We start from the raw sequence: 144179 nt of genomic DNA, 5'->3' as shown, positions 1-144179 counted from the left end.
CTACATGTTGATCTATTTGGACCAGTCAATGTACCATCCATTGCAAGGAAGAAATATGCTCTTGTCATTGTTGATGAGTATACTAGATACACTTGGGTATATTTTCTTCACTCTAAAGATGAAACAGCCTTGCATCTGATGGATCATGTGACACAACTGGATCATGGATCTGAAGACAAAGTGAAGATTATTAGAAGTGATAATGGAACTGAGTTTAGAAATTCAACAATGGAAGAGTTCTGCAAAGAAAGAGGTGTAGTGCAACAGTTCTCTGCACCTGGTACACCACAGCAAAATGGTGTAGTTGAAAGGAAAAACAGAACTCTTATAGAAGCTGCCAGAACTATGCTTGATGAGGCTAAATTGCCTACTTATTTCTGGGCAGAAGCTGTTCAAACAGCTTGTTTCACTCAAAATGCAACCTTGATTAATAAGCATGGCAAGACCCCATATGAGATGGTGAAGAAAAAGAAGCCAAATCTGAAGTATTTTCATATATTTGGGTGCAAATGCTTTGTCTTGAAGACTCATCCAGAACAGCTTACCAAGTTTGATTTAAAAGCTGATGAAGGCATCTTTGTAGGTTATCCTCTGATAACAAAGGCCTTCAGAGTCTACAATCTAAGAACCAAGGTGATCATGGAATCCATACATGTGTCATTTGATGACAAGAAAATCATGGGTTTAACAGATATGGATGATCATGAAAAACTGCATTTTGAAAATGAAGAAATATTCTCTGATTCGATAAACTCTGATGAACAGTCAAACTCTGACTGTGAACAAGATACAGCAAACTCTGATGAAAATTTACAAGTTGATGATGATGAAGCACTTGCTGAGGGGGAGCATCAGAATGTTTCAGACTCTACCCAAGATTCCTCAGAGAATGCTGACTCAAACTCATCAGAGAATACTGATTCAAACTCTGATAGCACAAATGCAGGGGGAGCTACAGAGAATAATCAACAGAATCAAGAGAGCATGGATCAAGGGGGAGGATCCAATGATGAAAATGGTCAACTTCCACATGCAAGGAAGTGGACAAAGTCTCACACACCTGATTTAATAATTGGAAATCCAGAAGCAGGTGTGCAAACAAGGACAGCTACAGCAAATGAATGTTTACATCATTGCTTTCTGTCACAAACAGAACCCAAAAAGGTGGAGGAAGCTCTTCAAGATCCTGATTGGATTCAAGCAATGCAAGAAGAGTTAAATGAATTTGAGAGAAATAAAGTCTGGACCCTAGTACCAAGACCTAAAGACAGATCAATAGTTGGTGCAAAATGGGTGTTTAGAAACAAAACTGACAGCGAGGGTGTCATTACAAGGAATAAAGCAAGGCTTGTGGCAAAAGGGTATTCACAACAGGAAGGTATTGATTATGATGAGACATTTGCTCCAGTTGCAAGACTGGAGGCAATTAGAATCTTTCTGGCCTATGCTGCACACAAGAAATTCAAAGTATTTCAGATGGATGTCAAAAGTGCTTTTCTAAATGGGAAACTGGATGAAGAGGTATATGTTGAACAACCTCCAGGTTTTGTGGATCCAAAACATCCAGACTATGTCTACAGGTTGGACAAAGCACTTTATGGACTAAAGCAGGCTCCAAGGGCATGGTATGAAACTCTAGCTCAATTTCTTCTTGAAAGTGGATTCACTAGAGGTACCATAGATAAAACTCTGTTTTATTTGAATCATGGCAATGATCTGCTTTTAGTTCAAATCTATGTTGATGACATTATTTTTGGCTCCACTAATGCTAAACTCTGTCAAAGATTTGCCAAGCTCATGCAGTCTAGGTACCAAATGAGCATGATGGGGGAACTCAGTTATTTTCTGGGTTTACAAGTTGAACAGACTGAAGATGGGATTTTTATAAATCAAGCCAAGTATACCAGAAATCTTTTAAAGAAATTTGGTATGCAAGACAGTTCTGCTGCAACTACTCCTATGGCAACAGCAACAAAACTAGACAAAGATACTGGTGCATCAGTAGATATCACAAACTACAGAGGAATGATTGGATCATTGCTTTATCTGACTGCAAGTAGACCAGACATTATGTATGCCACATGTCTATGTGCAAGATTTCAGGCAGATCCAAGAGAACCTCATCTGATTGCAGTAAAAAGGATATTCAGATATCTCAAGGGAACCACATCATTGGGACTATGGTACCCTAGAGAATCAGATTTTAGTCTTACTGGATACTCTGATGCAGATTTTGCAGGTTGCAAAATTGACAGGAAAAGCACAAGTGGGAGTTGTCAATTTCTGGGTGGAAGACTAGTTTCTTGGTACAGTAAGAAGCAGAAGTCCATCTCAACATCAACAGCAGAATCAGAGTATATTGCTGCAGGCAGCTGTTGTGCTCAAATTCTTTGGATGAAGAATCAGCTGTTGGACTATGGGTTATCCTTCTCTAAAATTCCTATTTATTGTGATAACCAAAGTGCTATTGCTATGACAGGAAATCCAGTTCAACATTCTCTGACAAAGCACATCAGTATAAGATATCATTTTATAAGGGAGCATGTGGAGGAAGGAACCATTGAACTTCACTTTGTTCCTACTGAACAGCAGCTAGCAGACATCTTCACCAAGCCATTAAGTGAAGCAACTTTTACTAGGCTGGTGAATGAGCTAGGAATGATATCAGGAACTGAGTAAACATATTGGTTAGATCTTTAAAATTTAAATTGTCAAATTTACCATATGTATTACTCACACATCTGCCATGATATACTCTGATTGATAAACTCTGATGATATACTCTGATTGTTTTACTCTGATAACATTCTCTGATAACATTCTCTGAATCTTGATAAATGATCTCATTTTTATCTTCCCTGAGACAAATCACCTATGAAGATATCATGAAGCATGTTCTGAATGAGTAATCATGAATCTCAGCTAAGTTCCTCAATCCTGATCTCAATGTTGTGCTACATTAGTTCACTATGCATGTTGATATCATTGAGACTCTACTACTTCACATATCTTAATTATAAGTGAGACTGATTAATTTAAATTTTCTCTCATATACTAGACAGTGATTATAAACTCTGATGTTTTTGTTACCTGAGACAAAACCCCCCTGAAAAATAAGCATGGTACTCCTTTGAGATCTTAGATGTTAATATGACAGTGACTGGGAAGAACCAAACATTTGCTGGTATTAAGTAATTGCTAAGATTTTATAATCTATGGTGACCAGTCACAATCTCTGATTACTGGAGAAATACTAATGCAATAGTATATTTAAAGGTCGTGCCTCACTTACACTGAGAAGCGTCCTTGAAGAAAAAAAAAAAAAAAAAAAAAAAAAAAAAAAAAAAGAAAAAGGGGGTTATATTATTTTATCTGAATCATCAGAGTATGTCTTAGTCTAAATTTTGAGAGTTTGCATAAATTATTTTTGTCTACCTTATAATTACGAAATTGTGAAATTTTATATTCTCTGATTTAACATGACCACACACACATTTCACAGGCACATTATTGAGCTATGGATTTTAGAACAAACTCTGATTTATTGATGAATATTCTGAAAATTATGTCTTTATTCTGAGGTTTGTAGAAATTTATTTTCTTTGACTTAAATCTCAGAGTTTAAAATTCGAGAGATTTGATCTTGATTTTTATTTCAAATATTCAGAGAATGTGAAGAGAATATGTTTCAAACGGATGTATTATTAGTGGGTTTACATGCACAACATTTTAATAGGAGAACGTGTAATCAGCATTTATTACTGCGCATGTTTTACTGCACTCATGATGATTACGCTCGTTTCTCTATCCCACTAACATTCATCTACCAGTTACATTTTGACAGGTGTCTAATTGAATAAAAAGCCCATGCGTACTCAGTTCAACAAAATCTGAAGAGTTTTTCAGATCAGATTTTATTATTCAATTTTACACTTACTCTCTACTTTCACTTTCTAACCAACACTCTTACACTCTGTTCTCTGCAAATTCAAATCTTCATCTACACACTTCCTCAAACATCTTCTTCTCATAATCTCTGATCTAATGGCCACTACAGCTTTTATCTTGGCAGGTGTTGAATTTGTTCCAAATAACTATGCAGCCATTCTTGACACTGCTGAAGCTCCAAGGGATTATCATCCCTTTCAGCGATTCTTGGCACAGAGTGTCATCGGTACAGCTCTCACCGCTCCTGCAAGACTTTCAGGAAGCCAAATCATCAGCTTTTGGAGGTCGGGTACATATGACAATGGTGGTGCAGATGGATCACCATCAATTGTGTTTTCCTATGACGGGGAGGAGTATGCAGTTACTCCAGCAACTGTTCGTCAGGCACTCAACTTGCCGGAACATCCTGCATACATTACGAATGGAGATGCAAATCTCAGAACGATGATGCTTGATTTGGGGTACTACGAATCTCTGGATAAACTGGGTCAGTTGAAGCGTCCATGGCTCAATAAGGAATGGAGCTTTTTCTTTGATTGCATTACCAGAGCTTTCCAGAAGAAATCTACCAACTGGGATGCTATTCCTATGGACATGCTACAGATCGGGTACTCTCTGATCTATTCTACTGCATTTGATTTTGGTAGATTAGTTCTTAGAAATATTGGTGAAAGAATGCTTGAGAATAGGAAAGTCATATATTTCTCAAGATTTTGTCAATTGTTGTTTAATGCCACTGTTGGAGAAGTGGATTTTGATGCTGCAGATGAGATCAAGCCTTTTAAACTTCATAAAAGGGCTTTTAAGGATCTCATATCTAAAGATGAGAAGAGACCAGTTCTCAGGCCTCTGCAAATCCCAGCTCCATTCAGAGCAAGACTGAATCTTCCTCAGGACCCACAACCACAACCACAACCACAACCACAACCACAACCACAACCCCAACCACAACCACAACCTCAACCACAACATCCAACCTCTCCCACAGTCACTAGAAAATCCAGATCATCAACTACAAAACCATCCAAATCAACAAAGTCTGATGACCAACCCTCTACAACAAAAACAAGAACCTCTGTTGATACACAAGTTCTACAGACAAAGTCTGATAAACCAACAAACTCTGAAGCCCCAAACTCTGATGTTCTAGTAAACTCTGAAGCTGCTTCTTCTCCAAAGCAGAAGAAAAGAAGAAGACTTGTTGCAGCATATGACTTTGATGATCTTGAACCTGCACAAGATGTAAACTCTGAACCTACACCTACAACAACCAATGAACCTGCTCAGCCTAGTCCTCAACAAAAACCAGCTAGATTCAAAAGAAGGGCACACAAGCCAAAGAGGGCCAAGATTCCAGAATCTGAAATTACTGATTTCACTATCCAAGAAGAGCAAACACCATCAAGTCCAATTCCTGTTGATCCTTCTCAAGCTCTGATGGTGGAACCTCTTCAAGCTGTTTCTATCACTGATGCCACACCATTATCTCCTACAACATCTCCTAAAGCATCTCCTACAGCATCTGCAGTAGATGAAGAGATCAGGTGTGATGAACCAGTTACTGCTGCAGCTGGAGCAACTCAGTCTGATTGTCAAACTCCACTATCTGATCATGGTCAAATTCCTCAATCTCCAATGAAAATTCCTAAGGATGCCATTGTTCATGATACAGCTCCAGAGAACTACAAGTCTGATGCAGTTGAGGAAAGTGACAAAGTAGCTGTGGAAGCCTTACAATCTCTGGCTCAGACTGGTGAAGAGCCCATCAAGTCACAGTCTGAAGATAAAGGAAAATCTGCTCAGGATAATGTGGAGAAAGTTGCAGATCCTGTTCCTGCAGATGAAAAAGCAAACTCTGATACTGAGGATGATACCAGTTCAGATACTGACAAGGATGACAATGCTGAAATCCCTTTGACACAACAGAAATGGGAGTCTACTAGCCAGTTCAATGCAAGGCTACAAACTCTGAATACAGCCTCTGAGCCACTCCCAAGGGATCTTCAGGTTGATCCACCAAATGAAGTCTGGGATAAACTCTGGTTGAGTCACCAGCACTCCTTGGAAACACCTAAAGCTGAAGAGTTCTTAGCTATGGCAGAGAAGAAGATTACAAACTCTGATGTTATGTCAAGCCTCAAGGGCACAATTCTATATCTGAAGACATTTCATCCTGCTCATGACCAGACATCTAAATCTATAGATAGTCTAAGAACTGAGGTGGCAAAGGTCAAGGAGACAAATGACCTGGAAAAGAAAAGGACCTTCAATCCTATGAAAGAAAGTGTACAGAAGCTGGTTACTACAAATGAATCTCTTAACCAAAGGATGACCTTGATTGAATCCAATCAAGAAAAGATGTCCAAACAGCTTGAAGCTATCCAAACTTCACTTTCTCTGATCACATCCATTCTGATTCCTGATGAGGATGATGTCAAAAAGGGGGAGAGAGTAGCTCAAGTCAAATGCAAGTCTACTACTCAATCTCTGAAAAGGAAGAAAAAGGATGATGATGATGATGCTGATGATTTTACAAAGCACAAGAGATTTCAAGCAGGGACTGGTGGAAGAGTTTCAAACTCTGACAGTCAGAAATCATCTAAGCAAAGCACAAAGTCTGGTCCAACTCACAACATCACATCTGGATCTAATCAAAGACCAGTGACTGGATCAGACAAACCCATGACTGATGAAGAGCTTGCTAGATTGGTTTTTGAACAAGAAAATCCAGAAGCAAATTTGGATTTGGAGTTGATTGCTGCAGAAGAAGAAGAACTAAAGAAAGAACATGCTGAAGCAATAAAGTCAGGAAAAATCCAAAAGCCTGCAAAATCAACTGCCAGACCAAAAGAAAAAGGGATACTGATCAAAGAAGCTACTGTTGCTGATCAGAGTTTACCAATCAAGAAGGTATACTCTGAAGATGAATACACCTCCAAGGGTAAAAGCAAAGTAGATGAACATCTGGAGAGAGGCTGGGAAAAGAAGAAATCTACAACCTCTGACAAGGATCAAGTTGTGAAGGAAAAGAAAACAGAAGCTGCAATCTCTGACAGAGCTCATGTTGCAGAACCTCAAAAAGAAAGATTGACCTCTGACACAGCTCAAGTCAATAAAGAAGCAAAGAAAGACACAGTCTCTGACAAAGCTCAAGCTGTGTTCAAACCAACAACTACACCACTGGCTGGATTTGCAAAACCTACTCTGATGACTGAAATAAGTTTTGAAAAAGGCTCAATTAAACCATTTTCTCATCAAAAGGCAGGAAGAGATAAAGGAGGGCTGGGATCCAAATATGAAAAATTTGATCAGAGTATAGGATCAAGACCAGATGACCCCTCATCTCTCTGTGCTCCCAAGACTGGAGTATTGCAAGACAAAATGGATAAACTTGATTCAGTCCAGTTGGTAAAGAATGACAGAGGAGATAATATCCTTATCTACTTCATGTCTGATGGAACAGTGTTTAGAGTGCTTGAAGCAGATCTATATGCTAAACACTGGGAAGAATTGAGATATGTATCATACATATTTCAAGTAAAGAACAAGTCAGGACAACACATCTCCAACCTGCTGAAAGATCAAATCAGAAGAAAGATGGGGATTACAGGAAATAAAAATGCTGGACCTTTCATTCCTAAATATCTCAATCATAAAGGACAGCTGGTGGAGATGAAGAAAAATTCAGCAAAGATTGAAACGATAGGTGGAATCAGAACTCTTGCATTTAATGAAGAGTCTGATAAAGCTTACAATATAAGGCTGGATAGAGACTTGAAGAAGAACAAGATCTATGATCTCAGAGCTGCAATTTATCAAACTGGAGTTTCAGATCCAGAGTTGAGAGAGATCAAGAGACAAATGATTACAGTGCTTGATGATGCTGAAAAAGAACTCCTCAGAGAGTATCTAAAGACAGCAAATGGTGTCTATGCAGCTAAGGAATAAAGTATCTGTAAGTTTTAAAAGTTTTCTGTTATATAGTTAAACTCTGTTGCATTTGACTTAAATGTTTTGACATCATCAATTATCTGTTAACTTGCACATAATTTATTCATGCACAAGTTGGGGGAGATTGTTAGATATAATTGATGATTACTGATGTTCTTAAGGTTTGTTTTAGAACAGGAATCATCAGAGTTTAATATGGAAGCTGATCAGAGTCTAGTAAAGTCTGACAGAGTTTGATAAAGTCTGACAGAGTTTGATAAAGTCTGATCAGAGTTTACATAGTCAAGACTCGACAGAGTTTACACGTGGAAAGAGCTCAGAAGCGGATATACTTCAAGGAAGGATAAAAGCGGAGGAGTGATTTGCTGACTATGGAAACTAAACAGAAAACAGTAGCAATCTTTGATTGATAGAATACATAGCTGATTTATAGGATATCAAATCAAGAGATTGATTTTGTAACTGTGTATATATAGACACAGATTAGGGTTACTCTAGACGAGTTGAGTTATCGAGTATATTGTTAAGAACCCTAGCAGCTCTTAGTGATACAATATAAATCACTGAGAGAGTTTTTGTAACCATTCAAGCTTTGTGAATATAAGAGTTTACTGCTTTCAATCTCTTATATTGTCTTACTGTGTTACAGATTGTGATAGCTATATCAGATTATATAGTGAATTTATAGGACCTAACAATTTACCTAGTGAAAATATATAGTCTTGCCTAACACCAGAACAAACTAATGTTATACTAATACACATAATCAAAGATTCTTAGTACACGTTACTCTAGTTCTGTGTTGCAGATATGCAGTGGCCAATTACGTTACTCTAGTTCTGTGTTGCAGATATGCAGTGCCCAACTACGTTACTCTACTCTTCGGTTTTAGTCTGACACTTGAATTCTCAGAACACTTGACACTAACAAAATTGGACACTAACAAAACTGAGCACATTAGATCCTTGATGCAAAATATGGACATTTCATGTATATGATTGATTCATAATGTAAAAATATGGACTAACAAAACTGATTAATTCATAATGTAAAAAAGAAAACTTACAAACTACTAACCTCATAAATCTTCTATGATGCATTGCACGAAACTTCACTGATAGCCAATGCAGAATCCTTGAATCATGTAGATGATTTTACAATCTGAATTCAGTTGGTACTTGAATTACCGATTATGATAGTATACATGTCATAACTCCGCACTTGGAATCTGAAAAAAAAAATCAAAAATATATCAAGAGCCTAAACATCTAAATTAAAATGGATAATTAATCTAAAGTTGATTGTTATTATAAAGATATAAAGATACAAAGAAAAGTAAAGATATTTTGACAAATAAATAAATTAATATAATATTGTACAAATATTTTAGAGGCTCGCTATTTATTATAGATAACAATTTCTGACTTTCATAAATTCTAATTCAAAATATATATGTCTTGTGAGAATATTATAGTCTTTCTGTAATTGCTTAGTCTTCAACCAAGCCCTCCTGTTCTGGAACCAAAAAACAATTTGGCTGGACTGTAATCCTAAAGATCTAGCCAGCTGCATTCTCCTCTCAAGTTCAATGTTAGCACCTGTGAATCAAGAAAAATAAGATTGGCTCTATCAAAAGAATCATCTTCAACAGATATAGATGACCACAGTTTGGTTACACAGATCAAAATCTTCTGGTCCGTCTTTGTACTGTTAAGGCTTGCCAGGTTTTGGTACGACACGGCTTGATCCACCATTGCCATGTTGTAGAGTGAAGATGACGAATGAATAAGGGACTCTGCACCTACATTTTTTATAAACAAATTAAAAAAATGTTGTATTATGACACTGATACCACCCCAAAAGGGCAGAGTAAATGATTAAAAGTGTAGTTACCTTATAGAATGTAAATGATTGTGCTGGTTAAGCAAATAGTGGAAAGGTTGTAATACCCTTTCTCGGGCAGATTCAGTTTTAAACTTTCAAGTTCAGTCGTGCCCAGAATGAAGAGAATATAATTGTGTATTTGGTCAAGTCTCAAGTCTAAGGGGTTTAACACCAATGCATGGAAGTAATAGGAAACTGTCTGCAACAGGGAAAAGCCTCGTGGAGTACATAAATAAAAAGAGAAAGACCAATAATAAAAGATAATAAGAATGAAGATATCATAATTGGTTGAAAATTAATTTCATTAGAGATAAGATAGTGGAACAAACTAAGTTCACTTGAAATACTTATTTTATGATGATTTAGTTGTTTGTATCTTGTGCTTTCTTTTACAGATTACTGTGATATGAGTATATTTTTTTTAACAACTACAAATAGTAATATGTAATCCATGTCGATTGTATTTCAAATTCTACAGTCTACTCATATTCAATAGCAGCATAGTTTTTATAATATATTTTTTTTATAAACATAAGCTTTCGAGCTAACCAAACCTTTGTTGAGATACAGGTTCACACATTATATAAGACAACTGGCGGTATAATCAATTAATGATGTAATCACCATCAAATATATACTGTCTGCAGCAGCAGGAGGGCCTAATTTATATTCTGTGCCTAATAAACAATGTGTATAAACTATAAGCCTGCAAACTTAGACAATTATAACAGCATGATCAAAAAGTTTGGAAAATTACCTGGAGTTACTTGAATTTTGTTTAATACCCGGGCCACGGCCGCGTCGCTTTTGAGTATAACTATTATTGGCAGATATATTGGAATTAGATTGTTGGGACGTGTTCGCGGCGGGTCAAGTCCTGTTAATAAGAAAAAATGCAAAAAAATAAATATACAGGGGATAAAGGACATGTCTTACGAACAAATATACATTTCATGTCTTAAAAGATACGAAACTATGACAAATTAACATTTAGGTATGCTATATGGTAGTGACTATATGGCTGCAACCTTCAAATCACACAACAACATGATTTCATTGTTCAACAAAATACCTGATGCAAATCCGCTTGTTTGATCAGGGGTAGTCTGAAGACTCTTTATGATATTGTGCATTACCGGACCACGGTCGTGCCGCTTTTGAGTAGAACTCCTACTGGCAGATCTATTAGATAGAGTTTGTTGGGAAATGTTGGCTTCTTGGTCAATCCTCAACAATCATATAAATAGCGCAGGAGTGCAATGATCATTTGATAGCCAGAAAGCTTGTAAAGAAAACAGGATACCAGATCAGATACTTCAACTAATATATTAGAAAATTACATTAAAATTCCATGTTATAACAGTTCCAACAGAAGTTTTTACCTGCACAATAGCTGGCGAAGTCAAACCAAACATTTCTACACCGTCAAGACTTTTCGAATAGGGTTTATATAGAGGCGGCTCTAGTGCCCAGAGAGCATTTCAGGTTATGGTGCAGGATTCGCAGCCTGGTGGACCTGCTTTGCTTCAACTTGCCATAGAGGGGCCTCCGCACCAGCGAGATTTGTTCATCAGTCTTCTGTTTCTGTAGGAAGAGGAGACTGATCTGAAGAAATGGTTGCTGGCTTTGGCCCTCATTTGTGTACCAGACATTTGAACTAATAAGCTGATTTTCTAAGTCTTGAGATCCAGAGTTTTGAGTAACATGATTCATTTTCTTTCCCAAGTCTATTCCACTAAAAGAAACACAAATAACAACAGAAAGTTAAGGAAATAATTAAACAAAGACCCTCAGACGCGTAAAGAACTTATTCATTATGCAGCTCTTGTGCACAATATCGAAAAGTTAAGGAAATAATTAAACAAAGCACCTCAGACGCGTAAAGAACTTATTCATAATGGAACTCGTTCATTAAGAAAGAATTAGTAAAATATTTTTCTAAATGCCTTAAACCACTGCCACACCATCGGGAAAATATAAAAATTAAAAATCTTCATCTATCATGATCTTTAAACTGATTTCCCGGTTTTAGCATCGTTTGCTCACCATTTTCTTTTCAATTTTAAGAAATATGTAAGAAAAATCATGATACCTGCAACTGTGTACATTTTGTACATTTGAAAGTAAAATCGAACATACATTGATTGGATGCATTCTGATCAACAGTTGATAGCGGAATACGACTCGTGGCTGCAATAAAACAAAGTGATGAATGATGGAATGGGTGTATGTCATCAATGACAAATCAGCAACAAATTATAATGAGTGAGTGTCAATACCATTTTTTCATGAGCTGATACTATCAAAGGCCGACGAAGTACTAATCTTCTTGGATTTCTTAATGTTTTCGGTGCATCATTGAAGAAATAAACATAACGCATTACCAGATACTTGGCAACGGCTACCTGCTATATCATGCTAATGGTGAATTAAAAAAACAAACACGTGGTGTTCCTACTTTAAGCATAACACAGCAGCAAGTACAATGTTGGATTGATGAATTTCAGGCCATGGTTAAGCTGATACCAGCAAATGAACTATCTGCTTGATTTTCATGATTTCTCTTGCTTAACGGCTATTCTAGCTACTACTATAATAAAATCAAAGATGATGATCATGATCCTGCTTACCTTGGGGTCATTAAGCAATGTCATGGTTTTACAGAAAACTATATTTGTCAATAATGGAGGCAATGGGTTAGAAGCCGTATCAGCTGAGAATGTCTATTTATGAACCTTGTGCAAAGCATCCAAGACGTCACAAAAATTCATAGATCTGCACTTAACATTAGCAAACTTTTTTAGAAAATATGAAGATGTCCAAATATTGTCTACAATCTGGTGCATGCTCAAGATTAGTATCTATCACTTTTACAAATTTGATTTTAAAGGATGATTAAACCAATTCGAAGACTCGGCTCCCAGAATTATCAAAGATGTGTATATATGCTATATTCAAGAGCATTAGGATAAAAACAATTTTAACAAATTTCTCAGACATAAGATGTTATCCACTAAACTGCAAGAATTTAAGAATATAAGATCCTGTATTTACCTAGTGAAAATATATAGTCTTGCCTAACACCAGAACAAACTAATGTTATACTAATACACATAATCAAAGATTCTTAGTACACGTTACTCTAGTTCTGTGTTGCAGATATGCAGTGGCCAACTACGTTACTCTAGTTCTGTGTTGCAGATATGCAGTGCCCAACTACGTTACTCTACTCTTCGGTTTTAGTCTGACACTTGAATTCTCAGAACACTTGACACTAACAAAATTGGACACTAACAAAACTGAGCACATTAGATCCTTGATGCAAAATATGGACATTTCATGTATATGATTGATTCATAATGTAAAAATATGGACTAACAAAACTGATTAATTCATAATGTAAAAAAGAAAACTTACAAACTACTAACCTCATAAATCTTCTATGATGCATTGCACGAAACTTCACTGATAGCCAATGCAGAATCCTTGAATCATGTAGATGATTTTACAATCTGAATTCAGTTGGTACTTGAATTACCGATTATGATAGTATACATGTCATAACTCCGCACTTGGAATCTGAAAAAAAAAATCAAAAATATATCAAGAGCCTAAACATCTAAATTAAAATGGATAATTAATCTAAAGTTGATTGTTATTATAAAGATATAAAGATACAAAGAAAAGTAAAGATATTTTGACAAATAAATAAATTAATATAATATTGTACAAATATTTTAGAGGCTCGCTATTTATTATAGATAACAATTTCTGACTTTCATAAATTCTAATTCAAAATATATATGTCTTGTGAGAATATTATAGTCTTTCTGTAATTGCTTAGTCTTCAACCAAGCCCTCCTGTTCTGGAACCAAAAAACAATTTGGCTGGACTGTAATCCTAAAGATCTAGCCAGCTGCATTCTCCTCTCAAGTTCAATGTTAGCACCTGTGAATCAAGAAAAATAAGATTGGCTCTATCAAAAGAATCATCTTCAACAGATATAGATGACCACAGTTTGGTTACACAGATCAAAATCTTCTGGTCCGTCTTTGTACTGTTAAGGCTTGCCAGGTTTTGGTACGACACGGCTTGATCCACCATTGCCATGTTGTAGAGTGAAGATGACGAATGAATAAGGGACTCTGCACCTACATTTTTTATAAACAAATTAAAAAAATGTTGTATTATGACACTGATACCACCCCAAAAGGGCAGAGTAAATGATTAAAAGTGTAGTTACCTTATAGAATGTAAATGATTGTGCTGGTTAAGCAAATAGTGGAAAGGTTGTAATACCCTTTCTCGGGCAGATTCAGTTTTAAACTTTCAAGTTCAGTCGTGCCCAGAATGAAGAGAATATAATTGTGTATTTGGTCAAGTCTCAAGTCTAAGGGGTTTAACACCAATGCATGGAAGTAATAGGAAACTGTCTGCAACAGGGAAAAGCCTCGTGGAGTACATAAATAAAAAGAGAAAGACCAATAATAAAAGATAATAAGAATGAAGATATCATAATTGGTTGAAAATTAATTTCATTAGAGATAAGATAGTGGAACAAACTAAGTTCACTTGAAATACTTATTTTATGATGATTTAGTTGTTTGTATCTTGTGCTTTCTTTTACAGATTACTGTGATATGAGTATATTTTTTTTAACAACTACAAATAGTAATATGTAATCCATGTCGATTGTATTTCAAATTCTACAGTCTACTCATATTCAATAGCAGCATAGTTTTTATAATATATTTTTTTTATAAACATAAGCTTTCGAGCTAACCAAACCTTTGTTGAGATACAGGTTCACACATTATATAAGACAACTGGCGGTATAATCAATTAATGATGTAATCACCATCAAATATATACTGTCTGCAGCAGCAGGAGGGCCTAATTTATATTCTGTGCCTAATAAACAATGTGTATAAACTATAAGCCTGCAAACTTAGACAATTATAACAGCATGATCAAAAAGTTTGGAAAATTACCTGGAGTTACTTGAATTTTGTTTAATACCCGGGCCACGGCCGCGTCGCTTTTGAGTATAACTATTATTGGCAGATATATTGGAATTAGATTGTTGGGACGTGTTCGCGGCGGGTCAAGTCCTGTTAATAAGAAAAAATGCAAAAAAATAAATATACAGGGGATAAAGGACATGTCTTACGAACAAATATACATTTCATGTCTTAAAAGATACGAAACTATGACAAATTAACATTTAGGTATGCTATATGGTAGTGACTATATGGCTGCAACCTTCAAATCACACAACAACATGATTTCATTGTTCAACAAAATACCTGATGCAAATCCGCTTGTTTGATCAGGGGTAGTCTGAAGACTCTTTATGATATTGTGCATTACCGGACCACGGTCGTGCCGCTTTTGAGTAGAACTCCTACTGGCAGATCTATTAGATAGAGTTTGTTGGGAAATGTTGGCTTCTTGGTCAATCCTCAACAATCATATAAATAGCGCAGGAGTGCAATGATCATTTGATAGCCAGAAAGCTTGTAAAGAAAACAGGATACCAGATCAGATACTTCAACTAATATATTAGAAAATTACATTAAAATTCCATGTTATAACAGTTCCAACAGAAGTTTTTACCTGCACAATAGCTGGCGAAGTCAAACCAAACATTTCTACACCGTCAAGACTTTTCGAATAGGGTTTATATAGAGGCGGCTCTAGTGCCCAGAGAGCATTTCAGGTTATGGTGCAGGATTCGCAGCCTGGTGGACCTGCTTTGCTTCAACTTGCCATAGAGGGGCCTCCGCACCAGCGAGATTTGTTCATCAGTCTTCTGTTTCTGTAGGAAGAGGAGACTGATCTGAAGAAATGGTTGCTGGCTTTGGCCCTCATTTGTGTACCAGACATTTGAACTAATAAGCTGATTTTCTAAGTCTTGAGATCCAGAGTTTTGAGTAACATGATTCATTTTCTTTCCCAAGTCTATTCCACTAAAAGAAACACAAATAACAACAGAAAGTTAAGGAAATAATTAAACAAAGACCCTCAGACGCGTAAAGAACTTATTCATTATGCAGCTCTTGTGCACAATATCGAAAAGTTAAGGAAATAATTAAACAAAGCACCTCAGACGCGTAAAGAACTTATTCATAATGGAACTCGTTCATTAAGAAAGAATTAGTAAAATATTTTTCTAAATGCCTTAAACCACTGCCACACCATCGGGAAAATATAAAAATTAAAAATCTTCATCTATCATGATCTTTAAACTGATTTCCCGGTTTTAGCATCGTTTGCTCACCATTTTCTTTTCAATTTTAAGAAATATGTAAGAAAAATCATGATACCTGCAACTGTGTACATTTTGTACATTTGAAAGTAAAATCGAACATACATTGATTGGATGCATTCTGATCAACAGTTGATAGCGGAATACGACTCGTGGCTGCAATAAAACAAAGTGATGAATGATGGAATGGGTGTATGTCATCAATGACAAATCAGCAACAAATTATAATGAGTGAGTGTCAATACCATTTTTTCATGAGCTGATACTATCAAAGGCCGACGAAGTACTAATCTTCTTGGATTTCTTAATGTTTTCGGTGCATCATTGAAGAAATAAACATAACGCATTACCAGATACTTGGCAACGGCTACCTGCTATATCATGCTAATGGTGAATTAAAAAAACAAACACGTGGTGTTCCTACTTTAAGCATAACACAGCAGCAAGTACAATGTTGGATTGATGAATTTCAGGCCATGGTTAAGCTGATACCAGCAAATGAACTATCTGCTTGATTTTCATGATTTCTCTTGCTTAACGGCTATTCTAGCTACTACTATAATAAAATCAAAGATGATGATCATGATCCTGCTTACCTTGGGGTCATTAAGCAATGTCATGGTTTTACAGAAAACTATATTTGTCAATAATGGAGGCAATGGGTTAGAAGCCGTATCAGCTGAGAATGTCTATTTATGAACCTTGTGCAAAGCATCCAAGACGTCACAAAAATTCATAGATCTGCACTTAACATTAGCAAACTTTTTTAGAAAATATGAAGATGTCCAAATATTGTCTACAATCTGGTGCATGCTCAAGATTAGTATCTATCACTTTTACAAATTTGATTTTAAAGGATGATTAAACCAATTCGAAGACTCGGCTCCCAGAATTATCAAAGATGTGTATATATGCTATATTCAAGAGCATTAGGATAAAAACAATTTTAACAAATTTCTCAGACATAAGATGTTATCCACTAAACTGCAAGAATTTAAGAATATAAGATCCTGTATTTACCTAGTGAAAATATATAGTCTTGCCTAACACCAGAACAAACTAATGTTATACTAATACACATAATCAAAGATTCTTAGTACACGTTACTCTAGTTCTGTGTTGCAGATATGCAGTGGCCAACTACGTTACTCTAGTTCTGTGTTGCAGATATGCAGTGCCCAACTACGTTACTCTACTCTTCGGTTTTAGTCTGACACTTGAATTCTCAGAACACTTGACACTAACAAAATTGGACACTAACAAAACTAAGCACATTAGATCCTTGATGCAAAATATGGACATTTCATGTATATGATTGATTCATAATGTAAAAATATGGACTAACAAAACTGATTAATTCATAATGTAAAAAAGAAAACTTACAAACTACTAACCTCATAAATCTTCTATGATGCATTGCACGAAACTTCACTGATAGCCAATGCAGAATCCTTGAATCATGTAGATGATTTTACAATCTGAATTCAGTTGGTACTTGAATTACCGATTATGATAGTATACATGTCATAACTCCGCACTTGGAATCTGAAAAAAAAAAATCAAAAATATATCAAGAGCCTAAACATCTAAATTAAAATGGATAATTAATCTAAAGCTGATTGTTATTATAAAGATATAAAGATACAAAGAAAAGTAAAAATATTTTGACAAATAAATAAATTAATATAATATTGTACAAATATTTTAGAGGCTCGCTATTTATTATAGATAACAATTTCTGACTTTCATAAATTCTAATTCAAAATATATATGTCTTGTGAGAATATTATAGTCTTTCTGTAATTGCTTAGTCTTCAACCAAGCCCTCCTGTTCTGGAACCAAAAAACAATTTGGCTGGACTGTAATCCTAAAGATCTAGCCAGCTGCATTCTCCTCTCAGGTTCAATGTTAGCACCTGTGAATCAAGAAAAATAAGATTAGCTCTATCAAAAGAATCATCTTCAACAGATATAGATGACCACAGTTTGGTTACACAGATCAAAATCTTCTGGTCCGTCTTTGTACTGTTAAGGCTTGCCAGGTTTTGGTACGACACGGCCTGATCCACCATTGCCATGTTGTAGAGTGAAGATGACGAATGAATAAGGGACTCTGCACCTACATTTTTTATAAACAAATTAAAAAAATGTTGTATTATGACACTGATACCACCCCAAAAGGGCAGAGTAAATGATTAAAAGTGTAGTTACCTTATAGAATGTAAATGATTGTGCTGGTTAAGCAAATAGTGGAAAGGTTGTAATACCCTTTCTCGGGCAGATTCAGTTTTAAACTTTCAAGTTCAGTCGTGCCCAGAATGAAGAGAATATAATTGTGTATTTGGTCAAGTCTCAAGTCTAAGGGGTTTAACACCAATGCATGGAAGTAATAGGAAACTGTCTGCAACAGGGAAAAGCCTCGTGGAGTACATAAATAAAAAGAGAAAGACCAATAATAAAAGATAATAAGAATGAAGATATCATAATTGGTTGAAAATTAATTTCATTAGAGATAAGATAGTGGAACAAACTAAGTTCACTTGAAATACTTATTTTATGATGATTTAGTTGTTTGTATCTTGTGCTTTCTTTTACAGATTACTGTGATATGAGTATATTTTTTTTAACAACTACAAATAGTAATATGTAATCCATGTCGATTGTATTTCAAATTCTACAGTCTACTCATATTCAATAGCAGCATAGTTTTTATAATATATTTTTTTTATAAACATAAGCTTTCGAGCTAACCAAAACTTTGTTGAGATACAGGTTCACACATTATATAAGACAACTGGCGGTATAATCAATTAATGATGTAATCACCATCAAATATATACTGTCTGCAGCAGCAGGAGGGCCTTTATATTCTGTGCCTAATAAACAATGTGTATAAACTATAAGCCTGCAAACTTAGACAATTATAACAGCATGATCAAAAAGTTTGGAAAATTACCTGGAGTTACTTGAATTTTGTTTAATACCCGGGCCACGGCCGCGTCGCTTTTGAGTATAACTATTATTGGCAGATATATTGGAATTAGATTGTTGGGACGTGTTCGCGGCGGGTCAAGTCCTGTTAATAAGAAAAAATGCAAAAAAATAAATATACAGGGGATAAAGGACATGTCTTACGAACAAATATACATTTCATGTCTTAAAAGATACGAAACTATGACAAATTAACATTTAGGTATGCTATATGGTAGTGACTATATGGCTGCAACCTTCAAATCACACAACAACATGATTTCATTGTTCAACAAAATACCTGATGCAAATCCGCTTGTTTGATCAGGGGTAGTCTGAAGACTCTTTATGATATTGTGCATTACCGGACCACGGTCGTGCCGCTTTTGAGTAGAACTCCTACTGGCAGATCTATTAGATAGAGTTTGTTGGGAAATGTTGGCTTCTTGGTCAATCCTCAACAATCATATAAATAGCGCAGGAGTGCAATGATCATTTGATAGCCAGAAAGCTTGTAAAGAAAACAGGATACCAGATCAGATACTTCAACTAATATATTAGAAAATTACATTAAAATTCCATGTTATAACAGTTCATGGTAATGTTGTGAGTCGCTGTTAAGCTGGTATGTGTAATGTTCTGATTTTATGTTATATGTATTCGGATTAATCATGTGCTTGAACTTGGATGGTAAATGATCTTGAGGTTATAGGAAAATGGTATTTGGTGAAAAATCTTGGTTTTTGTTATCGGAATGATAAGCTTTTTATAGAAATGTCACCATTTCTATATCTATGAAATTTTGGAGATCTATGTGCCTTAAATGAAATCGTGTGTTTTTAATCCAGAGTATTAAGCTAGAGAAGTTTTCAGCATCAATTTCATTTTATGGCTAATTTGTGCATATACATAAAAGTAAGAGTAATTAGCACTTTGCACCCATTAACTTTGGTTGTTTTTGCGATTTGGTCTCCAACTTTAAATTATAGCAAAGTGCATCCCATAACTTATGAATTTCAATCAGATTGCACCCGTTTGACTAATTTCCGTCAAAAACTAACGATCAATGTTAAAGACATAAAGTTTGAATTTCGTAATTAGCACTTTGCACCCATCAGCTTTTGTCGTTTTTCGATTCGGTCTCATATTTTTATGTATCGCCAGAATGCATCCCCAACATAAAAAATTTAATTATTTTACAACCTTTTAATGAATCATGTCAAATATTACTCCCTCTGTCCCCCCTCCTTTCTTTACGTTACCCTTTGTCATGCCTTTAAACGCTCATTTAAAGTATGGTTCCATAATATCTTTTTTAAAAAAATTCTCTGAATAAAAATTTGAAGTTTTAATTTTTATTCAGAAAAAAATATTACAAAGAAGTTATGAAACTATATTTTATAAGAGTTTCAAAATGCGTGCAAACAGTGAACGTAAAAAATCAACATTTAACGTTAAATGGCACGGGTAAAATTTGTAAACACTTGTTCACTTTAATAAAGATTTCCTTTTTGCATTCTCTTATCTTGTTTTTTAATTTCAAAGTTGTGTGAGAGTTTATACTTAAAAGATTCCAAAATCATTATGTTTTAATTTTATTATTTAAATCGCAAAGTAGTGATTTAAAAAAATTATAAAAAAAGCTAGCGTTTAATAATATATTTGGCAGCCCTATTCTTTAATTCACCAGTTTAGTTTTGGATTATTAAACACCAAACCCATTCCCTTTGTTTCTTGTTAACAAAAGTAGTGATACAACCTCCTGTTTTCGTTTCAAAATCCCTAACCTTCACATATCTTTTTTTTTTCTTTCGATTGTTATGTATTTGTCTGTTAAAATTAAAGATAATTATTGTTTAATTACTGATATATCCAATATATCTAACGTCATCTGTTAAAATTAGATAATAATTCGATTTTATCCATGCCATTTAATGTTAAATGTTAATATTTGACGGGAATTCGTTAAAAGGTTTTAAAATGATTAAATTTTTTATGTTGGAGGTTGCATTCTGCCGACATATAAAAATATGAGACCGAAACGAAAAAATGACAAAACTTGATGAGTGCAAAGTGCTGATTACAAAGTTAAAACTTTCTGCCGTTAAGGTTTGTCGTTAGTTTTTGACGGAAGTTAGTCAGAGGGGTGCAATCTGATTGAAATTCATAAGCTATGGGATGCACTTTGCTACAATTCAAAGTTCGAGACCAAATCGTAAAAACGACCAAAGTTAAAGGGTGCAAAGTGCTAATTACTCTAAAAGTAACCACAGTGGGACAGTCTTTAAGAGCAATGTGGATAGTGACACATTTTCTCCATATGTGGCCTTTTTCTCTTAAGGGCAACTCCAACCCAACACCAAAACGCCATTTTGGTGTCAAATTTGGTGTCAAATTCACTCCAACCCAACACCAAATTGGTGTAAAGTTGACACCATATTAATTGGTTGACACCAAATTTGGTGTCAAGTATTGATTTGGTGCAACTTTTACACCAAATTTGGAGTTTTCCAAAATACCTACTATACCCTCACATATGTTAATGAAAACAAAATTATTCCATCTATGTCCCACTAAAGTTGTTTTATGTTATATTATTTATTCTTTAATCATAATTGTTTTAAATTTTCTTTCTTTACTATTTTACTCAAGTTTTTTATTTATTTCCAAATATCAATAAATTTATATTCTTATATAGAAGATATGTTTTTTAAATAGATTTGATTAAAAATAAAATACACAATGATTAAAATTACCTCACATATGTATACCCTCACATATGTATTATCATGCACAACTTGATAGTTGAGGATGAACGAGACTTGAATTTGCATGTACATGATTAAGTGGAAACATCTTAATCATGTACATGCAAATTCAATAATACATGATTAAGATGGAGATGGAGATGACGAATTTCAAGATTTACTTAGTAGATACCGATAAATTAAAGATAAGGAAGCTCATTTTGAACTTCGCAACGCCTTGATCGAGCACATATGGGAAGAGCATGGGAATTTATATAATTAAGTTGTCCTCTTGAATTTATTAATGAATTTATAATTATTTTAGGTCCTTGTTTATTGAACATGTTAAAATTTAAGTACAAATTCAATAATGATATAAATAACTTAAAAAGAGAGAATATTCCATTTAATGTGTAAAAGATTCTTTTTGGTGTAGGATATGGTGTTGATAGGTTGGAGTGAAATTTTGATTTGGTGTATTTTTCACACCAAATTGGCGTATTTTTCACACCAAAATGGTGTTATGGGTTGAAGATGGTCTAAGAGGGTCAAGTATTATTACAACTGACATTTTCAAGCTAATTGAATTCTTTTGCCTATATGTATATTGACATTTATTAGTTATCTTACATGTTATGCATTTCATCTTTCTACATTCTCTAAGACTACATATGCCCCCATATACACACATTATACTCTACCTTTATGTTTTTGCACCCAGATATTGCTTCCCTGCGGGTCGACATATTAGCAGCATGGTCTTCGGTTTCTCCAGTTTTTCAGAGTTAAAAGTGTTCGACAAAGAGTACTAAATAACATAATATTTGGGACATTCATGACATGTCCACATGTTTCTGGAATTACTGCATGTGTTGAATCATTTCATTTCAATTAGTCTCTCGCTAAAGTGTTTGCTACAATGACTATTGGTAACCAAGGTTATTATTCCTCTATAAATTCAAAATTTTCGATATAAATATTCATATTATTATATAAGTTTTAAATAAATCATTTATAATGATTATTATATAGGGGAAGCCGAACACGAAAATAACACTATCAATAGAAGCTTGCTGATAACTATGATCTAGAATGATTCAGAGCAGAACCCAAGTAAGTTGTGCAATTCTTGCAACACCTTTACAATTTGGCAGTTGATCAATTCAGTCCTAGGAGAAGAGACCACACTGTTTATAAGAATATATGAGAAACAGTGGCTTCCAAGGGCAGTATTTTGCCTCCTTGATAATAATCCTCATTTGGAACTTTAATCATGATTAGATAATTAGGAGAGAACAATAAAGAGAATGTTCATGTTCTTCGGTGTACAAAAATTAATCGAGAGATTGATTCCAGGTTGTCTCTGAGTAAGTTCATGTTCTTTAGTGTCATAGTCCTTCCCTTTTTATCAACAGGTTCTTTTTTTCAGTGTTTGATGATGAAGAAAAACAGATCATCAATACATGTGAAGGTTACATGAATATAGGACCGCCAACCGGTCTTTGTAAATAATGTGGAGCTCTTATGTTTGATTTTAAAAATGCGTTGGATGCCAAGGAGCAGCATGGAAAGATTGAGTCCAAATATGGCTGTCACTTAATGCGGTTGTAAAAGAGAAGACCACGACATGTTTGCTCTAGATACTTTTTTCCATGTACTAGATCACAAGTTTTGACAAAGGTTGCTGGCATTGAATTTTGGCAGAAACATAGCCGCGTGAGTTGATAGTATCATTGTTGGAAACATTTATCAGGTTTCTGGACATGTCACTAGGGTTAAAAATGGGGCGGGTTCGGGGCGGGGACTTCATTTCCCAGCCCCGCCCCACATAATTTTTTCATGCCCCATCCCCGCCCCATTCCCCGCGGGGATTTATTTTTAATCCCCATCCCCGCCCCACCGGGGACTTAATATAATTTCGCCCCACCCCGCCCCGCTTCTATAATATTACACTTTAAATAATTACTTTAAAATTAAGTAATTTTTTCTTCAGAATTTAATAAAAATATACGAGACATGTATATTAAAAGCAAAAAACTAATTATAATAGAAATCAAAGAGACATGTTATACATTGTAAAATTATAGTTTTGTGTATTAAAAATAATAATATTAAATATAATAAATATATTATATTAAATATAATAAAAATATTATATTAAATATAATTATTTATTTATATTAAATATATGCGGGGCAGGGCGGGGAATCCCCGCGGGGATTCAACAAATACCATACTTGCCCCATATTTTGGCGGGGCAGAAAATCATTCCCCGTCACTGCCCCATTCCTCATATTAGCGGGGCGGATCTGCCCCATTCGGGGCGGGTTAGGGCGGGTTCCCCATTTTCCCCACCCCATTTTTAACCCTACATGTCACACAAGCCACTTTGGATACACTTGGGTAGAAGATACACTTTTATATTAGAGTATCACTAATATCTTTCAACTAATTCTAATAGGAATTTAATTTTTTGTTTAAAATGCAGTAGTAGTAATCATATTCATTATTAGTACCAAAAAATGAACGCTTTTGCTTCTCAAAAAATATATTAATAATTAGTATCAAATAAGTGCTCATTTTCCTAAAATAATAAAATTATACGGGATTAACGAGTGTCTTAGCACGCGTAGTGTTTCTTTATCTATGCAGTATACACACATGTCTAATTCTATACTCCCTCCGTCCCATTTAATTCTATATATTTCTTTTTCACTACTCGACACGCACTTTAATGTTCCTATAAAATATAGTTCAATCACTTCTTTTTAAAATTTTTTTTTCTGAATAAAAATATATCTATCTAAATTTTTTTTTTGAATAAAAATATAACATTCAAATTTTAATTCATAAAAAAAAATCTTAAAAATACGTCACAGATCTATACTTTATAGAAGTATTAAAGTCCGTGCCGCGACCCCGTCCCCCGATGTATATAACTCGAGGGGACGGAGGGAGTACAATTTTTGAATTTAATGAGGTTAATAAAATTAATAGATTATTTACGAAGGTCTAAGCACACGGGTATGGTTTAACTTTGTTTTGTGGCTGCAAAAAAATACACATATATAATTCTCTATCATTTTTCGAATTTAACGAAGTTAATGAAAATAATAAATTTTTACGAGGGTCCCGCACGTGAAGCGCGGGCTATTCTCGTTTGACTAACATAGTAATAATTATGGGCATAGTTTGAAAAAAAGCAATAATATATGTTTTTCTATAAAAAGTTCATCCAATTTGGAATGAAGGGGGTATTTAATTAATTTCTCTTATATTAATAATAATGAAATCTTATTTTTACATAATAAAATGGAATGAAGGGAGTATTTAACTAATTTCTCTCATATTAATAATTGTTAGGTCCAATCACACGTGGAAGGGGGGGGTTGAATACGTCTATACCAATTTCTTCGATTTAATTTAATTGCTGAATAATTCTGTTTCAGTCCAGTTTAAATCAATCGTAAATAAACAACTCCAGCAAGTCGGGGAATATTCTTGTATTAGAAATAATCTACGGGTGCTACAAATTCCAACACAAGTGTCGGCTGCAGAGACTACAATCACTCTATTACAAACTCTCGATTAAATCGATATTCTAACTTTGCTCTCGAGAATGTGTATAGTGTGTGCACTTACAAAGTGTGTAGTTAGTTTCAAATGAAACTACAAAGCTCTATTTATAGGCTTCCAACATCTAACCATGATTAACAAGTTCGTTCTGGACGACTTGAGTTCGTCCTGGACGAATTCAATTTAACTGTAGTTAAATTGAATTGTCCAAATAAAACTAACTCCAAAATACCAATGTTGCGCCAGTAGAAGAAAGAGAGAAGTCAGTGCAAGTCAAAACTTGCGCTTTGACTTTTCTGGTCAAACATTGCGCCTTCAGGGTACTCCACTGTATGAGGACCACTTAGAAATAAACTAAGTAAATAACTTTGCTATTCAAAATTGATCAGTCAATAATTGCGCCATTGACCAGGTCAATGGTTGCGCCCACTCAGCCAAGGTGCATCATTGTATTGTGAACCTAAGATATTTCTAAGTGAGGTTTGGTCAAACCATGCGCAGGTCAAAAGTTGCGCTTCTTCAAAGCTGCGCCAATTATCACTGAAGGCAAATGAGTTAGATTATTTCAGGAAGTTGCGCCTTTGATTTTTCTGGTCAAAGGTTGCGCTTCAAAGCTCCACAGAGAAAATACTTAGAAAATATTCTAAGCGTTGCAAAGTTGCGCCTCCTTCCTTGTTATCTCTCATTTGACTGGGAGTTGACCAATTTCTCTTTTTAAAAATATATACATATGCATATATTTATATATTTATTTTATTAATTGATTTAAGAATTACTTGAATTAATTTTATATTCAAGTAATTATCAATTAATATCACATATATATAAATACACACACACACATAAACATTTAACTTCAAATTCCTTGGAGTCACCTTCAGGAATAGCTCGATTGACTTGATCAATTGATTCGTTAATCGAATCCACCGAATACTTTCGTACATTCTGACATCCTGTGCACTGGTCTGGTTCACGAACGACTCGAACTGAAATAATTCTTTGAATTCTTTATCTTGATAATATACTTGATCAGTCATTCCGGGTTAGATGTTGCTTCGATAAATTTGATTATAAATAATCAAAAATAAATATACTGGAATCTTTTGGTCTTTGATACTTGATCTTCAGGCAATCTTGATAGCAAAAACTGATTGTGCTTTATTCTTCACTGAGGCTTGAACATGTTAATGAATTTCTTTCAGTGGACTGATGTTCGTCTCAGATATCTTGATTGTCTTTGTCTGTTCGTATCGAATCTCCGACCTGTAGATTTCTGTATTATACTTACGTATTGTTTCCTGTCTTTTGTTGTGTTGAGTTATCGTAATCACATTTACGTTACATTATGCTTTACAATAATAAAAAAATCTTAGACTCAATCATTTATTTATCCTATAATTTGGAAAAAAAAATGAAGAGAAAAATTTATTGTTTCCATTGATCGTCTCGCAATTATTCACCAATGCGCGTTACACTCATCTAATTAAACCATGCGTTTTCTGTTAACGAATCATAAGTTCAGCTAATTCTAGCAGTAGTACTACAATACAATCATTACCCATGAGCTTAGGTTATCTTCCCAAGACACCTGTTAACTCTCACTCCCTACTTCACCCTACTACTGCACTCATCACTTCTCTCTCATCATTCTCTCGCACCAATTTCATCTCCCCAGGTAACTCTTAATCTCTGTTTCCCTTTATTTTCTTAATTTGGTGATCATTCTGACCTTTTCTTTTAATCTGATGACATGATTATGAGTAAAAATTCAATCTTTGTTCAAGATTATAAATTCTTCTTTGAGAATCTTAATGGCCCATTAAGTTTATTTGTAATTTATTTCATCAGAATGACTTAAAAGAGTGATTGTATAATATCTCAATTGGATGATTCATCAAAATCACTTAAAAGAGAAATCGTATAGTGTCCCAATTGGATGATTTGATGGTGTAAACTTCTTATCTATGTTGATGATTATGATTTTTCTTGGTAAATCTTGATGGCCCAGCAAGTTCATTCATGATTTTATTGTAGTTTTATTGTTGCAATTTTTACAGTAATTGTAGTTCTCATGATGGAACTTATCTGAATACCTTGATTGCATGAGTTATGGAGTTAAAAGTGAGTAATATACTGGTTGAAGTTTATGATTTTTCTTTTGGAATCTTGATGACCTTGTGATTTATTACACATTTTACAGAAATGTTATTATTTCACACATGATGTTAATACCTTAATCCGGAGGATAGACCTTATCTTGTTGAGAATGATGCTGCTCAACATACACTTTCAAGATTTGATTCACATGTCTAAGGAATTTATATGATTTCCTGTTTGCTTGAACTTTGAAAGGCAAGCGAACTAGTTAAAGAGTGCCGCACCTCTGAGTGTTCCATTTTGTCATGGGAAATTGGAAAGGCCCTGGACAAGGGAGACCTTTATGGCTACGCCATTGTCGAATCCTCAGTTCTTATATTTGAAACGTTGATGACAGATTCCATTACATAAATCCTGACCTTTTTCTGTGTACTGAGTGTGGGTTGAGCTTAGTGCGTCTAATATGCGGGCTAACAGTTTAAAACCACTACATTTGTGCTTGGGCTGATAAAGTGATTCGACAAAAGAAGCCCAATCATTTAGTATGGGCTTTATTATATGTGATACCCGATAATAAGCCAAATTAAGGGTTAATGGGTTGTTATTAGATGGCTATCTAAAGAGTTCTATATAGTTTTGGTCCCATGACTAATCATAACCTCTCCTTCCCCATTTCCATTAACTGAGTAAGATATATCAGTCTTATCGGGTATACTATTGTATTCATGTTTATCGGTAATCTTGCACGAATTTAAGATCTATGAATCAAATTTGTGTGTTGGTTGATTTTTAATGTTTTGTTTGTCGTCTATGCAGGAAGAAAGAATTTGGTATTTCGTGCCAAGTACACTAATTGTAAAACTGAGCAACAGTCAGACACAACATTAATGGATCTAAAAGAGGAATTCCAGAAAGAGATCAGGAATGCTCCTTATCCTCATATAGAGCCGTATAGTACTGGGATGTTGAAGGTTTCAGATCTCCATTCTATATACTGGGAGCAATCGGGGAATCCAGATGGGCATGTGGGTGCTATTTATAAAATCTTCTTGAACTTCTTTAAATGCATTCAACTGTATATGTATTTATCTGAACTCTGTTATATTTTATTAATGTGTTTCTGCCAGACTGGAGAAAGGCTGCTAAAGTATTTTTTATATATGTTGTAGAAAGAATAGAAATATTCATTGAACAAAGCATTCACCATACAGTCTGATAGTTCTTTGGAAAAACTAATTGATTGGACGAGAATAAAGATAGAGTCTTCCTTTACATTTAAATGCTGAGTGATAACTATGTTGCCATGTCAAAATCTTATATGACATACAGGGATTCTGTCACATAGTGCCTGTTTCATCAGCTTGAACTTTGTTGTGATATGCCAATCCACATTCATTTCAATAATCAACAATAGATCTTTGTGTATCTTGACTAATTAGTTAACATTCGATATGGTTTTAGCTAATTAAGAATAATATCTGACGTTGAGAATCAATATTTTGATTCTTATATCTATGTTACTAAGTTACTCGTGCACTGCATGCTTTTGTTCTCTTACTAGTACCAGTTTTAATTCAGTACCAAACATGCATAACTTGATATTTTATTCAAAAAAGTTGCAAACAGCGATTCAAACAAAATTTTCTTTTATACCATGTCATAAATTGGCACTTCAAATTCATGTCCCTAACATTAATTGTCGTGTTACATGCACAATTCTGTGTGTATCAGTATGTGTTTTAGAAACTATCATTTTAAAAATCGCATGGCTACTTCAACTCTCTGATTTATTTGAAATGCATTTTTAACTTTGTAGCCAGTTGTTTTTCTGCATGGAGGACCAGGAGGTGGAACTTCACCAACCAATAGAAAATTCTTCGATCCTGAATTTTACCGGATTATTCTGTTTGATCAGGTTAGCATTCTCTTCAGTCCCAAACATTTAATTTGGTGTTAAATTGTCAATGTAATTGTTTTGACTTCTTCTTTAGAGAGGTTCTGGTAAGAGTACACCACACGCTTGCTTGGTGGAGAACACTACATGGGACCTCATTCAAGACATTGAAAAACTGAGGGAGCATTTAAAAATTCCCGAGTGGCAGGTTAATTATTTTTTGTTTTAGTAGTTTTTTTTATGTTGCTTTTGTTATGTATTCATCAACTCGATCTCAGGTATTTGGTGGCTCATGGGGAAGTACGCTTTCTCTTGCTTACAGCCAATCTCACCCTGACAAGGTGACTAATGTGATAATTATTCTGTTTAAATTTCTAGGAGGAATGAGGATATTCAATTTTAAATATATAGTAAATAAATCTTTAACCAACTTTGGATGATTTCATTGAAGGTCACTGGAATTGTACTTCGGGGTATCTTTTTATTACGTAAAAAAGAACTTGATTGGTTTTATGAGGGTGGTGCTGCTGCTATATTTCCTGATGGTATACTTCAAAAACTTCTTTATATTTTAGGGTTGGTAGAAAACAGTTCCTAATTTCTGTTTATTGTATATGTGTATATTCAGAATTTTTGAGCCTCTTTCCACCATGATGCATTGGCTTGTTGTGTGGACCTGTAATTGTCTTTGTGTTACTGTTATCATTTTATCTCCAGTTAATGTGAAATGTAAAACGATTTTCTATTTGCACAGCTTGGGAACAATTTAGAGATCTTATCCCGGAAAATGAAAGAGATTGCTTTATCACTGCTTATCACAAGCGACTAAACTCTGAAAACCTAGAAACGCAAGTAAGTGTTGTTTGTGCTTTTTTAGTTTTGTCTTCCGTTAAACACATTGCTCAAGAATACTAATTGCACATAGACATACCATGGACATGTATGTGGGTGTTGTTCATGAGGTATCAGTTCCTTTAGGTTTAGCCTGATAACATTTTCGAGGAAACTATGAACTTTTCAAGTGATTGTTCATTGTTTCCTTAGAACTGGTCAGGTTTCGTCATGGTTTTGCATGCACGAGCATTGAATACCAATTCCAAAGGAAATATAGTATAAAACTGAATATCAGGGTGAATTCAAATGCTACTACTCATCCTAAAACAATAAGCTTATTGTAATGAGGTTGATGCATTTCGCTCAATTACGAGATCAGTGAAGTTGAGCCGATGATTATCTATACAAAAATGAGAATTGAATGATTAGATACATGCTCCTGTCTTGGACTTTAAATAAAACATAATAAGCGCCTATTTCCGAGATTTAAGAATGATTACACCCACATTTGTCGCACACCGTGGCTAGTCGATGTCTCATAGTTTTATGTTTTGTATCTTAGTTTTTTATAATTTGTTACTCAGTATGAAGCTGCTAGGGCATGGACCATGTGGGAAATGAAGACTGCTCATCTTATCCCCAATGAAGAGACCATAAAGAGAGGGGAAAATGATGAGTTCTCGTTGGTGAGTTACTTTGACAGATTGTATATATGGGTGATTAAATTGTTTATACAATGGTTTTGCATTGAATTTATGCAATTATTGGTTTATGAAACCTTTTTTTACCTGTTACAGTCCTGATTGTATAGATACCTTGATAGGAGTATTGTTCTCTTTGATGTAATAGAGGCAGTCTGGAAATCTGAAATATTCTTAACAATGCTGATATCTTTAGCAAAGTGGTTAGGTTTTGTGACTTTAGCATGTGCCAGTGCATCAAAAAGTTGCAGACTAGTAGATTAATGAGGTAATTGCATATCGCACCCCCGAACTATCGTTCAAAAACGATATTGTATCCATACTTTAGGAAACTCAACTCGCACCCCCTATCTTTACATTTCAATAACGATACGCACCCCCTCCGTTAAATTCCGTTAAAATACTCCCTCCGTCTCAATTTACATGTCCTTTTCACTTTTTGAGGAGTCAAATTGACTAATTTTTAACCAACTATTAGAAAATATTTATTTATTATTTTAGGAAATAGTAAGTTACATATTAAAATAGACTAGATTTACGTTTTGATAATTTTTTTTTAAATTTTTGTGATCAATTTTTCCAAAAAAAATAATTAAAATTTATACATTTTATTCAATATATAAAGTTATGTATTATTTATAATAAATATCACATAATATTTATTTTTAATATTAAAAATAGTGTATATTTTAAGTACTTAACACACATATCACTAAAAATTTAAAATCATTTGATATGTAAAATTATTTTGACTTGGGGATAGCTTAGTTAAACAAAATTTTTAAAAAAAAATATCATCAAAAAGTAAATCTAGTCTATTTTAATATGTAACTTTCTATTTCCTAAAATAATAAATAAATATTTTCTAATAGTTGGTCAAAAATTAGTCAATTTGACTACTCGAAAAGCAAAAGGGACATGTAAATTGAGACGGAGGGAGTATTTTAACGGAAGTTAACGGATTTTAACGGAGGGGGGTGCGTATCGTTATTGAAATGTAAAGATAGGGGGTGCGAGTTGAGTTTCCAAAGTATGGGTACACTATCGTTGGTGCGATATGCAATTACCTCTAGATTAATCAAAATTGGAGAAACATTTTGTTACATTTACCAAGTTTTTCAGCATCAATCCTTTTCATTGTAAAGCTGTGTTAATGTGTATAAGTTGATAAACCTGAGGATCGCCCGAGTAGACTTCGCGCCTTAGCCTTACAGTGTAGCAGACAGCCACGGGCGTATATTCCCAATCTGCTCTCAAACTATACCATTCTGCTTGACAGTAGACGATGTGAAACACTCAATAGAAAGATAAATATACTATTTTGTTTGCCAGCAGACATGTGAAACACTCAATGGAAAAACAACAAACAATCATTTATTTATCATCGTCTTTCCGAATAACCTCTGTCGCAATGTTGGGAATATGGAGGGTGTTCTATTATATCTACCACGCCCTTAGGTGGAATACTTTTTTACAACTTTGCTGTAAAATGTTATTGTTGATGTGTTTTGGGGCATTTTCAACCATTTTATCTTGCTTTTCTGGGAGTTGCAGGCATTTGCGAGAATTGAAAACCACTACTTCATGAACAAGGGATTCTTTTCTGCAGATTCATACCTGTTAGACAACATTGAGAAGATAAGGCATATCAACACTGTAATCGTACAGGTAACATTGGTAGTGCTTTGTAATTGTGTTTCTAGTTATTCTATTTGATGAAAGTTGTTAATTGAATTGCTCTGATATTCTTTTAAGAAACATGTCTGGCTATTCATTAAATTATTAATAATGCTTGAGCTTGCAAGTATAACATAATGATTAGTTTCTTAGGATCATTACTTGTAACTGTTAGAGGAATTTATTGCCTGCTCACATTTTGTACCATCTTTTTACCAGTATTTCTTAGCCCTCCTACATATGTGTACCAATTATTATGATATAAAACTTTCTTCTCGAGGTTTTAGATACATGTACCTTTTGTGACTATTTGGCACTACAATTCTACAATGGTGCTACTTCACTTTTGTACACCAGTAAATTAATGAAGCTTAATGTTAAAAATGCAAATATTATTATGTCAGTACTTCCCAGATCCGTTTTTCCTGACAAAAATGTTTTGTGAAGCACCATTAATGTTCATTTAAGCTTGTTCATGTTTCAAGAGAACAATAAATAGTGATAAAAACAATTGTTGTAAAATGGTTTTGCAGGGAAGATATGATTGTTGCTGCCCCATGATGTCAGCATGGGATCTTCATAAAGCTTGGCCAGAGGCTGAATTAAAGGCAAGCAATCATGTCCTGCATATTATAATATGTAAAAATTCTGTATTTTATTTTACAAATTTGCAAGTCCAGATGTATATAATATCCACTATCCACGGCTAATCTATTAATGAACTAAGAAGTAGAATAACATTTTCGCCACTGTGTTAATAATTATCTTTCATTTTAGCAAAATTGTTGTTTCTAAGTCTGAATGTTTTTAAGTCACTTCCTGTTGGTTATCATATGTTTACATCAGTAGTTTTTGTGTTTATCTCATAACAGATTGTTGCGGATGCTGGACACTCTGCCAATGAACCTGGAATTACAGCTGAACTTGTCGCTGCGAATGAGAAGTTGAAGAGTATTATAAAGGGAACCTGAGCTTTCAAATGAATAGAGACCTCGGACGACATAGTCAGCCAGCTGTTTAAAGTACTTGGCTTAAATGTTCTTGGTTGTACCATGAGTACTTGTTCAAAAGAATTTTGTCTCTCTACCCAGTTGGCCAGTTCAGTGACTAAAATAAGCAACCGCTGCAACTTTTTTTTCCTTTCTTAGTGTTGAGTAGAGGAATATATTCGCTTACTTGCAGAATCTGGGATTCAATTTAAGTTGGGTGGTGCGCCCCTGAACTATATTGACCATCTGGCACTGATGATGCCAAAACTAAAATGATGACAGAAATTCAGAAAAGTTGAGAGTTTTTTGGATGCTTTAGCATAGTCTCCAATGTCAAGTTGTGAGGTCTTTTGTAGTTCCTAAGTGAGTATGCTTATTCAGTTTGTACTAAGAGCAAGTCCAACAACTGCCCTATTTAGTGTCCTAAGTCATAGTATACGGCATTTGATGAAAAAATTTGATCCAACAATATCCTAGTGATGCCTTATATCACTGGGACAAGCCATTCAAACCCTATTTTTGAGGCACTCTCTCCTTGCCCTATCCCATATTTTATAATAAATTCTTACCAACACTCTCTTTCTCTCTCTATTTTATATTATGTTTTAATGATGAAAGTGAACTTTTAATAATAAAATATTAAACATATAGTGAAAATAAGGCACATTGTTGGAGTTGAAGTTAGTAGAATATGTCCTAAACTACTAGGACATAATTTTTTATATTATATTTAGGGCTCCAACTAGGACAGTGTTGGACTTACTCTAAGAGCAAGTCCAACAGTGCCCTATAATGGTGTATTAAGTTAAAATTTAAGGCATTTGAGATAAAGAGATAAAGATGTAATCCAACAGTGTCTTAGTGGTGCCTTAAAACATTAGGACACACTACATGTGCCTTATTTATAAGAGCAAGTCCTAGGAAGTGCCCTGTATATATAATAAAAAATGATGTCCTAGTGATTTAGGACATCATTTTAATATAACAACTCCAACAATATGTCTTATTATTGTGCCTTATTATTTAAATAATAGTATATTTGAATTATTGTTGGAGGGAAGTGAAAAAGAAAGAGAAGAGAGGTGTGTTGGAATGTGAGTAAGCTAATATTTTATTGATAGAAATGGTTTAGGGCATGCATGATTGTGTCTCAAAAATAAGGCATTTGTGAGATGTCCTAGTGTTTTGAGGCACCACTAGGACATTGTTGGAGCATCTTTTTACTTCAAATGCCTTAAATTTTGATTTAGGACATGATTTTAGGGTACTTTTGGATTTGCTCTAAGGCACTACCATACTTGTCCAAAACCATTTTAATCCATAAAATATTCACTTTCTCTCTCTTTTCACACCTTTTCATATTTGGCTTATATATAGTTGTATTCAAATATATTAATATTTTAATATTAAGACATAAAGATAAGGCATATTGTTAGGATATTATATTTTATTATATACATGGGGTTTCCACTAAGACACTGTTGAACTTGCTCTGAAGCTTGCTACTAACTTTTATGTTTTGGTTGAAAACACATTGTTGCTTGCTGATGGACACATTGAATTGCAGCTCGACTATTTTCATTGCCAGTGAGAAGCTCAAAATCGCCGACTACTAGTAACAAAAGTGTAATATGACCTCGACTAGTTTCTAGGAATGTAATTAAAATTTTGAAAAATCAGGGGAAAAATTAGATAAATGTTTGCATGATTACTTTTAGTTTAACTGTATTATTACAAGATGATATAATTAGTTTTTAGTTGTGGCAATCTCTCTCTTTTTTTGTTTTTTTTGATGATCTAGACTTATGAGTGTGTTCTGAAACAACGGAGGATAAACAAGCCAATTGAGTTATCATTTACTTTAAAATAGTAAAAAAGTTAAAAATATTTTTACTATATCTTTTCTAGAATACTAACCTCCCTTTTTTGAAGAGAAAAGTAATATTTACATGTAAATACTAATTTTTTCCCCAAATTATAATTTAAATTTGATCAATTTTATTTGCAGAAATTGGTATAAATTTTTTATAACTATTTTCTTTTGATGGCATATATTGATGGTGCTACTTGATTAATTTTAACATCACCTACGTTAAAATAAACGAGGATTAACAAAATTAATGAGTTCTTTCTTTGTAATTTTAAAAAACATGAAATAAATAAAATACGGTTAAAATAGTGTAAACAAGATGACGAGAAAAACAGGGTTTATTCCGGGAAAGACGGAGAAAGCTTGAAGTGCCTAGCGCTTGCCTATGGCTTTACTGTTGATACACAAGAGATACCCAGCTTCTGACTTGTTATAAGGAGCTCTCAAGAGCCAGGTACAAGATCCAAAAGCTACTTATATGAGTAAGCAAGTGCTTTTCCTTTTTAAGAATTACTTTGTCTAACTTGATGTTCATAATGTTTTGTCAAAAGGGTAGTCACAATTAATCAGTTTTACACTTTTGTTGTATGTTGTTGTTGGATAGTTTGATTTAAATAACTTTTGATTTTTGTTGATGGCCCAACATATTTATTATATTTAGTTTATTTCCTTTTACAGAAAGTTTGTAGTTCTGTGTATTTGAATTATAGAAGCCATGTCAACAATTACAGAAAGCTAGATTTTTCTTCTTCTGATGAATACAGTAATCAGATGCTTTCATAGATTGAAATTCCTATCTTTGTTAAAGATACATAAAATCATTAACTTGCCACTTGGGTGGGGGTTTACACGGGAAATGAGGAAGGGGAGGAAGATTGACCTCTGGAACGAGGTTATGGTTATCCCTGAACTCTTTGTATAATTCACATCTTTTTAATATCGATAACAAATTCTGTTTACATTAAACCGAACTTTTTCTATAAGAAAAATATTTGTCAGATTATCTATTAGAACCTGATATACTGGCTGGAAAACAAAGCAGTTATATCTGTGCTTATTCCATTTTGCATGAATTAAGTGATCCGACTGGAGAAGCCTAATGAAGCATATTATTTATCTAAATAATATATGAAAATAAATATAAGAGAATATGGTAAAATGTCAATTGTATGTTGAATAATTCTAAATTTATGACATAAATATAGATAACTATAACTTTGAAAGACTTGCTTAAAATTTGATTAAGAACTGACTTAAGATCAATTTGATCATAGTGAACTATCAATTGACCACACTGAAAATAGTATTGGTAACTTTTTTTTTTTTTTTTTTTTTTTATCATTTATCATTTTCCACAAATTAATGACTTGTGAGACTTTTGGGAGTGGTTCTGAACTAGTCAATCTTCTCAAAGATTATTTTTTTTGGTCTTTTGAAGAGTTTAATTTAAGTTCTGCTGTCTTTTTAATAATACTTAGGATGAATTTTCTTGTTTCTCCAGTTCTCCCTAAGAAGAGTAGAGAAAAGAGGTATGTAACATATGTACCGGCAAGTTGCATAGAAGAAAACAATGTCCATGCTCTGTCTTTTGGAACAGTGGAAGAATGCCAGGTAGTTGATCAAAGACAATAAACTTAGCTATCTATATATGTATGGTTGCCGTAGATATTATGGTTTTAACATTCTTTAATTACAATGTCTTAGATGCAAAATAATTTAAAGACAGTTTTAGTAATTAGTAGCTCTTAAAGAATTAGATAGAAGTGCTAAATACCTACTTACATGAGCAAGTGCTTTTCCTCATCAGGAGTTGCATTACTCAACTTAATTATATATATGTTTTCTAGAAGAGGTAATCATGATTAATTAATTTTACAATGGCATTCATTCCAGATGATACCAACAACTGGAATCTAACCATCTTACAAGAATGACATCTCCACAGGTAACCCTTTTTCTCTCCTTCACCTTCTTTTGGTATAGGAAATAAGCTCATATTTACCATTTTTGTCTTTAGGTATAGCCTATATATCTTAATTGGATAATTATGATGTCCCAACATATTCACTTATGGTTAATTTCCTTTTACAGGATAGTATATTTGATTAGATGTACATATTTGAATTATTGAAGATAAAGTATCGAATACGTAAACGTAGACTTTTTTTTTTCCTTTTGGTTGTAATTGCCATGAATTGTATAATCTTGATTTTTCTTTCTTAGAAGGCCATCCATTTTGGTCGACACTGTGGGGTTGTTCTTTTTATCACCTACCCCTTGTGAGGATTCAAGTCCATGGTTTTGTCATGGGGAATGAGGAAGAGGGGTTGTTTGGGGGCAGGGTTGTCATGTGGATGGGACAAGGAAAGGAATATAGATCTCAGCTTAGGCTATTACCGAATTCATTGTATTATTTCACATCGTTATAATATTAATAACAAATTTCAATTACATAAACCAAACCCTTTTCTATTGAACAATGACTATTTGTTTATTATAACCCAATATGTGTTATTAAAGGATAGCTTATTATTTTCTGGGCTACTTAAGTGATACACCTAAAGGAGCCCAATTAAGTGTCTCATTCGTTATGGGCTTTGTAATATGTAATACCCAATAGCACGCCTAGTCATGCCTAATGGTACTATATAAAGAACATTATAGGGTTTTAGTTCCCAATACTATCCTCTGCCTCTCCTCCCCCATTTCATCAATTGAGCTAGATACACCAAGAGGAAATCGGTGAACCATAATTCCTTTTGAATCTGATATCATGGAATCAGGCACGTTATTCTAATTTGGCTTATTGTATAATCTTGATGATCACACACAAGTTTTTGATTTGCACTAACAATAAGTTCTCTATAGTGATTTGTCTTTACTATAAAGTTTTAGGAATGGTTAAGTTGAAAGTTTAATTAGAGGTTTATAGGTTCGTTGAGTTTCTAAACCTTTGTTGTCTATGCAGGAGGAAATAACTTGGCATCTGAGAAAGAGTTTAGGAAGGATCTGTATCCATTTATAGAGCCATATAGTACTGGAATGTTGAAGGTCTCGGATCTTCATTCTTTATACTGGGAGCAGTGTGGAAATCCAAAAGGGCATGTGAGTGATTGCAATTAGAAGTTCTGTCAAACATAAAATGTTTTCAACCATTTATATATTATCTGAACATAAATATGTTTAATTATGTGCTTCTGTCTCGATGTGGGGAGATGATGATGGATGTTCAAGAAAGTGCATTCGTGAAATGTTTTTGAAATGATTTTATAGTTTGTTATTACAATGGGATCCTTCTTTATTTACATATTGTGCAAGGCAATAAGGTCGTTTTGTGATTATTTTTTTTGCTACTATTTTCATGATTTTAGAATCAAGAAAGTATTGGCTGGTTGATGGGTAACACAAACTTGTCCACATGTTAAAATTTTATCATCCCATTGACTTCGATGCGAACTACACCTTGGTGATATACTCATATCAATTCCACATATATTAAAGCCTTTGTTGTTAGTGGAGCCTGCCATTTTATATATATCATTCATTCAATTTCTTTGTATATAATATACTGTGTTTCTCTTTCTCTTTATATATATCATTTATTCAATTTCTTTGTATATAATATACTTATTGATTCCTCATAAATGTTATCATTCGTAGCTAAACCTTTATAACATGTGATTTATTATTTAAGGGATGCACGTAGTGTCACACACTCATACTCTCAGGCACTTTAAGTACACATCTCAAAAATACATTGTTGTGTTTGACTCCAACTCTTTTGCTGTATTTATCTGAACGTATTCCTGAAAATAATCATCCTTGTATATGAAATAATTACTTCACAACTAAGAACTCTTCCATTCACTGAATATGCATTTTTAAACTTGTAGCCAGTTTTAGTTCTGCATGGAGGACCAGGAGCCGGAAGTCAGCCAGTTTATAGGAGATTCTTTGACCCTGAATTTTACCGAATCATTCAATTTGATCAGGTTAGCTATATCATTCATTATAGTGCAAGGTATATGTTGTATTTATGAAATTCTTTGACGAACACATTCTCTTCTTCAGAGAGGTTCTGGGAAGAGTACACCACATGCCAGTTTGGTGGAGAATACAACCTGGGACCTCATTCAAGACATTGAAAAACTAAGGGAGCTTTTGAAAATTCCTGAGTGGCAGGTTAAATTTCTTCTCCTTTTCGTAGTACTCTCTTTTATGTAGCTTTTTTTTTTTTTGTTAATCAACTCTTTTTTCAGGTTTTTGGTGGGTCATGGGGAAGTACGCTTTCTCTTGCATATAGCATATCACACCCTGACAAGGTGGATAAATTGTTATCATCCTGTTCAAATTCTTAGGAGTGAGATGGAGCAGTATGTTATTTTAAATATGTCACAAATTAATTTATGACCTGTCCTTCTGATTTTATTGAAGGTCAATGGACTTGTTCTTCGAGGAATATTTTTAGTACGTAAAAAAGAGCTTGATTGGTTTTTTGAGGGTGGTGCCGCTGCTATTTACCCTGATGGTACGTGTCATGTTCCCTGGTGCTATTTGTTTACCAAACTGGGTCTGGTATCATGTGTATACTTCAGAGTTTAGAATTCCCTTTCTGTTATGATGCATGAGCTTGATGTCCGGAAAAGTGATCGTCTTTTGTGTAACATATACCATATTGTTTTGTTGTTATCTCAAGTCTCAATGGTTTAATTGCACAGCTTGGGAACCATTTAGAGATTTTATTCCAGAGAATGAAAGGGAATGTTTCATCACTGCTTACCAAAAGAGATTGGAGTCTGATAATCTTGAAACACAAGTAAGTCTTGTATATATAGATGGAATACTGCATCTATATTTTTCATGCACGCATAGTTTAGTCCTAACTTAAATTTATTAAAACCGAAAATCTAGGTGTATATTAGTAGATACTAAATAATTAATTATTATTTTCAAAAAAAAAATAAAAAATAAAAAATAAATAAATAATTAAATATTAATACTACTATTATGTAATACATACTGTCAGGCCTACTAAATAATTAAATATCAATACTACTATTATGTAATACATACTGTCAGGCCTTTCGTTCGATATTGAAGGTGTACTGCTTGAGTTGGGGCACAATTTATCAAAATAGAAAAGAGCTTTCAGTTGTATTAATAAATACTATTTTTTCTAGCTGGGATTGTCAATTCTCATCTGCTTGAATCTTAATACATCTCCTTCTTGCAGAACTGTAAGAATGATATTCCACCCAGATTGGTACGCACCATTCTGGATGACTGAAAAGTTTCTCGTTTGTATTGTCATGTGTGTATATTTTGTCCTCAGTATGCAGCTGCTCGAACATGGACCACTTGGGAAATGTCAACTGCTCATCTTGTTCCCAATGAAGAGACCATAAAGAACGGTGAAGATGATGTTTTCTCGTTGGTGAGTTACTTTGACAGCTGTATACTACTGTGATTCGTTTATTTCTGTAAAGCATTTGTGTGTGTTTTTTAAATTAAATTGTTTATATAAATTTCTTGTCATATGATTTGGATATGCAGTTACTAGGTTTTAAATTCCTTTCTTAACCTGCTACGCTCCTGATTGTCTAGTCACTTGACATTATTGCGGACGGAAAAATTCTGATATCATTAAGGTTGCCGAAATCTATAGCAGATTAGTTCCCGACGTATGACTTTAGTTTATCTAAGTACAATAAGTGGTGTTGATCAGTAAAAACTATATCTAATAAGTCAGGATCATTCTAGATTGAGAAGCATTGTTAACCAAATTTCCTAGCATCAGTATTTTCCCCTAAAAGGCTGTGGCAATGCACATTAGATGATACAATTGAGGATCCCCAAGTGAAATGTACCAGCAGTGCCTTTTCATAATATCATACCTGCACCTTAAAATGTTGCAAAGAAAACCTAATTCTATTCTTCTTCTTACTGTATGATGCTATACATCCTACTAAAGGAGGACAAACAATAGTTTGATAGTCTTCAAATTTTCGAATACTTCCTGCTCAGTCTGTGGAATATGGGCGTGTTTCCTTATATATCCTATCTAGTTCTTACAATTTCTAGTTCCCATGAAGATTTTGTTATTGTAGGTCTTTACAGCTTAGGTGTAAATAAAATAAAATGAGAGATCTTGAGGACCTCTATCACCAATTTAATGTATCTTTTTGGCGATGCAGGCATTTGCTAGAATTGAGAACCACTATTTTGTGAACAAGGGATTCTTTCCGTCAGATTCATACTTGTTGGAGAACATTGAGAAGATAAGGCATATTAATGCTATAATCGTACAGGTAACAGTGTCAAGTACTTTTTAATTGAGTTTCTTTCTATTTCATTTGATGGAACCTATAAAACTCTATTAAAAGTTCATGTTATGCAATTCTTTACTTTACTATAAAAGCTCGGGCTTAGTTTCTTAGCTTCTTTGCTTAAAGATATGAGCTAGATATTGTCTTCTCTTTCTTAGGGTCTTATTTAGTCTTCTCCTCAATTTTGTTCTTTTTACCCTGCTTCTTAACATTTGACAGTGATATAAAATATTGATCGCAAGTGAAACTGTTTCAGAACTGCAGTGGGACTGCTTTTATTTTGCAATAACAACCAATTATTTTATTTATTTTTTGACAGAAAAATAACAACCAATTAATATATAGGTTCAGATAATTTTTTTAATCCCAGCAGTTCCTGGACTACAGGCTTTTGCACTAAAAACTTTTTCGAAAGCAACATTGGTGTTTCTACATATGTATTGCTCATGTTTTAAATGCAACACTATACACATAGTAACTGATAATAATAATTGTTGTAAATTTGTTTTGCAGGGAAGATATGATTGTTGCGCTCCCATGATGTCAGCATGGGATCTGCATAAAGTTTGGCCAGAGGCTGAGCTGAAGGCAAGTAACTAAGTACTACGTATCTCTTAATATGCCAACAATCTTGTTATGTTCTTCATCTAAGCAGTTTCAAGTCGAAATATAATCAGTAGCTGCATATTTACCTTCTTAATGAACTAGGTAGTCAAAAAGAAATTTGAAGTTGAACAGAGGTTAAAGTTAGCATTTCCTTATCCAAATAATACATATTCAATTGATTTTAAATAATATCTTCAGAATTATTGCTTCTATCTCATTACTTTAGTTGTATTCTTATTGAAACGTTCACAAAACAAAAGTTTATGTTTTGCTTGAAAACAGATTGTTGCAGATGCTGGACACAATTGCTTCGAACCTGGTATTGCTGCTGAACTTGTTGCTGCGAATGAGAAGCTGAAGAGTGTTAGCAAAAGCATATAGCTTACCATATGCTTAGAAGTCATGCAATGCTATACTGCAAACTTGGACAATATTTTCAATAAACAACCAGCTATTTCGATGATTTAGCTTATATTATTATGTGGTTGTATGAATAATACTTGTTTAGAGGACATTTGTCTCTCAACTGTTACTATGTTTAATTCATTAGAATTATGATAAAGTTTGCAACTTGTTTGCCCTTCCAGAGAATAGACAAAATTTCCTTTCTGGTAGTGGAACTTTTATATATTGTCGAAGGGGAGTTTTTCTGAATTATCCTTCTTTTGAACCATTTCTTAGCTGCCAAATTACATAATTATAAGGAGGTCATTATCTAGTGCGGAACTTGGGTGAAATGCTGAGTCCTGAAATCAGCTGTCCCAATTATAATAACTTTGTATAACAAATTTATCATAGAAGTGTATATATTGTGATCAGAAGGAAACATTACTTGTTATGCATTAGTCCTTCCCCCTGAGGCATAACAAGTTGTCAGTGACTCCTGAGCTGTTCTGCTGTTCCAATTTTTGTTTAAGCAATAGGCACTATTATTGCGATGTTGAGTTTTTGATGTTATAGAAATCCCTTTGGGAGGTTGTGGCTGGTTGGGTCTGATCTTGCTGACTTCCTGAAGAACTTATATCATGGACCATTTCCTTCCCCGGAATGCACGTCTACTGGATATATAAAATTTTCACTATAAGATGTCCCGGAAGTTGTTACGTTGTTATACAGTTATAGTAGCTGGTTTTGTCTAATTGTCTTCTTATGACTTTCGTCTAGATAATCTTCTACGATTTTACTTGTTGACTTCCCGATTTGTAGTGGCTGGTTCAGTATAATTTGTCTTTTTGTTGAATGACTATCCTTTGCTCATAAATAACTATCTACAGTATGTCGCTTTTACTATGAGACTATCCTTCACTCATAAATAACATCTAAAATAGGTCGCTTGTGTAGAGTTGCTCATTGCAAAGTTAAGCCATATGATTTTCTCCAGATCTAAATCATCTGATGATTTGGTGCTCAAATTATAAGTCTAATTTTGTTTTTGTTTCCTCTCTGTGTTTCTTATGCCTACTCTCTTCAATACGATAACTGCATCCTGCCAATATGTCGTCTCAAAAATATTGTTTGTATCAGCATTCAAGATAACAGGGTAATCTTGTTTGTCACTATTCTTTGCTAGTGGCAATTAATAATTCAATTAGCAGATTGTTACTAAGCTAATACACTTGATGTTAATCTCTCTGCAGCCATATTTATGAAAACAGGAGGCATAGAGAGCTGATTTGATCTCTTCTAGTCATGCTGAAACTGAAATCAGTAGATTCATCATCTGGAAAGTACAGGTATGATGTTTTCATGAGTTTTAGGGGGGAAGATACCCGCAAAACTTTTACGGATCACCTCTACACTGCTCTACTAAGTGAAGGTTTAATCACCTTCAGAGATGATGAGGAGATTCAGAGGGGAGAGGCTATTAAATCTGAATTAGAAGAAGGTATCCAGGAGTCTAGAAGTTGGATAGTTGTATTCTCAGAGAACTATGCATTCTCCAGTTGGTGCCTTGACGAACTTGTGATGATTCTCAAATGCAGGGACAACACAAAACGTCTCCTACTGCCTATATTTTACCATGTTGACCCGTCTGATGTTCGCAAACAATCTGGCTGCATCTCTGAAGCATTATGTGAACATGAAAAGAAGTTTCAGAGGGAAGTGAATGATACAAAGAGGAAAGATTTGATGGATAAATTGAAACTATGGAGGGCTGCTCTTGCTCAGGTTGGCAACTTAGGAGGCATGACTTTGCAGAACGAAACAAATGGGTAATTTTCTATATTGTATTATTTTTTATGGACTTCACATCAAATTTTAGTTGTTAAGGTGTCTAACCTCGGTTGTTAGGGCTTACTGTCTGTTAGGCTCTACAGTAATGAAGCCGTAATCGTTAAATTAACAAGGTAATGGAGCTCCCATAACCCAATGGTCTCAAATTCGAAACCTAGCTAACATAATTATATCTGCGTTTAGTACTAACAGCTTATCAGTATAATATTAATCTTTTTTACCATTTTTCCATTCTGAAGGTACGAATCAAAATTTATTCAGAAAATAGTCAATGTCGTCAATGATAAGGTGAATCATGACATCTTAAGTATCACACACCATCTTGTTGGAATTAATGCTTCAACACAAGCCATTAATTTATGGATAAGAAATGGTTCCACCGACGTGGAAGTGTTTGCATTGTATGGTATCGGTGGAGTGGGAAAGACAACCATTGCCAAATATGTTTACAACACGAACTTCCAGCTATTTGAAGGTCACAGTTTTATAGAAAGCATAAGAGAATATTCTGAACGGTCTGATGGTATAGTGTGTTTACAAAGACAACTTCTTTCAGATATTTCCAAGGGAAAGGCACCAACAATCAACAGTCTTAATGATGGTATTCGCAAGATAAAAGCTGCCGTTTGTAGTAGGAAATTGCTGGTAGTCTTAGATGATGTTGATCAGGCTGAACAATTAGATGCAATCTTTGGAATGCGAGAGTGGTTTTACCCGGGAAGCAAAATTATTCTTACAACTCGGAATGTGGCTTTGCTTGAAGCTCATGAACCTTGTACAAGACATGATGTTCAAACACTGAACCTTATGGATTCTTTGGAGTTGTTCAGCTGGCATGCATTTGGAGACAGTCTTCCCCCAGAGCACTACAAAGAGCACTCAAAGAGGATATTAGAACAATGTCAAGGTCTTCCTTTAGCCCTTAAAGTTATTGGTGCTTCTCTACATGGCAAGAAGGTGGATGTTTGGAAGAGTGCAATAGAGAAATTGGAAGTTATTCCTCACTCCAATGTCCAGAAGATATTGCGAATAAGCTACGATTCCTTGCAAGATGACCATGACAGAGATTTGTTTCTTGAGATTGCCTGTTTCTATAATGGGGAGGCCAAGTCGTGGGTGGTTGGGGTATTGGATGAATGCAATTATTACACGATAATTGGAATTGAAAATCTGATTGATAGATGTCTGTTAAAAATTGAAAATGAAAAGCTCAGAATGCATCACTCAATCCAGAGCATGGGCAGAGAAATTATTTGTCAGCAATCACGTAGAGAACCAGGGAAGCGGAGTAGACTTTGGTATTATAAAGACTCCCTTGAAGTACTAGCGAATGAAATGGTAAGATGTGAAACATTCTTGTCTGGAAATTGTAAATATTCTTGCATTGCTTATTTTTCTTTTCTACCAGGGGTCTGGAGCTATTGAAGGCCTATCGCTAGACTTGAACATGACTAGTACATATCAGAATGAGTTAAATACAACAGCTTTTTCCATGATGCACAATCTCAGACTACTTAAGCTCAATAATGTGCGGCTAGGTGGAGGTTACAAACAATTCCCTAAAAAATTGAAATGGTTATCTTGGAAAAATTTCTCCTCAAGATGTTTACCGGATGGCTTCCCTTTGAGCAGCTTAGTTGCAATCGAAATGCAAAGTAGTAAGTTGGAAAAATTGGTTCACAGAGACATGGTATTCACTATTCATGCTAAGTTCTGACTTGTCGTGAATAAATAATTTATAGAATATGGCATCTAATACGTGTTTAGCTTAACACATCTTTTTACATCTTGTAGCTACTCAGATCACTGAAGTTTCTAAATTTGAGCCACTGCCATGACCTTGTTGAAACTCCCAACTTTGCTACACTTTGTGTTCTGGAGCAATTGATCCTTGAAGATTGTGTGAGTTTAGTCGAGATTGATGAATCTATTAGAATGGCTGAAGGACTTGTCTTGTTGGATTTAAAGGACTGCAAACTTTTGAAGGGGCTTCCAAAAAATATATGCATGCTAAAGTATCTGGAAACACTGATCATCTCAGGTTGTTCAAATCTTGGAATGCACCCTGTAGATAAGAGAAAAATGGAATCCTTGAAAGTTTTTATTGCTAATGGAATTGATTTCGGTAATTCAAGAATAGGTCCCCCATTATCATTGACTTCTTTACCATGCAACTACATTACTAGATTGAGTTTGGTAAATTGCAATCTACATGATAATGCTTTCCCCACGGATTTCTGTTTCACATCGTCAATGGAGTTCTTAAGCTTGAGTCGGAACCCAATCCGCTTCCTACCAGATTGCTTTAAAGGTCTGAAAAGACTCGGGCTTCTACAATTGATTAAATGCAACCGGCTTCAAGTGCTTGATTTACCATGCAAAATTGAGACACTTTCGGCTTTTGACTGCCCATTATTGGAGAAAATCATATCCAATGAGCCAAGCTCACATTTTGAAAAATATTACTCTCCGTTCCTATGCAAGAAGCTAACTGAAATGGACACCAAATTCAAGATTGTACCAATCGGAAAAATAGATAAGAATTTTATCAGCAAATGTGGTATCGATGATGTGGAAGCCAAGAAAATAATGCAGATAAAGTTATTCAATAACTTCACTGGTATCATCACAAAATGTCCAATCCAGGTGATCACTCAATGTATCATCAGCTTGTACTTGTTATAATTACGAACTGCTGTCATATCTCTTAGGCTGCTCTCTTTATATCTCCTTTGATATATATCAAACAGCATAGAGCACTGTTCTGCTTCTAATTATTCAGCGTTTTTGCCATACAGGGAATATTTCAGGATTTGTTTAACGGCAAGGCATTCAGCATTTTTTACCCTGGAAACAATGTTCCAGATGTTTTCACAAGTCAACGCAACTCATCTGCGGTGTCCTTTACTGTATCTCATTCTAAACTCAGATATTTAAACACCTGCATCGTGTACAATTTCAACACAAAACACCATAATCTCTTAAGGAACCTTGCGATAATGCAAAGATTCTTTCTGATACTCAACAACAGGACCAAGGATAAAATAATCATATATGGTCCAGCCTGTCATGGCATTTCTGAGGGAGTTGAATATACAACATGGTTAAGCCATTGGAAATTGGGTAGTCACGAGGCAGGACCTGGAGACGAGATTAGTATTTCAGTATATAATAGAGATGATGCTGATACCATTTTTGAGGTGAAAGAGATTGGCTTCAATCTTGGGTACGAAGAGGCAGGTGTCGATTCAGCCTGTGATGATACTTGTCAGTTTGTCATATCTGTCAAACAACAGCCATCAGAATATCACGGAACAACACAGCTATACTTTCTTGGTGATCACGGAGTACATGCTGATAGTCTAATGAAGAAAATATTACTCTGAAATTTACAAGTTCAGTCTTGCACCCAGCAAGTTTATGTTATAATTTTCAATTTAAGTTGATATAGAACATTTAGTTCCGAAAAAGGGTCATACTCACTCATACAGAACATATGAATTGTATAGAGAAGTGACATCTTACACCCAGGAAGTGAATTTGAAGGGCAAGAAAGCAGACATCAAACTTGTGAGTATGCTATCCTGGTGGAGGCAGAGCCAACTCAAAACGTCTGCTGATGAAGAAAACGTGACTGTGATGAAAATTTAAGACGTGTCTGCTGCCGAGGAACAACTCAGAAAATCTGCTGCCGCCTATCGTTGCCATGTATACGCTTTTATTTTTTCCGGTCAGTGGCAGCTTTCGTGCACCTTGACTATTATCTTTAAGTGCGTATTTTTCTTTTTTATGACATTGATAAGGGTACTGTAATGTATGTTAAAATTTTTGTTTGCAATATGAAAAGAAGGGCGGAATGTATCACATTGACTCAAATGAATGATTTCTCACTAGCAAATGGTCTTAGTTTAAACCTCAACACCTTGAGGCCCCACCAGAGTCTCCATTAGAGTCAATATATACATGCTAAAAGCATGACCCCAAGTGTCAATAATTGATCTAGACTTCAAGTCTCCCTCAAGCTTCTTCAGCTCTCTCTGCCTATTTACATTTTCTCATACTGCCATATTCACTTGTAAGCTTTCATAATTCAATTTTTAACTGATTGCTTAATATAACAGATGCATGTCTTTTTTCTCTTTTTTTTTTGGATTATGTTGTGGATTAACATATTTTTCTATTTAAAAGTAAGCGTGTCCTCATTTCAGACATAATTTGATGCTTCTTATATATGGTTTTAGTGGTTTCTCAAGTCAGGGATTACTGACCTTTATATACAATCATATTGTTATTGTCTCTTCAGCCCAATTCATCACATCAAGAATCAGACAGAGCTGATTAGATTTCTTTAGTCATGCCGAAACAGGAGTCAGTTGATTCATCATCTGACAAGTACAAGTATGATGCTTTTTTGAGTTTTAGAGGTGAAGACACACACAAAACCTTTACAGATCACCTCTACACTGCTCTAGTAAATGAAGGTTTAATCGTATTCAGAGATAATGAGGAAATTGAGAGGGGAGAGACTATTAAATCTGAGTTAGAAGAAAGTATTCAGGAGTCCAGAAGTTGGATAATTGTATTCTCAGAGAACTATGTGTTCTCCAGTTGGTGCCTTGACGAACTTGTGATGATTCTCCAGTGCAGGAACAACTCAAAACGTCTTCTACTGCCTATTTTTTACCATGTTGACCCATCCGATATTCGTAAACAATCTGGTTCTGTTTCTCAAGCATTTTATATGCATGAAGAGAAGTTCAAGAGAGAAGGGGATGATACAACAAGGAGTGAGTTGGTGCACAAAATAAAGCGATGGAGGACGGCTCTTGCCCAGGTTGCTGACTTGGCAGGCATGACGTTTCCGCATGGAACAAATGGGTAATTTTTTATAAGACTTCACATCATATTTTATACGTCAAGGTGTCTAACCATTGCTTTTCTAATTATGAACCAAAATAAACTAGTTCCATATCCATATTAACGTAATTATCAGTGATCAGTGAACTATCAGTTTAATCTAAAATTTCTCACTAATCTTTTCATTCTGTAGGCACGAAGCCGAATTTATCAAGGATATAGTCAAGCGCGTCAGTGATAAAGTGGCTTTTAACATCTTAAGTATAACACCACATCTTGTCGGAATCAAAGCTACAGCAGAGGCCATAAATTCATGGATAAGAAATGGTTCCAACGATGTGGAAGTGTTTGCACTCTATGGTATCGGTGGAGTGGGAAAGACGACCATTGCAAAATACGTTTATAACATGAACTTCCAATTATTTGAAGGCTGCAGTTTCTTAGAAAATATAAGAGAATACTCTGAAAGGTGGGATGGTTTGGTTTGTTTGCAAAGACAGCTTCTTGCGGATATATCTAAGGGAAACACCCCAACCATCAACAATATTAATGATGGCATTTGTAAGATACAAAGAGCTGTTCGTCTTAGGAAACTGCTGATAGTCTTGGATGATGTAGATCAAGTTGAACAATTAGATGCAGTCTTTGGGATGCGAGAGTATTTCCACCCTGGAAGCAAGATCATCCTCACAACTCGGGATGTAGATTTGCTGAAAGCTCGTGAACCTTGTACAAGACATGCTGTGGAAACACTGAATCTTCAGGATTCCTCAGAGCTGTTCAGCCGCCATGCATTCCGAGAGAGTTGCCCACCAGAATATTACAAAAAGCACTCACAGAAGATATTAAAGCAAAGTGAAGGTCTCCCTTTAGCCCTTGAAGTTTTAGGTGCTTATGTACGTGACAAAGTGTTGGATGTTTGGAGAAGTGCGATAGAGAAATTGGAAGTAATTCCTCACCACAAAATTCAGAAAATATTGCAAATAAGCTATGATTCTTTGGAGCAGGACTGTGATAGAGATTTATTCCTTGATATTGCATGTTTCTTTTGTGGAGAGGCCATGTCACGGGTGGTCATGATATTGGATGAACGCAAATATCAGACAAGAATTGCAATTGAAAAACTTATTGATAGATGTCTGTTGAAAATTGAATTTGGAAACCTCACAATGCATCATTTAATTCAGAGCATGGGTAGAGAAATTATCCGCCAGCAATCACCAAAAGAACCAGGGGAACGAAGTAGACTGTGGCATTATAAAGACTCCCTCGAAGTATTAAAAGATAAAACAGTAAGAAAATTTATTGTATGATCATTAGAACAATTACATCTTGTTCATGTGAAAGTGTTATTATAATTGCACACTGCTTCTACCAGGGAACTAGAGCAATTGAAGGCTTAGCACTGGAATTGAATAGGGCTAATGTATGTCAGGTGGAGTTGAGAACATCAGCTTTCTCCAGGATGCACAAGCTTAGACTACTTAAGCTTGATAATGTGCGGCTAAATGGTGGTTACGAGGACTTCCCTAAAAAGTTGGAATGGTTATATTGGCTTGAATGCCCTTTAAAAGCTTTACCCGAAGGCTTTCCTTCAACTAGCCTAGTCGTAATTGAGATGCAAAGAAGTAAATTGCAAAAACTGGGGCAGGGAAGCATGGTAACCATACCAAGTTCTGCCTCGTCTTCAAATTTTATGTATATATTAAAGGTTCTTTTATAGATTTATGAAGTTGAAGCTTCTTTCCTTCTTTTTTAATTTATTTTGCAGCTTTTTAAATCACTCAAGTTTCTTGATCTGAGTCACTCCCATGACCTCGTGAAAAGTCCCAACTTTGCAGAACTCATTGCTCTAGAGCAATTGATAGTCGAAGATTGTGTGAGTTTAGTCGAGATTGACGAGTCTATTGGAATGGCTGCTGGACTTGTGCTGTTAAATTTAAAGGACTGCAAACTTTTGAAGACGCTTCCGAAGAATATTGGCATGCTGAAGTTTCTGGAAACACTAATCATCTCAGGATGTTCAAACCTTGACAAGCTTCCTGCAGAGATGAAACACATGGAATCTTTAAAAGCTTTTCTTGCTGATGGAATTGATTTTGGTAGTTCAAGCAAAACAACTGTGGAAAATAAAACATGGCGAGATTTCATCTGGGGTTGGGTTCCAAAAACTCCTCAACTCTCGTTGACTTCGTTACCGTCCGAAGGCATTACTAAATTGAGTCTGGTGAATTGCAATCTCCATGATTATGATTTTCCCAAGGATTTATTTTTCGGACACTCAGTGGAGTTCTTAGACTTGAGCAAGAACCCAATCCGCTTCTTACCAGATTGCTTTAAAGGCCTGAAAAGGCTCAAGACTCTCCAGACAGAAAAATGCAAGCAGCTTCAAGCACTCGAAGGTATACCAAACATGTTAAAGCTCATTAGTGCCGGTTCTTGCCGATTATTAGAAAAAATTACGTTCAATGGGCCGTTTAAGTTTTCTTTTGATACTGTTAACGTATTCAAATGCGAGAAACTAATAGAGATGCAAAGTTTGTACAAGATGGTACCGATAGGAGAAATAGACTCAAAATTCATTAACAGTTGTGGTATTTTTGATGTGGAAGCGATAAAGAAAATCCAAATGACGTTAATGATTGTGTTCACAGCAGGCGGAACATGGCCAATCCAGGTGGTTTCTCTTTCTCTCTCCATACACGAAAATATATTTTGTATTTGTGTTTATTCAGCTATTTCACTGTACAGGGAATATTTGAGGATACGCCTTATGGTAACAAGATATTCAACATATTTTACCCAGGGAGCAGTGTACCGACAGGTTTCACTTGTCAACACAAAGCATATTCGATATCCTTTACCGTATCTCATTCTAAACTCAAATGCTTAAACATCTGCGTGGTCCTGAAATCTTCTCCCGAGGTATATCTGGTAATCCATAACAGAAGCAAGGACAAGATAATCTTATATGATCGATGTTGTTATGGCATGGCTGAACGAGGTGGAGATATGACATGGTTAAGCCATTGGACATTTGGCAGTCACGAAATGGGACCTGGAGATGAGGTCAATGTATCAGTATGGTGGGTATGGACAGGCTACAATTATGAACCTCCCAAAGAGATAGGCGTGAATGTGGTATATGAAGAAGGGCCAGAAGAGGCAAGTGTTGATGAGTATGTCATCCCAGTGGGAGCAGAGCCAGATCAACATTATGGAGCCACACAAGTATACTTCCTTGGTAACCGTGATAGAGGGATTCCATCTTATATTCCGGGAAGAATTGATGAGATACTCACCGACTGTTTGATCACAACTTTACAGTGAGCACAACTCGTTAACAAAAATTAATGTGTATTGTAGACTCTAACAACTCTTCTAAGATTAACATGTATGTTCACCCCTGCTAAGGTCTCGAACCTTCATCATCATCCTAGTGGCCTCTTCTTGCTTTAACACATGGCTAGATTTCATCCAGGGTTTTGTTTCAAAATTAAGAATAGGTCCTCAACTCTCAGTAGCTTGTTTCACAAAGATTACTGTTTTCCACCCTTACTTGAAAGTTTAAACCTGAGTAAGAACCCAATCCGCTTTCTACCAGATTGCTTCTAGGGTCTCAAAATATTCAAGAATCTGCAATTCATGGAATGCAAACAGCTTCAAGCGCTTGAAGATTTATAATGATACTCAATCCAGGTGATCCCTCCCTCTCTCTATATATATGTTTCTATGCACTTCCTCTGTTTCAAAGTAAATGAAAGGAGAAAAGCTCTTTATTGCTTTGTTATCTGTCAGCTTGGAAGTTTTATAATTACGGACTGACAATGAAATCTACTAGACTGTTAAATGTTTTGGTTTTTCTTTTTATCAAGTGAAATAAATATAACTATGTTGATTTTGTCTTGGTTAAATGACACAACAGAAAAAGTAGTTATTTGTATCCTTATTAACTGCTTGAAAGGACAAATTACAAGAATTATATTCATCAGTTTATTTAGCGATTTCACTATACAGGGAATATTTCAAGATCCGGAGAGTGGCAAGGCATTCAGCATTTTTTACCCTGGAGCAGTGTTCCAATATGGTTCATTAGTCAATGCAATCCATCTTTAGTGTCCTGTATCATATCCCATTCCAAACTCAGACACTTAAACAACTGCGTCGGTTACAACTAACAGTTTTCGGCTAAAGAGATTTGCATATCAATAATGTGCGGCTAGGTGGAGGTTACAAACAATTCCCTAAAAATTTGAAATGGTTATCTTGGAAAAAATTCTCCTCAAGATCTTAACCAGATGGCTTCCCTTTGAGCAGCTTAGTTGCAATCGACATGCAAAGTAGTAAGTTGGAAAAATTGGTGCACAGAGACATGGTATTCATGCTAAGTTCTGACTTGTCGTGAATAAATAATTTATAGAAAACGGCATGTAATATGTGTTTAGCTTAACACTTCTTTTTTATATCTCGCAGCTACTCAGATCACTGAAGTTTCTAAATTTGAGCCACTGCCATGACCTTGTTGAAACTCCCAACTTTGCAACACTTTGTGTCCTGGAGCAATTGATCCGTGAAGATTGTGTGAGTTTAGTCGAGATTGATGAATCTATTAGAATGGCTGAAGGACTTGTCTTGTTGGATTTAAAGCACTGCAATTTTTTGAAGAGGCTTCCAAAAAATATATGCATGCTAAAGTATCTGGAAACACTGATCATCTCAGGTTGTTCAAATCTTGGAATGCACCCTGTAGATAAGAGAAAAATGGAATCCTTGAAAGTTTTTATTGCTAATGGAATTGATTTCGGTAATTCAAGAATAGGTCCTCCATTATCATTGACTTCTTTACCATGCAACTTCATTACTAGATTGAGTTTGGTAAATTGCAATCTACATGACAATGCTTTTCCCCATGGATTTCTGTTTCACATCGTCAATGGTGTTCTTAAGCTTGAGTCAGAACCCAATCTGCTTCCTACCAGATTGCTTTGAAGGTCTGAAAAGACCCGGGCTTCTACAATTGATATAATGCAACCGGCTTCAAGTGCTTGATTTACCATGCAAAATTGAGACACTTTCGGCTTTTGACTGCCCATTATTGCAGAAAATCATATCCAATGAGCCAAGCTCACATTTTGAAAAATATAACTCTCCTTTCCTATGCAAGAAACTAACCGAAATGGACACCAAATTCAAGATTGTACCAATCGGAAAGATAGATAAGAATTTTATCAGAAAATGTGGTATCGATGATGTGGAAGCCAAGAAAATAATGCAGATATAGTTATTCAATAACTTCACTGGTATCATCACAAAATGTCCAATCCAGGTGACAATCCAGGTGATCACTCAACCCCCCCATGTTTCTCCTATATGTGTTTGTGTTTCTATATGAAATTACCATATAAGTCAGATATAGCTGTAGCAATTCACTCAACTTTTATATCTGTGGAATGATATATGTTCCTGGAAAGGCTAAGTGTTGATGAGTTGATTACTTAACATGGTTTTGGTCTCGAGGCCTGGTTTGATTTGATTTTTAATGGGTTGATAGGTTTCTAAGGATCAGTTTAATGGCACTTCTTCTGCTTCCTATATGTCAGCCTGTACTTGTTATAATTACAAACTGCTGTCATATCTCTTAGGCTGCTCTCTTTATAATTACGAACTACTGTCATATCTCTTAGACTGCTGTCATATCAAACAGCATAGAGCACTGTTCTGCTTCTAATTATTCAGCGTTTTTGCATACAGGGAATATTTCAGGATTTGTTTACCGGCAAGGCATTCAACATTTTTTACCCTGGAAACAATGTTCCAGATGTTTTCACAAGTCAATGCAACATATCTTCGGTATCCTTTACCGTATCTCATTCTAAACTCAGATATTTAAACACCTGCATCGTGTACAATTTCAACACAAAACATCATAATCTTTTAAGGAACCTTGCGATAATGCAAAGATTCTTTCTGATACTCAACAACAGGACCAAGGATAAAATAATCATATATGGTCCAGCCTGTCATGGCATTTCTGAGGGAGATGAATATACAACATGGTTAAGCCATTGGAAATTGGGTAGTCACGAGGCAGGACCTGGAGACGAGATTAGTATTTCAGTATATAATAGAGATGATGCTGATACCATTTTTGAGGTGAAAGAGATCGGCTTCAATCTTGGGTACGAAGAGGCAGGTGTTGATTCAGCCTGTGATGATCCTTGTCAGTTTGTCATATCTGTCAAACAACAGCCATCGGAATATCACGGAGCAACACAGCTATACTTTCTTGGTGATCACGGAGTACATGTTGATGGTCTAATGAAGAAAATATTACAGTGAAATTTACTAGTTCGGTCTTGCACCCAGCAAGTGTACGTAATAAGCACATATTACTAGCATCATCGTCAGTTGCGGATTCAAATTTTTTTTATTTTATTGACAGACATAATTCTAAGAAAATTATGTCATGATGTGTATGATCTGCTGCCAGATGTATAAAATTTTTTTGTCTCTTCTCTTATATATGGTTTTAGTGGTTTCTCAAGTCAGGGATTACTGACCTTTATATGCAATCATGTTGTTAATCTCTCTTCAGCCCAGTTTATCACATTAAGAATCAGACAGAGCTGATTAGATTTCTATAGTCCTGAAGTTGGATCATTGTATTCTCAGAGAATTATGCGTTCTCCAGTTGGTGCCTTGACGAACTTGAGATGATTCTGCCATGTTGACCCGTCCAACGTTCGCAGACAATCTGGTTCTATTTCTCAAGCGTTTTATATGCATCAAGAGAAGTTTCCCTCGAAGTACTAAAGATGGAACAGTAAGAAAATTTATTGTATGATCCGTAGGACAATTACATCTGATCATGTGAAAGTGTTAGTATAAGTGCACTTTCTCTCTACCATTGCAACTAACCATTTTGCTAATCTGGATGATAAATGTCATACCACCTCTCAATCTCTCATATTTGTTTTACCGCTGAAAATCAGAATTAAATTCTATAGTCCTCTTAAAAAGCATTGTTGAATTTAATTCCATGATCCCAAGGAGTTTACAATATGTTCTTCCCCTGCAGCTCTTTCAGCAATCACAGTGGTACGTAGTCATGTAAGAGGTTGTGTTGTGAGTATGCGGTACAAGCCAAGCCTAAACACATGTTTGTTAAGATAACTAAACCATTAAGAACGTACGAATTGAAGCTTTGAAGAAGACGAATAATATGTATGTCTGAAAATATTAAGAATCTGTTTGTTGATGCAGGTTGAGGAATGCTAAGCTTGGAGTTGGTTGTACAGCTAGAATTCTCAAGTACACGCTAAGTAAGTGTTTTTGCCTCTGTAGTGTTTGTTTTAATGTCCAGCCGGGAGCATGCAATTCTCTGTCATCTATAGCGGCAAAGACAAAGCTCAGCTAAGTTAAAATAATAATAATAATAATAATAATAATAATAATAATAATAATAATAATAATAATAATAATAATTTGTACCTTAAGCAGTTGCACCTGTTTCCTTTCTTGTTTCTCATATGCCTTCTTGTTGATATTACATATGCATCCTGCCAAAATTTATTTGTTTAAGATTAAGGTTGCTATCAGAATTAGAAAACTAATCAATCAGTTGTATTAATCTAAACTACAGCTTAATCTTCTTTGTCATTATTCTTTGCCAGTGGCCATTATTAATTCGTCTAGTGAAGAATAATGCTAGTGTGAACTTCCCATACATTTGATTATAATTCAACCACACAAATGTAAATATCACATAAAACTAAGAAATTTGTTGATTTGCAAATTGTTCGGTGATATGAAGACCCATCATTTCTAAAACAAAAAGTACAATCAGTTTTTACCTTAAATAATTATATCATCACTCTATGACTCAAGTTACATGAAAATTATCATACAATGCTAGTTTGTCATAATTTTCACATCTGTATGGTCCGGTCATCAAACAACAATAATCGTCCATTGTAAACTCCAAAAACTCTTTTCTCTACACAGATATGCAGTACAGTGGGGGTGTATTTAATTCAGATTCTATTAGATTAATGGTTGTTGTCGATTTTGAATTTATGTGGAGTCCAGCGGAGTTGCGATAAAATATCAGCACAATTCATTCCTTTAAAATATCGTGGATTACAGTGAGATCTCTAAACACATAACATATACACAATAATATCACAAAATCTATAATTTTATATAATTTGAAAAAATTACATCAGATTTTAATATATATATTTTAGATAATTTCAATCAAATACTAATAAATTTTAATCATAATTTAAAATCATGATCGAATACCAATAAAATTTTATTTTTTTAGGAGAATTCAAAATCATAATTGAATACACAAAATTCTAATACATTTTCCTAAATCTGGTTTGAGTACACATGAAATTCCATATAATATTTCTGTCACACCTTGTTGTGAATATGCATGATAAGTGCATCCTGGCAAAGTGGCAATGTTGCCTTAATCAAAGATAAGGCTGTTATCATCATTTAAAGAACTAATCAATCAGTTCTATTAATCCAAAGTAGCAGGTTAATGTTGTTTGTCATTATTCTTTGCTAGTGTCAAATATTAATTATTGTAGTAGATAGATAATTAGCTTTTATATGCTATATTAATCTCAGCAGCCCTCTTTACCATAACAAGAAACAGAGAGATTAGAGAGCAGACTTGATATCTTTGAGTCATGCTGAAATTGAACTCAACACACTCATCATCTGAAAACTTTAAGTATGATGTTTTCTTGAGTTTTAGAGGTGTGGATACTCGTAAAACTTTCACGGATCACCTCTATACTGCTCTACTAAATGAAGGATTAGTCACCTTTAGAGATGATGAGGAAATGGAAAGGGGAGAGGAGATTACATATGAATTTGAAAATGCTATCCAGCAGTCAAAAAGTTGGGTAATTGTGTTCTCGACAAACTATGCATGCTCCCGTTGGTGCCTTGAAGAACTTGCACTGATTATGGAGCGTAGGAACAACTCAAAACGTCTGCTACTACCAGTCTTCTACCACGTCGATCCATCTGACATTCGCAAGCAATCTGGTTGTATTTCGGAAGCCCTACATATGCATGAAGAGAAGTTTAAGAGGGAAGTGAATGATGCAAGAAGGAAGGATTTGATGGACAAAATAAAGCGATGGAGGACTGCTCTTACTCAGGTTGCCAACTTGACAGGCTTGACTTTGGCGAATGAAACAAATGGGTAAGTTTTTCTAAAAATTATTATTTCAGAGAGTTCACATCATATTATAGTTAATCTACGTTGTTTGAGGAGGCAAGGAGCTCAATATTATTTTCATAACATCTGTCTAGAAAGTTTTTGCCCTACAAGCTGCTAGATTTTAGGGTTAACAAGGCATGACACTTCTTTTATATATGATCATGGTTTGTAATTCAAGTCCTAGCTAGAACAGCTCGCTCACAACTTTTAAAGGTCTTAAATTTTTTCAAACTATATCTACTGTTAATCTATAAATTATGTTTCCCGAAAAAGCTATAATCATAAATGCGGATACGCGATCCCATGTGATGAATACCCGATTAGTTCTCAACCGATTGGATATTACTGAGCATGATATTTTGGATTTGGATCTGGATGTTATGTGTACCACACCGAAACTCGCTCCGCACATGATTCAAACCCGAAATCCGAGCAAAACTCGATTTCACACACATATTATAAATAGACACACACAAATTATAAATAAATATATAGTAATATTTTAAATAAAAGACAAATAATACACGTCCGTTTATTTCACCATGTCATTATTATTCAATATTCAAATCATTTCATTCTCTTATGTTTTTAGTAAATTATTTAGTTCTTAATAATATAATCATAATGATTTAATATCCTAACAATATTTCACATATCGTCACTCATAAAACTTGTTCATTTATAATGTTATGTGTTATATATATAGTATTATTTTTCAAATTACAAAAATTATACTGAATATAATGGGTTTTACTATATTATTTAAAAAAATTATAGGGAAAATAGATTTTTTTGCCATTCAACTTATAGTGTTTTTAGAAACTTGCCACCCAACTAATTTTTTTTTTCCTTTTACTCACTTATGTTAGGTTTGGATCTTTTTTTAGCCACCAACTTAGGTTTTGATTTGATTTCTAGCATTATGATACTCTTTGTAGCATCATTTATACATAGTGATAGTATGTAATATTTTGATGATGTGTCGGATGTTTATATCTTTATATATAATAATAATAATATAAAATGAGCCGTTGAAAAATTAAAACCAGGAAAAATCGTAATTAGAATTCTAAAAATTCAATAAATCATGAATATGAAATCAATGACTTCAAACAATTCACCCTCCCTGATAAGATAAAGTGTAATTGAGTGATATGATGCATCATCTTTCGCTATTAAAGTTTCAATCGATTAGCTCAGTCTAAAATCTCTCTCAAATTTATCTTCATAAATTTTAATAATTTTATCTTATTACAATTTTCAAGATAAATAAATAGAGAGGTTAACTTAATTTTCAATGATACAGACATATACTAAATCATCAAAGTATTATTACAGACTACCACTGTATTTTAATAATGCTAGACAGAATTAATGTAATGCTAATAATCAAATCCAAACCTAACTTTCAGTGACAAAAAAAAAAACTAACATTAGTGAGTAAAAAAAAAAATAGTTGAGTGGTTAATTTCTAAAGAAGCAATAAGTTTAGTGACAAATAAAATTATCATAATGCTAGTAATCAAATCCGAACCTAAGCTGGTGGCTAAAAAAAGATCCAAACCTAACATTAGTGAGTAAAAAGAAACAAAATATAATTGGGTGGCAAGTTTCTAAAAACACTATAAGTTAAGTGACAAAAAAATCTATTTTCCCAAAAATTATATATCTGAATCTGAAGCGCTATGGTTTTGAATTTGGAATTAATTTTAAGACCCGAAAATATTTGAATCTAGACTTAGCTAAACCCGACCCGTTATCGTCCAGTTCATAAGCAACTACAATTTCATGCTTACCTTGGAGTTGTTGGGTTTGTGGAGTCAGATTCGGAATAGGATTTGGTTAGAAATATTTGGACTCCTATTAGAGTTAGATATTTCAAAGTTAGACTCCTATTTTGGTTAGGCCAGTTTCTTCTCTTATAAATACTCCCATGTAATTGTAAAATCACAACACAACAAATTGTGAGAGATCAATAAAATTAGTGTGGCTTGTGGAGTAGGATTTTCCGAACCACGTAAAATCTTTATCTTGTGTGATTGTCGTTTATTTTCTTGTCCTTGTTTATTCGCTTTTGGGTTTTGCTTTCGTTGTTGTATACTCAACAACTGGTATCAGAGCCAGGTTTTCAGGCGAGTGGGAGCGATGGCAGAAGATGGGAAAATAAAGATCGACAAATTTGATGGAAGAGATTTTGGGTTCTGGAAGATGCAGATAGAAGATTATCTATATCAGAAAAAGCTACATGAACCGCTTGAAGAGAAGAAGCCAGCTTCAATGGATGAGACAGCATGAAAGTTATTGGACAGGCAGGCTCTGGGTGTTGTCCGATTGTCTTTGGCGAAGAATGTTGCTTACAATATCGTCAAGGAAACGACAACTAACGGATTGATCAAGGCTTTATCAAACATGTATGAGAAGCCGTCTGCGTCAAATAAGGTATATCTGATTCGCTTGTTATTTGCCACGAGATTGAATGAAGGTGATTGTGTTGCTGATCATGTCAACGAATTTAATTCTATACTATCAAGACTGACATCTGTAGACATTAAATTCGATGATGAAGTACAAGCCTTATTGTTGGTATCCTCTTTACCGGATAGTTGGTCAGGATTTGTCACTGCAATTTGTAATTCATCAGGGAGTGGTAAGATGACTTTTGATGGAGTTCGAGATTCGATTCTTGGAGAAGATATTCGTAGAAGAAACTCAGGAGAGTCATCAGGTTCCTTGTTGAGTGCTGAGGGTAGAGGCAGAAAGACCGGAAGGGGGCAGAATCAGGGGCGTCACAGATCGAAGTCACAGAAGAGAGGACAATCCAAAGAACGCAAGGATATTGTTTGTTGGAATTGTCAAAAGAAGGGTCACTTCAGAAATCAGTGTACCGCTCCCGCAGCTCCTAAAGGTAAGAAGAAAGAGGATGATTCAGCTAATATAGTTGAAGAAGTGGTGAATGATGATGCGTTGATTTGCTGTGTTGAATGTTCTGTTGAATCATGGGTTATGGATTCTGGTGCATCATTCCATGCTACCCCTTGCAAGGATTTGATGTTAAATTTCAGAGCTGAAAATTTTGGTAAAGTCCGTCTTGCTGATGATGAGACTTTGGATATTGTGGGCATGGGAGATATTAATCTCAAAACCTCTTTGGGAACTGATTGGACGTTGAAAGATGTAAGGTACATTCCTGGACTGAAGAAGATGTTATTATCTGTGGGTCAGTTAGACAAGGAAGGGTATCGAGTTACTTTTGGAGACGGACAATGGAAGGTTATAAAGGGGAATCTTGTTGTTGCTCGCGGAGAGAAAAAGGGGACGTTGTATATAGTTGAACAATCTAGCTGTGAAGTAAATTCAGTTGCAGATGAGATTGGTTCTTCGACTTTGTGGCACCAAAGGCTTGGACATATGAGTGAAAAGGGCATGAAGTTGTTAGCTTCTCAGGGGAAGATTCCAGAGCTGAAGAATGTGGAAGTTGGTTTCTGCGAGCCATGTGTTCTTGGAAAACAGAAACGGGTTACTTTTGCAAAATCAGGGAGGACACCCAAGGCGGAGAAGTTAGAGCTGATTCATACGGATGTATATGGTCCAACAACAGTTGCATCACTAGGAGGATCTCGCTACTATGTCACTTTCATTGATGATTCCACTAGAAAGGTATGGGTTTATTTTCTGAAAAATAAATCGGATGTGTTTGTTACTTTCAAGAAGTGGAAGACTGAAGTTGAAAATCAGACTGGTTTGAAGATTAAGAGTTTGATCTCAGATAATGGTGGTGAGTATAGTAGTGATGAGTTTAAAAGCTATTGCGCAGAATATGGGATTAGAATGATTAAAACTATTCCAGAGACACCACAACAGAATGGAGTTGCGGAGCGCATGAATAGAACCTTGAATGAGAGGGCCAAGAGTATGAGATTACATGCAGGGTTGCCAAAGATGTTTTGGGCAGATGCAGTTAGCACAGCGGCGTATCTCATAAATAGGGGACCTTCAGTTCCTTTGGGGTTCAAGATTCCTGAAGAAGAGTGGCAGGGAAAGGAGGTAAATTTTTCACACTTGCGAGTTTTTGGGTGTGTTTCCTATGTGCGTATTAAAGATTCTGACAGAGACAAGCTTGATCCTAAAGCGAAGAAGTGTATCTTTATTGGTTATGGCTCAGATGATATGGGTTATCGTTTCTGGGATGAACATATGAAGAAGGTTGTTAGAAGTAGAGATGTTACTTTTAATGAAAATGCAGTATATAAGGATAAGCTTGCGGTCGATTCTGGATTTACAAAGGAACAACCTGAAAAAGAGAAGGCAGTGCTTGATGATATTACAGAAGAAGATCTTGCAAGAAATAGTGGGAGTTCTGATAATGTTCCAGTTACTCCAGAGGCTGAGGTGAGAAGATCTAGCAGAATTGCGAGACCACCACAAAGATATTCACCTTCAGCATATTATATGTTATTGACCGAGGATGGAGAGCCTCAGTGTTATTCAGAGGCAGTTCAGGTGGATGATTCAGTTAAGTGGAAATCAGCCATGGAAGAAGAGATGAATTCTCTTGAGAAGAATGATACTTGGTCTTTAACGGAATTACCAGCAGGGAAGAAGGCTTTACAGAATAAGTTGGTGTTCAGGATCAAAGATGAACCTGATGGCAGCAAGAGGTACAAAGCAAGGTTAGTAGTCAAGGGTTATCAACAGAAAAAGGGTATTGACTATACTGATATATTTTCTCCAGTTGTTAAGATGACTACTATCAGAATTGTGTTAAGTATTGTGGCTGCTGAGGAATTACATCTAGAGCAACTGGATGTTAAAACCGCGTTCTTACATGGTGATCTTGATGAAGACATCTACATGGTACAGCCAGAGGGTTTTCAGATAGCTGGGAAAGAAAACCTTGTTTGCAAGCTTATAAAAAGCTTGTATGGTTTGAAGCAAGCACCACGACAATGGTACTTGAAGTTTGACAACTTTATGATGAGGAATGGGTACACAAGGAGTGCAATGGATCATTGTTGTTACTTTAAACGGTTTGACTCATCGTATATCATATTGTTGTTGTATGTTGATGACATGTTAATAGCAGGATCAAACATGAGGGAAATCAACAAGTTAAAGAGACAGATGTCTGAAGAATTTGAGATGAAAGATATGGGTGCAGCAAAACAGATACTTGGTATGAGCATCATGAGGGATAGATCTGAAGGTACATTAAAATTATCCCAGGAGAAGTATATCGGGAAATTGTTGGAGAAATTCAGTATCCAGGATGCGAAGACCAGAAGTACACCGTTGGCGGCTCACTTTAATCTTACAAAGAAGCAGTCACCTAAAACGGATGAAGACAAGGAATATATGGCTAAAGTTCCATATGCGGCTGCAGTTGGCAGTTTAATGTATGCTATGGTGTGTACAAGGCCAGACATTGCTCATGCAGTGGGAGTTGTTAGCAGGTTCATGTCTAATCCAGGGAAAGAGCATTGGGAAGCAGTCAAGTGGTTGTTACGCTACTTGAAAGGTACATCCAAGATTGCATTATGTTACAACAAAAAAGATGTCATCTTGGAAGGGTTCTCTGATGCAGATTTGGGTGGATGTTTGGATACAAGAAAGAGTACTACGGGATATATTTTCACTTTGGGTGGCACCGCAGTTAGTTGGATGTCTCGACTTCAAAAGAGTGTTGCTCTTTCAACCACGGAAGCAGAATATATGGCTATCTCTGAAGCAAGCAAGGAGATGATTTGGTTGAAGAATTCTCTTGAGGAGTTGGGCAAGAAACAGGCAGACAGTGCTTTGTATAGCGACAGTCAGAGTGCTATTCATCTTGCGAAGAATCCTGTGTTTCATGCTAGGACGAAGCATATTCAGCTGAGATATCACTTTACAAGAGAGTTGATTAGCAATGGTACTTTGTCCTTGAAGAAAATCCTTAGTTCAAAGAATCCTGCAGATATGTTGACTAAGGTGGTTACCAGTGAAAAGTTGAAGCTTTGCATAGCTTCAACTGGCCTTCAGAATTGATTGATGAGAAGGCGCCGCACTAGTTTGAGTTATTGATTGAAGTAGTGGATTTTACTAGATTTACAAGTGAAGTGAAGTGAAGATGAGGTCAGACTCCAAGTGGGAGATTGTTGGGTTTGTGGAGTCAGATTCGGAATAGGATTTGGTTAGAAATATTTGGACTCCTATTAGAGTTAGATATTTCAAAGTTAGACTCCTATTTTGGTTAGGCCAGTTTCTTCTCTTATAAATACTCCCATGTAATTGTAAAATCACAACACAACAAATTGTGAGAGATCAATAAAATTAGTGTGGCTTGTGGAGTAGGATTTTCCGAACCACGTAAAATCTTTGTCTTGTGTGATTGTCGTTTATTTTCTTGTTCTTGTTTATTCGCTTTTGGGTTTTGCTTTCGTTGTTGTATACTCAACAGGAGTGGAATAGGGGTGTAAACGATCCGAGCCGAGTCGAACACTGCCAGGCTCGGCTCGAGCTCGACTGAAAAGTTCGGGGCTCGAGCTCGAGTTCGAGTTCGACCGAGCCTTTAATTTCAAGTTCGAAGCTCGGCTCGTAAATAGTTCAATAGGCTCGAGTTCGGCTCGAAAGCTCGAATCGAGTTACCAAATATTGACAAAAACTCGAAATATGATCGGTTCGACTCGAGTTCGATTCGATTAAATATATAAATTATAAATAAAATATTGAATATATTTGTAAAAATATATTTATAATAAAAAAAATTAAAAAATAATAGAGGCTCGATAAGGCTCGCGAACCTTACGAGCCGAGTAATTTGAAGCTCGAGCTCGGCTTGGTAAAACATTCGAATAGCTCGAGCTCGAGCTCGGCTCGATTATTACCGAATCAAATTCAAATATTTTCCGAACCGAACTCGAGTAGCTCACGAATAGTTTGGTTTGTTTACACCCCTAGAGTGGAATATGATCCCAGTTTAATGCTTAACTGTCAATTTTATTTACATTTTCTTGATATTTTTTCCTTAGGTATGAATCAAAATTTATCGAGAAACTAGTAAGGGTCATCAAGGAGAAAGTTAACTGTAACGTCTTAAGTATCACACCCCATCTTGTTGGAATTGATGCTTCATCTCATTACATTAATTTATGGACAAGAAATGGTTCAACTGATATGGAAGTGTTTGCTCTGTATGGGATTGGAGGAGTGGGAAAGACAACCATTGCAAAATATGTTTATAACATAAACTTACATTTTTTTTGACGGTGGCAGTTTTTTAGAAAATGTAAGAGAATTTTCAGAACGGTCTGATTGTTTATTGTGTTTACAAAGACAACTTCTTTCAGATATTTACAAAGGAAAGACACCAACGATCAACAATCTTCATGATGGCATTCTTAAGATACAAACTGTCGTGCGTCGAAGGAAATTGTTGATAGTCTTGGATGATGTGGATCATGTTGCGTAATTAGATGCAATCTTTGGGTTGCGGGAGTGGTTTTACCCAGGAAGCAAAATCATCCTTACAACTCGAAATGTGGAATTGTTAGAAGCTCATGAACCTTGCATTAGACATGCTGTGGAAACAATGAATTCTAATGATTCATTAGAGTTGTTCAATTGGCATGCATTCGGAAACAGTAATACTCCAGAATGCTACAAAGACCACTCAGAAAGGATTATAAAGCAATGTGAAGGTCTTCCGTTGGCCCTTAAAGTCATCGGTGCTTTTCTACATGGAAAGAAGGTGGATGTTTGGTAGAGTGCAATACAAAAATTGGAAGTTATTCCTCACTTTGAAGTCCAGAAGATATTGCAAATAAGCTATGATTCTTTGCAAGATGATTATGATAGAGATTTATTTCTTGAGATTGCCTGTTTCTTTATTGGAGAAGCAAAGTCTTGGGTGGTCGGGGTATTAGATAAGTGTAATTATTTTACTGGGATTGGAATTGAAAATCTTATTGATAGATGTTTGTTGAAAATTGAAAATGGAAAGCTCAGAATGCATCCCTTAGTTCAGAGCATGGGTAGAGAGATTACGTGTCAGCAATCACTTAAAGAACCAGGGCAACGGAGTAGACTGTGGTATTATAAAGACTCCCTTGAAATATTATCAGATCAAACAGTAAGAAAATATACTCACAAATAATTAGAACAACTACATTTCTGTAATGTATTTGTAATTATATGTGATCTGCTAATCTTCCTTTTCTTCCAGGGGACTGGAGTACTTGAGGGTGTGGCACTAGACATGAATATGACTAACGCATGTCAGACAGAGTTGCAAACTGTAGCTTTTTCCATGATGCGCAAGCTAAGATTACTTAAACTCAATAATGTGCAGCTAAGTGGAGGTTACACGGATTTCCCCAAAAAGTTGAAATGGTTAACTTGGCATAATTTCAGTTTAAGAGCTTTACCAAATGGCTTCCCTCTAAGTAGCTTAGTTGCAATTGATATGCAAAGTAGTAAATTGCAAAGGCTTGTGCAAGGAAACATGGTATACATCCTAAGTTCTGTCTTTTCTTCAAAAACTAATTAGACTGAAGAAGCTCTGTATTACGTTTCTAATTGAATTAACGGAACTTTATTCTTTTTCTGTCTCACAGCTTCTTGGATCATTGAAATTTTTAAATCTGAGCCACTCCCATGACCTTGTGAAAAGTCCGAACTTTGCAGAATTTAATGCTCTAGAGCAATTGATCCTCGAAGATTGTGTGAGTTTAATCGAGATTGATGAATCTATTGGAATGGCTGAAGGACTTGTGTTGTTAGATATAAAGGACTGCAAACTACTGAAGAGGCTTCCAAAGAATATATACAAGCTAAAGTGTCTAGAAACACTAATAATCTCAGGTTGTTCAAATATCAGGATGCTTGATGCAGAGATGAAAAACATGGAGTCTTTGAAAGATTTCCATGCTGATGGACTTGACTTCGGTAATTCAAGCTACAGAAATCAGAAAAGTGAATCATGGCTAGATTTCTTCCAGGGTTTGGTTTCAAAACCAAGAAGAGATCCTGAACCGTCATTAACTTCTTTACCTTTCAACTCCATTACTCTATTAAGCTTGGCAAAATTGCAATCTAAATAATAATTCTTTTCCCAAGGACTACTGTTTGGCACCATCACTTCAATATTTAATCTTTAGTGGGAACCCAATCCGCTTCCTACCAGATTGCTTTAAAGGTCTGGAAAGGCTCAAGGAACTCCACGTAAGGGAATACAGCCAGCTTCAAGCACTCGAAGATTTACCTAACATTCAAAACTTCCTTGTTGCTTTGGATTGCTCGGTATTGGAGAAAATTACGTTTGATGCGCCAGGTACGGTTTTGAAGGGTTTTGCCATCCCAAACGGATGCGGGAATCTACTTGAGATGCAAAGCAGATTTAAGATTGTACCAATCGGAGACATAGATTCACAATTTATTAACAATTGTGGTATATATGATGTGGAAGTGAAGAAAAGAATGCAGGTAAAATTACACAATACTTACACAGAAACTGCCACAAGATGTCCAATCCAGGTGATCTCTCTATCTTTTTAAAACATGTGTAACAAGACATTAACACTTCCTCTCCCTGCTTACTAATATGTAAGGAAAAAAAATACTTTTTTTTTCTAGATAAGTTGTCAGCTTGTAGTTTTAATAATTACCATCTTTCAGTAATATATCTTAGGCTGATCTTTCGTTGATTCTTTCCCACTTCTATTATCCTCAGCTAATAGTATTTCGAAAAATCTTATAGTATGTTGTAGTAACCCGTGTCTCTAATAATTGCTTAAAATCATAACATAATACGAAAATGAGATTCACCAGTTTATTTATCAACTACATTGTGCAGGGAATATTTCAAAATCAGCCCAGTGGCAGAGCATTCAGCATATTTTACCCTGGGAGCAGTGTTCCAGCGTGGTTCACTAGTCGACAGAAGGCATCTTCAGTATCCTTTGTTGTATCTCATTCTAAACTCAGATACTTAAACACCCGCATCGTCTACAACTCGTACTCAGGCTCAAGACCAAATTGTTTACTGATAATAAATAACAGGACCAAGGATCGAGTAATAATGTATGATCCAGCTTGTTATGGCATTCCCGAGGGAGATGAAGATATGACATGGTTAAGCCATTGGGATTTAGGCAGTCACGAGGTGGGAGCTGGAGATGAGGTTGTTGTTTCAGTATCTATAAATAGATAGTTGCTCCTCCCATTTTTCATGGCTTTTTACTACCAATTCCCTTCATCGCTTTTGTTTTTACAGCATCCTGCCATTAAAAGTTTTTATGCATCACACGTGCGCACGCTGCAGTAGAGTATAATCACGTGCAGAGCAGATGCGTATGGTACAATACATCTAATATATACAACAAAATGGCGGGTGAAACTGATGGACAATGGATCATACTCAGGGACAAAGCTTATATTTCTCTTTTTATCACTGATATGTATTTCAAATCTTTTAGATACATTGTTTGAATTTGAATTTGAATACCAGAGCTTCCTTTTTCCTCTTTTATAAAAAACAATCCAATTCATCCAAAACATTCTGGTTTTGTTCTCGCGCTCTATATTTTCATGGCTGAGGTTAATTCCATTATGTTTTTGGTTTGCCAAGTTTATTTTATCTTTCTGTTCGGCGTGATGCTCCCCTGAAGTAGTCTTTTGTTGATTATTTGCGTAATTTTAAATTAAAATTTTCAATTTTAGGATGGATGTCCTCTGCCTTCTGTTGCGGGTTCCTCAAACCAAACTCGAAAGGGTAATTTATTGAGTCATGTCTTTTTGCATTTCGTCATTTTACGACGTCTGCAAAGTGTTTGTTATATTTACACAGTAGGCTGGTTTTTGTCTCATCAGGTAAATCATCAAGGAAGGCTTTGGGTGATTAACAAATGTATCGGGGGTAATTCTTAAGATCGTATGCAGCAAATCAGAATCAGGTATTAAGTACTTGCGGAATATTCAATAATGTTTTTCTGATTTTTACAGTAACTTAGTTTTTGACAGAAATATTAATTCAACGCGCAGGGTACTGTTCCGCATAGTGTTCATGGCAGAGGTATGAAACAATTTTTTACCAAAGAAGTCCATAAATTTCAATCTTTCATGCTTTTCGTTGAAGGGTTTGTTCCGTCTATGTTGTTTTAAACTTCACAGTCAGCAAACCTTTCTCTACGAAGAAAGGATTAGCTGCTGCATGCAATCATTGTGTTGCAGGATCTCCTCTGTCTTTTAATTTAATTGACAAGGTTCCCCCCTTTTTTGTGTTTGATTTTATGCTCTTAAATTTATATTATGCTTAGCTGAAAAAGAAGTATGTCTTTTTGGTAGGCCAACGTGCATCGTCCAAACCTGGGAAAATTTTCATCCGAAAACAGACAGTGTAATTTCCTAAATATGTTGCTACTTTATAAACGAAGTCCTCTATGGATGATGCAATTTTACAGTACCTCACATTCATTCCAATTTCATCATGTTGCAGCTGTTAATCATGTTTCTGACAACGTGCATCGTCCAACCCTTGGAAAAACTTCATCCGAAAACAAAGATTGCCATGCAGATTCCCAGGATAGGAGGATGAAGGCTGGTACTGCATGCCCTCTAGGTGAATCTGAACATGCACCTATATTCAAAAGGAAGAAGTCTAGACTGCAGCTGCCGGAGGATCTAAACTATATTACTCGCAGCATTTTATCTGATGATCAACCTCAAGTTAGTAGTGTTGTTATTCCAACACATCTTGACGATGGTTAGTTATCTATATTTTTAACAACAATTTTTCTGTATTAGATTATGTTTTTTCGAGAATTTCAGTGTTCACTGATGATGCCAGCTTTATAATACAGGAGAATCTTCTTTCATTGGTGATGATGTGTTATATGACGATTTCCTAGAAATTGAGGGTAAACCCAGTTACTTATGAGTTTAATTACTACTACCAACTCAAATTTCATTAGTACTTCACCTAAATTAACATGTTTTACAGATTATGATGAACATGCCGATGAATTCAATCTCAGATATGAGAAGTACCTAAAACCTGGTATACAGTGTTTCTGTAATTGTTTGTAACAGCTGTGTTTATATATGGACTGTTCATTTTCAACTTTTTGAAGCATATTTATTATTATGGCAGTTCCCAAAGGCTACGGCTTCCTTGGTCCTCCTACTGGCAAATGTGTTAAATGCCAGTCAATTATGTGGAATGAGGAACAGTCTAACAAAGGTGTAAAAAAAGGAATGTTCAAATACAATATCTGCTGTGGCAATGGTAAGATAAAGCTTCCACCAGCTCCAAGAACCCCATTATACTTATGGCAACTTTATAATGATCCAGTCAAAGGTCCTCACTTTCATCGTAATACACGGGTGTACAATTCTATGTTTGCCTTCACTTCAACCAGTGGGAATGTCGACTCATCTATAAACAAAGGAGGCACACCTTACGTATATAAGCTGAATGGTCAAAATCACCACCTGTTTGGGGCCTTGATTCCAGATGAGGGCAAAGATCCAAAATTTTGTCAACTATACATCTACGACACTGCCAACGAGGTTCAGAATAGGCTTAGGTGGATTGAAGTTGATCGTTCAGATGAGATAGATGAGGAGATTGTGAGTGGCTTAATTGTAATGTTGGATGAAAAGAATGAACTGGTGAAAAAATTCAGGACTGCTCGGGACAGGTTTGAAAACAATGAGGTTGTGGAATTGGATATATTCTTGAAAGTTTCTTGCGCTACTGATGGAAGGGAGAATCGCGCTGGACCTTCAAATGAAGTGGCTGGAATTCTGGTTGGAGATCAAGAAGAGACTGATGAAAGTTGTGATGTCATTGTTGATGATGTCAAAACTGGACTGCAACGTATAACAAATGTTCACCCAAAATTGATGGCGCTGTAGTACCCACTTCTCTTTCCTAATGGTGAGGATGGTTTTCATTTAGGATTAAAATATGAAGCAACCGAAGAACAGCGAGGTAAGAGCCAAGAAAGCATCACATTGAAGGATTACTACGCATACATGCTTCAAGTCAGGCACAACGAAGGTATTTGAATCACTAAGAATGAGTCTTTTTTCATTGATTTAAGCAGTTATTTTTATTACATTGTTATAATCATGGTGCAGGCATGACTCCCAGACTTGCTGGGCGATTATTTCAGCAGTACATTGAAGATGCTTTTTCAACCATTGAGCAGGCACGACTTTGGTGGTTCAGAACCCATCAGACAACTTTAAGGATTGAGTTATACAGTCACATATGTGACTCAATTAGATTTGGTGATTCAGATAAATCAAATTTTGGAAAAAGTTTCATTTTACCAGCCGGCTATGTTGGCTCAAAGCGATATATGCAACAGAATTTTCAGGACCCTCTTGCTGTTTGTCGTCATATAGGCCACCCGGACATTTTTCTTACTATGACGTCGAACCCTATGTGGTCAGAGGTTATTGAGATGATGAAGCTCATTCCATTTGGGACGCCTGTTGACAATCGAGATATAATAGCTCGAGTTTTTAAGCTTAAACTGAATCAACTACTAACTAACATTCGGCAGGAAAAGTTTTTTGGAACATGCATTGGAGGTATTATAAAAAAAAAGAAATACAGTTATTTGTTAAAATCAAATTATTACATGGCTCCATTAGCAGTTTCTTTACACTATTTTTTTTGTGCAATCTCCTGATTTTTTTTGATTCATATTTTGGCAGTCATGAATGTTGTCGAGTTCCAGAAGCGAGGACTGCCCCATGTGCACATGCTTATATGGTTTGATTCTGAATCTAAGATTAATCTTAAAAGAAACGTTGACCATTATGTTTCAGCAGGAATTCCTGATCCGAAAGAAGATCCAACAGGGTATGAGGCGGTTAAGCAGTTTATGATTCATGGGCCATGTGGACCTGAGTTTCCAAATTCGCCGTGCATGGTTAATCACAAGTGTTCAAGGCATTTTCCCAAAAAGTAATTACACAATACCTTCGTACAATTTGTCAAATTGATCAATACATTCTAAATTATGATGTTAAATGTTTCTGTTACATATTGTACTTGCAAGTATGCAAACAACACAAGTTTTGATGAATCCGGTTTCCCCGTGTACAAGAGGTCCAACTCAGGGATTACTGTCAAAGTAAGGAATGCAGAGCTTGATAATCAGTGGGTTGTCCCCTACAACAGAGATTTGTTGGTAAAATATCAATGTCACATTAATATTGAATTTGCTGTCATGCTCGGAGTATAAAGTATTTGTTCAAATATTGTTTGAAAGGCCCTGATAGAGAAACTGTTGAAATAAAAGGATCTCGACTGCACAAAAAGATTCAGCCAGAAGGTCCTGTGGACAAGATTCAACAATATTTTGATGGACGCTATATTTGTGGTGCCGAATATGCATATCGTACATTTGGTTTTGATATTCATCATAGGTCCATATCAGTTAAGCGTTTACCTTTCCACCTGCCTGGCAAAAGACCATGTACTTTTTGATCAGATGAACCTTTGAAGAAAATTGCCAATCGTGAGAAATCACGGAAAAGCAAACTTGAGGCATTTTTTCATCTCAATAACATTGACGACACTGCTAGACAATATACATATGATGAGATTCCAAAACACTATGTTTGGAATGACTCGCAGTGTGTGTGGTCTCCTCGCAAGGAAGGATTCCAGCTAGGGCGTCTCACGTACTGTCACCATAGTAGTGGTGATGTTTGGTATTTACGTATGTTGCTCTCTAGGACTAAAGGAGCTCAATCATTTGAGTCATTGAGAACTATCAACGGGAAAATATACAATTCTTTTCAGGAAGCTGCCAATCATTATGGTTTTCTCAATGACGACAATGAATGAAATGAAGTTATTTCAGAGTGTGCAAAATGTGGATTTGCATCCCAGATCAGGCAACTTTTTGTGCATATAATTGTCAATTGCCAAGTCAACGATATCTTCAAGTTGTGGTCCTCGCATCTGGACTCAATGACTGATGATATACTATATGAACGAAGGAAGGCCTCTGGGAATCCAACACCCATTCTTACTGATGAAGAGGTCCAGAATCATGCACTTGGAGGTGAGAAATTTTAAATTTAATTTTAAATTTTATTGTAGACCATATAAACATCCACATATTAAATTTTCAGATGTTCATCAATTGCTAAAGGGTGTGGGGAAGAGTTTGTCTGATTTCCCAATGCTCCCGCAACCTCCTCCTATTTACTTGAACACCGGAACTAATAATCTTATTCTAGATGATACAAACTATAATGTTGAAGACATGCGTTCTGAATATGAAGCTTTGATCAACAATTGCAACGAAGAACAGCTAAAAGTTTACCAAGAGGTGATGCATTCGTTAGAGAAGAAATAGGGCGGTGTTTTCTTCGTTTATGGGAGTGGTGGTTGCGGAAAACTTTTTTGTGGAGAACGTTGATACACAAATTACGCTCTGACCGAAAGATTGTGTTGCCGGTAGCGTCATCTGGAATTGCTGCAACTCTTCTCCCAGGTGGCCGTACAGCTCACTCTCGCTTTAAGATTCCAATCCTTCTTGATGATTTCTCTCTATGCAACATTTCACACGATTCTGATATCGCTGCTCTGATAAAAGAAACCAGTTTAATTATATGGGATGAAGCACCAATGACGCATCGATATGCTTTTGAATGTCTTGACAGAACATTGCGTGACTTAATGAAAGCGGTAGATCCTCAACGATTTCATCAACCATTTGGAGGGATCACAATTGTGTTTGGTGGTGATTTCCGACAAATTCTTCCTGTTATTCCATTTGCCTCTCGTGTTGATGTTGTTAATGCAAGCATAACTCGATCACGTATTTGGAAGTTTTGCATCGTGTTTGTAACACCCCAACCCGAATTACTTAATAAGAGAAGACTTACTACAATAATATTGCGAATTCATCATAAAAGTAGTAGTATTTTTTTTTCCTCCAACAAAACCATAGTGTTAGGTCCTGAAACGATTGTAGAAGGGGGGGGGGTTGAATACAATCGTCACTAAAAATCGCGGCGGAATAATCTGATTTGAAATAAACTTGTTAATCAGATTTTAATTAATTAATATAACAATGTTTTAAGTCGTTATATAATTAATAAGGTTCGTTTTAATGTCCACTAAAGTTCGTAGAATAAATTCGACAGGATGTATTCTAGTTTAGTGATTAAAACAACCGAGTGATCAAAGCACAGAAAACTGTGGATATAACAATTGCAAGTTACAAACAACTTGAAAGCTTTTACAATGCAATGAACACTTGGAAATGAAGAAGTGAAGCCATATTTATAGGCAAGCACTTTGAACTAGGTATGACATTGAAAGGAATGACTTTTAAGCTTAGGAATGACATTACAAAGGAAGATATGACATTGTTACACAAAGCCATGCCCTAAAACAAGAAAGGAATGACATAATTAAGCAATGTCATACTGCATAGGCACGGTATGACATTTTAAACTTGGTCACTAAGTCATTCGGTATGACTTACACCTCCAAAGCCATGTAGAACACTTCGGTATGACATTTTCAAGTCATTCAAATGGAAGTCATACACACAACTGCCAAATGTCTGAACTATAGACACGGTATGACTTTATTAAAAGTCATACCAGACTAAGTCAGGAAGCATACACACGGTATGACATATTATGTCATGCCAGGTTATGTCTGTTGAGAGCAAACGGTATGACTTATCAAGATAAAGTCATACCGAATGATCTACTCACACAAACAGCCATGGTATGGCATTTTTCAGACAAATCAGAGAAAGCCTTGTAGCAGGGCACGGTATGACATTCTTTTATAATGTCATACCGAGCTATTTGATGTATTAAAACAGTTTTAATAATTAAATAAATATTAGATAATTACCCACTTAATTATATTAATTATATAAATTCATAAATTAAATTAATTCGAAGGTGAATCAATTTAATAAATAAATTATACAACTAATTTAATTATTTAGATTAGTGAGATAATTAAATAAATACTTATAAAATTGTATATCTTCACCAGCAGAGACTTCCGGCAGGATTAAACTTTGTAGATCTTTGTCTTGATTGAACGACCACTTGTAGTTGATGCAGAATACTTAATTGGAGTAGCTGACACACAAATGTACTGTCTGGTTCATCTGTATCTAGCTGAATTAAATATTCTTTATCAATTAAACATTTGAGAAGTGGCTTGTTCGTCGATTCTTTGTCTTCGTAGTTCTTCTTCATTAGTAACAATAGTATGGAATCTTCTGAATAAATAAAGTATTAAAACTTTATACCTTCTGGACTTCTGGACGTGCTACAAAAGATTATTTGTACACTGAGGCTTGAACATATTAATGAACTTCTTCCAGTGGTGTGCAGCAGCATCCTGAAATTCTTCAGACATATAATTTCAATAAGTCACTTGACGTTCTTCGTACGGATTCCTTCAACAGTACTTGCTATTTAACTTGCTTTCTTATCAGAGTTGAGTTGGTACCTCTTTAATTACAAATAGGCTAAACATATGCCTTTCAATCTCCCCCTATTTGTTTGTTAACATAACATGCAAATTATCGAGAGGATAACTCAACTAACTGATAAGACAAAGGATTAAACATGAATTGTAAATAGCAAAAAGTTTCTGGTATTTCATTAAACATTGACCAGAATTCAAAAGATTACATTAGATTACAAAAGGATGTTCTTTTTGAACATATATTACAAATCCCTAATGAATCTAACGATCAACTTCTCCTTCTTCGATATCAGAAGTGTGAAGGATAGGAGTTGATGGTTCTTCCCTGGTTGGCACTTCAGATGTAGTGGATTCACCACGCTTCATTCGTTCCTTTGCCAGAGCCAGTTGATGTAGCACTTCCAAATCCACAGGGTCTTCGCGGAAGTCTGATGGCTGAGATTTTGTAACATTTTTCATCCTTCGAAAGTATTGAGCAACATTCTTTCGAGTGCAGTAAGCAAGAATCACATCATCAGCATCAGACTTAGCTTTAGAAGCAAAGCCCTTGGTTCTTAAAAGAGTGGAGGCAAGAGCAAGTTGTTTAGCTGGATACTTTGGCAAGGCTTCTTCGTTGAGATAGACAGTGCTGAAGATCTCCTTGTGAACGAACTTAACACAATAAGGATTCCTGACAACCTGAGGACTGTTGAATACAGCTTGTTCCAGCAGTTTGTCACGAAGAAGTTCATTCAGGTTGGAGCTGCGCTTTACCTTATTCCGAAGCACCCAGAGCTCAGATACAGAGAATGATTTCAGAGATTCGACAGATAGTCTGAAAGAACCATTCCTCTGTGTATAGACAATTAGCTCCCATTGCTCTAGCAAATTGTTGACCCCCACTGTCACATAATTCAATTCCAAAGCAAAGGCATGCATAAAGACATCCTCGTCAGGGTTTACCTCTCTAAGATCATAGATCAGAGATAAGAACTTGTTGTCGTCGAAAGGCTCCCTTTGAGGTCCATTAATGATTCTTCTTGCAATGTCCCAGCTTTTTCCTTCTTTCCTCCTTATATCAAGATTCTTCTGCTTGATTGCAGCATCATAGATTTTCTGTTTCTCGATCTTGATTTGTTCTTCTGTGATCAACTTGTCCTCTAGAAGTTTTTGGAAATCACGAAGCTTACGCTTCCTAGCTTCATTTTCAGCTTTGAACTTCCGGACATTCTCCTCATGTTCTAGGTCAACAGGTTCTTCATCCTGAAACAAATAACCCTCATCAAATTTACCTTCTTCTTCTTCTGCTTGACGATAGGTAGCATCGAAGATGTCATCATCATCCATATCCTGTGGATAGTCATCATAACTATCAGAATTGAAAACATTGTCGGACTGATGTAACGGTTCTTTGCCTTTAGACTTATGAGTTTCTTTGTCAGGGGCAGATCCAGAAGTGGTATTATCCTTGTTGCTTTGATTTGAGCTATTGCCTCTATCATCCCTGTCACCTTTGTCTCTATTCTCCCCCTTAGTTGAGGGATCCTCTCCGGAGGGTTGATCATCAGACTTGTTGGAGTTTCTGAGGAGTTGATCTAACTTGCTGTCGATGGTCTCAAATTTGGACATGTAAAGCTCATGATTAGACCTCATTTCAACAGCCAAGTCATGGATTTCCTCTTTAAGCTCATCCCTGTAAGAACTGGATGGCCTTTCCTCAGTTTTCTGTTGCAGGGTCACCAACTGTGCACCCTTGAGCTTCTCGTTCTCAGCAATCATTCTGGCAAGCTCAGCTCTTAGCTTTGCCATTTGTTCCTCAAACAGAGCAGGGTTAGTGTGTGCGCTCACCTCACGTACACTCAAAGCTGTTTCACTAGCCTCACGTGCATGTGTATCGCTCGGTGTTTGCCTTACATCACTCTGTTCATTCACTCTTCCCGCTGTACCTGTATATACTACCAATGTCCCCTGAGATGGGTTCAAAGGTAGTGGAGGAACAAATTGTCCTCCGGACGCCTGTGAGGGCAGATTAACTTGCACGCTGCCAAGTTCCGCCTGATCAGAAAATAAAGGGAGATCAGCAAAGTTTTCATAAATAATACATTGATTTTGAAAATCTGTGCACTCAGTAAACATAGTAACCTGTGTATCTGTTTGGTCTGGCACTAGCGTGAGTGCTAGCGCAGTGCTTGACTCTGTACAAGTTACCGCGGCCGGACGGTCAATTTCAATGGCCACATCCTGTAGAGAGAATGGGTCCAGAGACTGTTTATCTGCCATATCAAAATCTGAGCCTTGTTGGGAAGGCACAGATGAGGCTACAGTTGTCTCCAAGGTTTCCACCCTTTGCTTCTTTGAGGGAGACAGAGCTGTGGGTTTATTCATTAAACTACTCGAACTCCGTTTCCTCGCAACTTTACGAACAGGTTGCATTGAAGTGTTGGTTGATGTGTTTGGAGAAACGAATATTTGTTGAAGAGAATCTTCAGCTAGGTTATGAACCTGTGTGTTGTCAGGTTCATTGCTGGTAGGCTGGAAAACAAAATCAAGGTCACAAACAAAATCACAACCATAATCTGACGTATCAACATTAAAATTAGATGATAAATTAGAAAGTACCTGAGCTACCTGTAGGTCCTGACGGAAGGACTGCAGCTCTGGATTGATAGGAGAGTCAGAGGGTAGGGGTTGTGAGGTAGATTGTGTTTGTGGGATGATTTGGGATTGTGTTTGGTGTGGGAGAGGTTCAGATGAAGATGGTTGATGCTCGAAGAGATCATAATCCAAAGTTTGATCTTCAAATGAAGGGTTAGATTGTTCTGTTTGATGGATGGGGGAGTGATATGATGATTGGTTGGATGAATGGTGTGAAGACTGTGCTTCTTGGGATTGTTGAGGTGAATGCTGCTGTTGTTGTTGTTGTAGAAGTTGTTGTTGATGGTGTTGTGTAGGTTGTTGAGTCTGCAGGGGTTGAGGTTCTTGAGGTTGCTGCTGCTGCTGCTGTTGCTGAGGTTGTGGTGGATGAGCCACTTGAAGTTGATACGGTTGAAGAGGAGCATTGAACATTTGGAGCATGTGAGGAGTGGTGATTAGTGGAATGGCTGCAAATTTGTTCTTATTATCCAACTGAGTCATAAGTTTGGTGCAGGCACGAGGAACTTGTGCCACAGGAGAGTTGGAGTAGTGTTCCTTCTCAGCGTCAGTCATCTTATCATTTAGAAACAGCATAATAAACCTTGGATAGAAACAGGAAACCTTTGCATTCTGTTCAACAGATCTGTTCCTAAGGGGCCCTAACTTGGAGAGAATAGCTTGCAGAATAAGCTTTCCAAAGTTAATCCGACGATTATAAACAATGCTGAACCCAATTTTCTGAAGCAGCGAGGTTATTACATTAAAGTTCTTGCGAGTGGTCGGAGCAAACACTTTAGCCAAAGTGTCGAAGAAAAGATCCCACTCAGGCTTCAGATTGCCTTTCAACATTCTAGGCAAATTGATCTCTCCCTGATATAAGATTGTCTCGAAGAAATTGGAGAGTTCAGCTTCGGTAGGGAGTTCAGCAAAATTCTCCCTGGGAAACCCCAAAATCCGATTCACATCATCAGTGCTGATAGTAATCGTACGTCCTCCGTGTAAATCTCCAGAAACCCGATGATTATCCAACAACGTAGTATTCAGGGCTGTCGAGTAGAAGTCCTGAATTGGTTGTATCTGGAGGTCTGCATGAGCTGTAATAGCAGTGCTGACGAGCGACTGGCTATTCAGAAACCGGACCCACGGTCTAAATCGAGCCAAACTGGCCTCGGGGTCGAAAAATCCATTCAAATTAGTCTCCTCGATAACAAAGCGACCGGCCATTCTTAGAATTAAAAATTGAATTAAGTGAGAATTTTTCAAATAAAATAATAATTTTCAAATTTCTCACAAATTTCAATTAATAATTAAATATCAATTAGTTAATTAATTAATAATTCGATTTATATGAATAAATACGAATTAAAATTTAATTAAACTTAAAATGGCTAATCAAAGTTCCAAACACTGCCTTAAACTCCAATTAATCCAAACAATCCCCAATTTGGCTTTAAAAACCCTAATGTCGAATTCCACGAAAAGGGGTTTCAAATCAGTTGATCCAAATCACCTCAAATCGACCAAAACGGATAACACACTGCAAATGACTTACAAACCCAGTCGAGAATCGTTCAAAATCGGTGATAAAACCCTTGACTCAGTCGAACTCGGTGAACTCGGTGAAATGGGTTTCAAACTTAAAAAAAAATAAAATCCGGCAGCAATTCGACTTAGAAACACGATTAGGAGTAACCAGCAAGCTTTTTAGACTTGGAATAAACGAAATTAGCAAGTTTTATCGCAAAAACTTGAAAAAGAATCGAGCAAGAACAATGGCAGTATGCGTGTAAGTGAGGGAGATGAAGTGGAGAATAGGTATGACTTTCTTTAGTTAAGTCATACGACTTTTGAATGGTCGGTATGACTTAATAAAGAAATGTCATACCGAACGAGTGAGTATGACAAACTTTGAAGTGCGGTATGACATTCATAAGCAATGTCATACCGAGAAGTGCAAGGCAGTTGATCAAACACGGTATGACATTATTAAATAATGTCATACCGAAGCAGTGAAGATTGAGGAATACGCTATAGTCGGTATGACTTTCTTTTGAAAAGTCATACCGAGCTTATAAAACAGAGTATTAATAAAGTAAAATAGAATATTACGATTTTTGATTAATTAAAAACAATAAAACTTTTTGCACATTTAATCAAAAATCTAATACACATAATATATAATATATTACACATATATTTTGTAAAATTCAACTTTAATTAAATATAAATACTTATGAATTTAACTTTAATTCATTAAAATGAATTAACTTAAAATCAAATATTTATGCTTAATTAATTTTGAAAAATACAACATAAATACATATAATTATCTAAATGCATGGAGAATATTACAGGGGAGTACGCAGCACTTAGAGAATTACAGAAACAAATATGAGCATGTATAATTACACATAAAGTTATCAGATAATCTACACAAAATTATATAAAATCTAATAAAATAGACATAATTACACAGAAAATTCACAAAAATATATAATAATATGTAAAATTCATATAAAATATATACAAAGAGAATCATGGCATATTTAACATCCCTAGCTCACAAACCAACTTAGAGAAAGTGGATTCATCAAGTGGTTTAGTGAAGATGTCTGCAATCTGATCAGCTGTGGGTACGAAATGTAACACCACAGTACCATTCATGACATGTTCTCGAATGAAATGATACCTGATATCTATGTGCTTGGTCCTGGAGTGTTGCACTGGATTGTTTGAAATGGCTATGGCACTGGTATTGTCACAAAATATTGGAATTTTGTCGATCGAAATACCATAATCATTTAATTGGTTTCTGATCCAGAGAATCTGAGCACAGCAACTGCCAGCAGCTATGTACTCAGCTTCAGCAGTAGAAGTAGACACTGAGTGTTGCTTCTTGCTGTACCAGGAAACCAACCGACGTCCTAGAAATTGACAACTTCCAGACGTACTCTTTCTATCAATCCTGCAACCTGCATAATCAGAATCTGTATAGCCGGTTAAGTCAAAACCAGTATTCTTAGGGTACCAAATACCTAAGCCAGGTGTACCCTTAAGATATCTAAAGATTCTTTTGACGGCTATAAGATGTGATTCCTTAGGATCAGCCTGAAACCTAGCACACAAACATGTTGCAAACATTATATCTGGTCTACTAGCAGTGAGATAGAGTAAGGAGCCAATCATACCTCGATAGCTTGAGATATCAACTTTCTTACCAGATTTATCCTGGTCAAGCTTAGTGGCAGTGGCCATGGGTGTCTTTGCCGGTGAACAGTCTTCTAGATTGTACTTCCTTAGAAGATCTCTGACATACTTAGACTGGCAAATAAAGATTCCATCTTCCTTTTGGCTTACTTGAAGACCAAGAAAGTAGGACAATTCACCCATCATACTCATCTCATAATTACTCTGCATCAACTTAGCAAATCTCTTGCACAAGTTATCGTTAGTAGAACCAAATATAATATCATCAACATATATTTGAACAAATATCATATTATTATCATGCAATTTGTAAAAGAGAGTTTTGTCTATGACACCTCTAGTAAATTTATTTTCAATTAAAAATTCAGAGAGGGTGTCATACCATGTCCTTGGTGATTGCTTAAGCCCATAGACAGCTTTGAATAGGAAGTATACAAAATCAGCAAATTCTGGATTTTCAAAGCCAGGGGGTTGTTCCAGATATACTTCTTCTTCTAGTTTTCCATTCAGAAATGCACTTTTCACATCCATCTGATAAACCTTGAAGTTGGAGTGTGCAGCAAATGCAAGAAATATTCTGATGGCTTCAAGACGAGCAACTGGAGCATAGGTTTCATCGTAGTCAATTCCTTCTTCCTGAGAATAACCTTTTGCAACCAGTCTGGCTTTGTTTCTTACAACAATGCCATCACCATCTAACTTGTTACGGAAGACCCATCTGGATCCAATTGTAGACTTTCCTTTTGGTCTTGGAACCAGGGCCCAGACTTCTTGTCTCTCAAATTGATTGAGTTCTTCTTGCATGGCAAGAACCCAATCAGGATCAGCAAGTGCTTCGTCTATTTTCTTTGGTTCTAATTGTGAAAGAAAGCCAGAGAATAGACATTCATTTGTCGTAGCACTTCTAGTCCTTACACCAACATCAGGATCACCAATAATCAGATCAAAGGGATGATCTCTGCTCCAAATCCTTTCCCTTGGAAGTTGTGTCCTTGATGATTCAGCAGTATCATCATTAGGCTGATGTGTATGACTAGTTGATCCACCAGCTCCCCCTGAGTTGTTGCCAGGTTGACTTGATGATCCACCACTAGCATTAGTGGAATCTCCAGCATTATTGCCATTTCCTCCACCATTGCCTGGATCATTATCATTGTTGTCATCACCTGTTGCAACCTCAGGTGGCACATCATCATCTGAATCAGAATCTGGATAGTTGTCAAACCTCAGAGATTCAGATGGATCAGCAGATTGTAAACTTGGTAGTTTAGTGTCATCAAATGTTACATTGACACTAACTTTCACTGACAGAGTATCAATTACAAAAACTCTATAAGCATTATTTGTATAACCAACAAAAATTGCTTCAGATGCCTTTGGCTCAAACTTGTTCAAGTTCTCTTCACCATCCTTGAGAACATAACACTTGGCTCCAAAGACATGAAGATGTTTGACATAAGGCTTCTTGTTGTTATACAGATGAAATGGAGTTTTCATATGATCCTTGTTGATCAAAGTTCTATTCTGGGTATAGCAGGCAGTAGACACAGCTTCAGCCCAAAAGTACAATGGAAGCTTTGACTCAGCAATCATAGTCCTTGCAGCTTCGATCAGTGTACGATTCTTTCTTTCGACGACTCCATTCTGCTGAGGAGTCCTTGGTGCTGAATACTGCCTTCTAATTCCCTTTTCAGAGTAAAAGTTGATAAGAGTTTGATTCTTGAACTCTGTGCCATTGTCTGACCTTACAGCTTTGACTGGCACACCTTTTTCCAACTCAACTAACTTTATATGATCAATCACTGTCAAAGGGGTTTCATCCTTAGAAGCCAGGAAGTAAACCCAAGTAAATTTTGAGAAGTCATCCACAATAACCAAGGCATATCTTCCTCCATCAATGGATGCAACATTTACAGGGCCAAACAGATCCATATGCAACAAATGAAGTGGATCTGTAATGGTATTGATGGTTTTGCCTTTGTGAGATGCTCTCTTCGCTTTTCCTTTCTGACAAGCTTCACAAAGATCATCAGTTGAGAATTCCAGGGAAGGCAACCCTCTCACTAGATCTCTCTTGACTAGAGAGTTCATGGTTTTGAAGTTGAGATGTGAGAGCTTCTTATGCCATAACCAACTATCTTCAGCAGACGCTTTGGCGTAGAAACAGTGAACTTCGTTTCCTGGTCCTGAAGATAAATCAGCTACGAATATATTGCCTTTCCTTATGCCACATAGTGAAGGACGCTTATCCTTGATATGTTTAATGATACATATCTCCTTTTCAAAATGAACATAATAACCTTTGTCACAGAATTGACTGACACTCAGGAGATTATGTTGTAGTCCTTCTACTATTGCAATATCTTCTATGATGATCCTTCCAATTTTGTACTTGCCATATCCTACAGTACGACCTTTGCTATTATCAGCAAAACTGACTGTAGGGCCAGCTCCTTCTCTTATGTCCTCCAGCAGGGATTTATTGCCAGTCATGTGCATTGACGCTCCACTGTCAAGCACCCAGGTAACACGAACAACTCCACTGGCACCCTGAAAGCTTCCAGCAGGAGGAGGTGAAGATGATCCAGCATCAGCCATGAGAGCAACATTCCCAATCTGCTCTTCTTCATCACTATCTGTATCATCCCAGCTTTTCCCTTTTGCTAGATATGATTTGCTCTTGAAGCTTTGACTTCCAGAAGTACCATGATGCTTTCTAACCAGTGCATCATACTTCTGCTTCAGCTCATCATACGAATCTTTTCTTTTTCCTTGAACCTTGGGCTGTTTGCATTCAGTTGCAAAGTGTCCAGGTTCACCACAATTGAAGCATTTGAACTTGCTCCTGTCCACCATCCCAGTCTTGTATCCTCCTTTGCTTGTAGAAGATGAATAACCTCCCTTCTGAAACTTACTAACAGTAGGTTTGTATTTATAGGAAGGGTTCTTCCGGAATCTCATGTTTCCAAACTTCTTGGCAAACAGGGATAGAGATTGATCTTCTAACAGTTCCAGCTCTTCCATTGTATAGAACTCATCATCACCACTGGAAGAAGCAGTCTGACCCATCTCAGGTACAACAAACTCCTGAGTGGTTTTAGAAGGAACAACAACATCCTTCTTCTTTTCTTCCAGTACAGGTGACTCAACAACTAGAGCTCTCGAATGGTTCTGTGTTTTACCCCAGCCATATCTCTGTTTACTCTGAACTTGCTCCAGTTCATAAGTTTTCAAAACTCCGTAGAGTCTTTCCAGAGAAATCTCATTCAGATCTCTGCTTTCCCTGATGGCAGTGATTCTGTGTTCCAGATGTTCAGGAAGGGTTAAGAGAAACTTCATGTTGACCTCTTTCTTGTCGTAGAATTTCCCATTCAGATTTAAATTATTTATCAAATTATTAAGTCTGATAAATACTTCTGAAATCCCTTCACCGGGATGAGAACCAAACTGTTCATACTGAGCCATCAGTATCTCTTTCTTGTTTTCCCTAACTTCCTCTGAGCCTTCATTGATAATCTCTAACGTATCCCAGATTTGCTTGGCGTTCGTACAATTAACAACAGCATTGTACATTACTGGATCTAGAGATTCCACCAATATTAGTTGGAGAGCGTCATCTAAGTTCATCTGTTCACTCTCTTCATCTGTGTACTCAGAAAGTTCTTTCGGAATGATCTGATGAGGTATTAACACACCATCCTCTTCGTGTGCTAATATGACATTCATCGGAGTAGTAACACCTTTGTCCAAGATCCCGATGTATTTTCGGTTCGCGGTGCGGAGGAATAGGAACATGTGCCTCTTCCATAGGCCAAAGTGTTCTTTGCTGAACGGTGGGATTTTAATGCTACTGATCTTTTGTGTACTCATATTTAAGGATTTGAAGTGAATAGTGTTTGGATGAGATTTGGATTTTTGAAAGAAAAATATTTTAAATCAGAATTAATTTTTGGAATAAAATTAATTCGAATAAAAAATATTTGGACGTTACAGAGTGTGTATAGGATCTGATACGGAAAAATGGTATCAACCGCTCTGATACCAATTGTTAGGTCCTGAAACGATTGTAGAAGGGGGGGGGGGGGGTTGAATACAATCGTCACTAAAAATCGCGGCGGAATAATCTGATTTGAAATAAACTTGTTAATCAGATTTTAATTAATTAATATAACAATGTTTTAAGTCGTTATATAATTAATAAGGTTCGTTTTAATGTCCACTAAAGTTCGTAGAATAAATTCGACAGGATGTATTCTAGTTTAGTGATTAAAACAACCGAGTGATCAAAGCACAGAAAACTGTGGATATAACAATTGCAAGTTACAAACAACTTGAAAGCTTTTACAATGCAATGAACACTTGGAAATGAAGAAGTGAAGCCATATTTATAGGCAAGCACTTTGAACTAGGTATGACATTGAAAGGAATGACTTTTAAGCTTAGGAATGACATTACAAAGGAAGATATGACATTGTTACACAAAGCCATGCCCTAAAACAAGAAAGGAATGACATAATTAAGCAATGTCATACTGCATAGGCACGGTATGACATTTTAAACTTGGTCACTAAGTCATTCGGTATGACTTACACCTCCAAAGCCATGTAGAACACTTCGGTATGACATTTTCAAGTCATTCAAATGGAAGTCATACACACAACTGCCAAATGTCTGAACTATAGACACGGTATGACTTTATTAAAAGTCATACCAGACTAAGTCAGGAAGCATACACACGGTATGACATATTATGTCATGCCAGGTTATGTCTGTTGAGAGCAAACGGTATGACTTATCAAGATAAAGTCATACCGAATGATCTACTCACACAAACAGCCATGGTATGGCATTTTTCAGACAAATCAGAGAAAGCCTTGTAGCAGGGCACGGTATGACATTCTTTTATAATGTCATACCGAGCTATTTGATGTATTAAAACAGTTTTAATAATTAAATAAATATTAGATAATTACCCACTTAATTATATTAATTATATAAATTCATAAATTAAATTAATTCGAAGGTGAATCAATTTAATAAATAAATTATACAACTAATTTAATTATTTAGATTAGTGAGATAATTAAATAAATACTTATAAAATTGTATATCTTCACCAGCAGAGACTTCCGGCAGGATTAAACTTTGTAGATCTTTGTCTTGATTGAACGACCACTTGTAGTTGATGCAGAATACTTAATTGGAGTAGCTGACACACAAATGTACTGTCTGGTTCATCTGTATCTAGCTGAATTAAATATTCTTTATCAATTAAACATTTGAGAAGTGGCTTGTTCGTCGATTCTTTGTCTTCGTAGTTCTTCTTCATTAGTAACAATAGTATGGAATCTTCTGAATAAATAAAGTATTAAAACTTTATACCTTCTGGACTTCTGGACGTGCTACAAAAGATTATTTGTACACTGAGGCTTGAACATATTAATGAACTTCTTCCAGTGGTGTGCAGCAGCATCCTGAAATTCTTCAGACATATAATTTCAATAAGTCACTTGACGTTCTTCGTACGGATTCCTTCAACAGTACTTGCTATTTAACTTGCTTTCTTATCAGAGTTGAGTTGGTACCTCTTTAATTACAAATAGGCTAAACATATGCCTTTCACATAGTACACACATATAAAGTCTACTTTCATTCTTTAATACAAACCATACTTAAAACATACTATAAAACGTGTCATTACTAGATAACATATAATAAAACATATAGATAGGTCATCCCCAGGTCAAAGTAACCATATGTACATCATCCAGGCGAGGTGCTGCTTCAGCTCGGTCCCACTTCTACTTTATATCTTTACCTTTACCTACAACACAAGAAAACTATAAGCTACGTCGCTCAGTAAGTAAAGTAACTGAAGAGAATTTAACACACATAAGTAATTCAACATGTATAAATGCATTTCATCTTATCTTTATATTTATGAACCTCGACACATTAGTGTACCATGTTCGACACATTTGCCTGCAGGGCTTTCTTATAACACAATATCCCATGGGAAACCTCCTCAGGCGCCATTACCAACAGAGTGGCTCGTTGTATACCTTATTCTATCGTTGCCCCGTCGAGCTCAAGACCTAAGGCGGCCTTGCTCTGTGGTATCTGATCACATAGATCTTAACAACATAGAGGAGGCAAGATCTTAACGTGGCCTGCCCTTAAAGGGCTACCCTTACAAGCCTTCAAAAGACTTAATAAAACTTATCTTCACGTAACAGTGACATAATTCAATTATACAATCATATTCCCAATTGATCATATGCATAATCTCATATATTTAGCAACATATGCTATCAAAACTTCTCAATAATTACACGCAACAAGTCACATAACTACAATCACCACAATCATCATAAAGTAATACAAAAATTGACAATCACCAAGGACAGATCAAACTAGTAATCTTGTGTTGCAGTTAAGTACTTTACTTACCTCAAGTCCGGTTTAAATAGCAAGACACTTTCGATCAACGTCCTTATGATCACCTAAAATCATACGTATTTCCTTTGTCATAAATCATTCTTTATGCCACTTATATAGTTTATAACTTTGGTTGAGTTAATTAATCCATGATTTAATAATTTAAACCTTTTTACATAAATTAATAACCACTAATAATATTGCAAATACTATCTAAGAAACTACTAAATAAAATACTAAAATATCATTCCATTTAATAATAGAAACTTCACACAAAATATAACTAAGTACCTCAAAGTTGAGCTAACTTTGACTCCTTCCTTTTTCAAGGATGACTTACCAAATATGATTTCCCTCACTTATATAGATGAGAGGTTGTCCCTGCTTCATCTACCAATTCGATGTGGGACTATTTGAGTAAGTATGTGTAAAACACAAGTGACAAGAGAGTGTACTTGTGACAATAAGCTAGTTGAAGCCGTACTTGGGGACAAGGCCTCCATTGCCCAAATCATTTATGCAACTAGTTTTTGTATATAAGGTCAATAGTACTACATAAATAGCAGCCTGCTATTCATATCCCACTCGATGTGGGACTCTTAGTATAATTTTGAAACTACTTTTCAAGAGTGTGCTTTCTAGTTCATTGGTTAACATTCCCAACTATCTTATACACATGTTTAAATTCTTTTTAATCTTTTGAGAGTTTTTTTGGGCAACAATATTTCTTATAAAGCAACTTTATTGTCTTTTAATTTTACTAAGTATGGACCAAGCAAGATGCTCAAAGTCCGCACTTGGTTTCTATTCATGAAACTCATTCCTCTTTAAGTAGGCTCCCTCAGCCTTCAACTTCCACATCCTTTCAATGTGGGAGGGGAACTTGGAAGAGAAAGAAAAGCTTGGTTTCTATTAACATTTTCCTAATTTATATATATAGGAGTGATAACTCCTTTCCTCTTATTTGCACTCGATGTGGGATACCGATCCTCCTAAAACACTCAAAATTATTGAACTTATTATACACAACAATTGAGTGATTTAGTTAAACTAGTCATCTAATTGAAACTAGTCTCTTTAAATCATGTTAAAACTTTAAGTTTGTTTTAAAGAAAATGAACAGATAAAGCAAGGGCTTTAAGTCCATATCAACTTGAGCTCATGACACAAATGAGTTTAAATAAGGGGTAAAGAGTCACCCACTTCTTCTCCTTCTCGATGTGGGAAGTAGAGAAGAATAAGTTTAAACTAGAAACTTATGTGTTTACTCCTTTGTGTTAAAGAATTCAAAACACCATTTACTTATATAGATAGATGGCTAGCATCCTTATTCTTTTGTCTCGATGTGGGACAAAAGCTATTATACTAAAATTGAAACCAACACACTTGTAAGTATATTACCACAAGCATGTGACAATATTTATAACTCAAGGATACTTCTTTGCTCATATTCCCCCCAATGTGGGAAGTGAGCCAAGTACCCATCACACCATTTGTATCCAATATACTCCATACATTATATAGTGCAAGAAGAGGTTCCCCTCTCACTTCTAATCAATGTGGGACAATAGTCTTAATAAGAAAAACACACATTAATATCCTACTACTAATTGAAAAATAATAAAAACACGTCTCACATAGTCAATAAATTTACTCAACACATATCTCAAATATTATTTATAATAAAATAAAATATTCATATTTTATTATATAGTCAAACCTGGATATTACAGTGTTTACCTTAAATCGGAACATGCGTTTAGGGCAATCAAATGATGAAAACCGTGATGAGGTTCTGAGACAGTTTGCCAGCTGGGTTCCTTCTATCGGCAATGGAGAGTTTTCAAACGTAGACTCAACAGATTCAAATCTCAGTGAGTTTGATGTGGATCTTCCGCAGCGTTATTGCAATATGTCTAAGTCAAACTCAATTGAGAAAATGATTGATGCAGTGTTTCCTAACATGGAAAAGCAGTACCATTCGCCACGTTATCTTGGCAAAAGAGCCATCCTTACACCAACCAACAAAACTGCCTCTTACATTAACTCTGTCATTGTGGATAAACTTCCTGGTGAAGCAATTTCATACTTTAGTCGAGATGAAGCTCAAGAATTTGGTGGTTCTGAATCCGAATTCCCTATGTGTTTCCCATATGAGTACTTGCACAAACTTAATATGCCTGGTGTTCCTGCTCATGAATTGATTCTGAAAGAAGGTGCAATGGTGATGTTGATGAGGAATCTTGATCAGACTGTAAGTCTGTGCAATGGTACCAGAATGATTGTTACAAAATGTCTAAAACACTCTGTTCAGTGCGAAGTTATATGTGGATCATCTGTTGGCCTTCGTTTTTTCATACCAAGGATCGAGTGTTGTCCAAGTGATACAAAGCTGACTTCCGAATTTATTCGCAACCAGCTTCCCCTGCAAATCTGTTATGCAATGACTATCAACAAATCGCAAGGGCAATCTCTCTCTTTCGTTGGTTTGTATCTGCCCACACATGTTTTTAGTCATGGACAATTATATGTGGCTATCAGTCGTGTTACCTCACCTGAAGGTCTACAGATATTCATCGATGATGAATTCGGGCAATGCACGTGCAGAACCAAGAATGTTGTATATCCAGAAGTGTTTTATAATATAACATAGTATTATGTTAAGTTAAGATTACCATTCCCCAATCAAATGTTTGAAGTGCATAAACTCATTTTGCTAACATTGTGACTTCGTTACCAATTTCTAATCCAGGCTCCGTTTTAAGCACGACATATCAGAATTTTTGTTTCCTTTACATGCTTAACATCCCATTTTGCAGTGGAAGCTATGTAGTGTAGTTGGTTTTACATGTATTCATTAAATACCAAATAGTGAATACCAGTACTGTTAATCCGACCTATTTGTCTCAAACCCACGCTCATGGCAAAACAGTATTTAAAACAGCTGTCTATAACCCACTGAACCATGAATTGTTTCAGCAATTTCGAAAGGAACGTTAAAAGTAGTAATATTTTTTCAAGTAGCCCTAACATTTGCTTTTTCAATAAAACAGACGAAACTGTTTGCAAACGATTTGCTTAATAGTTAAGTAAACAAATTCAGACATACTACATACGAAGAAACACCTCATTCTGCGTGGGCAATGAAGGCAGCCTTCACAATTTCAACCCGGAATTCATTGTATGATTCATTAATCCACCTAAAAAAACAACAATCACCCACATCAAGTTGTAGAGCGTTACGAAATTGGATAAATCCTCCCTTAATCGATGTCCTATTCCCTTCACGAGCCTTCTTTATCTCAAGTTTCCAAGAAAAACGACCTTTGTAGACCATTATTATGTCTTTCTTTTTCCATTGATCGGTAAGAGACTTGAATTCAACCGGTATTGTCTATAAAAATTAAAACATTGACTTCACTTTCTCTTCCAAAATCTACTAAACAACTTGAAAAGTTAAAATATAACAACATACTAACCACCCCAGGGCAATACTTTAACATGTAAGAAGGCATGACCTCTACTTTAAAATGACAAGGATACCTGAATGTTAAAAACAATGAACCTGCACTTCACATGTCAAGCAGTTAGAATGTGTTACCCATTTGTTAATGAAACTACATGAATGATGTTCTCAAACTCACCAGACGTTATTGCTTTAATGTCTAGACTTACTTCAACATTACGGCCATCGAACATACTCAACTTTAAAAAACGGCCCATGTCATAAGTAAAAACCAATAGTTCTAGCTTTTGAAAATTGGGCAATTTCAGTCCCTCACATAATTTTCTCAATCCAGATATTTTACCTTCTACAAATTCAAAATGACCACCAAACATGAAGTGATTTTTTAGGACAAAAGAGAACCACTCAGGGATATTGGAACCAAACATCCTCATGAATCATCTCGGCAGCAACTATAAAAATAAAAGAACTCCATGTAAGATCTCTTTACACTGTTAGATAATCAAATGAAATAAAAAAAAAATAGTAAAATTTGCAACATCATTTGACACTCACAACTTCATCATCTGTTGGATGCGCATTAGTAATAAATTTGACAAACTTCCACCCGGTGGAGTAGGTGCTCACTAAAAAATCAAGAAAATGGATGCATGCAGATATCAGTAATATGACCAGTACTATTTAATTTAAGAAATAGGGAAAAAATTTACCACCGCATGACGATGACGCCTGACAACTCTGAGGTATCGCAGAGTAATCGATCTCATTACCATCTTCACCCACTATGTAGAGGTTGAAATTTCTTCCATCTACCAATTCAAAGATTAGAACCTCGCCACCAGCCAGTCCAAAATCACGAAACAAAGCACCCATTTCTCCAAACTTGCGATTATTTCGATCGTAAGGAACATGCATCTTATAACCATTTCTAATGGTAAGAATACAATTTTCCTTTAAGTTGTCTTGCTGCATGTCACAAAACTTTTCTGGAAGAAACTACAAAAGCAATCACCCTGTTACACATACTAACAAAAATTCAATGTCGCATCGTAATTAAAAAATTAATGTCGCTATACCAGATCGTTGGACGAGCAATCATCAGGAGTGATATACTTGAAGAAATCTGGAACAAATGTTGCATAGTCCATTGCTATTATTCAACAGTTTAAAGAGAAACCAAGGTTAAGTTAATGACAAAATATCAGAGTTAAGTTTTCAGAGCACGTAAAAATACCATTTTATAAACTGCCACTACACGTCGGTTTCATACATTTGATTAATTTATTTCCCATCATGGTTTTCCTTTTTCTATTTACGGGCATTAGTTATTTTTCTTCTCCTAAAGAATTAAAAATAATTCTCATTAAGCATAAAATCATTCATTGATTTGTACAAGATATTCAGAAACGTTTTTTTAAAAATACGTTAAAATTTGAAATTACAATTTTTAACATATTACATTTTATGAACTTGAATTTTCGATTTAAAAAATATTACCTGGTAAAGTTCAAAATTGTTCAAGATGTTAAAAGAAAAGGTAAACGAAAACTTATCATCATTTTTAATCAAATACTCCCTATGTCTTATCATTACTAACATCAGATTTACTTTCATGAATATTATGAGTCAATCTTTCATTGCTATGCAAATTTGAAACTTACATATTTCATCGGAATAAAAAAAATGTGTTTACAATGACATAGGGATATTGGATTTAATTTAATATTAAAATCTCACATATACTTCACTTAAGAAATACACCTTATATTTATTATTAGTTGACGATGTAAATTTTGGGACACAGTTGCAATTTATTTGACCGGTTAGTTTGAAATATTGTGCGTTTCAAAGCACGTAAAGTTATGGATAAAAAGTCAAGATAGTTATATATTATGGTCCATAGGGAGGTTTTAAAAAAAAATTCTGTCAGGATTAAAATTCTTAATTAAATATTTAAAACCAAAAAAATTCAAAAGCATAAGTAATTGATGATTAGTCGAATTTAAATCCTGAAACTTTAAATAAATTTGGAGTGTATTAGATCGGGACTAACCATGTAAATAAAACATTTTTACAGCACTACATTTCTCGCAAAAACATGCTATTACAGTGCACTTCTTTCAATGTTTGCACGACAGCACACTATATTTAAGCTTCGAAAAAACGTTGGGAAACAAAGTGCATTTATTGTTAACAATACACAAGTCTAAACCTATAGAGATACCTACGTTAGCTAGCTGTTAACACAATTTTATTTTAAAATTAATAGACTGACAGACTCTACTTGCAACACACTCCATCCTGTACAAAATCTCTAGCCTGTGTTCTCTTCAAAATGAAGATACTTGCTCATGCTTCTGACCATTTTGTTTAACATCCACGTAAAACTCATTCACTCACTTACAATGCATGCAAATATTTTATGCTTCAAAAAAGCGGTCTAAGGGGACGTCTCAGAATATGCCAACTGGAGTCGAGTGCACATCACACCATGAGAGCAGCGCCGAAGTCATGCCACGTATTTAAAGAGGTTACTCCTATAAAATCTCATGTCTCACCGTACAGCTTGCCATAAAAAAAACACTCTTACGCTTTCCAGAAAATATTATTTTTACAATTCACCATTTTACATTTATTTGTAAAATATTAATAAAAATTAAAAAAATTTCTACACGATATAGTTTATAAACATGAAGTTGTCGTTGACTTTGCAGTTGACAAATTCAGGTTAATATCTTTTGTCAAGTAAAATATATAAAAAATTGATCTACGTGTTCAAATTGTTAAAACTATTTCATTTTGCAATCATGTTTTTTTTAAATTTGAAATACATTCGAATTTAAGTCAAGATTAATTTTCTTACAATAAAAGCGAATATAAAATTCATTTCTTACCGTGCCTTTATATTTTTAAATCAATTCCTACCATACCATATTCTTAACAAATCCTTTTAAAATTAATGAAAATGAATAATAAAAAGTGGTTATCAGTCTCCCAAACGTCAAAAAAATCTTTTCACATTACGGATTGCAATGATAAGAAGCAGTCTTTTCATTTCTCATTAATTAAATAATGCTGTTATACACAGTAAACATGGACAGTCACCACTGTTAGATTTCTACTTATATCTCCATTCTTATTCATAACATTCAAACCCCTTTCAACTAAACAACAAACCTGTATCAAAATAACTCACCCAGATATGAGAAAATCCATAAAATCAGCAGCCCCTTTGATTTTGATCGATATAGACATTCTTCCCAAAATATGCTCCCTCCTACAGGAAGATGGTTTTCTTGACCTTTTCTTCCTCATTCAAGTTTGGTTTCCATTCCAAACCCCAGAGACTGTCAACAAAATCCTTAACAACTTGGATTGGAGTAGAGTGCACGAAGTTGTTGAACCGTTTAAAAACCTTGAATGCAGGGTGTTCAATAAATTTGTCGATCACTGTGTCAAGATTGGTGTCAAAGGGGGTCTCTACTACTATGCATGTTGGAAACTTATCCGTGGCAAGAATCCAACTCATCATCTACAGGTATTGCGTGTGATTTCCAACGATGACAATCTCTCCTTTCTGGCTTACTATGTCTTCCAATCTCTTTACGACCCATCCACACTAAAACACAACTCCATTCTGCTGCATCAGAAGCTATCTACTGATTCTGATTTTAGGTCCGATTTCATCAATAATTGCACTACTTTGAATGGTCGTTATCGGAAATACAACCGAACTTTTGGTCGTCCAGATTTTTTCCCCAAGATGGTGTCTGTTCACTACACGTTTCAGGTTTAGAGCACAATATGGATCCTCATGGATTGGGTTGCCGGTTTACAGACATCCTCAACACCTCGTGTTCCGAATGTATGATTTTAATGATAAATTATAAAATATTTAGAGGCTATTAGATGAATGAAATATGTAACGTATATTATAATGATATTTTAATGTAATTTTTATAAGCAATTGGATATGATAACTTTTGCTCTGAAGGGATCAAATATTTTGTTCAATCATGCCTTCTTTATTTTTATGCATGCCAACTGTTTCTCTCTTAGATAAATGTAATTTTCCTGGACATTAGACGTTTGAATATTAACATTTTCATGGTTAATGTTAGACTATAGTCCATGAAAAATGAAAATGTGGGAATCAAAAAAAAGTTATTCATAACTTTCCTCCTGAAAAATAACACAAATTGCATAACTACCCTAGACCAGTTATTTTCATATGAACAACATGCCTAAAGGATTTAAACCTACACAAGATAATCTCTGTTGTTAATTACGTGTAAATTTTACGTTCCTATAAAATGGCATTTTTATTGAACATTGGTTATACTATATGAAGAAATCTAAAGGATAATGCTGGAACAAGTTATATTTTCGGAATATATAGTTTTGGGACGTGCAGTTCATGTTTCTCGAACACTTTCAGTCTCTTAAAACTGATTGTCATTTCGATGGTCTACAGAATATTGGATTTACAGACTACAGAAACAGTAAAGAAACCTGAGAAGACTAAATCGAAAGGGAAAAAGCACATCCCAGAGTCATGGACTGTGTACAATGAAATCAAAAATAGATAAATATTCAACAGACAGAAATCAACATTCAAAAAGAAAATGATTCAGATAGAAGAAATTTACTACCTATCTGTGCTTACTGTTTCCATGGTACTGCCATGCATACAATACAAATCAAAAAGTCTTCAATCAAGTTTAAAAAGTAATCATTAATGCAAGAATTCAACACAACTACAAACATACCATGGAAAACAATACCATTCAATGACACTTTAATCACAGTCATCTGAGTCTGAAGAATCAACCCCCTGAATAAACCCGTACACCACACTCCTGAATTCATTGACTTTTTTATGATGTTGTGTTTTATTCCTTGCAAGAACATTAGCCTGATTCTTCAGTTCTTCATGCTTTTTAGTCCAGGTTTCAAAACTTTCATTAAACTTATTAGTTAGAGTTTCCACTGCTATACTGGTCTTTTCAGCATGCCTCTGTAGAGAACTTTCAGAATCATCAAGAAATCGAACAGTGCTGTTAGAATAGCTCATTGGTAGAGTTTGAAACGAAGACGAAGTTTCTCCAATTTTAGGTTTTTTCTTCTCTTCGACAATATCAGCAATGCTTCTGCGATTTTCCATGACACAAGACACCATGTCAAATTAATTATACAAAGAAACAAAAAATGCTATAGTTGAAGATTTTACTGATATTTTTCGTTAATTAAAGCTGCTTGATTAATCAAACCCGTCTGACACTTCTCCATGTCTTGGAAGATCGAACTAAATTCCTCAGTTGTTTTTTCAACTTTTGTGACAAAAGCATCAGAAGCAATCACTAGACTATCGATTTCATCTACAACATTGTTCTTAATGTCCTGAAATCTCTTCCTCTTGGCAGCCTGGTTTGCGGCATGGGGTGAAGCCATTTTCTTAGGATAAGTTACCTTACTGTCTTTGCACGATTTTGACCTTTATGTAATATGGATAGAATAAACAGTTTTTAAATTGACACAGAAACTAAAAGTAACTGCAACCTTTTTCGGATTCTTATAACTGCTTCAGTATAATTTAAAATTACAAACCAAAAAAAAATTCTGAAAATATATTGGAATGTTAAATTTGGTAACTGTTTTATATTATTTTGCATGTCAGTGTAGCTTACTTTTTGTTCGCGTATACATCTACCAAAATAAAACCAGATCTCGCATCAAACAACAAAATGACAGTAATTCAGCTACGAAAAAGCCTTTGCCATACTGGAGAGAATAAGGACAGAGCTGAATAAAGAAGCAACAACATATTCAACTTTGACAGAGATTCGATTTTATTATCAATGCTGTCGAAATATTCGACTGAGAATTCTTTGGGTTCATACCACTGGGTAACCAAATTCTTGTATATAAATCTCTTCCAAATATAATATCATTATATATTTTCTCAGGGAAAACGTATACATGCTTCCATACCATAGAACTGATATACCTTTGTTTCACTCAATTTTTAAAACAACTCCATGTTTTTGACATGAGATAATTCTTTCTTAACCACTATTATGCCCTGCATCCAGTCACTTATAATACGTCGTTTTCACAATATGTTCCGGAAGATTTCCAGCATGAAAAAGCATATGTTACAACATGATTCTGCTGATAGGTATGTACATCAGTCAATACTAGAAGGAATACAAGGACGTTTCTTTGCATTAAAGTTGTCATACGGAGGGTAAAATTATTAAAGCAAAGTGTATGACATGATACACTTTGTCCTTTGGGGAAAAAAATAAAACAAGAAAAAAGGCTGCAGAAATCATGTAGAAGGAGGTGGATCTGTACATTCTTAAATTAATAATTATTAATGCCTATTTCTTACACTACAAAAGCGTGCAAGATATGAAGACCTGTTTAACTTTTTCCCATGGAATTCAACAGATGTTATGGTATTCAAGAATTACTCGAGCCAGGAATTTACACGGCAAGAATAAAAGTGAACGTTTCAAGAAGATGGAATGGAAACTCTTCAGAAAGACATTCTGTGAGTGGTATATCCATGTTCCTCACAGACACTTCAGTAAGCTCTCTCTATTCAAAATTCACTGATTAAATCAAAGAGTACCTATATTACACCACTTGACTACTTTCGACTTCATTGTTTTAGAATTATCGCATATACTGTTGGATTCCTTCTAATCTGGCAGATCGTTACGTTGAAGATCTGGAAGAACACAGAAGCTATGAAATCCATAACTTCATGATCAGCACTTACGTATCCAGCTGTAAATGGTCTGAGGATGATGAGTTTTTTATGATTCTAATGGATTCAACAATTGTTCTGCCTCTGCAAATAGGCGACTATGTGACATCAACAGAAACATTCAAATTTAAAGACTTATCGTAGTTAGATATTCAACATTTCCAAGAGGATCACTATATAGGTAAAAAGAACTCAGATATTATCACTTTCACTGTCTTCACGTTTATATAATGGCAATATATCCATACCACCAAAAGCTTAAATTTTTATGATTTAGATGTCATTGGGATACTTTTAAAAAAAGGGAATATCGATTTCTTTATCAACAAGCACAATGAAGAGGAAGTCTTTCTGGACATTGAAATAACGGATTTAATGTAAGCAGTTGTTAGATATTTTTCTACAACCTTTCACAGTTCAAAATTCTTATACTAACCATGCAAGTTGATCACTATGAAAGTCAAGAAACAAGAAAACTATAAGATTCAGAAACGGAATGGCTGAGCTTTGCAACAGTTCTTTAAACACGTGGAATGAGCACAGCTTGGAGCCAACTACAATTTCTATATCAAGCTGCAAGATGAAATTTAACCGCTACAGTAATGCTATTGTTGTGAGAGGAATTGATACAACACCCTCAGAACCGTATAGCACAATTATAGGGATATTTGTTACAACTACCTAAAATACGGCTAACTTTTAGGGGCTACCGTTAACATAAACTAAAGAAAAGAAAATGTGTTTAAGGGTTGAGCTTGCAAAGAACCAAACAACGAGACCGGATTTATGGGATTCCGTCCTGCAATTTCCTGGAAATGTACGTCACGAAGGTTACACGTGCCTCTCTTTAGAGTGTAGAACTCGTGAGTTTGTGAATCTGAATCCCTTCCTTTGCAAGGTGCCCACATACCCTATTTATAGGGATCAAGCCCATGTAGTTCTCGATTTAGGACTCTGAAGAGATAAGCTCTTATCCCCTCTAGTTTAGGATAAAATAACTTCCTCTTGTAGTTATCAAGCGGCATCCCACTCCAAGTAGGTCACTTGAAGCCTTCATCTTCCATGATTATCCGAGTTATTATGAATTATCTCCCCTTGATTGTAATTATCTCCATAATAGATGTATTTATTCCTTAATTTGCAGATAAATGATAGCTGATATACTCCCAATATACTTCCAATTCATCCTCCTAGAAACAAGGAAGAAGAGTCCTGCTTGGAGTCTGCCTGCCGTTCTGCCCAGGCGGCGGAAGCCCTGCCAGCGAAATCCCCTAACTGCAACCATGTAGCTGCAAGCTAGGATTCACTTAGTGGTAACCCCTAGCAGAGGTAACCCCTAAAGCGCCTTCAGGTGTGACCCTATTCTGATGGCAGCCTTCAATATGCCTCCAACGCAAGTCCATACACCTTGTACACCTTCAATGGTTCACCCGATCATGGTGAAGCCCAACATCATTTACCAAATAACTCCAGTAAGCCCAAGTAAAGCCCAAATAATATGATGGGCTATAAAATAAGCCCAGGGGGATTTTATGGCACAACAACTACCCCCCGGTTCCTTGAAGTATTAAATACGAGAGGAACCTAAGAACAATAACCCTAAACCAACCATCTGCAAGCCCTTTAATTATGTTAGAGGTTAATCGTAAATTATTTTTAAGCTTACGTGGGCGTAGCCCGGTGTAAGAAACAAGAAATAATTTAGATATACTTCCCATACATAATTATAAAACCAATTATATTAATTTACTGCAACCAGCGTAAGCCTTGAATATTTGTTCCCAAAACAATTAAAATTATTTTCAAAATTTGCTTGAGCTTCCGTAATTTTTGCTCCACCTTTTCAGTTTCCCTCCTGTGTCACGTCAGCTTGTGATAAGGCTGATCCTAAATATTTCGGGGCTTAATTTAGATTCAAATTGATTTGAATTGTAACTAAAACCCCCCTTAAATAGGTGGTGTAGTCGTAGAGGCCTATCACGCCTCTACCTCTTCAGCCACCCACCTAGGCCTCGGGAACCCCTGGCTCATCAAAGCCATCTCCACGCCAAGCCAATCACAGCGTGCCACCTGTCGCTGCTGTTTCCCACTTCCTACCGCTATATATACACATACATACAGCCTTGTTTCACTTTTCATTATCTCTTAAACTCTTCACTTCACACTTCTCTCTTCCAACCGAAGCACTTCCAGACGCAGCTTGTTCTTTCTTTCCGGCGCTCACTTCTCCGTCTTCGTTTCCAACTTCCGACCAAAGGTATGCCCTCTTAGAGCCTTCGTTTTTTACTTTTCCTTTACATTTGCACCATGTCTGCGACTAAATGCTTAATTATATGATCCATGCTTGATTTTCATCTTTTCTTTTTTTTACTGTTCACCTCGGCATGCGTGCACACACCCACATTTACCTCGCTTGATGCTATTATGCCAGATTGAACTGCCAATTTGCTCTGCATGTTTGTGTAATGGATTGTATACACCGATTTTTTGAATGTGCACACACCACTGGCTTTAATCGACTCCGATTAGGCCCTGTTTGTTTTCCGACTGGGTTATCGCCCTTGATGTTTTTGCGTTGCTTTGGAGCCCTGATCGTAACCCTAGATTGTAAACCCTAGGTTCCCAATCGTCTCTAGGGGGAAACCCCTCTTTTACAATCAAGCCCCTTTCCGTGCCCCTTATATGTTTTGAATGCATTGTTGTGTGATTTGCTTGCTGTGACTGCTTAGCTTGTAGCCTAGGGTAATCATTGAATGTTGATTGTTGTGGTTGAGGTTAGGGTTAGAGTTGGGCTTCCCGCTCTGGGTACCTTGTTAGGCTTCCTGTTAGCGAGCGGAGAAGACGAACCGTCATTCGTAGCCCCACGCCACTTCCTTTTGAAGGAATCGGTCCCCTTATACCTTAGGGCTTCAACTGAAGCCTTTTCCACTCCTACCTCACACCCGTAGGGCTCCACTTTTGCAGCCCAGCTTTCCGCAGACCCATATTCCTTTTCTCTTCTTTTTCCTTTCCACCTTCCTCAAGTTGTTTTCCATTCCTGAGATCCCTATTGATTCCTCCCTTTCCTCTTGTAGATGTCTCAAGGATCCATATCATCCCATTCTTCCCAATCCGCTACCAGCAAGGCTCCTGCTATCGTGGTTGACGCGGGATCCTCCCTTAGCTCGGGCCTTCATCCTGATCAGCCACTCTTGGGGGTTAGCTCTAGGACTCGCTCCAAGCGCAGCTCAGTGGTAAAGGAGCTCAACTGGACCACCTCTGAGTCCAGCCAGGCGGATGGGACCCCGGGCCTCCCGCTGGATACTGTCGCTGAAGCCCTCGAGGAAAGCCCCGAGGAGGCTGAACGGGAGGCCGAGGCTTCCGTGGAGGTGATCGAGCCTCCAGCTGTAGTCCTGGCCTACGAGCACATGGACTCCATCATGACTCCAGCCAGGCTGCAATCCTTCCTGGAGTCCTGCAATCCTGGCTGCACCTTAGTGATCCCTAAGCCTAGGGAGAGGTGTCACCGCTTCGACACCCTCAGGCCGGGCACCAACTACCCCAACACCGTGCTCTCCGCCCAGTTCTTCAGGCTGGGCTTGTCTCTCCCCCTCCATCCTTTCATCCTGGAGGTTTTGGACTTCAATGAGGTCTCCCCCATGCAGCTTACCCCCAACTCCTACCTCATGGGGGTCCGCCTTTACATCCTCTATGACATCCACCATGGGGTGAGGATGTCTGCTTTGGAGCTGGGCTGGTTCTTCCAACTGAAGCTCACTGGGAGGACCCCAGGGTTCTTCTATCTCACTGCTTGGAACACCCATCACAAGAAGGGTATCAAGGGTAACCGCCAATCGATGTCGGATTGGCAGAAGCTCTTCCTCTATTGCTATGACTGCCCAGTCTACAGGAAGGACTTCAATCTTTTCCCCAGTAAGCCAGTTTCCCCCTTTGTCCATTGTCCGGTTTAGCTTTTTAGGCTTCCAGTTTAGTTTCCTTATACTTGTATTTGTTATAGACATGCCGGTGCAGACCCCTTTGGCGGGTGAGTCCCTTGACAGGGCCAAGCATGTGTTGGGGCTTTCCACCAAGGTTGGTGATGGCTCCAGCCTGCTAACTCCAGAGAATCTGGAGAGGCTCGGCTTTTCCACCACGGTGGTTGATGCATCCCCCATTAACGAGGGGGTGCAGGTGATGAAGGGGATGAAAGCCCAGGTTTCTCCTTAACTTGTAACCCTGAATTTGTTTGCCTTAGTTGATATGTGTTTTGTAGATTTCCTGTTATACATCCTACATGCTTTATAACTTTTCTGCCATTTGCTATGCTTGCATCATGTTGTTTCTCCCTTATCAATAGTATTGTTTCTGACCGTTTTCCCTTGTTCTCCCTTTTATGCACATATGGCTTCCAAAATTCCCTCATTCGTGAAGAGGTCCATGAAATATGAAGACCTGTTTGAGGAGGCTTCCGGCTCCCGAGCTCCTGTCACTACTCCCCCCATCTCCCAGGCTCCTGCTCTCTCCATGGAGCAAAAGAAGGCTTCCTCCGGAGGCCGCAAGAGGGACCCCTCCAAGGCAGCTGAGGCGGGGTCTTCAGCCGAAGGCCGTACTAGCAAGAAGCCCAGGTTAACCCTGGCACGCAGCTCGCCCGCTCCCTCTTCCACTCAAAAGACCCAGCTTTACCAGCGGATGTTGGGCGACTACATTCCTGAAGCCACCATTCGGGAGTGGGACAGACTCTCGATAGACGAGGCCACCCGTGACAAAGTGGTGGCCAACGCTAAGAGTTTGTTCCTCGACCAGAAAATGGGCGAGCATGTCGCTGATACTGCTCGGGTCAACGAGTCGACGAGGGCGGACTTGAAGCAGGCCAGGGCTGATCTAGCTTCCGCCATAAAAGAGAGGGACGCCTTCCAAAAGGCTAACCTCAAGTTCAAAGAGGCGGAGGTTAAGGCCCAGCAGCTGAAGGCAGCTGAAGGCGAAGGAGGACATGATGAGGAGAGGGCTGGAGGATGAGGTCGACGGCCTGCGTAAGCAGGTCAAGGAGCTGGAGTTGCAGGTAAGGGGCCTCTAGGATGCAGCCGCCACCATGAAGGCTGGAAGGAGAGGGAGGCCACAATATTTGAGGCAGGGATTGCCGCGGGAGTGAAAGACTGCGTTAGGTCGGCTTATCGCTTCTTTCCCGACAATGATTGGGCAAAGTTGGGGCCCGATGCTGCGGTAGCCCTGGAGGAGGCGAAGGCCGAAGATGCTGCCGGCCTAGAGAAGGTTCTGGTGACTTCCCAAGGTCTCTCCGTGGATGGTATTGAAAAGGGGTTTTATATCAAATGGGCCACTCGTTCTGCTCAAAAATCTCACCTAGACCACCCATTAAAAAACCATATCATTTAGACCACTAAATTGAGTATATATATCATTCTGTTTGGTAAGGTTATTGTAATTGACATAAATTGTTATGTTTTTAAACTTTCTGTCCCAATTCAAAGTTGACGTGTTCATCAATGTTGAATCCAGCATGCATCTGACATGGCGTCTAGAAAAAAAAGGTAAATTAAATAGATTAATCGGGCCAACCTAATAAAAACATGTAAGTAGAATAAAAGCCCTAATTAAACTATTCATTTGGGAGAAAATGCATTTGAGAGGTCATAAATTCGACCCCTCAAGCTTGAATGGAACAGAAAGTTTAAAAATTTATCATTCTCTGTCAATTACCATGACGTTATCAAACAGAATGATATATATACTCAATTTAGTGGTTTAAATGATATGGTTTTTTGATGGGTGGTCTAGGTGAGATTTTTAGACAGAATGAATGGCTCCCTTGATATAAAACCCTATTGAAAAGAGGGTTGCGGCTGAAGACGAGCCGAAGCCTGTAGAGCCGATCTCTACGGGAACAGAGGTGACGCCACCGGAAGGGGTTCCGGCTGCAACCCTAGCGGCAACCCAGGCTCCGCAAGACATCTTCGTTGTCGACGAGAAGGGCTCCTCCTCCCCTGCTGCTCCTTGATCCTCCCACCTCTTAGCTAATCAAACTTTTATTTTTTTGTTAATCATGAAATTGTGCGTGGCGCTTGTCGTCACGAATTGAGTATTTTTTCTGATGAGGGTGCGGGCACCTTGGAATGCCCCGCAAGATATTTTGCCGTTTCAAGGGACCTCCCCCTGTTGGTGTGGGGAGGAATTTTCCCTTGAACTTTATTTTTATGTAATTGCTCTATTTCCTTCATTCCTTGCCTCGTATGACTTTTTCATGTTCCTTTTGATATTGCTGCGTTTATCATCTAATTTCCCATGCAGGTTGAAAGAATGAGTATAGGGTGTAACCCTATGCTGAAGACATTATAAACCCGGTTATCCTTGAGACCTTGTTCTTTGGGATTGCTTTCTTTCCTTGGAGTATATATAATTGTGATGATGAAAACTTCTTGACAAAAGTATTTAATCTTTCCTTGTAAAAATCCATCTAAGCATATGTGAATTTTAGGTCTATGCGCTAGTCTGCCATCAGCGTTTCAAGCGTAAACCCCAATTGCGAACCTTGAGTGACACGCTTGAGCGTAAGCTTCGACATAATCCCCAAGTGAGAACCTTGAAGCAATGCCCAAGGTAAGCCTTGCAATAGTTCCCCCAAGTATGCCTTGACTTGATTCCGCAAATGTAAGCCTTGAGAGCCTGGATAGGCTTTAAACTCGAAAGCCTTGATAGGCTTTTAACCTTGAAGGGCTACTGTAAGCCCAAGAACTTCCCTTGCAAGCTTGAAAAGATTCAAGCCTTGAAAGCTTTGATAAGCTTTAGCCTTAAAAGCCTTAATAGGCTTTAAACCTTGAAGGGCTACTGTAAGCCCAAAACCTTGCAAGCTTGAAAAGTTTGAAACCTTGAAAGCTTTGATAAGCTTTAGCCTTGAAAGCCTTGATAGGCTTTAAACCTTGAAGGGCTACTGTAAGCCCAAAACCTTGCAAGCTTGAAAAGCTTGAAACCTTGAAAGCTTTGATAAGCTTTAGCCTTGAAAGCCTTGATAGGCTTTAAACCTTGAAGGGCAACTGTAAGCACAAAACCTTGCAAGCTTGAAAAGCTTGAAACCTTGAAAGCTTTGATATGCTTTAGCCTTGAAAGCCTTGATAGGCTTTAAATCTTGAAGGGCTACTGTAAGCCCAAAACCTTGCAAGCTTGAAAAGCTTGAAACCTTGAAAGCTTTGATAAGCTTTAGCCTTGAAAGCCTTGATAGGCTTTAAACCTTGAAGGGCTACTGTAAGCCCAAAACCATGCAAGCTTGAAAAGCTTGAAACCTTGAAAGCTTTGATAAGCTTTAGCCTTGAAAGCCTTGATAGGCTTTAAACCTTGAAGGGCTACTGCAAGCCCAAAACCTTGCAAGCTTGAAAAGCTTGAAACCTTGAAAGCTTTGATAAGCTTTAGCCTTAAAAGCCTTGATAAGCTTTAAACCTTGAAGGGCTATTGTAAGCCCAAAACCTTGAAAGCTTGAAAAGATTGAAACCTTGAAAGCTTTGATAAGCTTTAGCCTTCCGATTAGTACAGCCATGTTGTTGAGTTGTATTTCCCAAGTTTCAATTTTTTCGATTTCCAATTTTTTTTTTTTGAATTTTAAGCCAAGTAATATTAATGATATGCCTACTACCCCCTGAGTTCTTTAGCGTAATTATAATTATGGTGGAGAACTAGATGCAATTGAAGCCCTAAACACTTTTTTAAAGCATACATGAAGCATTCAATTAACAATCATGGCAGGCAAGCAATCATATACGAGATTTTTGTAACGAAAAGCTGCGAAATTTTATTGAATCACATGGTAACAAGTTGACATAGCATAATTTTGGGGGGTGTAAAGACACCACCCACCAAGCATCCTAGCAAATAAAGAAAATAGTAGCCTAATAATTTTCCTAAAAGCATAGCGATTACAACTAATAAACCACCTTCATTGTCTTGACCCCAAAGCCGAAACCTACAGAAATATTACCCAGGCGAAGCTACTGGTAATACCTCTTTAAGTGTTGGGCATTCCATGCCCGTGGTATGAGTCTTCCGTCCATGTCTGTAAGGTGGTAGGTACCTTCCCAAAGCACTGTCTTGATAATATTTTGGCCTTCCCACTTTGCACCGAAGGCCCCATGAGCGGGAACCCTCATGTTAGGCATCATTTTCCTTAGAAACAGGTCTCCCGTTTTGAGGGGTCGAGCCCTCACCTTCTTATCAAAATATTTACGAGTCCTCTGTTGAAATGCGACAATTCTCAACTGAGCCGTATCCCTTACTTCTTCAATCAGGTCAAGGTAGAGCCTGTGGTTGACTTCATTATTCTCAGGGTCATAATTATCCCTTCGAAAGGACCTTGCTCCAACTTCCACGGGAACCATGGCTTCACACCTGTATGTTAGGGTGAATGGGGTTTCGCTAGTGGTAGACCTTGGAGTGGTATTGTAAGACCACAACAACATTGGAAGTTCTTCTGGCCAACACCCTTTTTTCTTTAGTTTGGCTTTCAGGGTGTGCTTGATGATTTTGTTTACGGCCTCCGTCTGACCGTTACTCTGGGGATGGCACACCGCGGAAAACCCTTTCTTTATGCCAAGGTGTTCACAGAAATTTATCATCTCATTGCTATCAAACTGCTTCCTATTATCTGATATGAGCTTGTAGGGAACCCCGTATCGACAGACGATTGCTCGATAAACGAAGTCTACCAGCTTCATTGCAGTGATGGAAGCCAGGGGTTCAGCTTCAACCCATTTAGTGAAGTAATCTACAGCCACAACTGCATATTTTACCCCACCTTTTCCTTTGGGTAATTCACCAATCAGATCTATACCCCAAACAGCAAACGGCCAGGGGCTTGTCAAGGTCTTTAAGGGTACCGCTGGGTTCTTATTTGTATTAGAGAACCTCTGGCAACTGTCACAGGCCTTGGTGAAGGCATGAGCATCCTTGTGGAGGGTAGGCCAGTAGTAGCCCTGATGAAGAATTTTGTGGGCGAGGGAGGCACCCCCCGAGTGATTCCCACAAATTCCCTCATGCACCTCGCGCATAATGTACTCACATCTTATCCCAGCAACACATCTAAGGAGGGGTCGATTGAACCCCTTCTTGTAAAGAACTCCATCATAGATTACATATTGGCCTTCCTTGTATCTCAATATCCTAGCCTTATCCTTATCTGTAGGCGGGGTTCCGTTGGCTATGTATTCCTGAATTGGGGTTGTCCAAAGGTCAGACTCTCCAACCTCAACATCTAGGACTTCAATTTTAGGGATGCTAGGCAGATATTGGATTTCGAGGGGGATCACCCCAAGCATATGTGCATCCCTCTGAGAATCTAACTTGGCCAGGGCATCTACATCTGCGTTCTCAGACCTTGGTATCTGCTTTAGCTTGATCTCTCTGAATTTCCCAATTAGTTCCTGGGCATACCGCACGTAGAGATCGGTACGGGGACCTATAGCTTGGAAGCCTCCTCGGATGTGCCAGACTACCAACATTGAGTCACTATAAACATTCATATTTTCCACCCTCATCTCCAAGGCTAGCTTCAGCCCCGCTATCAGGGCTTCATACTCTGCGTCATTGTTGGTGGCTTTAAAGTCGAAGTGAATGGAGCTTTGCAGCTTATGGCCTTCCGGACTGACTAGGACGATTCCAGCCCCAGCCCCATTTCCATTGACAGCCCCATCGACGTAAAAGTTCCACCACGGGGAACAATTATCGGGTATGGCTATTGGAGACTGAGGTTCAGGTACACATTTCATCCCTTCAACTTCAAAAGTGGGTGAGAACTCTAGGATGAAGTCAGCTAGTGCTTGCCCCTTGATGGCGGTCCTTGGCTTGTACTCTATATCAAATTGGCCTAGCTCAACCGCCCATTTCATAATTCTGCCAGAGGTTTCCGGCTTGTGTAAAACTTGTCTGATAGGGAAGGATGTTCGCACTTCAATCTTGTGAGCCTGGAAGTAAGGCCTTAGTTTACGGGAATCCAAAATTAGTGCGTAGGCTAACTTCTCCATGTTCGAGTAACGAGTTTCAGCAACAAGTAACCTTTTGCTTACGTAGTATACCGGCTGCTGGGCTTGCTCTTCCTCCTTGATCAGGACGGCACTAATTGAGAACTCGGAAACCCCTAGGTAAAGGACTAAGGCTTCACCCTCCGTTGGTTTTGCCAACAGTGGCGGGCTTCCAAGTTTCTCCTTCAACTTTAGGAAGGCAGCCTCGCATTCTGTCGTTCATTCAAATTTTTGCCCCTTTTTTATGGCTGCAAAGAATTCTCTACATTTGTCTTAGGACTTCGAGATAAACCGGTTTAGGGCGGCAACCCGGCCTGTAAGGCCTTGATCTTCGCAGGGTTAGCTTCGATTCCCCGGCAATTGACAATGAAGCCCAGGAACTTGCCAGATTCAACCCCGAATACGCATTTTTGGGGATTCAACTTCATCCTGTAATCCCTCAGTATGTCAAACATCTCTGCTAAGTGTGTCACATGATCATAAGCTTCCTTTGATTTGACCAGCATGTTATCTACATATACTTCCATTGTTTTCCCTATCTGGTCCTTAAACATCTTGTTGACTAGCCTTTGATAAGTAGCCCCAGCATTCAGCAAACCGAACGGCATCCCAATATAGCAATAAAGCCCCCTATCAGTGATAAAGGAGGTATGTTCCTGATCTGGCTCGAACATTGGGATTTGGTTGTAGCCCGAGTAAGCGTCCATGAAACTTAACACTGCATGCCCCGCAGTTGAATCCACCAATTGGTCAATTCGAGGAAGCGGAAAGCTATCCTTAGGGCAAGCCTTGTTCAGATTAGTGAAGTCTATGCATGTTCTCCACTTTCCGTTGGGTTTCTTCACCAACACCGGGTTTGCTAGCCATGTAGGGTAGAAAGCTTCTTTTACAAGGCCTGCCTTCAGTAGTCGGTCTACCTCTTCCTGAAGAGCGGTAGCCCTTTCTCCACTAATTGACCTTCTCTTCAGCCTGACTACCTTTCTATCTGGGTCAATATTGAGGTGGTGGCACATGACTTCTGGGTGAATCCCGATCATATCTGAATGGTTCCAAGCAAAGACGTCCAGATTATTCTTTAAGAATGCGGCAAGGGTTTCCCTTAAGTCCGGCCCCAATTGCTCCCCAATTTTTAATTCTTTAGAGGGGTCGGACTCATCCACCAATATGGACAGGGTATCCCCAGCTGCTCCGGTCTTCACTTGGGTTTTCGGCATCCTTGGGTCAAGGTCGATCTCAACGGTAATCTCTTTGTTGCCACCCTTTTGGGGTTGCGTACCCAGGATTTCATGAACGGGAAGCCGTGTCCGGTTTCCAAGTTGATAGGTCACCATAGCACTGTTGAAGTCACAAGGTGCCTCGCACTCACTTCCTTGCTTTTTATTTTGGGGCTGCTTTCGACCAGCCCCTTCAGAATCACTATCGGTAACATCTTCCACAATCCCTTCGACCAGGGTTTCAGCTGTATTACCATTTTCTGCCAGGGGTGCGTCCGCGATAGTAAGCCCTCCATGCATGATATGTGAGGCTTCCAGATATGGGTCTTCCCCTGGGGGTTGCACAATGATCACCATGTTGCAGGTTTCTTTCACAAATTTTATCAGAACTTTTCCCTGAGCCTTAGTTTCGGGTTCCTCCTCTATATCCACTTGCTTGTAACAGCTTACGGGGATATCTCCGTCCATTAATTGGACCTCTTTGCAGGCCTTCACTGCAGATTTCAAAGCCCTGCTATAGCATTCTCGGGAATCAGCCTGACATCCCCGCACACATCCTACTCCATTGGGAGTTGGGAACTTCATTGATAAGTGGTAGATTGAGGTTACGGTCCGCATGTCCACTAAGATAGGTCTGCCCAGAATCCCGTTATAAGAGATGTCTTCGTTTACCATCATGAACTCTGCAATTTGAGTGGTAGCCAGTGGTTCCACTCCAAGGGTGATTGGGAGTCTTACCCTTCCAACAATTTGGACAGCATTCCCTGTGAAATCATACAATTCATTGTAGCAGGCCATCATGTCTTTGTCGGCCATTTTCATTCTTTGATATGCACTGTAGGCTAGGATGTTGACAGAGCTTCCGTTGTCGACAAGAAGCCTGTGCACATTGACATTTCCAATCACAGCTATGAGGATGGTGTACCGCTCGTGCATCCCCTTCAGTAAAGGTAATGTCCATGGTCTCCCCTTTAAAAATTTTGGGAGGCCTTTCAGACAGATGGCACACATTGGTCAAGGGTGGCCCTCGGGCTTCCCGTACATATCTCTTCATAGCACTGCGTCCCTGGCCTCCCACGAAGGGTCCTTCGATGATCATTCGGACACTGCCAGCCCGGGTGTTACGGTTAGCTTCCTGGTTATTTGTCCTTTCGGCTTTCTTTTCCTTATACTTTTTGGCCTCTTCGGCTACAAATTCGGTCAGGTACCCGGTTCTGATTAAGTCCTCTGTGTGGTCCTTGAGATGCACACATTCTGCCGTGTCATGCCCATTTAAGTCGTGGAAAGCACAATATTTCCCCTGGTCTTTCTTTCCTGGGGGTCCACTTCGAAAGGGCTTCCGGAAGAGTCTTGCCTTGTCTCCAACCTCGAAAATATGATCTATGGGAGCTGTTAGAGGCGTGTATTCATGGTACCTTGCCTCTCTTGTCTTCCTCATCGTTAGCCTTGACTTGTCGAAGCCCTGCGTGCTGGTTGTATTCACAGTAATGGGTGAGGATTTGCCATCCCGGCTCGAGGATATCTCACCAGCAGGCCTTATGTAGGGGTTCCTCTTATAGGTGTTCCTCCTATCTGGGCTGTAAGACCTATCTCTCTTGTTTTTCCAGCTGCTACGGCTTTCAGACTTCGACTCCTTCTTCAACTTAGCTAGAGATTCCTCAATCACTTTATGGGTTCTGCCCTAGCAAAGAAGTCAGCCACGGTTTCGGGCTCCCGCCCTTGCAACTCCTTCCAGAAGTCTGTTCCAGGCCTAACCCCCGCTATCAAGAAATTCTTCAGGGTTTCCTTTGATGTTGGCCTAACTCGGGGTACCTCTGAGTTGAAGCGTTTGAAATATTCTCTTAATGTCTCGTGTTCCTTTTGCTTAATATTAGCTAGAGTGTTGGCAGGTGGGGCATAAGTAACAGAAGCCCTGAATTGTCCCACGAACAGCTCGCTCATTTTCCTCCAAGAGTTGATAGAATTAGCGGGAAGCCTCTTGAACCAGTGGTGAGCGTCATCCCTGAGGGTTGCAGCCAATAAGCGACATTTTGTGAGGTCTGGAATCTGGTACACCTCCATCTCAGTGTCAAACCGGCTAAGATACTCCACGGAATCCGTGGTTCCGTTAAATCGCAGGTCGCCAACCCCCTGTAGATACGCGGTGGGGTTGACTCCCTAACCCTTTTGGTGAAGGGTGACTTGACGGTAAGCTCGGCTTTCGACTTCTTATCGGCTTTCACCTTCTTTAGGGCTTCTAGCAGCTCTTCCATCTTGCACTTATCATCCGCATCATCAAGTGCAACCTCATAGTCACAATCCAGGGGCTGATCTCTCTTCTTGCTTATTTCCTCATTATTGTGCGACCCTGAGCTTTCATCATCATGAATGGAGATAACTTTTGACGGCCTTTGGTTTTTATCCTTTGACCGAGCTTCAGACACGGGCTTCTCCTGTCTCTGGCTGGGAGGAGCCCTGCGTTGCGAGCCTTCAGGTCCATCCCCGTTAGGGGCCTTGTTGCCAAGCCTGTGCCGCAAGTCTTGCTCGGTCAGTTTCCTTCCAAGGCGGTCGAACACACTAGCATCCTGTCAGTGTTCTCCATCATTTGTCTCGGGATTAGCTTCTTTCTCAGGGTTGCCACCTTCCTTCCTGCCGCCTTCTCCATCAAAATCTAGCTTGGTGGGAGTCACCTTGCTGGCCTTTTTCGACCTTGCTGACTTTCTTTTCAAGGAGGCAATCCTCCTACTCATTCTCTTCATTTATGCCTTCATCTCCTCGCGTGTTAATTCCCCGCTTGGAACATCGCTTTCATCTTGCGTAGCGCCTTCCGGCGTCTTGGGATTTTCAGTTTTTTCGGGAATTTCTGACATCTCTCCTCTCTAAGATCAGTAATCCCCTCCTTCTAGCGCCAAAAAGTGTTGTGAGAGGAATTGATACAACACCCCCAGAACCGTATAGCACAATTATAGGGATATTTGTTACAACTACCAAAAATACGGCTAGCTTTTAGGGGCTACCGTTAACATAAACTAAAGAAAAACAAATTTGTTTAAGGGCTGAGCTTGTAAAGAACCAAACAACGAGGCCGAAATTATGGGATTCCGTCCTGCAATTGCCCGGAAATATACGTCACGAAGGTTACACGTGCTTCTCTTTAGAGTGTAGAACTCGTGAGTTTGTGAATCCGAATCCCTTCCTTTGCAAGGTGCCTACATACCCTATTTATAGGGATCAAGCCCATGTAGTTCTCGATTTAGGACTCTGAAGAGATAAGCTCTTATCCCCTCTAGTTTAGGATAAAACAACTTCCTCTTGTAGTTATCTAGCGGCATCCCACTCCAAGTAGGTCACTTGAAGCCTTCATCTTCCATGATTATCCGAGTTATTATGAATTATCTCCCCTTGATTGTAATTATCTCCATAATAGATGTATTTATTCCTTAATTTGCAGATAAATGATAGCTGACATACTCCCAATATACTTCCAATTCGTCCTCCTAGAAAACAAGGAAGAAGAGTCATGCTTGGAGTCTGCCTGCCGTTCTGCCCAGGCGGCGGAAGCCCTGCCAGCGGCATCCCCTAACTGCAACCCTGTAGCTGCAAGCTAGGATGCACTTAGTGGTAACCCCTAGCGGTGGTAACCCCTAAAGAGCCTTCAGGTGCGACCCCATTCTGATGGCAGCCTTCAATGTGCCTCCAACGCAAGTCCATACACCTTCTTATACACCTTCAATGGTTCACCCGACCATGGTGAAGCCCAATATCATTTACCAAATAACTCCAGTAAGCCCAAGTAAAGCCCAAATAATATGATGGGCTATAAAATAAGCCTAGGGGGATTTTATGGCACAACAACTATATTACTGATCGATGGGCCATCAACAAGATATTTCATCAACTATGAATCTGAACACGATACTATACTCAGACAAAGGTAAAATTAAAATTGCTTAACTTCAAATCACATGGAACGAAAGCTACTCACAAATGAGTGCTACTTTTTTCAGGTATGTTGAAATGAGGAATAGGGGATACTCACTATGTACAAATTTTCTTAACTGATAACTGGACTGTTGTAAACTTTACTTTATTTAAGAATTTCAGGTATGTGTTCAAGTTTCTATATCTGAAGCTTTAAAGATTATTTCCTTTTTTTCATTGTCATTTTCTCCAAGTACTAAACAATTCATTTTTGTTCGTAAACCTAAAAAGATACATAACATGATATGACCAAGAATTTTAATGAGGGAATTCATTTTAATTCAGTTGGTTTCAGTTTTTCCTTCATTTTAACTCAGAAAATTACAGCTTAATTTTAAATGAACATTTACCTCCCACAAAAAAACCAACTGAAACAGAGTACACCAAAGACAGCATCTCAATTCGTTTTTGTAACATAAAGCTACAAACAGTTAACAGACATTAAAATACCTAAATTACCTCCTCAGGATCTAACACTCGAATTTTGAAATGGTCGTAAGACTGTATTGGGCATTCAAACACACAAATATTTCCAACAATCAACCCCAAATCGTCACGCATTTTCTGCCACCCATCTTCAATTGTTGCACTGTGGTAATCATCCCTTTTGCGAATTAGAAGCCTCCAGCACATCGACTCTGAATATACATTGATGCACTGGAAGTTATCCCACTCATCAAATAATTCCTTGAAATCGTTGGGAATCCCCTGTACACAAGGGGGAAGGAAAGAAGATATAAGCACAAACATGTACAACAAAACTGGTACAAAGGGATGAAATCAAACTTCCACAACACTTACAACCACGAAGCAGTCATCCAGCCTATGTTTACTCTCCACAATGATTTGAAAATATGTTCCCAGTAGGGGATACGAGCCGCTTGAATCTAAAAATATCGATAGTGTAGCAAAGCAATCGAAACAATTTAAGTTAACAATCAATCAAACTATATTTAGGGCAAAAAACTAGGCTGATTACTGTAATCAATTTAGTTACCCATGCAAAGTGGTGTGCCTGGGAATACAATTTCATTGCACTGTGAATCAAACGCTATTATGAACACTTCTTTAGTGTCGCTGAAAGTAAATAGAAAAACACGCACTTCATGAACAATATCTGTTCCTAATATCTCAAACATTGAGTTCAAACCACTGAAACGACAAGTTTGTGATTTGTATGCGCTAACAAATTTTTTCCCATTCCTCAGAACATATACAATACGCTTTGGCAATGCAAATCCACAACGATTAATATATGCCGCAGGAGGATCCTAAAAAAATTAAAAATGGTTGTTCATAATCCATTTTCAACAAATAATTCAGAACTAAAAACGTAGTGTACCACATTGTCAAAAATTCCTGAACTCGGTGGACGAAAAATAATAAACCTCCATCCACCATCTCCCAGGGTTACTACAACAGCAACCAAATTTTTAAATACCCTCAAAGTAATATTAAGTTATTTAATGAAAAAATATAACTCATCTGTATAATAACCTATTCCACTTGAGCACTGCTGTAGACAATGGACTTTATCTAGGTAGTTAATTTCAGAACCATTACGACCTAATATGTAAACGTTGAACTTAAACCTTCCAAAGTACTCAAACAACAGAACCTCACCGCCTTCCAGCTCCATGTCGTTAAAGAACCACAAAACCCCCTTTAACTCACATTTTACTGCATCAACTTCAACACGAAGAATATACCCATTACGCAATTTCAGTTCCATAGAATCCAGTAGTACATCGTTGTATTTCAAGCAGAATTTTGTGGGGAGTTTCTGTACCACATTTAATTACATTTTCTCAGAAATGGGATTATCAAAATTAACAAAAATCAAGGCCACACCAGATATAACTTTATTAAAAATTACCAGTTTATTACACTTAGTGTCTCTGGAGGTCAACAAAATGTAAAATTTATCAGCTACAATTCCGGTAGATTCCATAGACCTAAAATATATTTCAGCACATATTCGGTTTAGAACAATAATCAATATTCCAGATTTCCATACGAAAAAAGTATGAATTTATTCTAAAATATTACTCACCTCATAGTGTCCTCCAAGCTCGGAACAATTGCTATGCACTTGGAGAAGAAACTCTTCAGACCCCTTTCTTCCCAAATCCCTTTTTACGAAATCATCCAAATAGGTATGGCATTAAATAGGGCCAATATTTAACAAGAAGCCCATGAATAAATATAAACCATGTCCGAGTACTGTTTCACATCGTTCACACATAATAGAACATATTTATTTGGAAAAGAATAAGTTCTAAACTAACGGTTATAAATACATAAAAACATTGAATTTAACTCTCCACCTTAACAAATTTAGATGTTTGATGCACACATGAGATATTTTACTTAACCAAATTACCAAAATTTATGCAACAATGATATTGAAAACAAACATTTAAAACCCAGTTAGTCTAAACAATAAACAAATATCTCTTCCTCAAGCATGGTTGAGACATAAATTGTAAAAACTATATATGCCATTCTTTAATTTTTTTTTCTTCAAAAATTGATCATAAAATTTAGAGCATAGAACAAGTGCTCAGTTTTTATATTTCAAAAAAGTTAAAACGGTACATAAAAATAAATTAAAAACATTAAAATACTAATTCTTAGAATTAGTATATTATTCCCACAAATGCTCAATAAGTGTATTTCAAAATTTAAGATGGCCAATATTTATATTTCATTTTTCTATAGTGATTGATAAATTGTTGAAATTTCATGTATTTTGAAATTTTAATTTAGAATTAATCGTTGTTGTAATAATATTCTAATCTTAATTAATCTATTTTTAATAACATTAACAAAATCATCACAAATATAGTAATTTCACCAAGCGCTCTATGACAATCATCTAATAAAACCCTTTAATACACTTAGGCCAACTCCAACCAGGGATCCAAATTTGGATAACCAAATAATCCAAATTTAGGGTGAGATCCAAATCTTATTCCAACCATGTGATCCAAATATAGATCCAAATTCACTCATCCTTATAATACCCATTCTCGGCAACAAATGTTTTTAATCATCAAGGAAGGCTTTGGGTGATATAACAAATATAAATTATTACAAAATATGTCCAAAAAGTTAAAACGGTACATAAAAATAAATTAAAACATTAAAATATTACATTACCATACCAACTTTTAGAATTAGTTTATTTTTCCCACAAATGCTCAATAAGTGTATTTCGAAATTTAAGATGGCCAATATTTATCTTTGATTTTTCTATAATGATTGATAGATTGTTAAAATTTCATGTATTTAGAAATTTTATTTTATAATTAATCGTTGTTTTAATAATATTCTAATCTTAAATAATCTATTTTTAATAACATTAACAAAATCATCAAATAATTAAAGTAATAATATTTTAATGTTAAAAAAATTTGGATCACTGAGTAGTAGTGATCCAAATTTGGACCAGTACTATTAACTAATCCAAATTTGGATCACTTTTTAATCCACGGTTGAAGAGGTTTGGCGCAGAAGTGCCCCAAATTCGGATTTTTGGATCACGGTTGGAGATGCACTTACTTAGCAAATTGTATTAAAATTTTAATACGTAATTCGAATACAATACCCACTACGGTTTTCCTTCTAACATTTTCTGCCCATCTACAATCAACATTAATAAAAAATTCTTCCGTAGACCATAACTTATACATGGTATCATACTTTACCAATCCCCCCTTCTCATAGACTTCACTCTAAAAGATATTTAACTATTTTATTTCAGCCTTAGGACATATTATTCATTAAAATATTAATTCGAAAAGACACCTTGCCTGCAAATTTAACTTAAACATATGTTGCACTTCTCCACACACAACACTGCCTTACACTACTACCGAGCAAACATCGGGAATAACATCTAACATATTATAATACTCATCACGTCTTTGCACAATCTCACCCAATCCTATAGCCACTAAACACTATACACTTTTTAATTCTTCTCTCCAAGAGCAATACAACTCTTTACACTCTCTTACCAAGGCATCAAACATTTTCTTCATTACCATGAGAAGAATTCCTCGACCTCAAGACTCTTTGTTCAATTTGAACATAGATATAATCCTAAAAATATGTTCAGCTTTGTTGCAGGACTCTTTTGTTGCGTTTACTAACTTCTTTCAAGTAAGGGTTGTTTACAAAACTCGCGAAGAGATCTTGGATCTGCTACATCATCTTGACTGGTCGAAAATGCATGTTCATCACATGTCCTGGAATCGAGTAACCATGGATCGTTTCAACGCTTTCCTACAAGAATGTAGTCGGATGCGTGTTCTCCATGCACTGAATTACAACGCATGCAACAATCTCTTTGTTAACAATCAAGTAAATGATAACATGTTTCTCCTACAGATTCTTGCACACCATGATCAGTGCGTCTTTCTTCGCTTTTAACATTTTTAGGGTTTTCTTCCATACATGTGTTTTTGATCAATCCGCGGAGGATATGTATTTCAGGTTTATAAACAACAAAAATTTTAATGACCAGTTTGATATTTTTGTCGAATGCCTAAGAGGACGTCTGATAATCTCACAAGCAGGATGGGATGGCCATCACATAATCAAACCAGCTTTTCCCATGTGCCACCAATTCAGAACAGGTCAAGACGACCATTACTCCCCCTACAGCTGGCCTCCTACTATTGATAGGGTTAAGAAGAGCAAGTGCCAACATTGTTTCTTTCACATGATTTTCCAGCTTATTTTTGATTAAATACCAACAATGGACTACATTCCTGCATTTGTTGGATGTCATTGTTTATGTTGTATTCCAAGTACGTAATTTGTAATGTCCATTTAAATGACTTTCAACTACTACGTTTGACATTCAACATATGTTCAAATATTTATGCGGCAATTACAATTCCTATATCTCTTTCGAAAATAATGTATTAGCAATTACAATTACAAACCATGTATTCAATATGATTGATTTTCACAATTTTCCGTAATTGGTTCCATAATAATTACAATTTACAACTTCAAATTCCCACGTTTGCTAGAATGAATTAACTAAAAACAGCATTTACTATAAAATTTTTAAGACAATAATAGTGTCTTCGTTGTTGTAGTTTAAAATTTGGACTTTTATAATAGAGCATATTTATTAGGAAAACAATAAGTTGTAAAATAACGGTTATAAATACATAAAAAAATTGAATTTAACTCTCCACCTTAACAAATATAGATGTTTGATGCACACATGAGATATTTTACTTAACCAAATTACCAGAATTTATGCAACAATGATATTGAAAACAAACATTTTAAACCCAGTTAGCCTAAACAATAAACAAATATCTCTTCCTCAAGCACGGTTGAGACATAAATTGTAAAAACTATATATGCCATTCTTTAATTTTTTTCCTTCAAAAATTGATCATAAATTTTACCCATATTAATAAACCGAATATTAATAAACAGATAGACTAATACATATCTATTACCCATATTTTATTTATTTTGTTCTTAGTAATAATGAAAACTACCTACTAAATTAATTTTTGGTCTTGCACAGTGTTACATAACTCGAGAATCAGACCTACTCGGTTGAGCTACCGATTCAAGGATTAATCGTAAATCGGGGATTAATCGTATGGATTATTCGTAGTTATAATCGGGTTTATTTTAATATTAAAATATTATTTAATATTCAGTTATTATTAAATTAGCTATTTAGTAACTAATATATTTACTATATTCATAAACTTTAGAATTATTCATATTAAAAGTAATATATTATTTTAATTTTAATAATTTATTGCATATACTTCGATCATGAAATATATATAAGGATTAATTGAATTTGAAAAATCGGATTGCTAGACGACCTTGCAGGTGATTAATCGGGGATTTATCGGTTAAATTGGGCAGTTTTAGAATACTGGTCTTGCAGTTTAATACTGAAATGGGTTTCGTAGCCATTTCTGGATATTTGAAAATGGGATCATATTTTCATTTCATTTAATATTTTAAACATGTAATTTTAATGAAAAAAATTATTTTACTACTTATATTTTTAATAGTTTCTAAAATTCGTAAAGTTTGTAATATAAAACTTTCACAAAAGAGACTTTGACAACAAGGCTCTCGACAAAAAAAAAATACATATACCTATTTGGAAAAATACGTGCATGCGCATTCTTAAATAATTTAGGGGCCCTACCATAGTACCATTTCTTTACTGTGTCAAAACAGTTTACAAATCTTACTGACAAATTTAAAACATCATCTACACGCTTTCTCAGACTTTACACAGGACATGCATGATACCTTATACAATAGTAAGAAATCTCATACCAAGCAAGCTTTCACTCTAGCCTCAAAGACAAAACACCAACCATGACAAAACACTACCTTCATGAACTATAGACAGAGGATGAAGAAGCCCGCGAATTTGAAATCACGGTCACAAGAAAATGGTCTGATACAGGAAGAGATGGTCGTGTTCAAGGAATATATCTTATCGTCGTTGACAAATACGTAAGTTCCTTTTTACTGCTTATATTAAATAAGGACCATAGATCCTAACCAGCTCTTACTTTAATCAAGATTATTATGATTGTTGTTTTCTTGCAGGAAAATCGCTCACATTGCTGGATAAAATCCAATTCCGCAGCTGCTATTGCACAAAAACTAAAAGAAGGACATGCTTACTTAATCAGCAACTTCTCAGTGGAGCCTTTCAACCTCAAGTTTCGCTGTTTTGAAGGTGATGCCCAAATCGTCTTACATAAGGAAACTATAATAACTCCCCTTCAAAGCAATGTTTCAGGAATTCCGCAAGATGTTTTCAAAATCACGAATCTCAGCAAACTGGCAGATTACGCTGAGGAGAACAGCTGCTTAGTTGGTATCAAATGAAACTTCACTTTTCATAATTTCACTTTCTTACTATTTGCATGAATAAAAATGTATACTTACATAATGACCCAAGAAATTTATTGCAGATGTTGTTGGAATAGTGGAAAATCTGAAACCTTACCAAACTATTGATGGCCCACGCGATGAAAAACATTTCTATAAACAATTCTATCTAACTGACCTAATGTAAGTTGATCTTCAAACTTAGTCTTCATAAGTTATATTGTTATCCAGTGATTTAGTCAGTACCATAATCACGACTTTTGTAATAACATTAATCGCGTCTGCATCAAATTTTGGGATGGATTTGCTCTTCACTTTGATAAACAGCTTAATGAAAGCAACAACAACCCCAGAATTATCACTATATTGAGCTACAAAATTCTTAAGAACCAGTACACAGGTGAAATTACTATAAGAAATGTTCAGCCAACTTGACTGTTTGCCGGGGTTAAATGGCGTTTTGGTCACTCAACTGACTGGAAACTTGCAATTGGGTCATCCAACTCAAAAAGCTGTCAGTCACATCATTATACTCTTAAATATTTTCATTCAGGCCACTGGCCGTTACACTCCGTTAAATATTTGACGGAAAGCTGACTAAGCGTCATGACTTGGCTTAAAAAAATCCACCGTGGCATGTACAGTCAGCTGAAGTGGCGATTTTGTCACTCAACTGACTAAAAACTTGCAATCGGGTCATCAAACTCAAAAAACTTTCGTTTATGTCACTTATTATAATGCCCGTTAAAAATTGAAAAAAGAAATAATTAAAAGCTATCATGTAACACCTTTTTTTCTCTCTTGAAAATTTCGAAACTTATTAACAAATGAAACTAATACACACACATAAAATCAATAGCTTCACCCACAAAAACTTAATCTTTGTTTATCTCATCGTTGTATATATCTTGAGGTCATCTTGAAAAAACTCGTTAAATTTTTTATGGACTTTTTCACGATGACTAAAAAATATTTTAAAATGACAATAGATTTATAAGTATGAAATTTTTCCAAAATGGCCTTAAGATATATAAAACGATAAAAGATAAAGAAATATTAAGTTTTTGTGGGTGAAACTACTGATTTTATGTCTGTGTATTTGTTTCATTTGTTAATAAGTTTAAAAAATTTTAAGATGGAAAAAAGGTGCTGCATGATAGCTTTTAATTCTTTCTTTTTTCAATTTTTAACGGATAATATGATAAGTGACCTAAATGAAATTTTTTTGAGTTTGATGACCCAATTGCAAGTTTGTAGTCAGTTGAGTGACCAAAATGCCACTTCAGCTGACTGTACATGCCACGGTGGATTTATTTAAGCCAAGTCACGATGCTTAGTCAGCTTTCTGTCAAATATTTAACGGAGTGTAACGACAAGTGACGTGAATGAAAATTTTTAAGATTATAATAATGTGACTGACAGCTTTTTGAGTTGGATGACCCAATTGCAAGTTTCCGGTCAGTTGAGTCCAAAACGCCATTTAACCCGTTTGTTAAGTTCAAAACTGGCAAGGAAGAAAACATCATGAAAAGGTAATAAAACAATAATATATAAGTCGAAACTTACATTGTACAAAATTATATTAATGCTATACTTATATATCTCTTGCAGGTTATGGGAGATTAATGGATTCGAATAGAATTGAAGCTCTATATCTCAATGGAAAACATCCTTCTCGGATACCTTGAGCGAATCCAGGACGCGGGGAATGTTTAATTTCTTTAATGTCTGTCGGAGCTTAAATTTGACCAATTAATATTTGCACTAAAACAATTATTCAAGTGTAACATTTCCATTATGGACAATAGTCCCTATTTATTAGTTTACCTATGCATGTTCATTTTTTGGGGTAATGGTTTTATGTGCAACATTTTTTATATTATTACAAATAATAATATGATTTCTGCAAGACCGGATTTGTTACGTAACCAACGTCCAAATATTTTAATACATTTAAGTCCAAACTCAATAAAACAAAATTATGTAACAATAGATAGCTGTTGAAGTCATATAGATAGATTCTTAACAAAACAATATAAAAATTATTGAAGCAAAAATAATATTGTGGGTGTTTGGCAACACTGATTATAAGTGTTTCCGGGCTTTTTTTATCACTTTAAGCTGCTACTACTTTTTAGGTTCTATTTGGCCAAAAAAAGTAGGAGTGCTTATTTTAGTTTTTTAATCCAAAGGCTATAAGTTATTTGCAATTTTTTTTAAATTTAAAAATTTTAATATGCAATAAACATTATTTATTAAAGAAGTTTATTTTATTTTAATAATTTGAAATTTTTTTAACTTATAAATTAAAATTGCCAAGAACACAATTGACTTATAAATAAAAGTTACCCAAACACTTTTAAAAACTTACAAGTCAAGTTCACTTATCACTTATAATCTATTTCTCTTTTTAAGCAGTAAGCCAATTTTTTTAAGTTGCGCCAAACGACCCCATTATATTTTCATAACCATTTACTATGATCTCATCATAGCAATCAACTTTTACGAAGCAAACTGACATATAAATTAAAAAATAAGTACAAGTCTTTTTGCGATGTGTCAAGGGATGATTAAGACAGCGCAGGCTCCAACCACAAGTCATTCTACAGCATTTCAGTCAAGGACAATGTAAACCACCACATTAGCTGTAAGTTGAAACCATCATACAACATTGGGACTACACTTCCAGTAATAGTAGAGTGGCTATAAAACATAGGTTCACAGATAGCCTACTATCCACCACCAACCACTATTAACATTAAATGAAGAGAGTTCAAATACTAATACATGCATGTACCATGACCTTTACTTGAGCCTGAAATTAACACAACTATTTCTTTTAGCCAGAAACTGTGGATCCAAAATTAAACACTTTGCAAGTTCAAGAAAATGCAGTTCATCACCACACTCCTATCACAGATTTAAATGCTTCAACCATAAAATGGACTGTACGTGGAAGAGCACGGGCTGTATGGAAAGGCATCACCAGAGATTCTAAGGAGTTCAGAGGAATAAACATTTTGTTGGTGGATGATTCGGTGAGTGCATTTAATCTTTTGCAACATATTTCAAATTTATATTAGTACATGGTTATCTCATAGAAATTAATGCTTTCTACATACAAATTTATTACAGCGAAGTCTCATTCATGCGTTTATTGCAGCGAAATTGGCACCACTATTCGAAAGTGACCTCGTGGAAGGAGATGTCTACCAAATATCGAATTTCATTGTTCAAGATTATACGGGTTTGGAATTTAACAGGTGTGTTCGTTTCGATAAACACATTTACTTTGCTCAATACACCAAAATGGAAAGATGCACTTCAGCAGGTCTAACTATACCAAAGCTTGTGGTTGATCTTTTCCCTTTAAAAGATCTTGAACCAATGGAACAAGATAAGCGATTCCTCTGTGGTATATAGCTCATACACCATGATTTTCATAAAAATTCGACTAACAGATTCAGTTATATTTTTATAGTTAGTTATTAAAACTGATATACAATAACAAATATTGTGAAGATGTTTGTGGAGTGCTTAAAAACCCACAAGATTTTAGAGACTACATCAACGATAATGATGAACCAAAACAGCAGAAGAAATTTACACTAACAGATGGATGGTTAGTATACAATTTTACAGGGTTGTTTAAGTTAGTGCAGTGTATTTATTTACATATTAAATATTGGACTTAATCTATTCCTAAATTTTTTTCAACACGGAAATTGGTGTGACACTTTTTGATGATATGGCAAAATCTTTTAAAGAGGAACTTCTGAAAAGGGGAGCTGGTACTAAAATAATTATCCTGACTAGTGTGAAGGTCGGGAAGTTTCAAGGTATTATCATCATTGTTATATATATTATACATTTTCAAATTTTTTTAAATACATCTGAATATTTGCAACAAACATGACCATTAAATTCAATATTTCAACAATTTATGCAATTGTTTTGTTAACAGGTGATGTTAACCTAACAAACTATCCTTCATCAAGATTTTACATAAATGCTGAGCACCCCGCAGTAAAAAGCTGAAAAAAGGTTAAAAAGTTTATTTATCTGGTTATAGATATCAATTTACCTGTTCAGTATTACACTTCTAGACTCAAATATTTTACACTCATAAAATTAAACCAGGGCGAGTACAGTGTCTTTCTTTGAGCCAGCTGAAAGTGGTTGTTACACAGTTAGAAACAGTTAATATCAAGGAAATGTGCATTGCTGATATAAAGAAACTCGACTACGAGGTATTACAATGAATGTAGTAATTCCATGCAGACTCAGTAATTCATATTTCTTGCAAAACATGTTCATCTTTTAGATTGTTTGTACTTCAGGCCAAAGTCAATGCAAAGGTAACTGTGAAAAAAAATCGAGAGGATTTGAACTGGTTCTTCTATGTCTGCACAAAGTGTAACATTCAGCTAGATTACATTGATGCAAGATACAAATGTCCACAATGCAGTCGGTTCTTCCCTTGGCCGCAAAATGGTATAACAAAATTTATAATTTTATTCTTACGTTAGTATATGAACGTTATACAAAATTGACCTAATACATGCATGATAAAAGGTTCAGGGTTTTCGTGCTATGCTCTGATAAAACGGGAGTTCTTCCATTGGTTTTCGGAGATCGAGAGATACGTCGACTAACAGGAAATATGGTCTTTGATGTCGAGCTTGACCTAACTGAGGTCTGCTGGATTAAAACTTACCACAAATAAATTGCATATATTTGGACTATTAAGAAAATGTTAAATACTTGAAAACAGGAGGAAGATGGAAAATTTCCACCTATATTCAATACTTTGATGAACAAGGAGTACGTTATCACAATAGATGTTTCTGAAGAAAACTTGAAAGAAAATTATGAGGTTTATCAAGTGTCGGATGTACATATGGATGGTGAGCAAACCATTTCGGCTTTCGAAAATGTTGACAATTTATCAGAAGAGGCGGAGGATGACCAAACCATCCAGGTAGATTAAAAAATATGGAAAATCAATTCTCAATTACAACAAATGTATTAAACTTCATTATTGCATAATGTGTTTTGTGCATGCAATAGCAGGATATGGAATTAAAAACTCAAAGTTCAAGAACTGCTTCTTCTTCGAAGAAGAAAAAGATTACAAACGAGAATTCACAAAACAGTGATGATTATAGCACAGGTATTGGAAAGAAGGGTCCATTACGGAAGCTGAAAAATATAAAAATTAAAAAGGTAATTTCCCAGAAATCATCTTACATTAATATTATACACAACGGTACAATTTATTTAATGTTAATATTTTGTTTGAAGGAGAAAATTGTTGTAAAAGAGAAGAAAAAATTGAATTCAGACACCCAGCCTAAATCATCGGAAAAAAAAGAGGCGCAAACTAATTAATGTTATTAGTGAAAGCGATAATGAGGAAATGACTTTAAACAACTACCAGCTGAAAAACAAAAAACAGGTATACTATAAATTCATTTTTCAGTTAAATAGGAATTCTATTATTCATACAAATAATTCGAAAATAATAGTAGTCATTTTTAAAATGTCTCCCAGGGTTGATGGGATGTACAAAGAGTCAGCGGTCCAATGAGTCTACTATCTTTTGCCAAATTGAAGTGAAAAGCGTGCACTCATTAAGTCCATGATCGTGACAGCGTTTTGTATTAATCTTTTGGTGACATTGTGTGTAACTTTAAACATCTTTTGCTGCGACAATACTACATTATTCTATGTTTATTTGACATTAAATGTTATTGCATGTCATACATTAATTTAAACAGCGATTGTCTAGTAAAAGCATTAATACCCAACGTGTAAAAATCTATCCATGCTAACAATATCTTCACGTATCTAACGGCATCAAATTAACAAAAATTTCAATTATACCTTGGTAAGGAACATGCTATAGTTGCAAAGAATATAGATTCATGTTGAAAGCAATTCTTCAAATATAAGGAACAATCTTCCGAGAAATAGACATTTAGTAAAAATGTCCTCTTCAAAATACAACTCTTTAGAAGAGCTAAAATGGATGGAAGGGAATTAACATTCTCCTGCTTGATGATAAGGTAAGTTTCTCAATTCATATTACTCATATTTTATATTTGTCCTTATTATTATTTTTTTAGTATGATTACCGCTGAAGAACAAAACCATCACTCAACATTTTCAGAACTTCAGAATGCATGCTTTTGTACCGGGCAAAGTCGTAGAAAACAATGAAACTAAGCTCATTGATGGAAATGTTTGCATAATCTCAAACTTCACGATAAAAGATTACGAGAACACTGAAAAATTCAGAGTTGTGAATCATAATAAGCAAATAATCCTTACTACATACACTCATATTGAAAAAGTAGAAGTTGATGATGGCTTCATCCAGAAGAATATGTTCGATTTCTATGACTTAGGGCAGTTGGATGATATCGCAGACAAAAATGTTTTCCTAACAGGTTATAATGTTCTCTGAAATATCATACTACTTATTCTATACAACTTAGTTTACCTGAAAAATAATTTATCCTATATCTTAAAAATGAAGATGTGGTGGGCATCATAGAGAATGACACGCCCATGGCTGATGATGTGCTAGAAATGAAACATTTAAATCGCAAGCGCACGATCACCGTTTTAATATTTATGATTCGATCCACAGAGATTAAAATTATTTTCGAAACCTTAATCTTTAATCTAGGCGAATTAGAACATAATTTTGAAATTTTGGAATTTATAGAAATTAATCTAAACTTAAACTAAATTAAAACCACTAATTCAAGATTTTAACAAGTTAAATATTCTAGATCAACTTACTCGAAAACAAGAAATAACCTAAGGAGTCATAAACTGGATTAAATTAATAACTTAATCTAGCAGCAAAAGTCAGCAAAAATTTAGCAAGAAATAAAACAAATGAAAAGAAAGCATGGCAACAAAAACAATTTCGGACCAATACTTAACTCTCGATAATGACTCGAACAAATCCTGGCCATTCAGACTAAAAGCAGGTAATAACTAAACAAAACTTCAACAGAACTTATCAAAACAAGCAAGGCTAAATACAGTCGCAAAATCCATTTAAACAAATTCACAATGAAAACCATAAAAGGAACAGAGTGACTTGGCGACTCAGAACAGCAGAAACTCGGTAACCAGACTCGAGAAGTAACAAAAACGAAGCCAAATCAAATCAACAATTCAGACTAAGACTCGGACACTGATTGACTCGAACTACACAGCCATGACTCGACTGAAACTCTGCTACAAAACCCAGAAACGAACAACCCAGAAAACGCAGCACAAATCCAATCTAAACTAGCGACTCGGTTTCGTGACTCGAAGCAACGAAAACGCAGAATCGGTGATTCAAAGGAACAGAACGACGCAAACAAACAAATCTGATAACAAAAACACTAAACCTAACTCAGAACTACATCCACCGACCGAACTCAAAGGACGCGGCAAAAAGAACAGATGAAAACGCAGCTACAGAGTACAAAACTCGGCAGAAAACAGACTCGCGACTCAGCGATATCTAAACAGCACAACTCGGACCAACCCAGGACTCAACTCAGCATTACAAACAGCGAATGAACAAAAACAAAAGCCCTGACTAAAACTATAGCAGAAAATTAAAGACAAAATCGCCCAAGACTCAGAGAAAACTCGGTGGGATTCAACAAACCCGGCATGATTCAGTGAAAAGAAAGCAGAGCAGTGGTATATGTTAAAACTTAAACGAAACAGGGGAAAAGGGTTTTAGTAATTAAAACAGAGCATACCAATTTAATAAAGAAAACAGAGTGTAAATAAATGGGATGCTAACCGAGGGTTTTAAAACTAATTTTATATAAATTTTTTTATTAACTACTACTGCTTTTGGGGTTGTAACTCTAAACCCTAACACAAATTAATTTTGTGCTAGGACTTAAGTTTTTTACTAAATCAAATTTATAGTAAAAGATCTACACTAATCACAAGTTTAATGCCTTCTTCTTTTCCCAAAAATCCTTAGGCATATGGTGGTACTAAGAAGCAACATTTCACTTGGAGCAAGAAAATAGAGACAATACAAGATTAAGCTAAAAGAGATTTGCATAGAAATTAAAAAGTGTATACAAGCTTGGAAAGGAAATTGGGGCTAGCAAAATGTAAATCTATCTAAAAATACTAACTATAGAAATGACTAGGTAGAAAAGGTGGGTAGGTGGCTAGGGTTACTAGGTTGCTAGGTTGGTGATTACAAGTAAAGATAAGGGGGTATTTATAACTAAAGAATTAGGGTTTAGGGGTAGGGTGGCTCAATCTTGACCATCCATGTGCCTTGTGTGTTGGGAAGATTGTGGCCCTCCATGTGTCCCTTAGTTGCCAACTCTCTTTTTTTCTTCTTTTCTTTTCCCTTTTCTTCTTTTTCTTGCATTTTCTCTTCTTTCTTTATTTATCTACAATTTCCTGAAATAAAATAAATAAGCGATTAATACTACGAAAATAAACAAAAAATAGGCACTTAAATATGCAAAAATATGGACTAATCAAACTTCCCCATACCTATCTTTTGCTCGTCCTCGAGTAAAAATCAAAAAAAAAGAAAATAAACTAAGAAAACTAGATGCGATTCCTAGGCTCCTTTTCGTAGGCGTGACGGGTGATTTTAGGTTCACCAACCCGTTAAACTCGTAGACGATCTCTACAAGAGGAGTTTTGTCTACTAAGGGTTTACAGAAGATATACCCATAAAATCTTCGAGACATTCTAACAAGTGTCCTACTCGACTCGACTCTACTTTCGTTGGTGTAAACAAAAAGCGTTTTTTTTAAGGAAAATACGACTTAAAGACTCATCTACTAATAATCAAGATACAGTTGTCTCTAATCTACTTGCATCGACACAAAGATTTACTAGAAATCCAAGGAGTGTAAGTAATTTAAGGCCTTTGATGGATCCTAATTGTCTAAGAACACTTTCTCTTTTTCAACCAATTTTGAACTGACCCAATCTCTATCGAGACAAATATCTAGCCAAACTTCAAAAACTCTTATTCTTTTTTCTTTTTTCTTTTTTTTTTCTCTTTTTTTTTTTGCATTGACTTTATTTTGTCCGTTTTCTTAGGCAAACAATGTTACCCATGTAGCGAGCTTTAGGTCAGTGACTCCCAAACCAAACGGTCTTAGGGCACTAGGTTTTAAAATCCCCCGACGGACTTAATAACTCGAGTAACAAAGGCCACAAAACGAGACTAGCCAATCTACTTTTGCCCATTTATCTAAAGATTTTATCTATAAAGAACAATGGGTATTGAAGTAGTTATTCCTTTTCTTTTTTTCTTTTTTTTCTATCTTTTTTTTATCTCTTTTTTTTATTCGCAAAGGTTCGATTCGACATTGTTTCAACATGTGGGTTCTCTCTCAGGTATCGAATAATATCACTAGACAATCTCTCCATCAAAGGTCTCGTGCAAAGTGTGTGCCATCTTGGAATTTAGAGTACAAATCGGTCGATACAAGCTTCAAAAAGACAACCTAACTCAACTACGTTCAAATTATCTAAAAGACACTACATATATATACTTTTCGAAAACATGCTAAACACCAACTACTCCTAAAGTTCGAGTGAGGGAAAGACAACTTAGCTAAAAGTATCTCTATTTTTGGAATTTTCTAATTTTTCATTTTTTAGGGATTTTTTTCATTTTTTTAAGAATTACACTAAAGCCCTCCCCATACCTAAATCATGCATTGTCCTCAATGTATGCAAAACATAGAATTGAAATGAGAGAGTAAAGAGAAAAATACCTGAAATGGATATGAAGGGGATTTTTATTAACGAACGAAACACTAACACGACCCACACACGCACACATTTCCTTCCCCATACCTGAACTTCATGGGGGAAGGTTCGAAGACGGAAGCAAATCAGCCAATTCCGGAAGGAAAGATGGGAGGAAGCTTCGAGAAAGAGTCAAAATGTGTACGAAAATTTTTAGGCACAAAGACTTTCTCTAGCATGTGACAATCGTTCATCCCTATAGGACAAGTGTCACTAATGTTCTTCCTAAACCAACTTAATGCTTCTTTATTATCAAGCAAATTAGAGATTATGCAATTTTGGTCATGGGATAAATCACTAGGAATAATGCAAGAAACGGTGTCATCTTTTCCTAAGGCGCTATATGAATGATGGAACAATGAGTCAAATGTCGGTGATTCACCTACATGACTCTCTAAATCGGGCCTAGGGTCAACACGAACAATCTTGGGCGGAGTTTCCCATTTTGAACAAATGTCGTTCAATTCTCCTAACAACTCCTCCGAGGTCAACTCTTTCAACGACTCATGATATTGCCTATTGTTCTCGTTGTTGACTTTGAAATCCTCGTTGAGAAGAGACTCAATCTCACTATCCTCAAAACTAGACCATGTGACAAACTTGTTGACCACATTAACCCCTATAGGTTGCTCATAAAGCTCATTGGGTTCTTTTCCTACATTGAAAATGTTTAAATCAATGGTCATGTTTCCAAATGTGAGTTTCATCGAACCATTCCTACAATTGATTAAGGCGTTGGATGTAGCAAGAAAAGGTCGTCCTAAAATTATAGGAATTTGGTTCTTAGGATTCGAGACGGGTTGAGTCTCGAGAACAACAAAGTCAACGGGAAAGATAAAATCACCAATTTTTATCAACACATCCTCAATAATCCCCTTAGGCATTTTAATCGAACGATCGGCAAGTTGAAGGGTCATATTGGTGGTTTTGAGATCCCCTAAACCTAGGGATTGGTAGACCGAGAAAGGAAGAAGATTCACACTCGCTCCTAAATCAAGTAGAGCCTTATCCACGAAAGTATTGCCTATGACACAAGAAATTGTAGGACAACCGGGGTCCTTATATTTCACGGGAATTTGATTCGAGAGAATCGAGCTTACTTGAGAGGTCAAAAAGGCTTTCTTAGGAACATGGGTGGTTCTCTTATGGGTACACAAATCTTTTAGACACTTAGCATAAGAAGGAACTTGTTGAATGGCATCTAAAAGAGGAATGTTTATCTTGACTTGTTTAAAAACTTCTAAGATTTGTTCCATTTGGGCCGATTGTTTAGGGCGAATGAGTCTTTGTGGGTAAGGAACCCTTGGCTTGTAAACTTCTTCGTTGGGCTTTTGAGAAATGGGCCCAGGACTAGGTTCACTCATGGACTCACGGACTCTAGAACATTCGGGTTTGTCATGATTAGTGCTAGACAAAGAAGGGTTTGTTTTAGGAATCGACTCCTCATTTTCATTAACGTTCTCACCAACTTTGTTATCCACTTGATTTCCCGACCTTAGAGAGATGATCGCATTAACATTCTCGGGAGGTCTTTGATTGAGAGGAAACTTAGGATTGACCTCGGGTTGACTTGGGAATTTGTTCTTCTCTCGCTCACACAACGCGCTAGCTAATTGACTCAATTGGGCCTCTAACTTAGAAACGGCTTGCACGTTAGAATGCAAGATTTGCCTATCTTGGGTTAGGGTTGTCATGAAAGTTTGTTGTGATTGAGTCAAATTAGTTTGCGATTTCACTAAGGCTTCCAAACTCTTTTCTAAGGAATTGAGGCGTTTATCCGAATCATTGAAACCGGGAGGATTCAAAGGAGTTTGAATTGGGTTATGACATGAATTTGGACCTTGATTTGGGTAAGAGTTTGGGTTGGGCCTTTGTTGAAAATTTTGTTGAGGAGTTGAAAAAGAATTTGGCCCTTGATTCATTTGAAAATTGGGTTGAGGAACTTGACAATTTTGACCTTGGGTCCATGAGAAATTCGGGTGATTCTTCCACCCGGGATTGTAAGTTGGTGCAAACGCGTCATTCCTAGGATTTTGGAACATAGCATTTACTTGTTCAAACTCGTGCGAAGGTTGGGTTCCGGGGTTAGGAAAATTGTAATTAGGGAGCATCGACATTTGTGGGGAAGATTTACTAGTTTCTAAAGCTTCAAGTCTCCTAGTTAGGGTGGCTAGTTTGGCATCGGTTGCCACATTATTTCCTATCGAATGCAAACCCCTAGCACTAGACGACTGAATTGACTGTTTGGGTTCCCTAGTTGACTCCCACAACATCGTCTTTTCCGCTAAATCCTCGAAAAATTCCCACCCTTGGTCCTCATCTTTCTCCATGAATTTGCCTTGGCACATAGACTCTAATAAAGCGGTGGTTTGACTATCTAAGGCCTCGTAAACAATCTTACAAAGTCTCCATTTCTCTATTCCATGGTGGGGGCATTGTGATAAAAGATTTTTGAAACGATCAAAGAATTTCCAAAAAGACTCATTTTCCTTTTGTCGAAATTGATTTATTTTATTTGTAATTCGAGTAGTCTTATGGTTTGGAAAATACTTTTTAAGAAACACTACCACAAACCCCTCCCAAGTGGAAATAGAATTAACGGGAAGACTATACAACCATTTTTTAGCATTTTCTTTTAAAGCGAAGGTGATTAGTCTAAGCCGAATGGAGTCTTCACTCAATTGTTGGAGTTTTTGTAAACCACAAACCTCCTCAAATTCTTGGATAAAAAGGTAGGGATCCTCACCTTCACTCCCTAAAAACTTAGGCAACATACTAATGTGATGTGCCTTAATCTCGAAATTATTCCCATTAACGGGAGGAAGGGTAATGCACGATGGTTGAGCGGAACGGGATGGGTAACAACGGTCTTTAAGAGACAATGCCATGTTTACTATCGGTTCGCTAGCTTCTATGGGTTCGGAGTCCGACGAGGACGAGGGAATCTCGATTATAGGTCTCACTAATCTAGATGACTCGTTCCTAACCCAAGTAGTTCGCATAAACAAGATAGTAAACACGTAGCAAGTAAGTGCGAAGAATTAAAACACACAAAAGAAAGGGTGTAAAAGAGAAAGAAAAACCTAAATCTAGGGTTCCCTAATAAAAACGAACTAAACCTTGCTCCTAACGTTAAGGACCACCAAAAACTCGATAAATCAATTATTATTCGGACCGGTTTGGCCAGTTTGGAGCAGGCATTGCCAAGAGGCCAATCTCCGCGCTTAGACACCAAACCTTAATCGGCCAGGTAAGCTTTCGCTTGCCTTAGACACCGAAAAGTCGGAATAATTAAAGATTACCTCGTCTTTTAGGTACCTTCCTAGTTGAGCGCGAAATCCTAGGGGCTAACGTCTAATTCAATTTTATTAAAGGCTAGGGAAATGCAAAATGTTGAAATTAGTTGTTGTGGGCCAAGGAAAGAGTGATGAAATCCCTTCCCTTATCTTGTGAGTGGGTTTTGCCCTTAAGATTTATTTAAAATGATGCACCACACAACGAGATAATAAAAGCGGTAAACAATTATGGATGCTCTAAACTACGTGTTTTATCTAGAGAAAAAAAGAAAATTAACGTACCTTTGGGTCCTCCAGCGATCACCACAATTAAAGGTACGAAAATTTAAAAACAAAAATTAAAATCTAAATGATGTGCCCTAAGTGTAAAAATGCATGATGCAACACATATTTAATTCTAACTACTATTTTTGGATTTTAAATATTTGATTTGTTTGTGTTTTTTTTTAATTTTCAAATTTGTTTGTGATTTTCTAAATAGAGGCGAAAAATAAGAGTGGAGAGATACGGGCTACCGAAGCAAGCTTCCAAATCCGAGCAAAATTTGTCCACTTTACTCCATGATTCCCGAATATTCCTCCTCGAAATAAAGAACAAAAAAATAGTGAGAAAACAAGCTAATCCGAAAGATTAAAAATAAAGGAGCGAAAAATTAATTTCGATCCCCGGCAGCGGCGCCAAAAACTTGATGTGCTCAAAATAAGATTTTGAAATTAATCGCAAGTGCACGATCCCGTTTTAGTAATATAAGATTCGTTCCAAGGACTAAATTTATTTTCGCGAAAACTTAATTTTTAACTTAATGAAATTAGAACCAAAGATTTTGAGGAGAGTATCTTAATTTAAATGACTTTTTTTTAAAAATTAAAAATTAAATTTTTATCAAAACTAATTTAAAATAAAAAACACTAAATAAGTTGCTAATACATGAACCGGCTGCGAGTTGACTAAACAGATCATAAACAAAATCGAACTAACAGCGAAAACAAAAAGAAACAAAAACAAACACTGATGCAAGTTTAACTTAAAACAAAATAAAAAAAGGAAAAAACAAAGAAATGAAAAGAAATCAGTAGCAGCGCGTGAAAACAGACTAAAACAAAACATGTACGCCGGACTTCCGCAAACAACCAATTACACGAGACTCGCCGGAATAAATGGGGGTCGTCGGCATAGCTTAAATCTCGCCGGAAAATTGATTTGATCGGAAAATTTAGCCATTCCAAATATAACAAATAAAACCCCACTAATCTCTAAACCAAATTTAACACCAAATTCTACACTAAATAGTCTCTAAACTACCCATTTTTTTAACAAAACAAGACCCAAATCAAACCAAATCAACTCTAAACTACACCAAATTTCAAATCTAGCCTAAACATAATATTTTCAACATAAACCCACTAACCTCAAGTCAAAATCATAAACTAAAATTTACACCCAAAAGCCCTCAAGCATACCAAAATCAAGAACAAGGAGAACACCAAATCTTACCAAACTAACTCCAAATCACACAAAACTTTAAAACTAGCTTATCTACCAAGTTTCTAACAAAACACCATCAAACTACAAACCAAAATATCAACTAAATCATTGAACCCACTAATAATATTGAGAATTAAAAGGGGCTCAATCTAAATACTAAAAAATGCAAGCTTAAAACATATAATTAGGCTCCTTTCAATCCACAAGTAATTTTGAGTCTCATGTGGTTAGAGAAAGATTTCATAGCCTAGAAGTAAAAGTAAAGAGCAAGATTTAAGAACAAAAATGAATACTTGTATTGATATAATAAAAGTGTTTACAAATTTAGAGTGCTACTACTAGATCTACTACATAAAAGAGAGGCTACTAAAAATATGAAATCCTAGGTTCGTTGAAACATGATGGGGAGGTGTGTATTTATAGGGGGAAATTAGGGTAGAGGGGGGGTGTAGGTGTCCCATCTAGATGCTTCCTTGAGAATATTCCCTTATGATTCTTTTCTTCCATCTTTTTCTCTTTTTTGCTTTATTCTTTTATTTCTTCAAGCATTTGCAATATTCCTACAAAAAAGACAAATAAACAAATAAATAAGTGAGAACAAGCAATAATTAGGCATTTAAAATATACAAAAATATGCACTTATCAGCTGACTTGGTTAATCGATTTGGCAAAAAACAGAAACAGGTCAAGTTCAACATTGTTGACGACAGGTTAGACTCTCTTTTTCAAAATATATCTATTCACTGTCATGTTAGTATTAACTATAAATCATTTTTCCTCATAGGTTCTCTGTCAATGTTTGTTTCTGGGACAATATGGCTGAAAAATTCACCGAAGCCATTGAAAAGGTTGAGGAATACCCTACTATAATTATAATATCAAGTGCAAAGGTGACTTCTTGGCAACCTCCAAAGACAAATGCCAAACAATACGAGCTAGCAAATGTCACAGCAACTGTATTCTACCTTAACTATGACGATGAGAGTGTTGCTGCTCTAAGAAACATGTAAGTTTTCAATACTTATTACTTATATTATACTTATTCATTAAGTTAATAAAACAACCAACAAAACACGACAAAATACAGGCATGCAAGAGGACTTTTTGCAAAATACAACTTTGTCAACCATGTAAAACCTAGATACGAAGAATTAACAGTCAGACAGGTCAAAAACATACAAATCCATTATGTTGAGGAAAAAAAATTCTTATTAAATCAATTTAGATCATTAACGTTGTGTTTTAGTAATTTATCTAATACACACTGCAGAAACAAATTATTTGCAAAGTCAAAGTCAAGAAAGTCTTGGAAACCGGAGTATGGTACCGCTACCATTGCACTTCTTGCTATAAGCCAATTGAAATGCAAAATGGAAATCTTAAATGCTATAGATGTACTGATAGAAACGTCCCAGAACCAGATTTGAGGTACTCTGGATCATTTTAGCGTTTTAAGCCCAATTGAAATGCAAAATGGAAATCTTAAATGCTATAGATGTGCTGATAGAAACGTCCCAGAACCAGATTTGAGGTACTCTGTATCATTTTAGCGTTTTAAGCCACAATTATAATATCATAACCAATATAGACAAACTCAGTCATACTCAAAATTTACCTACCTAATAGAAACAAAATCAACAGGTGGGAAATTTCAATCCTCGCGGAAGATGAAACTGGTCAAATTGATATTGTCTTATTGGATCGGGAAATAAGAAGTATTTTCAATTTCACTGTGAGAGACTTTGATGATGAGGTAAAAATTACTACCAACACAACTACCTCACAATATTTCTTTATCTAAGTCTTATCAGCTTTGGTAATTTCTATGATAAAGGTCCTACAATCGGAGAGGGTCCCTACAATTTTGAAGGCCCTGGAAAAACAGATTTTCACCATCAAACTGCAGATTAAGGAAGCAAACATCTTGAGACAGTTAAAATCATACTATGCAACGGGAGTGTCTGTATCCCAATCTGCAGTTAGTAATATTACAGAGGAAACTCTTACTCCTTCAACTTCTATTGCGAACACACTAACTCAAGTAATAGAATTAATGTAAATCATAATGTCCTACTTAGAAAATAAAGAAATTAATGTGGGAGATAAATATTCATGCAGGAATCGGGACCAAGCTGTCATTTAGAAGACTTCTACGACCCTAACATCAGGAGTCCCGAGGTGGATAAAAGGCCTCAGTGGAAGAAGAAACTAACCAAGAAATTGTTATACTGGAATACGCATGAAATAACAACCTCTTCTTCTCTCATGCATTTGAAATTATGCGGATTTTAATTTCTATATCTCAATGTCTGCACTACTATTAAGTAATCTAAAGTAGCTACTCTGTTATTCTGAGAATGTTATGTAATGTTATGATATTATATCATTCCCACTTGAAACAAAATCCTAAAACAAATCATTTTTATCATTAAACCAATTTTGAAAATGATACGTTAACATTCATAAAATTCAAAAAACTAACTTAACGAATTCTTCAATAGACCGTATAATCATCCTGAATAGTGTAGATAACCCAGAAGGATTCATAGACAAGATCTATAAACATCGAGGAAGAATTTCGAATTTGAACCTGCCCTTCGGAAAAAACATATGTCCCTGACTTTCAGTTCCAAATCTTTCCATAGTACATTCCATCCAGAGTGCAATTCAGCCCTCTTGCTTCTCTTCTTCAACATAACACTCCACCGACTATCCCCGTGACGTATATCCAGAGTCTCACATTGACCAAAATCCTCTAAAACACCATGAAATTTGACTGGAATAGTCTGTATAGTTAAGCAGCTGTCATACAAAAAGTTCTACGTTCACATTCAACAGTAAAAATTAATCAATTGAAAAAGAACATACCACCCCAAAATCATATTCCAGAAGATGAGAAGGCTTCACTTCAATTTCAAAATAACCATTTGTGTGCACTGAAAATTTATGTTCGAGTTTAGTCAATACTCATAATTTTTTGCTAAATCGATATGTAATAAATATTATTGTGGTATAAAGTATTAAAATACTTACTAATGGCCCTCTTCTCCACGCAATCTTTACCAAAACCACGAACGATAAAAACATTGTTACCATTATAGGTTAGCACCATGGAATCGAACCTTGACATTTTGTGCATCTTATAGAATTCCTGCAGCCCAAGTAAACTACCTTCTTCGTTGTCATAACGACCATCCAACACAGAACCATTACTCAGTTCATAAGTAATTCTGCGAGGGACTGTACTACCATACTTTGACATAAATTTTTGGGATAGTTTCTAATATTCAGCATGAAAAATAAATAACCTATTAGTAGTTCGAAACCAATTCATAATTATTTCAATTTAGTGCCTACATTAGTCTCACCAGAGGTCTCCAACGACTGGAAACTTTGTAGATAACCTTAATAAACATACACTTAAAAGGCAAATGCATTCCTACAATGATAACATTGAACATGCATTAGTACTAAAATTACATTAAAATTAAAATACATAAGAAAATATTTTCATACCTGGTGTAGCCTACATGACATTATTAGTATCTAAAAGATAAACTTCAAATTTCTGACCACCAAAATACTTGAAACTGAGAAACTGGAATTGTTTAGCGGATAACTTCATCAAAAGCCTATGCATGCCGGAAAAAGTACCATCCAGCTATGAGAAGGTAATCCTGAACTCTTCTCCATCCATTGTTTTGACGACTACAGTCCTTGGCAGAAAATCCCCAAATCGCTCAACAAATGGGCGGGGCAATTTCTAAAAAAAATATCAGATAAAGTTATATATTTTAGGGAAAAAGGAGTAAACAGGTGAATAGAAATTGTCGTCGCTTACCAAACGGTCAGAGAGAGCAGAATCAGGGCCATATAAAATGGGCTTCAAAAATTCCATCGGGAATGTTGACTGAGAACCCATGGATCGATATCTACTAAAAATTAATAACAAGATCTTAATCACAAAGAGATGCAGCATAAAACAATATACTTTAACAGATTAGTGTATGCACAGGACATGCATATTGGAAAAAAGATTAATCGTTTGTAAGAAAGAGGTTACCAGATTTGGTTTGAGAGAGAAGGAGGTGAGAGTGAAGAGTTTGCTGAAAAAGGAAGCAATAAATAAGCACCGTCATGTAATGAAAAAGTAGTGCAATACGTTATTGTGCTTAATGTGCTACTCCATTTATGGCAAATTTCGTTTTTGACTCTATTCAGTTTTTTTCAAGGCTATAAATAACATACGTTTTAATAATTTTGTAAAACATTACATTTTCCGAAAAATGGATTTACATATATACTTATATTCACAAAAAACAAAAGGAAACAAAAAAAGGGATTCTATGTTCAACCTAGACATTAACATCAAATGGATGAAATCATATAAATATCTTTTTCGTGAAGTGACGTTCAATAACTTAAAAACGTAATTAAAAAACCAATAAAAATTACAGCGGTATGTTAACAAAAACATTGAATAAGATTACATTTTAGTAAAAAAAACAAACTTTTTTTACAACAAAAATTTATAAACGAAGGAAATATGAAAAAGTCTATTTATCTGATATATTTACAACTTTATCATAAAATCTGTATTCTTTGTATTTAATGTCTTAACATTTTAGAGTAGGCATCAGGTATATAAAATAATATTAAATTACTAAAATTGGTGGCATCTGTTGAGTTATAATTGAAACCCTATAATGCTGGGGGCAGGTATTTCTATTTTATCATATTCTTCAACCCAAGAAATCAACTACAAACATTTAGTTCTGACTTTATGATGTGTATCGGTGGTGGATTTCTACGGCCTCCAACAACATAACTGTTTGAAGAATAATTTTTTAAAAATCAAAAACAAAATTCAAATAATTTCTTTTGTTTCAGCAATTTATATTAACAAAAAAATGAAATGAAAAAAACACTTTTTCTTCACATTTTAGCTCGCGGCAGCTGGCACCATCCTAGTTTACATATAGCAGTACATGTTTTGTGACTAAAGAGATTGGCGTCAATGTTGTGTATGAATGGGAAGAAGAAGGAGGCGTTCATTTAGCCAAGCGACAAAAAATGCAACAAACCTGTAATAGAATTTCTCAGTATGCCATCCCAATGGAAGCAAAGCCGTGGGCACATTATGGAACAACACGATTTTACTTCATTGGTATGTTTGGTCCTCGGGGAAAACGACTTGATCGTGTAGTGCAGAAAACGTTAGAGTGAACTTGAGTACTTATGTTTGCTTCCAGCAAGTGCATAAATCATATTACCTCTGGAACTGTTAAATTCATCAGTCTTATTTAGGCTTTAATATCGACACAGTATATGTCATATACTATATGACTAAAACAGCTATATTCTGTATTTAACTGAACCAGAGTATTCAACCAATGTTTGTTATCGAAATGAAGCAATAAGCCTCCTAAGTTGTTCTGTTTTAATATTGATACTAGATGGTAAAATTTTAACTAGTTGAAGAAATTGCACCTCTGTTTCCTTAAAATGTTTTTGTTAGAGCAGCGAAGGGACCATCTCCCTTACCTATAATGAGGTTATGTGGACAAAAATAGGGGTTTAAGTGAGAATTGTTTACTCCAACCCTCCTCTCCTTACCTAAAATTTTTAGGTGAGAGAAAACAAAACCCCTTATTTAGGGGATAGAAAAGTAAGCCCCTATTTCTTCCACATTATCTCCCTCTCTCATTTTCTTTCATTTTTCATTTTCTCTCCCTTTTTTATCTCCCTCATCATAGTAGAAGTTTTAATAAAATATTATTATTTTCAAATATAGGGATGATTATAGGGAATACCATTGGAGTAAACAACTTTTTGCTTACCTATATTTTAAGTAAACATTAATATATTATATTTTAGGGGTTGAAAATAGGTAACACCATTGGGGTTGCTCTTAGTGATATGAAGAGCTACTAAGAGTCTCTTGGAGCAAAATTTTCTTTCTCCCTCCTCAAATTTCAATTTAAGAGCTCATTTAAGAGTCTCTTGGAGATGCTCTTAGAGGCATGCTATATATTACCCATTTCGTTTCTTACAATTTCTTTTTTGAATGTCCCATCCAATTTTTTAAATTTAAAATTTATTAAATTTTATAAAAAATTTTAAAATAAAATTCAACTAAGCTCACTATTTTTCTTCGCGGTCCATTACTGCCCTCACTTTTCTTTCCTTTTTCACCATTCCTTTCGAGATGGAGGATTGAAAACATATGAGTGGGACGGAGGAAGTATGTTATTAATCTCTCCACAGTCATGTTTATTAAAACATATGACTGGAGAGCTTGTTTGTCTTAAGTTTCAAGAGTATCCAGAATTATAATGATCTCTTATATTGGACTATAAGACATTGTATATTTAAAATTTGTTGAACGTATAATTTGTTTTGATGGATTAGGCTATATCTTAAAAATAGTATGTTATTATTATTTTAAATTGTTATAGATAGAATATATTATCTTAGTATATTAATTGATAACGTGACATTTGTTACAAACGTACAGCTATTCGACAAATATTGTCACATACAGGAGTTTGGCTAAAATTATAGACAATAAGAGCGTATGATTAAAGTGTAAGTTTTTGAGAAAATTATCTTTATCTTTTCATTTTTGATATGCCAAATCATTTTGTAAGTAAGGGATTTAGAAGGTTGGAGTTGTTCTAAGTAGAGGCTTCTAGTTGCTTCTTACTTTAAACGGGAAAAAAATATATTTGTGTAATAAATCTGAAACGGACTCAAAGTTGTAAATAAGTGAGAAGCTAAATTAAAGTCAAAATTTATTTTGAGGTTCTTTTTCCGTTATCTTAAGTTTTATGAAAAATAATTTGACAAAAGTTACACATAAGTTATCCATAAATCGCTTTTATTTTTATTATTATATTTCTAATAACCCATAAGTAATCAATAAGTCAAAATTATCTATACATATATTTTAAATTTTGAACTTATCACAGGGGGTGTAGTCAATTGAGGCTTTAATTATTATTTTTTCAAATTCGAGTATATTTAACTCGGATTTTAAAAAATGTATTGGAATCACAGGACCTTCATTTAGAAATTTAAATTATGTTAAAAAATCTAGTGGCATACAATCAGGATTTTACATTATGCTTAAAAATTCGATTGGAAATTTTAAAATTCATTAAGATCTAATGATATTCTGATAGATTTTGTGGGATTATTAAGTGTATTTTAAGTTTTTTGAAATCACAACGAAATCAATGAAATTTTGAATCATTGTGTTTTAATTCTAAAAAATTTAATATAAATTTTGCGACATTCTATTTATAATCCGTATAAAATCAAAATCAGATATAACTATTGAATTCATAGATTATATAAGAGGCCGTTTGGAAACATGCATTTCATTTGAAAATGATGGATTCCAAATGACAGGATTTGAGTTGTCATTTCAAATTCTCAAATTTATACTAATATTTGAATGTCTGGAAAATCCGAATTCTCAAACAAGTTATTTGATCAAATCTAAAATTTCAAATGAAATCTAGATTTCTAAACATGCCATAACTTCTACTGAAATCACCGTTTAAATATATCTCAAACAGGTGATTAATTCTATTGAAATCCGTTAGTCATATTAAGTTATAAGTCATAATTTTAAAGTAATAAATCACATGATTACATTTTTTAATATGATCTAAATATCTAATTTTGTTTGTAATTGGGTTAATAATCAGGTGAGTCACCAGAGTGGGCTCGATATATCAATTTGGTCACTGAACTCAAAATCGTCTCAAATTGGTCACTTAAGTCGGCTACACGTATCTTTAAATATGAGTTGAAGGAATAAAAATATTATTTACAGAGATTTACGCATTATTCTTGAATGTTACCACAACTAAGTACAATGTTATGACTTCTAGTATTTATAATAATATATTTTGATTTTATCAAGTTTATTTATTATTTATTTTTATTTAAAACAAAGGAATTAACTATATAATAAAAAGTAAAAAACAAATAAATTTGATAAAATCTAAATATATTATCATAAATACTAGAAATCATAACCTTGTACAAAGTTGTGGTAACATTCAAGAATAATGTGTAAATCTATGTAAATAATACTTTTATTCCTCGAACTCATATTTAAAGATACATGTAACCGATTTAAGTGACCAATTTGAGACGGTTTTGAGTTGAGTGACCAACTTGAGATATTGAGCCCACTTTAATGACTCACTTGATTATTAACCCGTTTGTAATTGATAAAAATGATCCATGTGAATGAAATGAAATGTGCAGCATGTGTTTAAACTTTAAGTCTCCGCTAGTAATTAGTAAAGTCAAGATACAGATGCTGCAATATGCAGCAGACCCTCATTTTCAGCCACAGGTACCTCTCTCTGCCTTTTCTACAAACATGCAATGCTCCTGCGGACCTTGATTCACTTGTAAGCTTTCTTATATTTATATTTACTTGATCCATATCTTTCTATAATTCTATTACTTTTAACTGATGCTTTCTGATTATGTTAAATGATTATTCCTAAACTTTAGTCCTGATTTGCAAATATGTAGCTCTGTAACCACATATTACAAGCATCATCATAAGTTGGCATCCAAGTTTACTTACACATTTCTATTACTAAAGTGCTAGATCCGCCTGAGCTTAACAAAAATTTGTTGATAAATTAAGTAAATATGTAATTAACTTGTTAAATTAAATAACATAATACTAACATAATACTAACATTGTCAACTATCTGACCTCTAATCATGCTGAAACGTTTACAAATATCGGCTACTAATTATTTGCGTAATCATGTTGTTTATCTCTCTTCAGCTTAAATCATCACATCAAGAGGAGTCAGAGAGT

The 144179-nt window shown here is 36.0% G+C and overlaps 10 protein-coding genes and 1 long non-coding RNA gene across 32 annotated transcripts in view; 9 read left to right on the top strand and 2 right to left on the bottom strand.

The window, feature by feature from the left end:
* Window positions 1-26831: 26831 nt before the first annotated feature.
* On the top strand, window positions 26832-33855 carry LOC108200243 (proline iminopeptidase). Its single transcript, XM_017368331.2, has 11 exons — window positions 26832-27020; window positions 28259-28467; window positions 29259-29357; window positions 29434-29544; window positions 29615-29677; window positions 29788-29881; window positions 30091-30188; window positions 30755-30856; window positions 32426-32539; window positions 33082-33156; window positions 33421-33855. Exons 1-11 carry the CDS (start codon window positions 26906-26908, stop codon window positions 33517-33519), a joined length of 1179 nt encoding a protein of 392 aa, XP_017223820.1. The 5' UTR covers window positions 26832-26905; the 3' UTR covers window positions 33520-33855.
* A 1809-nt stretch (window positions 33856-35664) lies between these two features.
* LOC108200840 (proline iminopeptidase-like) lies at window positions 35665-42996 on the top strand. 3 transcript variants are annotated; one of them, XM_017369101.2, is made up of 13 exons: window positions 35665-35889; window positions 36909-37018; window positions 37301-37352; window positions 38376-38512; window positions 39301-39399; window positions 39479-39589; window positions 39667-39729; window positions 39842-39935; window positions 40126-40223; window positions 40740-40841; window positions 41602-41715; window positions 42247-42321; window positions 42622-42996. In XM_017369101.2, exons 4-13 carry the CDS (start codon window positions 38450-38452, stop codon window positions 42718-42720), a joined length of 918 nt encoding a protein of 305 aa, XP_017224590.1. In that variant the 5' UTR covers window positions 35665-35889; window positions 36909-37018; window positions 37301-37352; window positions 38376-38449; the 3' UTR covers window positions 42721-42996. The 3 variants fall into 3 exon arrangements, with proteins under 3 accessions (XP_017224590.1, XP_017224591.1, XP_017224589.1); XM_017369102.2 differs by having other exon boundaries at window positions 35671-35861; XM_017369100.2 differs by lacking the exons at window positions 35665-35889; window positions 36909-37018; window positions 37301-37352 and adding an exon at window positions 38075-38190.
* A 139-nt stretch (window positions 42997-43135) lies between these two features.
* LOC108202498 (disease resistance protein RUN1-like) lies at window positions 43136-55558 on the top strand. Of its 5 annotated transcripts, none has more exons than XM_064084843.1 (7): window positions 43136-43879; window positions 43977-44552; window positions 44814-45912; window positions 45983-46264; window positions 46369-47220; window positions 47373-47471; window positions 55416-55558. In XM_064084843.1, exons 2-7 carry the CDS (start codon window positions 44029-44031, stop codon window positions 55425-55427), a joined length of 2868 nt encoding a protein of 955 aa, XP_063940913.1. In that variant the 5' UTR covers window positions 43136-43879; window positions 43977-44028; the 3' UTR covers window positions 55428-55558. The 5 variants fall into 5 exon arrangements, with proteins under 5 accessions (XP_063940913.1, XP_017226407.1, XP_063940912.1 ...); XM_017370918.2 differs by lacking the exon at window positions 55416-55558 and having other exon boundaries at window positions 43977-44072; window positions 44172-44552; window positions 47373-47960; XM_064084842.1 differs by lacking the exon at window positions 55416-55558 and adding an exon at window positions 47606-47768.
* On the top strand, window positions 48511-55951 carry LOC108202496 (disease resistance protein RPV1-like). Of its 4 annotated transcripts, none has more exons than XM_017370910.2 (9): window positions 48511-48649; window positions 48878-49452; window positions 49625-50723; window positions 50810-51091; window positions 51203-52108; window positions 52183-53130; window positions 53449-53806; window positions 53905-54769; window positions 55183-55951. In XM_017370910.2, the coding sequence occupies exons 2-6, from the start codon at window positions 48929-48931 to the stop codon at window positions 52759-52761; spliced, it is 3390 nt and encodes a 1129-aa protein (XP_017226399.1). In that variant the 5' UTR covers window positions 48511-48649; window positions 48878-48928; the 3' UTR covers window positions 52762-53130; window positions 53449-53806; window positions 53905-54769; window positions 55183-55951. The 4 variants fall into 4 exon arrangements, with proteins under 4 accessions (XP_017226399.1, XP_017226403.1, XP_063940910.1 ...); XM_017370914.2 differs by having other exon boundaries at window positions 53449-53774; window positions 55183-55416; XM_064084840.1 differs by having other exon boundaries at window positions 53905-54757; window positions 55183-55416.
* Window positions 55952-56111: 160 nt separating this feature from the next.
* Window positions 56112-69417, top strand: LOC108201310 (disease resistance protein RPV1-like). 12 transcript variants are annotated; one of them, XM_064084848.1, is made up of 8 exons: window positions 56112-56254; window positions 56510-56620; window positions 56695-56753; window positions 58072-58657; window positions 65680-66779; window positions 66873-67154; window positions 67264-68182; window positions 68502-68640. In XM_064084848.1, the coding sequence occupies exons 4-5, from the start codon at window positions 58134-58136 to the stop codon at window positions 65912-65914; spliced, it is 759 nt and encodes a 252-aa protein (XP_063940918.1). In that variant the 5' UTR covers window positions 56112-56254; window positions 56510-56620; window positions 56695-56753; window positions 58072-58133; the 3' UTR covers window positions 65915-66779; window positions 66873-67154; window positions 67264-68182; window positions 68502-68640. The 12 variants fall into 12 exon arrangements, with proteins under 12 accessions (XP_063940918.1, XP_063940920.1, XP_063940921.1 ...); XM_064084850.1 differs by lacking the exon at window positions 56510-56620; XM_064084851.1 differs by lacking the exon at window positions 56112-56254 and having other exon boundaries at window positions 56330-56529; window positions 58075-58657.
* A 164-nt stretch (window positions 69418-69581) lies between these two features.
* On the top strand, window positions 69582-72821 carry LOC108192588 (uncharacterized). Its single transcript, XM_064084844.1, has 10 exons — window positions 69582-69600; window positions 69689-69719; window positions 69818-69909; window positions 69992-70043; window positions 70143-70409; window positions 70507-70563; window positions 70647-70703; window positions 70797-71708; window positions 71789-72247; window positions 72374-72821. The coding sequence occupies exons 5-8, from the start codon at window positions 70238-70240 to the stop codon at window positions 71561-71563; spliced, it is 1053 nt and encodes a 350-aa protein (XP_063940914.1). The 5' UTR covers window positions 69582-69600; window positions 69689-69719; window positions 69818-69909; window positions 69992-70043; window positions 70143-70237; the 3' UTR covers window positions 71564-71708; window positions 71789-72247; window positions 72374-72821.
* An 819-nt stretch (window positions 72822-73640) lies between these two features.
* LOC108204149 (ATP-dependent DNA helicase RRM3-like) lies at window positions 73641-79183 on the top strand. Its single transcript, XM_064085200.1, has 4 exons — window positions 73641-73734; window positions 73805-74004; window positions 74121-74522; window positions 79073-79183. Exons 1-4 carry the CDS (start codon window positions 73641-73643, stop codon window positions 79181-79183), a joined length of 807 nt encoding a protein of 268 aa, XP_063941270.1.
* Window positions 79184-87590: 8407 nt separating this feature from the next.
* LOC135149338 (uncharacterized) lies at window positions 87591-88746 on the bottom strand. The gene is made up of 3 exons (XR_010287748.1): window positions 88692-88746; window positions 88413-88465; window positions 87591-87786 (listed from the first exon to the last, which is right to left on the bottom strand). It is a non-coding gene; the product is annotated as an uncharacterized LOC135149338 (long non-coding RNA).
* Window positions 88747-90153: 1407 nt separating this feature from the next.
* LOC108201309 (uncharacterized) lies at window positions 90154-91053 on the top strand. The gene has a single exon (XM_017369603.1). The coding sequence runs from the start codon at window positions 90154-90156 to the stop codon at window positions 91051-91053; it is 900 nt and encodes a 299-aa protein (XP_017225092.1).
* A 44548-nt stretch (window positions 91054-135601) lies between these two features.
* On the bottom strand, window positions 135602-139517 carry LOC108200909 (uncharacterized). The gene is made up of 8 exons (XM_017369180.2): window positions 139386-139517; window positions 139164-139254; window positions 138839-139085; window positions 138691-138761; window positions 138356-138602; window positions 138191-138258; window positions 137913-138108; window positions 135602-135882 (listed from the first exon to the last, which is right to left on the bottom strand). The coding sequence occupies exons 4-8, from the start codon at window positions 138757-138759 to the stop codon at window positions 135848-135850; spliced, it is 615 nt and encodes a 204-aa protein (XP_017224669.1). The 5' UTR covers window positions 138760-138761; window positions 138839-139085; window positions 139164-139254; window positions 139386-139517; the 3' UTR covers window positions 135602-135847.
* Window positions 139518-143606: 4089 nt separating this feature from the next.
* The window catches only part of LOC108202808 (disease resistance protein RPV1), a 6090-nt gene continuing 5517 nt past the window's right edge, over window positions 143607-144179 (top strand). Inside the window, exons 1-2 of one of the 2 annotated variants that reach the window (XM_017371345.2) lie at window positions 143607-143696; window positions 144147-144179. The exon at window positions 144147-144179 is cut by the window's right edge and continues 546 nt beyond it. The gene's annotated coding sequence lies outside the window, so the exon portion shown is untranslated. Of the gene's footprint in view, window positions 143755-144146 lie in introns of both variants that reach the window. The other variant, XM_017371344.2, reaches the window with a different exon arrangement.

The sequence above is a fragment of the Daucus carota genome, chromosome 9, assembly GCF_001625215.2.
Source record: "Daucus carota subsp. sativus chromosome 9, DH1 v3.0, whole genome shotgun sequence".
Taxonomy (NCBI): domain Eukaryota; kingdom Viridiplantae; phylum Streptophyta; class Magnoliopsida; order Apiales; family Apiaceae; genus Daucus; species Daucus carota.
This window is presented reverse-complemented; position numbering and strand designations above follow the sequence as displayed.

Excerpts from the sequence above, each read along its gene's own strand:
- LOC108200909 (XM_017369180.2), bottom strand. The coding sequence starts at position 138,759 with ATGCATTTGCCTTTTAAGTGTATGTTTATTAAGGTTATCTACAAAGTT. Across the intron at positions 138,603-138,690 it reads CCAGTCGTTGGAGACCTCTG|AAACTATCCCAAAAATTTAT; the intron begins GTGAGACTAATG and ends GCTGAATATTAG. Across the intron at positions 138,109-138,190 it reads TGGAATATGATTTTGGGGTG|ACTATTCCAGTCAAATTTCA; the intron begins GTATGTTCTTTT and ends TTAACTATACAG.
- LOC108192588 (XM_064084844.1), top strand. The coding sequence starts at position 70,238 with ATGAAGGCTGGTACTGCATGCCCTCTAGGTGAATCTGAACATGCACCT. Across the intron at positions 70,564-70,646 it reads CGATTTCCTAGAAATTGAGG|ATTATGATGAACATGCCGAT; the intron begins GTAAACCCAGTT and ends CATGTTTTACAG. Across the intron at positions 70,704-70,796 it reads TGAGAAGTACCTAAAACCTG|TTCCCAAAGGCTACGGCTTC; the intron begins GTATACAGTGTT and ends TTATTATGGCAG.
- LOC108200840 (XM_017369100.2), top strand. Across the intron at positions 39,400-39,478 it reads GAATCATTCAATTTGATCAG|AGAGGTTCTGGGAAGAGTAC; the intron begins GTTAGCTATATC and ends TCTCTTCTTCAG. Across the intron at positions 41,716-42,246 it reads TTAATGCTATAATCGTACAG|GGAAGATATGATTGTTGCGC; the intron begins GTAACAGTGTCA and ends TTTGTTTTGCAG.
- LOC108202496 (XM_017370910.2), top strand. The coding sequence starts at position 48,929 with ATGCCGAAACAGGAGTCAGTTGATTCATCATCTGACAAGTACAAGTAT. Across the intron at positions 49,453-49,624 it reads TTTCCGCATGGAACAAATGG|GCACGAAGCCGAATTTATCA; the intron begins GTAATTTTTTAT and ends TTCATTCTGTAG. Across the intron at positions 51,092-51,202 it reads AACTGGGGCAGGGAAGCATG|CTTTTTAAATCACTCAAGTT; the intron begins GTAACCATACCA and ends TTTATTTTGCAG.
- LOC108201309 (XM_017369603.1), top strand. The coding sequence starts at position 90,154 with ATGCGTTTAGGGCAATCAAATGATGAAAACCGTGATGAGGTTCTGAGA.
- LOC108200243 (XM_017368331.2), top strand. The coding sequence starts at position 26,906 with ATGAGCTTAGGTTATCTTCCCAAGACACCTGTTAACTCTCACTCCCTA. Across the intron at positions 27,021-28,258 it reads CACCAATTTCATCTCCCCAG|GAAGAAAGAATTTGGTATTT; the intron begins GTAACTCTTAAT and ends TCGTCTATGCAG. Across the intron at positions 29,358-29,433 it reads GGATTATTCTGTTTGATCAG|AGAGGTTCTGGTAAGAGTAC; the intron begins GTTAGCATTCTC and ends CTTCTTCTTTAG.
- LOC108202498 (XM_017370916.2), top strand. The coding sequence starts at position 44,029 with ATGCTGAAACTGAAATCAGTAGATTCATCATCTGGAAAGTACAGGTAT. Across the intron at positions 44,553-44,813 it reads TTGCAGAACGAAACAAATGG|GTACGAATCAAAATTTATTC; the intron begins GTAATTTTCTAT and ends TCCATTCTGAAG. Across the intron at positions 46,265-46,368 it reads AATTGGTTCACAGAGACATG|CTACTCAGATCACTGAAGTT; the intron begins GTATTCACTATT and ends TACATCTTGTAG.
- LOC108201310 (XM_064084845.1), top strand. The coding sequence starts at position 66,657 with ATGCATCCCTTAGTTCAGAGCATGGGTAGAGAGATTACGTGTCAGCAA. Across the intron at positions 66,780-66,872 it reads AAATATTATCAGATCAAACA|GGGACTGGAGTACTTGAGGG; the intron begins GTAAGAAAATAT and ends CTTTTCTTCCAG. Across the intron at positions 67,155-67,263 it reads GGCTTGTGCAAGGAAACATG|CTTCTTGGATCATTGAAATT; the intron begins GTATACATCCTA and ends TCTGTCTCACAG.
- LOC108204149 (XM_064085200.1), top strand. The coding sequence starts at position 73,641 with ATGACTGATGATATACTATATGAACGAAGGAAGGCCTCTGGGAATCCA. Across the intron at positions 73,735-73,804 it reads CCAGAATCATGCACTTGGAG|ATGTTCATCAATTGCTAAAG; the intron begins GTGAGAAATTTT and ends TTAAATTTTCAG. Across the intron at positions 74,005-74,120 it reads AGCTAAAAGTTTACCAAGAG|ATTGTGTTGCCGGTAGCGTC; the intron begins GTGATGCATTCG and ends TCTGACCGAAAG.